Genomic DNA, 144,179 nt, shown 5'->3' with positions numbered 1-144,179 from the left:
GATGAAAAGACAGGAGGCGGAGGAGCTGGAGGTGGCAGAGTTGAAGATGATAAGATTTTCACTGGGAGTAACGAAGAAGGACAGGATTAGGAACGAGTACATTAGAGGGACAGCTCAGGTTGGACGGTTTGGAGACAAAGCAAGAGAGACAAGGTTGAGATGGTTTGGACATGTGTGGAGGAGAGATGCTGGGTATACTGGGAGAAGGATGCTGAATATGGAGCTGCCAGGGGAGAGGAGAAGAGGAAGGCCAAAGAAGAGGTTTGTGGATGTGGTGAGAGAGGAAGATGCAGAGGACAGGAAGAGATGGAAACGGATGATCTGCTGTGGCAACCCCTAACGGGAGCAGCGGAAAGTAGCAGTAATTATACATGTTTTCTGAGTGTAACATTCTGACACTGGCTACTCTCTGGAGGGTGACAAAGGCCTGACAGATAGCACTCAGTGGGTATTAGCAAAGTTCTTATCATTATTGTTCACACAACAATTGGAGCAACGTTTAATCTGTTTTCATGGATAACATACTGAATAAATGTTTGCTGAAATAGAAATCCTGTCAGTGACGCTAACAAGAGGAAGCTGACCAACTCGATATGGCTGCCAGAGAAATTCTAGCTATGATTTTGAAAAGACGAGAGAAACTCATAGTGAGGGCATGCTGGGGAAGTGACACTTAACATTAATCCTCATTATTCACACTGTGCTCCACTGCATGTAATTTGGAATATGAAAGCAAACATTTTATAGTCAACACGTGAGAACAGATGAATCTGACTACATCTCTATTTAGAATAAGGACTGTTGTGGTGTTGTTGAGTTATTGTGCCCATTTAACATGTACCTGGTGGCTTCTTTGCACCGAGTTATGTCTTTGGAATTGTTATCAAGCGGAGTATTGATCAAAACAGAATGAGTTATCACAATGACTTTCATGAACAATGGTCCATCTGCAATGCATGAACACAGGATACTGTTCATCTGCAACCCACTGTTCAATAGACATTTATAGTAATGTAGTGACTTGCGTGGTTGTACAATGAGTCTGAAATGTGCATCTCACCTTTTCTAAATGGACCTCATGTAGGATTTTCTTGGAATACATATCAGAAAAATGAGCCTCTGTCTACAACCAATGCAACCTTGCTTGCCATTTGCATGTTTTATGACTTCCCCTAAATGAATTCAGCAATTGATCCGTTCCACAGGGGTTTACATTCTGGACCGATGGAGCGCACACAGACCGATGGAGTGGATGGTGCACGTGTCACTGTCTGATGATGAGCTAGGAGATAACATACAGTCAGTAGGACATGCTGGCTTTACTTGAAATTGAGGGCATTTTAAGAGACACTCTTTTGTAATAGAAATGTGTAACTACTACTTTGTTTTTTTTGTTGTTTTTTTTTTGTATTTTTGTTGGGTTTTTATTCTGTCATTGTTTTTCATTCTAAATCTTAAATGGACACGATAATAAAGTGTTTTAGAAAAGACTCCAAATAAGGTTTGTCATATTTCATCATCATAGATATATTCAGCTTGGTGTAACTTTTGCCTCTGAAATACTTTTTTTCTGGGGGGGCCTAAATAAAATTGGTCAGAAAAGAATCTTGGGGAAATGTGAGAACAACTGAAAATTCTCAGCCATAATTTTTATGTAAAGGTTTTTGTGCACATCTTATGGATAGCGCATGGATATGTTACCAAAATTAAAACAAATATTCGGTGATATTCAGACATTTTAAAAGATAAAGGCACAGCAGTGGTCATTTCAGGGGCAGGCTAAAATGCTGACATCTTAACTCATTCCTACAGGAAAGGGCAACAGTGGGATAGTACAACCTTATGTATTCCCCAGGGTCATCTGAAGCCTGCAAACCTATAGGGAGACATGGCTTTATGTTGCTCTGTGATGCAGTGTATTTAGAGTGTAGTGAGTCACTGAGATATATAGTGGAAAGTAGGTCCAGCCAGCCAATCTTGGTCTCCAATTACATTTTGTTTCCTTGGGCACCAGAAAACAAACTACAAATACTCTCCGTATCCAGTTACAGTGCTGCCATAACAGCACCTAAACCTGAACAGCATAGCAGTACTGCACTGTGCATAGTTCTAATAGCTACAGTATCAATGACACGGAATTACTAACAGTTATATTGCTAGGACTATTCTATCAAAGACTACTAGTATTAGCAACATGTTTTCATACTATTATGTTTCCAAAGAACTGCCAAATTTAAAAAAAACAGCAGCCCTGGTGAACAGCAGTAATCTTTAAATATTGTGAGTCATTATAGTACGTTCAATTTAACATATCATATAATGGGGTATTTAAGAAAAAAAGAACAAACGAATGGACCGTGTGTAGATTGTATCAGCAGCAGTTTCTTTTGAGAACGTTTATGCTGCCAAAGAAAGCCTACAGGCAAATCTCTAGTAATGAACTTCTGAAGACCTAATGTCCAGAACACCATTACCTGTTTAACACACAACTTCATGTATATATGTTGAAACCAAAGGTTCAATTAAAGACATGGCAGAGATCTTATGGACTTCTTAAACAGGATGAGAATAAGGACTATTCAACAAAGTCAAAAACATAAGTCGTCAAATAATGCTGTGCCCTCTTGATTAGGTGGTCAGACATATTAAATCCGGATGTCAGGCCTCCTGATCTCACTCTGTCATCTTAGGGCCCAGACACGCCAAACCGACTAGCGGCGACGACGGCCGACTGCTGTGGGGCCTCACATCGCCTGCTGTCTGGGCCAAAACGTAGCACTTGAACACACCATGAAGACTACAGCCGACAGCCAACTAGCATGTACGTTCTGCACTGATTTGCTAAGCCGAACAGCCAATCAGAGTGATCTCTCTCACCCACAGGCTCCACCGATTCGGCCAAAAAGCTGCCGACGGGGGTCTCTCAAAAACTAGGGTCACGGACGCTCCCCGATGGCCCAACATTGGCCGACTGTCGAGCTGGTGTGCCGGGGCCCTTGGGGACATGCGGTAAATCTTTGCTGTTTGAATGTCCAGTAGATGCCGTTTTCCTTTAATTGACAAATTCAAGTCAACAGCCACTTTACAAATTAAAGAATACACATATTTACAAATTGCTTTTCTATTATCAAAACTATTTGGCATATCAGATGTGCTTTGTTGAGCCAGTGTTGAGTGAACATTAATACAGCCAACAGAAAAAAGTGAGGCAGATGTTTCCCCAAAATCAGACACTGTTAATGACTGACAGATACAGGCTGAGCTCTCACTTTTGAAAGGGCAAGCTAACTTTTCCCAAGAGAAGGCTGACCTTTGTATAACATGTCATGTAAAAGTGATTAATCATTGTAAATATTTAGATATCTCAAATTCACATTTGAATCATAAAATGGGCTGCATCTATTTAGTGTTTTTCTTTCTTTTCTTTCTTTTTTTGTGGCTCTTTTCCCCCCTTTTTCTCCCCAGTTGTATCCATCCAATTACCCCACTCTACCGAGCCGTCACAGTCTCTGCTCCACCCCCTCTGCTGATCCAGGGAGGGCTGCAGACTACCTGCCATATGTCTCCGATACATGTGGAGTCACGAGCCACTTCTTTTCACCTGACAGTGAGGAGTTTCACCAGGGGGACATAGCGTGCGGGAAGATCACGCTATTCTCCCCAGTTCCCCCTCCCCCCTGAATATGCGCCCTGACCGACCAAAGGAGGCGCTAGTGCAGTGACCAAGATACATACCCACATCCGGCTTCCCACCCACAAGCACAGCCAATTGTGTCTGTAGGGACGCCCAACCAAGCTGGACGTAACACGGGGATTTGATCCGGCGATGCCCGTGTCGGTAGGCAATGGAATATACCGCCACACTACCCGGACGCCCCCATTTAGTGCTTTTCTAGTCTACCAACCACTCAAAAGTACTTTACAGTGGATGCCTCACATTCATCCATCCACACACATTCACACACTGACGGCGGAGGCTCCCAAGCAAGACGCCAACCTGCTCATCAGGAGCAGTTAGGGGTTCAATGTCTTGCTCAAGGACACTTCAACATGCTCTCTGGAGGAGCGGGGGAATTGAACCAGGAAACTTCCGATTACCGGACGATCCACTCTACCTCCCGAGCCATGCGGGCCAAATATTTTTTCCAATCTGTGTGGTCAGAAATAGGACCAGCCAAAATTACACTTTGAATATGGCGATTATAACTCATCGTTGAGTTATAGTAAACAATATTTTGAAGAGACTGGAGATGTTAAAAAAGTTTTCTGAAAATACCTACAGTTGTACATATGCACTACAGTACACGCACCCGAGCTCCATTCCAGCCAGCACACTAGCATGACAAACCACGCATGCTTTTCTTTAAGTGGAAGGATCGTTTCTAGTTCTCTGCTGTCATTTTCTGTTGATTAGCACCACGAGGAAGGCACAGAGAAAGAAGAGAAGCCAGAGATATTGACCTCTGGCCAAAACCCTGAAAACCAACCACCAGCATAGTCTACCCCCCCCCCCCCCCTCTCTCTCTCGAAAACAATGGTTGTCATCGGCAGTGACCTGGCTCCCCTGCTCTCTGCATTCACTGTGAATACAGATGAGCATGGCAGTTTTATAATGAATGTGTCAACGTGGGTTTCTGCAGCCGAGGGGCTATTCTTCTGCTTCAACCTCTGCCTGTGTGCCTGCAGTCACACTACTCGCTGCTAAATAGGAGGGCCTTACAGCGTGGTTAATGGAGCACTGTACTCCACTGCTCTCTGGATTTATGGAACTAGATTAAAACATAGAAGACTCCAGTCTACATTGGTACTCTTGTCATGTTTCACTGAAGGACATGTTCTCTGTCTCCAACTCTTTGTCCCTGCAGTCCAAATGCTGGATCGCTGGAAAGGAATTTACAATGCCATTAATGAAGCGCTGTATTTTATTTTATAGTAATGCCGAGGGGGAAGGGGGGAATGATTTTTTTTTTATCCTGGGATGCAAGTGAGGAACTTATTGTCTCACCCTGAAAACCATGCTCATTAAAGCATTACTGCCACTTCAGAGCTTGAAACTAACGTTTTCCACTACCGCAACCCAATAGTCGCAATCTGGTACCTTGCACTCTCATCGAGTGTTATGTCAACACACATTTGAGGTCCCGTACCCCCTTTCCACCGACATGGGGCCCGTGCCGGTGCTCAGCTGGGGAACCGGCAAACGTCAGGCGTTAAAACAAGACAAATTTCTGAGTCTGAAAGATGTCATCCAACCAAAGCCCACTGCCATGTATTGTTTACCATGCTCTGTGGCGCTTGTGTCCTCAGCCAGCTTTCATAAATTTAGATTTCACATCATGCGAAGACTTCGCATGATGTGCACGAAGCAGGCTACATGGAGACTCACAGAACGTAGCTACTAGTTGGATAACACTACCCTGCTCACATATAATCGGTCCGTGTGAAATATCCCATTGAATGGCGGAACACAACTGGTTAAAACGCACCAAAATAATAATAATTACGTCAAGTAGTCACTGCTGCTTTATTAAAACCCAATTAAAAATTATCACTTTAAAACCCACATATGCCAGAATTCTGGCATGGTACCAGAAAACTTTAAGCCATGAAATCGTTTTAGGAACTGACTGGCATTTCCCCCGGTGTGAGAAGCGAACAATTATGTAACCGGATGATGCCGTTAACCAGACGTTCTGCACGCTACGAAAAGTTAATGCGAGTAAAAGAACTGGACTGCATTTACAGAGCACTTTTCTAGTCTACCGACCACTCAAAGCACTTTACTGTGTACGCCTCACATTCACCCACATTCACACACCCATCCCAGAGGCTGCCATGCACGGCACCAACCTGCTCATCAGGAGCCGTTAGAGGTTCAGTGTCTTGCTCAAGGGCACTGACACGATTTCTGGAGGAGCAGGGGATCAAACCAGCGACCTTCCGATTAATAGACAACCCACTATACCTCCTGAGCCATGCCGCCCCTAAAAGAATCCATTAACAAATTAGTGCATGTCATTTTTCTAAAATTTGATTTTGATATACTTTATTAATCCCCGTTGGCGACAGGGGCAAGTCCACCAATACTGGGATGGCATCCAGCGCTTTTTACCTGTGCCCCCATCCATAGGGTTAGTGGTTGTGTCAGGAAGGGCACCCAATGTAAAATTTTGCCAAATCATTATGCGGATTGAGAAGACCATACTGGATCGGTAGAGGCTCACTACCAGATCGGTCGAGTCCCGGGTTAACAACGACTGCCATTGGTGCTGTGCCCTCACAGGGTACTGACGGAAACTAAAATCCGCTGTGGCGACCCCTGAGAAACAGGGAACAAGCTGAAAGAAGATACTTTATTGATCCCCGTGGGGAAATTCTGCTCTGCATTTAACCCATTCTAGCTGTGTAGCTAGGAGCAGTGGGCAGCCGCCATTGTGCACCCGGGGACCAACTCCCGTTCATCTTGCCATGCCTCGGTCAGGGGCACAGGCAGGAGTATTAACCCTAACATGCATGTCTTTCTGATGGTGGGGGAAACCGGAGCACCCGGAGAAAACCCACCGCAGACACCCGTCCAATTACCCCACTCTTCCGAGCCGTCCCGGTCCCTGCTCCACCCCCTCTGCCGATCCGGGGAGGGCTGCAGACTACCACATGCCTCCTGCCATACATGTGGAGTCACCAGCTGCTTCTTTTCACCTGACAGTGAGGAGTTTCGCCAGGGGGACGTAGCGTGTGGGAGGATCACGCTACCCCCCCCAAACAGGCGCCCCGATTGACCAGGACACATACCCACATCTGGCTTCCCACCCGCAGACACAACCAATTGTGTCTGTAGGGATGCCCGACCAAGCCGGAGGTAACACGGGGATTCGAACCGGCAATCCCCGTGTTAGTAGGCAACGGAATAGACCGCTACGCCACCCGGACGCCCAATTTTGGATATTTTGACACAAGGTGGTATGAGTTACTCACTCAGTGTATGAACATAAGCCTGGTCAGTGAATGTTGGGAGATCTGGCTGCTTGTCACAGCGAGTCAGCAGCTTATCAGAGAAAATGAACAGCAGTGAATGGGGTCAACTAAAAAAAAACATTTCAAGCAATAACACCCTGAAAAAGCTTTATCCATCCACACAGCATACAATATCTTTCATGTATTACCAGTGCTCTCTCCTTTCAAGTGAACACTATACCTTGGAACTCTTTTTGTTGGAACTAGTGTGCAGCATACATTTGTGTTCATCAATAAACAAAGTTCCAGGATCTAGTGTTGGTCTGTGAGCCACAAGAGCCTGGTAATACGTCAGAGACACTCTATTCTGATGTGGATAGTTAAGATATTTTTTGCATGTTGCATTCTTGCTTCTTTTTGTTAGCTGACCCTGTTTGCTACTGTTCATTTTCTCTGATAAGCTGCCAACTCACTGCAACGAGCGACCAGACCAGATCTCCAAACACGAGATTTGCTGACCAGGCTTGTGTCAAAAAACCCCCAACTATCCTTTTAAAAAGGGTGCCAGCTAAAACAAAGTCGATCAGGGAGGCAGGCAACACTTGTAGCCCTTCGCAGCACTGGGGTACCATATTTTAAGAATGGGATGATTGACTATTTTGTTACATATCACATCGTTGGTATCGTTTCCTCTAGATATACAAAGGCTTTTAGTTCTTCATCACCTGTATTGACACTGATCATTCAGATTTATTCTTTATGGAGCATTGAAAAAAGAATCAGAATAACAAATTGATTATTTATCCAAAGGATTGGCCAGTAGAAGTAGATACTCATTTACAAAATTGTACCATATTGTGGTTATAAGTACACCAACTGCCCCATTTATTGGCATATGACCAATGTTAAAGGTAGAACGAGTAGGATTTTTCGGTTGCGATTTAAGATCACAACATTTAAAATTGGCCCTTCCTCCCCAGCTCAACACCAGAAGCATACGCCCCTGACCGCAGTTGCCAGAACACATCCAGGTATACAGGCCAACTCCGCGTCACTCTCCGTCCCCATCCTCTCCATCAGCGCTCGCCAGCAGATGAAAGCCAACCCCAGATTCACTTTAGTTTTGCAACGAGCTTTGTCCATTTGGCGCTTCACCTCACTATATTTGCATCTTTTCGCCGCTGTGTCTGCCATTGTCATGGCTTCCTCTTGGAAGTGTGCTTACGATCTCAATCTGTCACCTGGTTGCTACGTTTTAACAGAGTCCTGCTGCCCAAAGGTTAACGGCCAGCAACGTCCCGTACACTGCAAAATAAGAAACTCCAGGCAGAGGACAGACAGGGTCTCTGCAGATACAGACACCACCACATGTCTAGTGGCTCATAAGTGATGATTGGGAGGGATTATTTACATTGATTTTTAGGAAAATCCTACTTGTTTTTTTTTATCATAGCATTACTGTGTGCTAATTAGCCATAACCACTTCACAACCTATATGCAATTACATATCATGTAGCTGTTATAGCACAATCACATTTTGTATTTTGATGTAATATTACCACATATTGGACTAGAACCATATTTCCGAATAGTCACACAAAGTCAATCAGACATATGGTCCTATTCTAATATTCGGTAATCAACTGCTTGCTTGGTGTTAGCCTATGCTACTGGTCTGACCAAAGCCACTTGACAAAGACCTGACAGCCTGCCTTGACACACTTCTTCTAATCTAATCTCAAATCCTCCTCCACTGTATTCACTCAGCTAGTTAAGCCTCTTGCTAATGAGAATGTGTCCCATTGTATGGAATTACACCGAACACTACTCACAGCCCAAATCACATCACATCACATCTAAAGAACCGAGTTTACAAGGGAATTAGGAATCAGGGAGGGAAAATGGTTGCTTTACAATACTTTTAAACGCAGAACATATTTGGTATGAAAGGAGGTAGGGATGCATGACATTGGATTTTTGCCGATATCCGATATACTGATATTTTCCAACTCATTTTGGATGACCACCGATGCCGATACCGATATATGGACATATTTTGTTTCCCACCTAATTGCGGAGAACATCAGGTCTCTCCTGTCGTGGACTGAGCTGAAGCTGCTACAGTGACCACAGAAGCGCCCGTGCTGCTGAGCTCTATGGCTGGCCTATTTTTATTTTCTCGACCTATGGCTACATGGGTAGAGAACTACACACAACTGTGTAAAAATGAATACAATTGTTTAAAAACGACAAAACAATACCTCGTGCCAGAGGCAATGTGAAGCAGCAATGCAATTTTGCGGGGTTCTGCACATTAAAATAAATCAATCAAATCAATGTGTATCCATGATTCTGCGGTTAAAACGATCTAGTTAATTAACGCAGTACCAGTTAAAGCATTTTCCACTTAACTTACCCATTTTCCAGAGTAGCCTACTTGAAATCTCCTCAGAAAACAACGGCTGGCACGCAAACACACAAATGCAGTTGGCGTAGCAGGTAGAAAAACCTTCTCCACGCCGCCATAGGCGCTGATCCTGTGCTCGAGCACTGACCGAAAAGGTTGAGCACCCACAAGGAAGGTTGATCAAAATATAAATTGATAAATAAATAAATAAACGAGACTGTGCTGGTGTGGTGTCGCCTGTTGTCATTCGCAGCTGAGCAGGGTCACATTTCGATGCGGTTTGTGTCTACATCCGACAGACAGCAGCCCAGTAAGCGTACATCAGGATAATCACCAAAGCAGGTGCCATAAAAGTGATTTTGTGACAATCAACCCCTTGGTGGTATTCACTCAACTTGGGGACCCATGGGCAAAAACATCAAACCGGTGGGCCCTGCCTATGTGACGCACCGCATCGATTCCTGGTCAGCGGTTCGTGTCGCATTTGCTTATTAAAGCGTCGTCTTATCCGCCTGTCATGTCAGGATTTCGGGCCAATGCCAACACTTCATTTTAAAGCCTTTATCGGCCGATACCGATTACGTATCGATATCATCGTGCATCCCTAAAAGGAAGATCCTGCAATCACACAGAATACTGGCAATATGAACAGTGGTACGTCATGCCAATAAGGCCATTTGAATATTATTCATACACGGCAACATTTCACAGCAACACCAACTTTTCACTTGCGCCACAGCACTAAACCATTCCATGGCAGGGTGGACCTAAAGCTCAGGATGGACTGAGTGGACCTAGACGTGTACTGCCTGTCACCTTACACATACTCTTCCATCGAGTAGACAACAAGGAATGACATGTGAAACTGGGTTTTATGTGGATACTGACCGAGGGAGCACAAGTCCTACAAATGCAAGTGACATGACGTTTTTTTACACGAGTTTCCTACGTATGTAACACTAAGCCTGTAACCCACAAATGGCTGCCATACCAAATAACACACAAATATTAAACTCTACCAGACACCTATGATGAGGAATTGACAACTGCTGTTGTGAGACGTAATAATTCCAGAGAGGAAGAAGAGGCTGTATTCACAGAACAGGCCCGTAAGTGCTCTTACATGGGCAGTTTGTGTGCACTGGCCGGTAAAAGGACCCAGAAAAAGCAGGGAGTATATGAGCAACCCTGCACAGCAGCTCCGGTGCTCCAGCTCGTGGAAGGCTTGTCGGGGCAAACACGTTTCATTGTTGTTCGTTTCTGGCATGTGGACAAAACAGAAAAACGTCAAGCAGCGCAACGTTTTTGCAAGAATTTGCATTAATCACTCGCATTTTTACCCACGATGCATCGATTACTTATCGAGGACGCGGATGCTATTTGCTTTAAAATGGGGGGGGGGGAAAGTGGCATAAAATCTAACGTGACACGGCAGCACAATTCCCATGGTCGGTGCTGCAGCAAGCCCGTCGGTGCCTTCCGGTTGTGGCTCCTGGAGGAAGAAGCTGTAATGGGGCAAGCGCGCACAGCTCTGCGTCCGCCGCGGCACTTGCTCCACCTACAGCCCCGCTCGCTGTGGGCGCTCAGGGGGATTAGCTGAACGCACAGAGCTGGCGGCCCCTCGGTCAGCTGACGTGCCGTCCGGGCCACATTACGCCGTCCTGTCCGCGGGGACTCCAACACCCGAACACGGCCAACAAACGCAGCTGTTGACGCCGCAGTTTCGGGAAGGGACACTAAACCCCACCGCGTCACTCGACGACCACAGGTCAGCCGTCCAGCGCAGCAGCTTCGCGGGGGGGATGTGGACGGGATTCTGCATCACGCACGCTGGCTGGACTAACGTCAGCTTCCACCCACCCCCCTCCTGGGGTCTCGCTAGCCTGCCTCCGAGCTTTGCAAAACCGGCCAGGAATTATAGGCAGACCACCGACACGCAGCAGCGGTGACCAGCGAGAGAATCAAGGGGCACAAATCAGTGGTCTAAGCAGCGATAACAATTACACCAACGCCACACATATATACACATATATACATATATTCTTCCTATATAAATGAGCGAGAGAGAGAGAGAGAGAGAGAGAGAGAGAGAGAGAAAGAGAGAGAGTACATTCCAGCATGGCAGGGCAACTTCGCCTCGCAGGGAACGAGGCCGACCGCCGGCCGCCGCCAGCCGCGCAAGATCGCCCCGTACTCCGCACGGAGGCTAACCGACGAAGAGCAGCGGCGGGCGGCCGGCCGGCCGGCCAGCTCCCACCCTTCCTTACCGTCAGGTCGGGACTGTCGCTGTCACGGTGGCTGACGGCTCGTACGACACCGGACCTCCACGGCCAGCGACCTATGTCGCCGATCTGGGGCGGCTCGTCCCCGCTGACACAGAGAAAGCGCTTCCCGACCAGCTCCGGGCGAGCCTCGACTGCCATGGCCCCTGGCTGGTCCACCAAAAAAACACAAAAAACCAAAAAACCTCGGTAAACTTCGACAACGACGCCGTTAGAGCGGCCAGCTACTACATGAAACCAGCTCTGCGAGGACCCTCGGACGGGAAGAGGACCGGAGGACGACGATCTGCCGCGCTGGCCGCAAACACCCGGGGGTTAACACGCAGCAGTCCGCCCGCCGCCGCTGCCGCTGCCGCCGCCGCCGCCGTGTATAGTGCGCCTTTCTTCGCTCCGTGGAAAACATGAGACGCTGGCCCGCATCACCGCCCTCGTCCACACGAGTGTTCCTCCGCGGGATTTCGAGGTATGCGCGAACCGCTGCAGACTAGTGGATACATCCGCCGCACACAATCTGGCTCGAGCGCTGTTTTCGCCGTTATCGAGCGTTCCGACGGCGTCGCGCCGTAGTGGCCCCGTGACGTCCGCCATCACGAGCACAAAATCATAAAATCATGAAATCATAAAAGATACAAATGTGTCAACATTTAGTGGCCGATTAGGCTGCCATTACTTTGCACTGCTGGAGTCAAATAGTGCTGCTCTCCACAGAACACAATGTATGTGGTAGGTATGCGTGTAAGAGGCTATGTATAATAAACCAACATATAACACAGTATGCTTGCATCGTAGAGCAATAACTAATAATCCTTTGTTTCTGCAAACTGCTAAGAATTACTGGCCAGCAGATCGCTGTAATTCATTGTTTATTACACAGAAAATACATTGGACGTGCTATTTTGCGGTGCAGCATCATTATTTCACATTTGCCACGCGTGTTGGAGCCTCTTTTGTTATCAATACATACTGCCTCATAGCTCAGAATCAGGCGGTGCATTCCATAAATGCGTTTCATCAGGGAATGGAGCAACTTCCTGTCTGCCTGGCATTTCCCTGCTGTTGCTTGGCGGTGGGAGCAATCAGCAGGAGAAAAGAGAACGAGGGAGAAAGAGTTAAAGTGGGCGAGTGAAAAACAGAGGGAGGAGACAATGAGGTATAAAGCTAGTAGAGGGAGGCAGGAAGTGGGAGAGGGAGAGAGAGTCAGTGAAGGAGAGAATGAGGTGAAGGAACTGAGAGCGCGCAACAAAGGGAGGGCTCTGTGTGTGTGTGTGTGTGTGTGTGTGTGTGTGTGTGTGTGTGTGTGTGTGTGTGTGTGTGTGTGTGTGTGTGTGTGCGCGTGTGTGCGTGTGTGTGTGTGCGTTTGTTGGTGTTTATGAGGCAGGTAGGAGACAACCCAGAGCGACCTTCAGGTCAGGGAAACGAGAGAGAGAGAGACTTTGACTTTTAAAAACAACTTTTATTTACATCACATTATAAAAATTCTCCATTCCCATCATGTCAACATAAACTGGTAAGCTAAAAAAAAAGCAATCTCAGGCATCATTACTGTGGCTCCATCAAATTACAAAAGCTCCCCTCTCACATGCACTTAAATACACACACACACACACACACACACACACACACACACACACACACACACACACACACATATGACCACTATAAATTTAAAAATTAAGAACAAGTGACCCATCTTCCCTTAGTGAACATAAAACCAGTCTTAACCCCCACAGAGCCCTGAAAGAGTCCAGATTACTGGTCAGGTTGTAGAAAGCATGCTCTATCCTCAGACGACCTGCCACCAATCCCTTCATATTCGGCACCACATCAGACCAGCCCTGACCTAGCATCTGATTCTTCCTGGTCTTCAGAAGCCGCCTTTTTCTTGCCGCGTATTTAGGCCCAACACAAACATGGGGACAGAGAAATCCTCACCCAAAGCTTCCACCCATTCCTGCAATACTCTAAATAAGCCCACTAATCCAGGACAAGCGACCACTAAGTGCTCTAATGTTTCTCTTCGTGTACAGAAAGGACAGCCCTCCCCAGTGCTTGGATCCAGGTGAGCTCTGTGTCTGTTCGTAGCTATTGCTCCATGTATAATCCTCCACTGGAGGTCAGCCATCCGTTTCTCAACAGGAGGCTTATACAGGACCCTCCACCTGCCCTTAGGGGTACAGTCTGAAGCAAAAACCTCAGTCCACCTCGACTCCCTGACTTCAGCCAGAGAGCGAAGGTTGAGTACCTTCACAAAGCTGTAATAAAGCTGCTTCTTCCCACAAGAGCTGAAACTACCCAGCACTGGTGTACTCAGGGAAAGAAGCAGTCCGATCCCCCCTTGCCACACCTCAACTGCAGGACTGATCAGGGAGGGAAAAAAGTACTCATTGTCATCATCCCATTGGTCAGCTAGAGCACGATTTTCAGCAAACGCTCTCAAATAGCCGAGACAGGGACTCCCAGACTTCCTCCACAACCCTCCTCAGCACTCTGGAGGACCTGATGTTGATGATGCCACTAAGTGCTTCCATGGGTGTTTTTGTAAGTTGGCCCAGTTTAGTAATGCCAGCCTTAGTAATGCCAAACGTAAACCTCACTGTAGCAGAAGAAAAGGTGGTATTCGCAAGGAAGTAATTGTAAAACAGCAGCTCCTCAAAAATCCACATTCCTGGTCTAGGGTCAGGAGTTCGTGTGACCTTCAGCATCTGCCAGGCTTCAACCACCGAGTTGTAAAAAGGTGTGAGTCCAGTTAGGTCAGCTTCAGATGATCTCAGCAAAAAAAAAAAGTAGTTTATCCACCCCAAGCCAGCCAGTTTTCCTAAGAAGCAGCTGAGCAGGGGCCAACCAGCTGTGACCGCAGCTGTATAGCAGCCTCTGTGCTGTCTGTAGTCTGAAGGCCGCAGTTCTGGATCAAATGTCTACAAGTCCTTGTCCTCCCTCTGCCACAGGGTGATACAGGGCTGATGCTCTCAGCCAGTGCTGACCAGACCAGAAAAAATTCACCAGAAGCTTTTGTATCAAGGCCTGGTGGTGGCACTAAAACCATGAGTCTGTGCCACAGAGATGATGCGACCAGGTTATTAACTATCAGAGCTCTTCCCCTGTAGGACTGCTGAGGTAGCAACCATTTCCATATAGACAACTTGGCTCCCACCTTCTCAAGCACTCCCTCCCAGTTCTGCCTCTGAAAATCCTCACTTCCTAAATATACTTCTAGGACCTGAATACCTCTTTCTCCCCAATAAAGGCTCCCAGGAAGACTAGCTGTGGTCCCCAAGCCCCACTGACCCACCAAACAAGCCTCACTTTTTTCTCAGTTAACTTTGGCTGAAGAAGCCTTTTCATATAGGACCAGGCTTTCTTTCAATTCCCGGACATCTCCCTCTCCCTGGACCAACACATTAACATCATCAGCGTATGATGATAGAACAACAGAAAGGTGTTGATCTAGCTCTGGCAGAGAGAGATCCCTCAGCCCACTCCTCAACCTACATAGGAGAGACTCAATGGCAATGCTGTAAAGCTGGCTTGAGGTGGGGCAGCCCTGCCTAATCCCTCTCCTAACTGGCACAGGAGAGCTTAACCCTCCCCCCACCTTCACTACACAACAAGCACCACTATACAACAGCTTTATCCGGGACAGGAACCCCTCCCCAACACCAAAGGCCTGCAAGGTAGAGCAAAGAAAATCATGATCTACATGGTCAAAAGCCTTCTCTTGGTCAATAGATAAGATACCAAAATTTATATTACATAATTTTACACATATCAAACACATATCTCATTAGAAATAAATTATCTAGCATATATCTATCTGGAACACAATAAGATTGATCTGCACCAATCAACAGTTCAATAAACAATTTCAGTCTGTTTGATAAAACTTTGGAGAGAATTTTATAGCCTGTATACAAAACAGCTACTGGTCTCCAGTTTTTTAAAAGGACTTAATCTCCCTTCTTAGGCAGCAGAGAGAGAACTGCACGCCTACAGGAAACTGGAAATGTCCCTTTTTTAAAACACTCCTTAAAAATGTCCAGAAGATCCTGTCCCAAAACACTCCAGAAGTGTTTAAAAAAGTCGGATGGTAAGCCGTCTAGTCCTGGAGCCTTGCCCGACGCCATCTGAGATACCGCAGCAGTCAGTTCATCCAAAGTTGTGTCCAAGCTCAATGTATCCTGTTCTTCTGGACTCAGCTTAGGAAGGCCCTTTAGAAGCTCTGCAGCAGAGTCAACATCACAGCCATCTGCCCTGAACAAGTCTGTGTAGAAGTCCACTGCACACTTCCTCATCTCAGCAGAATCCGTGGTCACCTTTCCATCAGGGAGACGAAGACACACCATTTATATTTTTTGAACCACTGACTTCTCTACATTAAAGAGGAAAGGAGTTGGTGCATCCATGTCCTGGAGTCTGGTGAAGCGTGCTCGGACTAAGGCCCCGTTAGCTCTCTCTCGCTGGGAGGAGTTCAGCTGCTGTCTTTTACAGTGTAAGAGATCATTATTCTGCTGATCAAGCTATGAGATGGAAACACCTTCCAGGTCTCTTATCTCTTCTTCTAACTCCAGTACAGCACTCATAATGTTAGCTGTGGAATTATATGTGTATTGCTGGCAAAAAAACCCTCTAATCTGGGCCTTTCCTACTTCCCATACTGAGTAAGAGAAATACAATTGTCTTTCTTAGTTCTCCAATAATCCCAAAACAATTTAAAATTTTCACAAAAATTATGATCACGTAATAATTTAATATTAAAATGCCAAAAATATTTTTTTTTTTGGAGGGGGGGGGTTCCAGTGGGAGATAAGATCAGCTCCATTAAAACTATATGATGGTCTGTAAAAGCAGCAGGGTGGATCTGACAATTAACAGCTCGAGCAGTAAAAGAACTAGATATGTAAAACCTGTCTAATCCAGCTGCACTAACTCTGCCATCTGACATTTTGACCCACAAACAGTGTACTGTTTGACTGAAGGGTGTTTCATCCTCCCCACATCAATCAAATCAGATTTCTTCAAGACATGGGACAAAACAGAGGATGACTGAAGGTGTGGCCCCTCTCCAGTCCTATCTAAGGTAAAGTCAGTGCAACAATTCCAATCTCCACCCAATACAATGCACCCTCCTAGATTAATGCCTCTTAATTTTTCCTTCAACATCTTAAAGAGCCCTTCACGCTCAGAGCCTTTGGTGCATAAACATTAATCAAATTAAACTTAAACTCCCCTATTTCAGCTGACCCTGCCCTTCACAATCTCTGTGCTGGATAACATGTTCGCATTTAAGGCAGAAGAAAATAAAATGGTGACTCCTGCACTAGAATTTGTCCCGTGGCTGAGGACATGCTGCCCTGCCCACCATAAGTCCCAGTCTATTCCATCTGTGCCAACACTGTGTGCTTCTTGTAGAAAAACTACATCCAGTCCTTTCTGCTTGATTACTTCTGTTATTAAAGCTCTTTTCTGTGCATCTCTACCCCCATTCATATGTAATGAAGCCACCCTTAAACCCTGCATAGGAGAAGAGAGCCAGGCCAGCGAGAAGCCAGACGGCAAAAGACAGCAGAGATGAAACATCCAGTGTTGTATGATCATGGTATGTTTAACTAGAGAGTTTCATTTTCTTCAGCATTTTTGCCATCGATGCTTTCAAATCTCTCCTTAGACCAGTAACATGTTTCTTGAGACGGTAACGTTTCTTGCTATCCAGTGAATCCAACCCAACATCCTGCCGCAGTGCCATATGTCTCATCTAGAAGACTGTTAATCTCCTCCGATGTATACACGTTTACACTCTGAGAATTACTGTCCGCTACAGAAACGTGATCAGATTCAGCTTCACGCTCCATACCAGTCACATTGTCACGCCAACGAGCAGCCTTCATCACCTGCTCCTCTGCTCCGCTGTCCATTTCAACCTGCAGCTTCTCTGCCCCCTGTACTGAAACCTGCTCTGACCTCCCCATGTGGTCTTCCCTCTGCACTGCCCTGACCACAGGGTCAGCCTCCACCCAGGGCCGTCTTAACAGCATTCTAGGCCCCCGGGCAAAGCAGTGCACTAGGGCCCCTACCGACACAACCACTCACAGGAATCAAAATATATATGGTCAATAAAATTAAACATATATTTATTGGTACTTCCAACATGAAATACTTGAAATTTTTTTAATGTTTAAACATTAAAAAAAATGCTGTGCCTTGAAAAACAACATATAAATGATATTCAACCGGTAAACCATACAGATGGAGATGGCGCAGCATGAAATTACTATGAATTATTTATTATTAATCAAGTGTTCAACACAAACATTTGTGAAATTTCTTTGGAGAGAATTGCTTTATAATGGGCTTGAAGTCAGGGGTCTTCAGGATGTCATTTTCCATACACATGAGTGAAAGCCAGTTCAAACGCTGCTGCCCCATTGTGCTGTGAAGTTTCAGTCTCGAAAATGAACGTTCCCCTGCACAGGTGGTCACCATCGTGCACATGAATACTCTGAGTGCAATTTCAACATTGGGAAACAGATTTCAAGTTGCCCGAAATTATTTTTCTGTACATTGCAGGGAGAGTCTCACAATTTTCATCAAGAACCATGTAGTGCTTGAGATGCTCACATCCATTTAAAAGGTCACCATAATCAAAGTCTTTGTGATACACATTGGCCATATGTTCACACTTATTGTTTAGCTCATCAGAACCAATTGTTTTCAATTCACTGAAGAAGGAAAACAGATTTCCAAACAACGAATAAGCTTCTGCACGTTTTGTCAGTTCAGAGATTAGAGTCCAGAACAGGAAGGAATGTCTCCTCCTTGACCTTTTCACTTTTACTGAGAAGTAGCTCTTCTTCTGATCCATCATATCTAGTAAGACGCATACTTCACTTTCGCTCCCGTTTTTCCGCATCTCTATAATCTGAATCTGGACACCTACTCCTGGCTTTCAATTTGTATTCACTAAATTTGTCTCTAATTTCCTGAAGATAGGTTTTCAGAGACTCAACAAGATTCATGGCAACAAGTATGTTCACATCCTCTGGCTGCAGGAGCTTACTTGTTTTGTTTTCTCTTTCAAGAATGCCATTCCAAAGAATTGTGAGAAAGATCATTTCCAGGTTCTCCATTTCCTGCCTACTAGGTACAGCCAACTATTGCTCATGCTTTATCAAAGACTTTTCTTCAATTTCAGCACCACTACACAAGCTGTTCAGAAAAGACACACAGTGGAACTGGGGCCCAGAGCAAGACAAAGCACTACAGACCATCAAAGAAAGCCTGACCAGCAACACGGTAATGTCATATTTTGACCCTAGCAAAGACACAGAACTTGTCGTGGATGCTCGCCCTGTTGGCCTGGGTGCCATTCTCTACCAAAAGGAAGAAGGGGAGAGACGCACCATAGCCTACGCCAGCCGTGCCCCCAGTGATGTGGAAAGATGCTACTCGCAAACATAGAGAGAAGCCCTGGCCATTGTTTGGAGTTGTGAACACGTCCACCTGTACCTGTACGGCAACCCTTTCGCCCTTGTCACAGACCACAAGGCACCCAGGGTATCTAGAACAACCCCCGATCAAAACCACCCGCCAGGATCGAAAGATGGGGGCTGAGACTACAGCCCTACAACTTCAGGGTAGAATACAGAAAAGGAGCGGAGAACCCTGCGGGCTACATATTGCGTCACCCTGTTCCAGTGCAGACAAGCGGAAACACAAGAGCAGAGAATGTGGCGGAGGAGTATGTGAACTTCGTGGCACAACACACCACGCCCAAAGCAATGACTCTCACTGAGATAAAAGACGAAACAATTAAAGACCCAGTCCTGCAGAAAGTCAGTACTCTCATCAGAGACAATACATGGGACAAAGTTGCAAGTGACACACAGCACGCTGAAACACTCAAGAAGTACAAACAAATCAAATCAGTAGTGAGCTCACTGTGTCACACACCGATGACATCATCCTGCGAGGCACAAAGATTGCCATCCCTGCATCTCTTAAACACAGAGTGCTACAGCTAGCCCATGAAGGACACCAGGGCATTGTAAAGACAAAGACACTCCTCAGAACAAAGGTATGGTTTCCTAACATTGACCTGAAAGCAGAACTCATGGTTAAGACTGTCTAGCATGCCAGGCCAAAATACCCATAGCACAGTCGGAACCTTTGACGATGTCCAAGCTAGCAGTAGCCCCCTGGCATAATGTCAGTGCAGATTTCTATGGCCCACTCCCTACCGGAGAATACCTGTTAGCTATCATAGATGAATACACACGCTACCCAGTAGTTGAAATAGTGAGATCCACTTCAGCCAACACAGCCATCCCAGCCATAGATAAAGAGTTCTCCATGTTTGGAATTCTGAGAAACCTAAAAACAGACAATGGCCCTCCTTTCAACAGTGAACAGTTCTCCAAGTTTGCTGGCCATCTAGGTTTCCACCACCAGACAATAACGCCCCTCTGGCCTCAAGGAAATGCAACAGAAGAATGCTTCATGTGCACGCTTAGAGAAGCCATCCACTTGGCAGAAACTCAGAGCATCCCATGGAAACAAGAGACTCAACACATTTCTCCATGAGTACCGCTCCTCACCACACAGCACCACTGAAGCTTCACCTGCACAACTGATGTTCCAATGCAAAATCCATACCACGATCCCGATGATCACCACGGCCATTGAAAGTGACATTGACTACAAAATCAGAGAAGGAGACATTGACTGCTAAAGCAAAGATGAAGTCTGACTCAGATGCACGCTGTCATGCCAAGTCAAGCGCACTCACCCCTGGTGATACTGTGCTTCACCAACAACCCAAGCACAACAAGCTCACCCCTCCATACAACAGTGAGCCTTACACAGTGTCAAAGGTCAAAGGCTCGATGGTCACAGCAACCAAAGATGGACATTCCATAACCAGAAACCCTTCTTTCTTTAGAAAGATCAGTGCTGAGATACAGGACACTCAAACAGATCCTGACGAGGATGACGGTGACACTGTTACTGTTGCAGCACCGAGGTATCCTTTCAGAAGCACCCATCATACCTCAATGACTGTGATTAAGATGGTTACCTGTAGGCCATCAATGTGGCCAGATGAAAGAGTTTAACAACATAGATGAAAACTGTTATGTGTTTCAGACCGTTTACATTCAGTGCATTAATGGATTCATCTGAAGGACTCTAAATGCTGTTCTGTCTGTAAAACCATTTACACTGGCTACACTAGGAATGTATTTTAATGACTGTGAATGAATGTTATACCCTCGATACTGATTGTACTGAGCACACAAATGAGTTTATTTGAACTTGAACTAAGACAATGTAGCATTTGAATTTTAAATTGTATGTTGAGTTGTGATTGAGAAGTAATATTGCTATTGCAGATAGTAAGTGAATCAGTTATGCCTAAGACCTTATAACCTGTTTGTGAAGACAATGGTGTTAATCATTTAAAAAAAGGGAGTGATGTAATGTTTATGGATATGTACAACATTAGCGTTATTAATGTTTACGACAGTGATGTATTGCCGTCATATGCAGTCACACATTACGTGAGGCAGAACCCGTGAAATCAGTTAGTCAGACAGTAGTTCACAGTACGGCTGTATGCACTGAACCTGAGCTTCTCCAGCAAAGTTCTGCGTTTGCTGGTTTAATAAGTTGTCTGCCTAATTGTATTGCACACGAGAACGTCACAGGTATGTGTCCTGGTCGCTGCACTAGCGCCCCCTCTGGTCAGTCGGGGTGCCTGTTCGGGAAGGGAGGGGAACGCGCTACGTCCCCCTGGTGAAAGTCCTCACTGTCAGGTGAAAAGAAGCGGCTGGTGACTCCACATGTATGGGAGGAGGCATGTGGTAGTCTGCAGCCCTCCCCGGATTGGAAGAGTGGGGTCAAGCAGCGACCGGGATGGCTCGGAAGAGTGGGGTAATTGGGGAGAAAAAAGGGGAACCCCCCCCCCCAAAAAGAAAGGGTGTTGGAGAAAAATAAATCCAAGGAGAGTGGTAACAAAAGCAAACCAGAAAAACAAGAGGAATGAGGAGGAGACGGGACAGGTAAGAGCAGAGGAGAACAGCGATGACAGAGAGAGCTAGCACGTAGCAGAGGAAGACTGGGTGTCGGAGGAGGAGATGGATTGAGTTAAAAGCCAAAAACATTTTTCGAGCGTCAGTGGCGCTACAGATCTTAGTAAGTGAACCATCACAAAGTTATCAAAAAGTTCTGCCCAGGCTCCGTGACAAACACTCGGGCCTTAGACAGCAGTTGTTGGAGATTCAAATAAAACTGGAGGACAGCGAGACAGCAAGAATTAATTTTTAAAGGGCCTTTAAAAGGATCTCTTGGGAATGTATCAGACAGCATCCAAGGTGCAGGCTGTGCAAAGACGCCCCTGAGACAGCCCAGCACTTATATTTGGGGTAAGATGCAGGCTGGGACAGCATACACAGAGGCATAATCAAGTGGCTGGGATAGTGTACAGGAACGTCTGGGCCCAATGCAGACTGGAGGTCCTCAAGTCCAGATTGGAGACATCGCTAAAGGTGGTTGAGAACAGCAGAGCTAAAGCCCTGTGAGACTTCAAATTCCAGATGGACAAGCAGGTGCTGGGCAAGCAACCAGACATGGGTTGACAAGCAGCAGAGGAGAGCAGTCGGGGTAGATGTGGCGATTCCGGCTGACGTCAACATCAGAAAGAAGGAGCATGAAAAGACTGAGAAGTACCAAGTGCTCAAGGACGAGCCGGAATGGATGGAAGGTGAAGTCTAAAGTGGTCCCTGTGGTAATAGGAGCACTAGGGGCTGTGACTCCGAAATTGGCAGAGTGGTTCCAAAAGGTTCCTGGAGCAACCTCTGAGGTCTCGCTCCAGAAGGGTGCAGGCCTAGGAACAGCTGCACAGCACCGCAGCTCTCTGGCAGAGGCCTTCAGCTTGAGGAGTGCACACACCACCACCACCACCACCCCATGGGGGTATATAAATGAGAGCGAAAGAGAGAGGAGAAAGTATATTGTACTCTTAATCAAGACAAATACATCATATAGTATAACATCAATCAACCAGCCACATCAGTTTCATCAGTTAGGATACGCTTGCTGTTCAATTGGTGGCCCTAAGATTGTGTCTCAAGGAGTCTGTGTGACCAGAGTGTTTCCTCTGGGGACCTCCCTCAGTAACACTGCACACTGCAGCAACCGCCCCCATGAATTACAAGTAGCTATGGACGTCAGCCTTACGCACACACACACACACACACACACACACACACACACACACACACACACACACACACACACAAGAAAGCATTAAATGCACTCATTTCATCACTACCACATACAAAAATATACGCATACAAGTACATGCATGTAGACCACAAACACACGCATCAAAGACTTGTGAACATACAAAAACAAGTGTGTGTACACGCATCATAGACAAATGCATGCAATATAAGGGCTGACATAAACCTAACACATGCAAACACACAAAAATTCCAATTAACAATAGAATGTGTTCAAATACAATGGGAGGAGCATTCTATCATCTTAACTTTAAAATCACACATGCTTCGTCTGAGGTGAGAGAATAGTCTCTTGTCTTTTGGATTTTTCCCCCCACCTTTTTCTCCCCAACTGTATCCGGCCAATTACCCCACTCTTCCGAGCCGTCCCGGTCTCTGCTCCACCCCCTCTGCTGATCCGGGGAGGGCTGCAGACTACCACATGCCTCCTCCCATACATGTGGAGTCACCAGCCGCTTCTTTTCACCTGACAGTGAGGAGTTTCACCAGGGGGACGTAGCGCATGGGAGGATCACGCTATCCCCCCCAGTTACCCCTTCCCCCTGAACAGGCCAGAGGAGGCGCTAGTGCAGTGACCAGGACACATACCCACATCCGACTTCCCACCCGCAGACACGGCCAATTGTGTCTGTAGGGACGCCCGGAGGTAACACCGGGATTCAAACCAGCGATCCCCGTGTTGGTAGGCAACAGAATAGATTGCTACGCTACCCGGACGCCCGAAAGAACAGTTTCTGGCATCAAGCATCAGGCTTTAAAGAAACACTTAAGGTTAATACAAACAACAAAAAGTCAATTTTCCACAGTCACAATAGTTATAGGGTGGCACGGTGGCGCAGTGGTTGGCGCGGTCGCCTCACAGCAAGAAGGTCGTGGGTTCGAGCCTCGGCGTAGTCCAACATTGGTGGGTCGTCCCAGGTTGTCCTCTGTGTGGAGTTTGCATGTTCTCCCCGTGTCTGCATGGGTTTCCTCCCACAGTCCAAAGACATGTAGGTCAGGTCAATCGGCCGTACTAAATTGTCCCTGTGTGTGTGATGGCCTGGCGGCCTGTCCAGGGTGTCTCCCAATGACTGCTGGGATAGGCTGCAGCGACCCTGAGAGCAGGATAAGCGGTGCAGATAATGGATGGATGGACAGTAGTTATAGTCTAATGGAGATGCTAATAACTCTTTTAAAAGTAAATTTTTTTGTCCAAATTTTGAGCTCAAAACCCTATGTAGCACACAAAATTTAACAAGTTTTATCAAATGAGGTAATATGTCAGGAGTTTTTATTTTTTGCCTTATCTTTACCTTGCCTTACATGACTGAAAATCAACTCATGCTGCTGAACCAAAACTATTTCTAGAACCAGGCTGTGCACAGATGCCTGTCCCTGTGATATTTAGGGTTTAATCTATTTGTATATTGTGGTGTGTAGCGGACTCTATGGAAATAATTCACCATAATCGGTTCTTTGGAAAAGTGTTTCTGTCACGCCCCGTCTGGATAGTTAAGTTATCTTTTGTTTCTCCCAGTGTTCTTTGTCTTGTACTTCCTGTTTCATTTTGATACTCACCTCTTGTCTCGTTTCAGTTCCTTTACTTCCTGCCCTCATGTCCCCCTCCTGTGTGATTACCTGCCCTGCCCCAATGTGTTGCACCTGTGTCTCATTGTCTCCCCCCCTCCAGAGTATATCGTCTTAGTGTTCTCTTCCTTCTGTGCCAGGTCATCTTGTTCCTTGTGACAGCGTTCCAGCATTTTTTCCTTGTGTGAGTTTATTGAGCCCTGTAGTTTCCTGACCTGTTTTTGCCTTTTTCGACCTCGCCTTTCGCCTGCCGATTTGGACACTGTTGCCTTGTTTTCTGATCACCTGTGTACTGACCTCATTTTTATTAAAAGGACTGATTTTTGTGTACTGAGACTGCGTCTGCGTTTTGAGTCCAAGCCTGTGGTTCAGTACTGACAGTAGAAACTGGCCATAACATGGACTCAGCAGACTCAGATACAGTACGCTCTGTGCTCCAGGCACAGGTTCACAAGATCCAGGGTCAAGATGAACAGATCAGTCTTCTTCGCCATGAAGTGAAGGAGCTGACAGACCATCAGGAGTCCCTCTTGGCAGCTTTCGGAACCCCGCTCAACCATCTCTTTGACCAAATGCGGAAGATGCAGAACCCGCCGGGCTCTGGCGAATCGACACCAGTGGCACCTCCTCGCCTCTCCACCTTTCCAGTCCAGAGCGTTTCTCCGGAGACACAGGTGACTGCAGAGCTTTTCTAACCCAGTGTGATTTGCATTTTGAGCTTCAGGCTGCTGCCTTCCCCTCTGACCGCTCAAAGATTGTATATATTATTTCTCACCTGACTGGGAGAGCGGAGGCCTGGGCGATGGTAGAGTGGAGTCGGAAATCACCTGTCTGCAATTCACTGTCACTGTTCTCCAAGACCTTCACCCAGATCTTCCACCAGACAGCCCCTGGACGGGAGGCAGCCTGAGCCCTGGTGAGACTGTGACAGGGTAAGAAGAGGGTCTCTGATTACGCCATAGAGTTCCGCACTCTAACAGCAGAGAGTGATTGGAGCCAGACAGCCTTGTTTGATGCTTTTCTTGATGGACTTTCTGACACTCTCAAAGACCAATTAGCCCCCCTGGACCTACCTGCAGAGCTGGATTCCCTTATAGCCCTGGCTATTAAGATTGACAAGCGTCTGTATGAGAGAGAGAGAGGCAGAACCAGACCCTGCAGTTCCCCGCTGCTCCAGCGGAGGCAACAGGTCAGCAGCTCTTCTTTTTCTTCCTGGTGACGCACTCCTCCTGTGGACTCTATCACAGCACCTCCCCCAGACACGGAGGGGCCTATGCAGCTTGTAGAACCCACCTGACCCCAGAGGAATGCCAGCGACGAGTTTCAGAGGGTCGCTGCATCTACTGTGGCCAACTGGGCCGCTTCATCGCCTTCTGCCCGTTAAAAGACCGGGCTCGCCAGTGAAGGTGAGGGCACTGGTGAGCCGTACTTTGACTGTTTCTTATCCCTCTCGTTTGCAACCTCTAGTGTCTCTCATCTCCCCTGCGTTTTCTCTTAAGCATCCAGTTGATTCCGGCTCAGATGCTAACTTAATGGACTTTGATCTAGCCAGGGAGCTGGGCCTCAAAACCTTCTGCCTCAACCAGCCCCTGGATGCCAGTGCCCTGGACGGCAGATTATTATGTAAGGTCACCCATCGCACTCAGTCACTGCATCTGTCTTTTCCCGACTCTCACACCGAAAGAATCAGCTTTCATGTCTTTCGAGCTCCTCAGCACCCACTTATCCTGGGATACCCCTGACTCATACTCCACAGCTCCCATATAGACTGGAAAACAGGGCAGGTAATTTCATGGGGAAAGACTTGTGCAAAGAACTGTTTCCCACCCTCTCAACCTTTCCTGTCAGAGCTTCAACCTCCTAACACCCCCCAGAACTCCCCCAGCCTGGATCCCGAGTTTCCCGACCTTTCCCAGGTTCCTGTCTGCTACCATGACTTTAGGGAGGTTTTTAGCAAGGCCCGTGCAATATCCTTGCCTCCGCACCGGGCCTATGACTGCGCCATTGACCTGCTCCCCGGAACTTCACCACCCAAGGGTCGCCTATATTCCCTGTCAGCTCCTGAAACCCAGGCCATGAGAAAGTACGTTGAGGAATCCCTGGCTGCAGGGATTATTCGGCCTTCCTCCTCTCCCACTGGCGCTGGGTTCTTCTTTGTTGACAAGAAGGATAAAACCCTGCGGCCTTGCATCGACTACAGAGGACTCAACGAGATCACTGTTCACAACAGGTACCCCCTCCCTTTAATTTCCACTGCTTTTGAACTACTAAATGGTGCTAAGGTTTTCACTAAACTGGACTTAAGGAATGCTTATCACCTAGTTAGAATAAGGGAGGGGGATGAATGGAAGACAGCATTTAACACTCCCAGTGGTCATTACGAGTACCTGGTCCGTTTGGACTTACCAATGCCCCAGCTGTCTTTCAGGCCCTGGTGAACGACGTCCTGCGGGATATGCTCAAAGAGTTTGTTTTTGTTTACCTGGACGACATCATAATCTTCTCCCCTGATGAGCAAACTCATATTCAGCACGTCTGGCAGGTCCCCCAGCACCTCCTCCACCACCAACTCTTTGTCAAAGCTGAGAAGTGTGAGTTTCGCGTGCCCTCCGTGTCCTTCCTGTGGTTCATCGTGTCGGAGGGGGAGGTCAAGATGGACCCAGAAAAGGTTAGCGCTGTTGTGGATTGGCCCACTCCCACTAGCCGTAAGGAGGCTCAACGATTCCTGGGGTTTGCTAACTTTTACAGAAAGTTCATCAGAAATTTTAGTTCTGTTGCTGCCCCCCTTCATACACTGACCTCTTCTAAGCTTAGCTTCCAGTGGAACCCCCGGGCTGAGCTCGCTTTCCAGAGACTGAAGACCAGCTTCACCTCAGCTCCTGTCCTCATGTTGTCTGACCCCAACCTGCAGTTTGTGGTGGAGGTGGATGCCTCCGATGTGGGGGTGGGAGCTGTTCTCTCTCAGAGGTCGGCTAAGGACAATAAGCTACACCCCCGTGCCTTTCTTTCCCACAAGCCTCTGAGAGAAACTATGATGTTGGCAACTGTGAGCTGCTTGCCATGAAGGTGGCATTGGAGGAGTGGAGGCACTTGTTGGAGGGGGCCGAACAGCCTTTTCTCGTCTGGACGGATCATAAAAACCTTAAGTACTTGAGGACGGCCAAGAGGCTCAACTCTCGACAGGCAAGGTGGGCTCTCTTTTTCAACCGGTTCCATTTCACCCTGTCTTATTGCCCTGGCTCCAAGAACTTAAAGCCTGATGCTCTCTCCCGTTTGTTTCCCTCCAAGAACTCTTGTAAAGATCCTACTCCCATTCTTCCTCCCTCGTGTGTTGTGGGTTCTGTCGCTTGGGACATTGAGAGAAGGGTCAACGAGGCCAATGTGAGCTGTCAACCTCCGGCCGGCTGCCCACTGAACTGGCTGTTTGTGCCTCCTGTCTTGCGTTCACAGGTCATCCACTGGGCCCCTTCTTCCCGGGTATCCTGTCACCCTGGAGTACGCAGGACCTTGTTCGTCATACGACAGCGGTTCTGGTGGCCGGTCATGGAGAAAGAGGTGACAGAGTACGTCGCAGCCTGTCCGGTATATGCTCGCAGTAAGGTCTCCCAATGCCCAGCTTCTGGTCAGCTTCGCCCACTCCCTGTGCCACATTGACCCTGGTCAGACATCTCCATGGACTTTGTGACTGGTCTCCCCCCTTCCAAAGGTAACAGCACCATCCTCACGGTGGTGTATAGATTTTCAAAGATGGTTCATTTTGTTCCCTTGCCCAAGTTGCTCTCGGCCAAGGAGACAGCCGAGGTGATGCTGCATCATGTTTTTCGCCTCCATGGCTTCCCCAGGGATATTGTGTCTGACCGGGGCCCACAGTTTGTGGCACAGTTCTGGAGGGTTTTCTGTTCACTCCTGGGAGCATCCGTCAGTCTCTCATCTGGCCACCAACAGTCAGGAGCTGGAGCTGAACCAGGAGCTGGAGACCAGCCTGCATTGCCTCGCCTCCCAGAGCCCCAACACATGGAGCAGTCAGCTCACCTGGGTTGAGTATGCACACAACTCTCTCCCATGTTCCTCATCTGGTCTCTCCCCCTTTCAGTGTGTCTATGGATATCAACCTCTTCTCTTCCCTGCCCTGGAGAGGGAGGTCAGTGTGCCCTCTGTGCTGGCTCTGGTGCGCTGCTGTCGCCATACCTGGGCCCAGGCCCAATGCACCCTGCTCCGCAATTCCGAGCGTTACAAGAAGGCGGCTGACCGACGGCGGATCCCTGCCCCCACTTAGAGGAGCGGTCAGAGGGTATGGCTATCCACTAAAGACCTGCCTTTCAGAGTGGAGGACCGGAAACTTGCTCCCAGGTTTGTGGGGCCATTCCCTATTTCCAAGGTCATTAACCCAGTTGCTGTCAAGCTCAAACTCCCCAGAGCCATGAGAGTCCATCCATTCTTCCACGTGAGTCAGATCAAACTGGCCATAGAAAGCCCTCTGGTCCCTGCCTCCAGGTCCCCTCCTCCCCCCCGGTTTGTCGATGGTGGCCCTGGCGTCGGGGCCAGGGCTCTCAATACCTGGTTGACTGGGAGGGATATGGCCCGGAGGAACGTTCCTGGGTCTCGGCCCACGAACATCCTGGACCCCTCCCTCATCCAAGACTTCCATCGGGCCCACCCTGGTGACCCTGGGCCATCTGGAGCTGGTCGTAGGCCGCTCTTTGGGCCAGCCTCAAGAATAGCAGCTGGGTTGACAGGCTCCTGTGGTTCATGCTGGGCATCAGGACGGCCCCTAAGGAGGACCTCTAGTCCTCGTCCGCTGAACTGGTTTACGGACAGCCGCTGTGGGTCCCAGGGAATTTCGTCCCCAACACCATGGCTCCCTGGTCTGCAGCCCATCAACGGACCATGCTGCTGGATAACGCCCGAGCTTTTGCACCAGTCCCCACTTCGCAACATGGCCTCCCAACAAAGAGCTGTGTTTTCTAAGTCTCTCTTTTTTCAATAAGTTCCCCACCTTGAACAGTCCATGATAGAATTCAGGTGGTTCCTTAATCTTAGGCTGCTTTAAGTCCATCAAAAACAAAGATCTATCCAGGCCCAGTCCACACATAGCTGACTCAAAATTGTGAAAGCCAGCAACCTCTACACTAAATCAGTAGGACCACACAGAATCCTTTGTAGGAACTGGAAACACAAGGTAGCCCCACTGCTGCTCAGGTGGATCAGGCCCTTCAACCCTCGGCAGATACGGCATACTCTGAGGCACCCAGTGCAGTTTGTCCCGTAAGAAGTTAACGAGAAGAGCAAGAGTCTTGAACAGCAGGTCTGGTGAGGGGTGGGGGGTCAACAACTGACAAGGGATGCCATAAAATTGATACATATTAGCGATCAGGACTCTACCTCTCTAGGACATCTTGGTTAAAATCCACTTCTACTTTGCTTAACGATCTTTGACCTTTTCAAGAACATGTTCACAGTTTTTAAGAACAGATTAATCACCTAAAAGTACTCCTAAATATTTCAACCCCCTGCCTTCCAAATCAACCCCCCAGGCAAACTGAGCTTTTTCTCCAGTACACCCCCAACACTGATAGCTTTGCTTTTGATCCAGTTAACTTTGGCTTAAGATATTGAGCCAAACTGGATGAAATCCCTCACCAACATGTCAATATCCTGCTGACTGTTCACCAGAATGACCAAATCATCTGCATATGCTGACAGTTTTAAGGTGCACTACAACCTGGGATAGTTATATCCTGAAGGTCAGATCTGAGTTTGTGCAACAAAGGCTCAAATGATAGGGAATACAACATGCCAGAGAGGGCACAGCCTTTTCTAATTCCCCTTTGGATTTGAAAAGGAGCGCTCAAACCACCATTAATTTTCAGCACACTCTGAATGTCACAATAAAGAACCTTAATTTTGTTAATAAAACCAGGACCAAAACCAAAGGTACTCAATGTGAGCCATAAATATTAATGCTCAACACGATCAAAAGCTTTTTCCTGATCAATTGATATGATGCCGGCATTGAGGCCAAACAGTTTACAGATCTCTAAAAAGTCTCAAATCAGAATGATTTTTACCTGAAATCAACCTGCCAGGTACATAGTAAGTCTGGTCACAATTAATCACTTTACTCAGCCTGGTTGATTACAAATTTGAGAGGAGCGTATTGATGCGGTGACACAGGCCTCCAATTTTTAATGGGCTGTAGATCACCTTTCTTGGGCAGTAAGGTGAGAATCGCCGTCCTGCAGCTTAATGGCACATGCCCTCTGGCAAGACTGTCATTTAGCACTGCCACCAGACCCCCCCCCCACCACCACTGACCAGAAAGCCTTGTAAAAGTCAACAGGTAGACCATCAGTTCCAGGAGTTTTCCCACTCTGTATACTCTGCAGAGCAGTATAAAGTTCATCAGAGGAGAGAGCTGCTTTCAACTCTACATTGCTCCACTGATCCACCTGAGGGAGATCAGTATCGAAACTCTGAGACACGGCCTGCTCCTCTCTATGCTCACATCTAAACAGGTTACTGTAAAAACTGACAGCACACTTACAAATTGCGGTATGGTCATTCAGCACCTGCCCAGTGTCAGATTTTAAGCTGTGAATGAACCTCTTCTGTCCATTCTTATGCACCAGGCCAAAGAAAAAGTGTGATGGGACATCCATCTGGATTACCTTTTAAAAGCGGGACCTGACCAAAGCCCCCTGACCTGAAACACCCAGCAGGTTATTTAAACAAGACTTTTTCGCTGCGAGTGCCTCAGTATGGTGTTGGTCTCCTGTGGCCTCAGCTAAGTCCTGGAGTTCACCTACTCCAGAGCATTCATTTAAGGTTTGTATGACATTCCAAGTGTACTGTTGACAAAGTTGTCTTATGTGGACTTTTCCAATATCCCACCACTGTTGTACAGACACAAAAATCAGATTTTATACTTTGGTGGTTTTCCAAAGTCAGACAAAAGCTTCCTTGAAATTGTTATCCTCTAGTAAAGCGTTAAAATGCCAATAAGCACTACTGAGTGTTACACACTTTATAAAGACAGAAACCATTACAAGTGAGCGATCGAAAAAACTGAAAGGGCTGATAACACAACTTTTGAATACATTAAACTGATGTTTAAAACAATGAAAACGATCAAGCCTGGGGACTTCCGGTGGAGAGAGCACTCTAGTAGACACGTTTGCCGCGCTCTCCCACGACTTTACAATCCATAACTTTTTTATAATCGGAACCTCAGTTTAATTATTATTATTATTATTATCATTATTATTATTGTAAACTACTAATAAGACACGTTAGCCCCTAGCTAACGGGTCTGACCCTTTAGCCGAGCGGTTAGTGATGTCGCCCTGTGGTGCAGTACACCTCGTATCGAATCCCGCACCGGGCAAGAAAATAACCGGTTACACTGGTGGCAGCGGTGGGATCCGGAAGTGTGCAGATCCTCAGAAGTCTCTTCGGAGCGCGGGAAAAACAAGCGCGAGGACGCGCTTCCAGGGAGGGTGACGACTGTAAACTACTAATAAGACACGTTAGCCCCTAGCTAACGGAGCTGACCCTTTAGCCGAGCGGGTAGTGGTGTCGCCTTGTGGCGCAGTACACCTCGTATCAAATCCCGCACCGGGCAAGAAAATAACCGCTACACTATTATTATTATTAAGGGCAGACACCGTCTATAAACTGCACTATGGGATCCAAAACAAACAAACTAAAAAAGACGTCAAAAAAGACGAACATTCCACCGACGCTAAAGGGATTATTAGCATGCAGGCCCTCGCTAACTTGCTGGAAGAGCATTATCTACCGAATGTATTTTCTCCAGGAAACCCATCCTAGGCTTTCTGAAATGTCACGCCTTAAGAGATCCTGGATGAGTCATATATTTCCCTCCGAGTATTCTGAAAGGGCGAGAGGGGCAGCCATTGCATTGGGGAAAAACGTAGCATTCAAAGTCCACTGAAGAGCCCACTGGTCGATCTGTAGCTGGATCAGGCAAGCTTTATTACACCTGTAGTTTTAGCATGCGTCTATGCCCCTGTCTGTGATGATGACAGATTTATTAACCGCCCCCCCTCCCCCTCTCCCTGATATAGATAGTCACTACCTGATCTTAGGTGGCGATTTTAATCTCCTCGTAGACCCTGACCTTGATAGGTCTTCCTCTAGACCGTCCACTTTGTCTAAAGCTGCCGCAGTACTGAACTCACTTAAGGACCAGCTTGGTTTGAGCGACCCTTGGAGGTCCACCCATTCATCTGAAAATGCGAACACGTTTTTCTCCCATTCTTACTTTTTCGTCCATTTTTTTCTTCATTGTTTTTTTTTCTTCATGTTTTCCCACCATTCTTACTCGAGTATTGATTTCTTTCTCGTTGACAACAGAATCTTACATTGGATTAATAGCAGTGTGTATCACAGCATTGTAATCTCAGACCATGCCCCCACATCAGCGGACATACGTTTCCCCAATTTTACAACTCTTCACCCAGACAATGGAGGCTCTCCCCACAATTGTTAACCACTATGAAATCTAAATAATATCTTTTTAGACGAAATGTCTTACTTTTTTCAGACGAACGACATGCTAAATATTGCAAGAGGTATCTTGTAGAAAGCGTGCAAGGCCTACCTGCGGGGGCAAGCCATCTCCTTTGCTTCTCGGTTGAAATAGCAGAAACTGCCAGATTGACGGAGATATCGGATCAACTCCAGAGGGTCGATGTGCAATATGCCTCCACTCCCACCGCAACGCTTTACAGCCAACGACTTAAGCTTCAAGCTGAGTTCAATCTCTTGTCAACCACCAAGATTGAAAGATAATTATTACAATCAAGGCAACACTACTTTGAAATGGGAGAAAAAGCAGGTAAACTTCTCGCTCACCAGGCTAGGACAGCAGCTCTCTCAAGACTGATCCTCAGGATAAAAGCCCTGTTATGTCTGCACACTGGGCCATCAGTGCTGCATTTGGGTTAGCACTGTTCTATTGTGCTGCAATCGTTATGTGATGCCTTTATGGTTGTTCTTGAATTCATTGGTTGAGTCTGCTGTATGGGGATTTGAAATGGAAAGTAAACGAGCTTTGCGTTGATGCTGATACTGTGTCATGGTGTGATCCTTCAAACATAATATTGGCAATGAAGATGGCTGATATTTCTCTTCCACCACCTGCCCCCTTTCCGGCATTGCCTGGCGAGCCTCCAATACCCTGGACTCGCTGGTTACAGTCCTTCGAAACTTACCTCATAGCCTCGGGGCTGAGCGAAGTGAGCGCGGCTCGGAAGACGCCTCTGTCACAGCACTGCTTGGGAGCTGAGGGTCAGCGTGTGCTAGGGACCATCACTGACTATGACACAGCTGTGGGGCTTCTGAACACCCATTTCGCTGCTCCACAAACTGCCCTCCTTCGGCGATTTTTATTCCGCCAGCGACACCAACTGCCTAGTGAGTCTGTGCAGCAGTATGTAGCTATTGTGCGAGGGCTGGCTAGCTCGTGCAAGTTTGGCGCGCTTCAGGACGAGATGGTCCGCGACCAGCTGATTGAACACAACAGCAGCGCGAAGGTGCGCGAGACACTTTGAATTGAACCAGATGATCTATCGCTGTCTAGAGCAATTACCATTGCATTGCAAGTGGAGAGTGCAGCTGAGTGTGCAGCTATGCTAACTACATAGCAAGTGGCCACCCCCTGTCAAGTTGCCTCCTCAGATTGCTCTCTTTACTCGAGGCTTCCCCCGGGGACGCTTCCCGGCCAGAGCAAAGCAGACCCGGACTCCTCGGATGTCATGCAACTGCGGCAACGACAGCGTTCCCGCCCCGCCCACAACAGCCCTGCGGTAATTATGGCTCTCGATCTCAAGGGCCCAGTACTGTCCAGCCCGTGGCCAGACATGCCGTAGCTGCGGCAAGCAAAATCATTTTACTAACGTCTGTCGCTCCTCCCGCGCTGGGTCAGAGAGCCACGCCTCCTAGTCTGCACCCACCATTATTCACAATATGACCCCTGGGTCAGTGCCAATTAAAATTATGCACAGTCAACCTCAATTATGTGTGCATTCCTCTGCTGTTGGACAACGGCGCCAGCATGTCTCTTCTGAATGTTGATACTGACAGACAATTTTTCATTTCACTATCGCTGTCCACACCCTCAGCTGCCCTCTGCGGCTATGGTGACTCCAGAATTGATCTGGTCGGCTCTCTCTGAGTGACTGTCAGCCATGGAACCAAGCTTGTGCCCAGTGTTGTCTTTCATGTTGCCTGCCGTGGGACCAACCTGATGGGCCTGCACCTGTTCTCTGCTCTGGGGTTCTCCCTCTTGGACACGGGGGGTCAGTAATCCTGACTGTCGCCACATCATGGCAGCAAAAATGGCCATCACTGTTTGAGGGTTTGGGCTGCCTCTCTGCCTTCTCCCATCAACCTCTCCTTGATCCTTCTGTGAAACCCGTCATCCAGCCACTACGCTGCATCCCGCTGGCTCTCCATGATGGGGTCTTGGCCGAGCTGCAACAACTGCTGGAAGCTGGCATCATTGAGCCAGTGGACGTTTCACCCTGGATCTCAAACCTTGTGGTGGCTAAGAAGAAGCCGGGGGCCCTGCATGTCTGTGTCGATCTACGTGCAGTGAATAAAGAGGTGATCCCTGATAAGTATCCACTACCCACCTCAGAAGAGCTCACAGCTCAGTTCTATGGCTCTACGGTGTTCTCCAAGCTCGATCTCAGACACGGATACTTACAGGTGCCTCTCCACTCCGGCAGCAGAAACCTCACAGCCTTCGTGACACATGCAGGAGTGTTTCGCTACACCCGGATACCATTTAGCCTCAGCTCTGCCCCTAGCTGCTTCCAGAAAGTCATGGTCTCTGTGCTGGCTGGCATACCAGGTGTGGCCATATAGCTGGACGATATAGTCATACATGGGACCACCACTGAAATCCATGACAAGCGACTCAACAGGGTCTTCGCAGCCCTAGCCAAGCACAAGCTAACTCTCGATGCTGAAAAATGTGTCCTCTCTGTGCCAGCCATTGAATTGCGGGGTTCCGGCTGTCACCAAGTGGCATAACCCCACTCCAGTCCAATGTGGATGCCATTCAGGCCATCCCCGAGCCCGTCTCAGCCGCCCAGGTTGCCTCCTTCCTGGGTATGACAGGATACTACCTGAAGTTCCTCCCTCAGTACTCTGCCACCACAGCCCCCCAGCCCCCCATTGCACAGTGGTCCCAGGTGCTCTGCGTGCGCGTGTATTGACAATGGCACATGAGGGCCACCTGGGCATTGTGAAGCTAAAACAGCGCTGCCGAGACGTGGTGTGGTAGCCAGGGATAGACAGAGACATTGAGGCCCTGATCAAGGACTGCTGTGCCTGCCTTGTGAGTGGCAAGACTGGCCACCAGGCTCCCCCACCCATGCAACCTCTTGCCTGGCCCTCTCAGCCCTGGGAACACCTGCAGCTGGACATCTGCGGAGAGATCCATGGTGTTCCCCACCACCATCGCTTCTTGGGGGTTGCCTACGACCTACACTCAAAATGGCCTAAGCTCACCACTACTTGCTCTGTGACCTCTCAGGTCAACTTCCTTGACTCACTCTTTCTTCTCTTGCTGGGGCCTCCCAAAGACCATCACCACTGACAACGGTCCTCAACTGATCTCTGCAGAGTTCACTGCTTACCTTGAAAGCAAGGGTATCCGTCACGTATGCACTGCGTACTATCACCCCCAGGCCAATGGCGGCGTTGAACGCGTTCACCAGTCACTGAAAAACAGCCTCAGAGCACATCTGGCTCAAGGGTGCTCCTTCACGCATGCCATCTGTCACACTGTTGTTGCACTACAGGGCCACACAGCACTTGACCACTGGCATCTCTCCAGCCTCTCTCATGCTGGGCCGGAAGCTAAACATGTCACTCGTCAGGCTCCGCCCCTCTACACCCCAGGCATCTCCCTCTAGGGTCAGAGCCTCAGTCACCCGTCAGCAGGGGCGGATGAAGCAATGATTTGACCTGTCAAAATGAGCCAGGGTGCCAGACATCAATGCCTCAGACTAGATCAGGGTCTGCAAGCCCCACCGGGACAATAAAATGGCCTCATACTGGTCCACTCCTGTCCAAGTCACCCGTCAGCTGGGCTCAGCCACCTATCTCCTCAACGACGGCACTTGCTGGTACTCCAGCCACCTCCGGAAGGTGCCAGCTCCACCTCACACAGCTGGTGACACACCCCAAACCATTCCCTCAGCATGGCAGGATGCCCCGGGGCCTCAGACAGCCCCTACACAGGCCCCAGACATTCCTGGGCCTCAGCTGCCCCTGCCTTCTGCCTCCTCACCTCGGCCTCCCTCAGCCTCAGCCTCATGCCCCCCCCCGCAACCTGTTCGCACACGTTCACGCCCTGGCCACCCAGAGGACTTTGTGTCAACTTTTCATGTTTGAAACCCTGCCGGGGGGGGGGGGATTATGTCTGCATACTAGGTCATCAGTGTTGCATTTGGGTTAACACTGTTTTATTGTGCTGCAGTCGGTATGTGGTGCCTTTATGATTGTTCTTGAATTGAGTCTGCTGTAAGGAGTTTTTGAAATGGAGAGTAAAACGAACGTTGCATTGACGCTGATACTGAGTCATGGTGTGATCCTTCAAACATAATAAGCCTCACTGGGGATTGTTGGCTCCGACCCAAAAACAGTGAATAACATTTTTCAAAAATTTTTTTACTCTGACATTTATTCCTCTGAATACTCACCTGAAGTCTGGAATAGCCGCAACTCTGGAGCTGATCATGTTTCCCAGAATCAGTGTCAATTTCACCAATGAGCTGGGAGCTCAGATTTCAGCCGATGAAGTAAGGGAGGCAGTCAGACTGTTGCAAAATGGTAAATCCCCGGGCCCAAATGGGTACATAGTAGAGTTTTATAAAGCATCTTCAAATTTAATCTCTCCGCTTTTAGCTGATGTTTACAATGGATCCTCCACAAATGGCCAACTACCTTCGAGTTTATCTAAAGCCACATCAGTCTCTTACTAAAAAGAGATAAAGACCTACTTGAATGTAAGTTGCAGGCCCATATCTCTCTTAAATGTAGACCATAAGATTCTAGCAAAGGTTTTAGCCTCACGTTTATATCAGGCCGTACCAAATTTGATTTCAACAGACCAAACTGGTTTTATGATCGAAAGGAGCTCCTCTTATAACACCATAAGTCTGCTCAATATAATCGGCTCCCCCAACCCTGACACTCCTGAGGTGGTAATATCTTTAGATGCTGAAAAAGTGTTCGACAGGGTTGAGTGGAGATACCTTTATTATGTCTTAGAAAGGTTCGGTTTTAGCTCCGACGTTATTACGTGGATTAGACTACTTTATGCAGCTCCCGTTGCTTGTGTTCTCACCATTGGTGTGAGACTCCCCCCTGTAATGATCTGTGCCCTCTGGCTATGTTAACTTATAACATTAATAAAGCAAGGACGACTTCTCTCGTGCTGGGTGTTTATTCACCGACCGGATTCCGACTGACGTTGTTACGTACATCACGTGACTTTGTTGTGGCGCTACGGAAAGCCGTAAGGGACATTAGCAAATCAAATATTACTAGCAAATATTACACCCCCCTTTGCTCTCCACGGCGGCACTAGATAGGGGTGCCCTCTCTCTCCACTCTTATTCGCTATTGCCATCGAATCCCTCGCCATTTGGCTTCGAGAGGAGTGGATGTTTCAGGGCATCACTGGTATCACTTACAAACTGTCCTTATACGCAGATGATCTGCTTACATATGACTCCAACCCACTTTGATTCCTCCGGTTGTCAAAGACGTGCGGAGGGATTGGACATGTTTCACTTTATCATTCGTGCAGCCTAACCCCGAAGTCCTGAAACTGCTCGCCAGCTTCCCGAAGTGCTGCAGCTCCCGTTCCAACGCCTCATTGGAAATGAACGAGGGAACACCGGAAACGGGTGGAAGGCAGGCCGAGTGGGAAAACCTGCAGATAGACGCCATTCAGAAAGACGCCGCTCGGCCTCAGCTCAGCCACAAAACGCTCCTCTTTCAGTAAAACAACCACACCTTTGTTCATCCTGGAGGCATTGGACAGGTTGGCGTGTTCCACACGGTCTCCCACCGCCAGGAGAACTGCCTGTATCGGAACAGATGAGTCGGGCTGAAGCCGCACCCCATGTCATGCAGAAAGAGAAAGCGTCCCCGAGGACGCCATCTTAGTCACACCGAAAAAAAAACACCCTACGACAAACAAAACACACAGACTACAGTAAAGGTAGCTCACGACAAAAAAAAAGACAAACCAAACATTCAGCCATCAGCCCTAAAGACAAAAATAACCTACACTAAATTTGATAAATACATCAAACTTACTAGCAGCAGTTCACTCTCACCAAACACATCCAGCCACACATCGACTCCCAGAGCAGGCAGCAGAGTCCATGGTGATGCAACAACGACTTAGAAAATTAGGATGACTGTCAAAAACAAAAAGATATATGCAAGATGCAAAAGGGTCACATCAAGTCAAGTCAAGTCAATTTTATTTGTATAGCCCAATATCACAAATTACAATTTTGCCTCAAGGGGCTTTGCAGCAACACAACTTCCTGTTCTTAGCACCTACTTCGAATGTTATCTGTTAATTAAATGGCCATTATCAGTTGTCATCAGACCATAGATATGAGATAGTATGGGCCTACTCTACCTCCTCATTGGCTCACAGTGGAGGAACAAACCCTCAAAAAGAGCCTTAGCTTTTGAGATACCCCTACCCGGAGTACAGCAAATGCTGACCTTGTTTTTTCATAACTTTAAGGTGTCCCCTTCATGAAATGGATGGTCAGCAGTGTTACTTTTACTAGAAAAAAAATCATGAAATTGATCCATGAAGTGATTCACCACATAGGGAAAAAAGTGCAAAAAAACGCCTACCCTAAAAGAGGGAGTTCCAAGTTAATCCTTTGTCATTTTCTACCTGATGATTGTTTTTACATAGAACTTGCTCAAAAGGTTTACATGTAGTGTCTCTACATCCCAGAGTAACCAGGATGCCAAAATTAAGTTCTATTTTGTATCAGGAGCCTTTTATACAAGGCCTTATTAGAGGCAGAAATAGCAAAAAGTATATTTTTCTGATGATCATTCACTTGTAATCCTGGTCCTACTCTTCTATCAGGGATAGAACAAAACTTAACCTTGTTTTTCGTATGCTTAACATGTACCTTTCATGAAATCAGTGGTCAGAAGTTTTCTCCATGATTTTTTACACATCTTTCTCATCCCGTTCCTTCCTCGTTGCTCCATGCTCATGATGAGTTTCAGGAAGTTGTGAATTCATATCACACACTTGCTTCATTGCATCCACATACTCTGCAGTCTTGTGCCTAGTCATGACCCATCTTGTGAGAGCGCCTTTTTTTAGTGCGTATCCAACTACTCCACCTTGGCTCTTTGCTTCACGATTCACACTTTGCTCCAGTGCCTGGTCTGTGGAGACACAGTTGAAGTTTTTCCCTTCTGATTGACGGACAACAAACCCCCCTTCTCTCAGGAAAGCATATGCCTCTGGTCTCTCTTTTTCAAGGGCTCTCATTTCTGCCACATACAAGGGAAGGTACTTTGAGTAGTTTAACCGTCCGACAGCTCTGAACCATGGTAAAGCATCACACACGCAGCTCAGATGCATTTCAAAATCAGCACTATGCTCTGCACGGAGAATTTTCAATAGAAGGTCTGCTCCTTCCAGGAATCTGAGCCAGTATGCAAATGTTGCAGATTGTTTTCTTCCTGTGTCAGTAAACTCTTCAATGACAGACTAGATGTCATCGATATGTTTCATCTCTAAATCCTCCACCAGATGTTTTGCTGATGCATTGTTCTTTGCATTAAAGGCATGGTGAACTCCTGTTTTTTTAGCCATGATGCAATCGCCTTCCAGAAGAGGCGAAACAATGCCTCAAGGGTGAGTTTGATACTCCGAACTCCACGTGACAAGTGTTTTCCCTGGATCAGTTGTCGGGCAGTTCCTTCGGCGTACACGTCTGACTCAGTCAGCACAGAAAGGAGTCCACCATCTCCATACATTTTCCCAATACTGGCAATGTATGCCATTGTGATGTGCATGCCACCAAGTCTCATGGTATCTGTAGGCCACCACCAAACTCCTCTCTCTTGGCCTCAGTCCCTCCCTCTGTAACTGGACCCTGGACTTCCTGGCCAACAGACCTCAGTCTGTTAGGTTAGGTGACCACACCTCCTCCACCCTGACCCTCAGCACAGGTGCCCCTCAAGGCTGTGTTCTGAACCCCTCCTTTTCTCCCTCTTTACCCATGACTGCCTGCCAACTCACCCTTCAAATGTAATTGTTATGTTTGCAGATAACATCACAGTCATTGGCTGTATCACCAACAATGACGAGATGGCCTACAGGGACGAGATTCAGCACCTCACATCATGGTGCACTACCAACAATCTTGTTCTCAATGTGCAGAAGACGAAGGAGCTGATTGTGGACTTCAGGAGGTCTAGAAGCTGCAGCCACTCCCCCATAAACATCAATGGGGTGGAAGTGGAGCGTGTCTCCAACTTAAATTCCTTGGAGTCCACATCAGCGAGGAACGTTCCTGGACATCAAACACCCGGGCCCTTGTGAGAAAGGCCCAACAACGCCTGCATTTCCTGAGCAGTCTGAGGAGCACCCGTTTATCCCCCAAACTTCTCACCAACTTCTACCACTGCACCATAGAGAGCATCCTGACCATCTGCATCTCAGTGTGGTACGGCAACTGCACCTCAGTAGACCAGAAAGCTCTGCATCAAGGCGGCCCAGCATATCACCGGTACCCAGCTCCCAGCCATAAAAGACATTTATCACAAACGCTGCCTTTGAAGGGGCCTCAGCATCAGCAGAGATCTTACCCACCCCAGGCATGGACTGTTCTCCCCCCTGCGCTCCGGGAGGTGCTACAGGAGCCTCAGAGCCCACTCTACCAGGCTCAAAAACAGCTTCTTTCCCCAAGCTGTTAGCAACCTGAACCTGGCTACCCACTGAATGTCTGTGGATATTTTTGTACTCGTGCTCTTTTTTAACTCATTTTTAGCTTTTGGTCTTCATGTGTGTATATCTTATACTGTGTTTGCTGTGTTTGTCTGTGTCTGTCTTGCACTGTTTGGTGAAACCGCAGCTCTTGTTTCATTTTTAACATGTGCCTGCACATTGTTTTTAATGACAGTAAATTGAATTGAATTGAACTGAAATGTTGGGTCCAGATGAACTGACTCAACTTTCTCTGGTTTTCCTACCTGGATTATTGAGCATGCATAAAGACGATACCTCTACCCCATTTCTCTTCCCATCCATCATTATCATCGGCGGTCACTCGGGGTCGAGTATGACTGTCCTCCTTCTTGGTCCTTTTGGGTCTTCAGGTGGGTGAAGAGGCCGATCCTGGAGCTGCATATTTTGGTGCAGTGTGGGCAGGGGTGGGTGGTGGTAATCGTGGGATTGGTTTGGGCCTTTTTGGTGGAAACTCCCTCCTTTCTGAGTCTGCGCTTGTCTTCAGCAGCACGTCGGAGATCATTATTATAAAGTGCAGCTCCTTCCCGGACAAGTTTTCTCCAGGTCGCCCTGTTGGTTGCTGCGTCCTGCCAGGTCTTGGGGTCTATGTGGCATTTTTTTGATGTTCGCTTGGATGTTATCCTTATACCTTTTCTTTGGACCACCTTGGGCACGTTGTCCTGTGAGAAGCTGAGAGAATAGGACTTGTTTTGGAAGACGAGAGTCAGGCATACGGATGACATGGCCAGTCCATCTGCGCTGGTGTTGGGCGGTGGTGGCAGTGATAGCGGAAATGTTAGCCTTCTCCAGGACGCTGGTGTTGGTGTGTCTATCTTCCCAGATGTTAAACGGTCTGATTCCCTTTCGGGAGGATGCCTGTGCATGGAATATTTTAATGCGGGGAGGCTGGTGCACATGCAGCCTTCACACAGTCCTTGGCATAGAAAGGCCGGGATCCAGTTGCATGAAGACCAAGACAACTGGGTGCCCTTCTTTGCTGCAGCCTTCTTCCGCCTTTGCGGCCATTGTGGTGCTTCTCACTGCCACCATCTTCTGCCCGCTCCGCCGTTGAGGAGTTAGTTGCTATTAGCCCACAGCTGGGGCAGTGGTTGAGAGACGCTAGGGTGTGTCCACACACCGGTGGGCCTGCGCGCCTTCTCTCTGGGGCCCACTGCTGCTCTGAGATCCCCTACAGTTTGGCCTGGGGCCGCAAAGGACCCAGTTACCGTGTGTGGCCACGAGGAGGCACTGCAGGAGTCTTGGCGACGGAGCAGCTATGTACCGGCAGGAGGAGACTTACGCACCCGGCTCCTCTTTTCACCCCTACAAGAGGGCTAGCCGGCGGCAGTAGCTGAAAGCAGAAAGTAGCAAGCAGAAGCAGCATGCACTAACTACAAACACTACTACCCCAGTCCTACTGCACTGACGCGTCACACATGCCCTGTGTGCTGTGCACACACACACACACAGCAAGCTCTCTGCCTTTACCAGTTATAGTGCCAACATTCAGAGTTCGGACTCTCACCTCCACGCTCCTACCCTTCCTCCTCTCCCGTTTCCTCTGGACATGCCTTCCCCTTCTCCTTCGCCCAACAGTAGCATAGTTTCCATTGGCACTCTGCTCGCCAACAGTACTGGTTGCGGTCGTTGGTAACCCAGGCCTTGACCGACCCGGTATGGAAATCTGATTTATGATCCACATATTTGATTTGGCAAAGGTTTTACCCCGGATGCCCTTCCTGACGCAACCCTCTCCATTTATCTGGGCTTGGTACTGGCAGTAAGAATGCGCTGGCTTGTGCATCCCCATTGGCTGGGTTAGACAATGAGATTTATAACATTACATTAATATATAGTTTCAGTAATTATTGGTATTGTGGCGAGCTGGCATGGAAGAACGGAGAGATGAATTTCTCTAATTCGCAACTCTCGGGTCCCATACACCTCACGGCCCTGAGAGAGCTGTTTAATCTTAACTCTTTGTCAGAACCGAACGGAATTGACGTGGAAGGAAAGGTAAAAGACAAAGAGTTCAGTTCCTGGCAGGTTCTGCATACATTACACCACACGATCCCAAGAGTGCGGCTTTATTTTATTTCTCCCCATGATTGCTGAAGTATGGCTTCCCCCAACAACGTCATCACTTAACACAGTAATCCAAAACGGATTTATACCAAGTCCAGTTGCACTTGATTCAATTCCTCGGGATAACCATGGCCTGGATGAATGAGAACATTCACAGACACTTAACACAGGAGTCTCAGTCACGGTCCTACAGTCAGTTAGTCAGTAATAGTTCTCTACCCAGTCCGAGTGAAACCTGTAATATTCTCTAGAATATAATAGCCCGTTTGGCTATAAGGTAGATGTGATACAAGCACTCCTATTGGCTGTTAAGTTGGCTGCAAGCTGATTGATCCATCTGACGCATGAGGACGCAGGGGAACCACATAATCGTTAGTCTATATATATATATTATGAAGGATTTATGACTGGGTTGGAAGACCAAATAAACAAAAATTCCATCCCAAACTTTGAGGGTCAAGATGGCCTGGAATCGATATTTTGAGCGTGCATGTGGAAACTGTTGTCAGAGAAGTTTGCAAGCCTACTTTACACACGTGTACAAGTCTATTTGTACAATGTACAGGCTCCGTGGTCCCTGCAGCTCTATATCTGTATTTGATCGGACATGTTATTCAAGTCAAGTCAAGTCAAGTTTATTTATATAGCACATTTAAAACAACCACGGTTGAACCAAAGTGCTGCACAAGCTTAAAATACAAATGAGTGACACATGTGAATGTAAACTACTAATAATACACGTTAGCCCCTAGCTAACAGGTCTGACCCTTTAGTCGAGCGGTTAGTGATGTCGCCTTGCGGTGCAGTACACCTTGTATCGAATCCCGCACCGGGCAAGAAAATAATTAGTTACATGAATATAAAAATAAATGTAAAAAACACATAATAAAACAAAGAAATTAAAATGTAAACAATAAAACACAAGAGTAAAAGTATATTTCCACAATAAAATCACGGTGTGGAGCTCAACTTGAAATGAATGCCAGCGAGAAGAGGCAGGTCTTTAACCAGGATGTAAAAGTCTCTGGGCTGGGGTCTGAGCAGGTCTGATGGATGCTGGTCAGTTGCCCCAGAGACCAGGGGTAGCAGCCACTGCGGAGGCCCTGTCGCCCCTGTTCTGGATCTGGGAGCATGTGGGAGCGTCTGGTTTGTCCGCCTGCGTGCTCTGACTGGTGTATGATGACGCATCAGCTCAGACAAATGAGGTGGTGCCAGCCCATTTAAAAACAAGTAATGAAATCTTAAACTGGATCCAGAAACAAGACAGGAAGCCAATGAAGGGAGGCGTTATGTGATCACGTCGTCCGTGGACAACGAAAGCATTACGTAATAACATACCACCGTATAAAGGAAGACGCAGCCCTCTACACAACAAATAAGATGTGCGTCACATAGCGCCTACTCGTTTATGACGACCAAGCGCCTACTTTTAAATGTTTTCAAAAACGCGTCATCCCGTGGCGCTTCCGCAACACCGACAGCGCTGGAATACGCTATTAAACGCCTTCACCGTTTAAGGCGCTGATTGGTTCTCTGTCCCTGGGAAACGACAACAAACAAATCGGAGCCGAGGCGGTGAGCATGAGGTTCCGGCGCTTCCCATGAACCGGTGAAGGTCACGTGGTGAAAACACATTAGCCAATGACATTTCGTCTTTGGCGTAAACAAACCGGAGTGGGCCAATAAGATGTTTCGGGAGGTGTTTGGTGACGTCACCAGTCGTTAGAACACCTTTTCCGCACGCCAGGAATTGACGAGAGCCGAGAGCGGGAGGTTGTGCCCTGGACGCTGACGCCGGAGGTGGACTGGGGAAAAGATCGGTACTAAAGCGAACCCGCGTAGATAGCTTGCTGGCTAAGAGCTAAAGGTCGGGCGGTAAGAACAGATCATCTTTCGGGAGCGTTCGCTCGCTGGCTGGGGTGGAGCGGCGGCAGCTCGCTGGTCGTGGGGACGGCGGAGGAAGTTTTGCTTTTGAAGTTTCTTTCTCGTGGCCGCCTGAAGCGCGTCTCTGCCCGCCTGGGCCGCCTCCTCTAACCGCTCCCGCCCGGAAGCAAGTCATGGTGTCCTGGATTATCTCAAGAACGGTCGTGTAAGTCAAGAGGGAAAGTCTAAGAACCAAAGTCACAAAGTGGGGTGGGGGTGGGGGGGGTTTGTTGTTGTTGTTGTTTTGTATCTTTTGAACTGACGGGGGAGCAGCACAAGACTGGTGAACCCGCCCCGGGTACCGCAGGTTGCTAGCTGCCATGCTAGGCTAACTGACCAGCTCTCGGTTTGGACATCAGCAACGTCTCTTAACCACCCACCTATGTGTGTGCAACGGCCGTCCGTGGAGAGGACTAGAGTAAGGCAGCTGATCAGATATATAGAGAGTCCTTAACTTATTGTTTCAGGTTTAGCTGATAGTTTTTTGCTAGTTAGAGAGCTAACATTTTTGACTCAGAGGCGCTCGTTATGGTTATTGATAAACAGCTGTGATGGGGAGAAGCTGGAATGTGCTGACGGCATAAGAAGTTGTAAAGAGAGCGTCGTTCCAGGCTGCCTCCTCCTGTCCAACTGCTTGCCAGAGACAAGTTCATTGGGAAGGAGGGGGGTCAAAAGTAATTAGTCTTGCTTTGCTGTGGCAACAAGCAGTCTTACCCCCCCCCCGGCTGTCTTCTCTTACTTTTTGTGTCCAGTTCCGCGCTTCTCTTTATATCTTGATGCGTGCTCAGTAATGCAGGCAAGAAAAGGAGCTTCTCTTTATTTCTCTCTCGGCTCCTGGCCAGGTAGTTACAGTGGGTTGGAATGTAGTGGACAGGACAGGTGGGAGGGGAAGAAGAGAAGGATAGCCTTTATTCTGCCCCTTATTCAACAGTGACACAGCGCTCACTGCTGTTTTATCGCCTTTTGGCATCCCACGTGGATAATTTAATGGCTATAGAGCTTGCCTGCATCCCTGCACATCATTTGAATATCAAAATTACTGATGGTTTACTTTAATTACGAGTGAGTATGGGAGAGTTTGTGGCTTTCAATCCCCATGCTTTCTCCAAAGTTGAATAGTTGTCTGGTGTTTGTGTAAAACCCACTCCACCATGTTGCCGTTGGTTACAAGAAACGACAGACCCTGTTTGGGAGAGTCGTTTCAGGTTAAAATCTTTTTTGCTAAAAATCGCCAGAGGTTTTTGCCTGTACCCACAGGGAAGTTCAAACACAGCGAAGGAATCTATATCGCTACGGTCACATGATTTTAGAATGCTTTTATAGCTGACACAGGGATTGAACATATAATTTGTAATGAAGTCTATAATTTGGACATTCCTCTTTGTGCAGCAGATCTGAAGGATGAAGCTATACAAAATTTGATGACTGGATATGTTGCGCTAGGGGTAAAACGTATGAAACAAACCATCTGGGTTTATTTCTCATGTTGTCAAACTAAAGTTGTTGAATGTGAAGCAAATATAACAAGTTCAGTTGTTTTCAGAATTAAGTCATTGTCTCCCCAGTTTGAAGGCATAAATCGTAAGGAAGCTGAGAAATGGAGTAAAATGTGGAGCCTGCTCTGGTTTCATGCTAGCAGTTTATCTGCTGATATGTAAATATGTTCGGGCTAAAATCTGGGTTCTGTTTTGGCAGCTACCTTTAGGCGCAGTATGGAAAATAGGGGAAAAAAATTATGTGGAGGTGTTACTGAGGCCACTGTCTCACATAATTGTCAAATTTCTTTTAACTAAATTCAATGAGTTTAAACCACTTGTGATATACATTGTAATGTTATTTCATATAGTATGAGGAAGTCGAGACTGGCAGAGACGTATGTAGGAGTGGTGCTGGATATGTATGAGGGCAGTGTGACAGTGGTGAGGTGTGTGGTTGGAATGACAGATGGGTTCAAGGTGGAGGTGGGATTACATCAAGGATCGGCTCTGAGCCCTTTCTTGTTTGCAATGGTGATGGACAGGTTGACGGACAAGATCAGGCAGGAGTCTCCATGGACTAACATGTTTGCAGATGACATTGTGATATGTAGTGAGTGTAGGGTGCAGGCGGAGGAGAGCCTGGAGAGGTGGAGGTATGCACTGGAGAGAAGAGGAATGAAAGTCAGTAGGAGCAAGACGGAATACCTATGCGTGAATGAGAGAGGGGACAGTGGAATGGTGAGGATGCAAGGAGTGGAGGTGATGAAGGCATTTGAGTTTAAATACTTGGGGCCAACTGTCCAAAGTAACGGGGAGTGCAGAAGAGAGGTGAAGAAGAGAGTGCAGGCAGGGTGGAGTGGGTGGAGAAGAGTGTCAGGAGTGATTTGCGACAGAAGGGTACCAGCAAGAGTTAAAGGGAAGGTTTACAAGATGGTTGTGAGACAAGCTATGTTATATGGTTTGGAGACAGCGGCACTGATGAAAAGACAGGAGGTGGAGCTGGAGGTGGCAGAGATGAAGATAATAAGATTTTCATTGGGAGTGACGAAGGAGGACAGGATTAGGAACGAGTATATTAGAGGGACCGCTCAGGTTGGACGGTTTGGAGACAAAGCAAGAGAGACAAGATTGAGGATGGATGTGGTGACGGAGGACATGCAGGTGGCTGGTGTGACAGAGGAAGATGCAGAAGACAGGAAGCGATAGAAACGGATGATCTGCTGTGGCGCCCCCTAACGGGAGCAGCTGAAAGCAGTAGTAGTAGATTGTAATGTTATTTCAGTTGGTCTGGTTTGTTTTCACACTAAAAATTAAGCAAAACAGATCTTGTGAAAAAAAGTCTTGTGCTTGCTGATAATATTTTCTGTTTATTGCTCAGAAATTCATATGAAAAAAAATCATGTCAATATTACAACCGAAAATCATGGTTCTCGTTTGCAGTAATGGTGGCTAACATCCTTTGATATAGACTGCTTATTGAAGGACCCTTTATGAAGATAAATGTGAGACCATCTTTACATGGTACAAACAGTTCAAACAAGGGTGCTGCGTGATGCCAGTATGATAGCAGAAAGCTTGAAATACAGCAACAGTATAATGCATTATGAGGAAGACCTGGCACTCCTCTAGCCTGACAGCTTCTGGTAATGTTTACTCCATGTAGGCCTATGTCAGGATCCATCCATCCATCCATTATCTGAACCGCTTATCTTGCTCTCAGGGTAGTGGGGATGCTGGAGCCTATTCGGAATAATTTGAAGATGTTAATGAGTAAAGGTGAATCGAAAGTATATATATATATATATATATATATGTCAGAGTGAGATTTTCACACACGCTTTAGGAAAGTTGACATATCATAGAGATAATGCAACATAGGAAGAGCATAACTTTGGAATTTTTGCCAAATAAATGAAGCTTGTCTGTTTTTCTATGAGTAGTTTAAATGACATAGTCCTGGATATGGATGAGCAGATTGTCTAATTGCTTAAAATCAGCTAATGGAAATGTAATTGTAAGAGAATCGTTATCAGGAAAAAATGGTGAGACATCCTTTTTTTGGGGGGGGGGGGTTTCTCCCCCTTTTTCTCTCTAATTGTACTTGGCCAGTTACCCCACTCTTCCGAGCCGTCCCGGTCGCTGCTCCACCCCCTCTGCTGATCCGGGGAGGGCTGCAGACTACCACATGCCTCCTCTGATACATGTGGAGTCACCAGCCTCTTCTTTTCACCTGACAGTGAGGAGTTTCACCAGGGGGACGTAGCGTGTGGGAGGATCACGCTATTCCCTCCAGTTCCCCCTTCCCACCGTACAGGTGCCCCGACCGACCGGCAGAGGTGCTAGTGCAGTGACCAGGACACATACCCACATCCGGCTTCCCACCCCCAGACATGGCCAAATGTGTCTGTAGGGACACCCGACAAAGCCAGAGTAACACGGGGATTCGAACCAGCGATCCCCGTGTTGGCAGGCAATGGAATAGACCACTACGCTATCCGGACGCCCCCAAGATATCCATTTTTGCTTGTCTCAGTAACTATGTCAACTTGTGGAAATTGGTATTCAGCCTTTTGAATTTGTATAGAACATGCCTCGGCTTTTTGCACCAGTATGCTTGAAAAACGGTTGTTGTAAGACCAGGAAGTGAATCAGAGCAGGGTTTTTGTATAGCTATGGATATAGTTCACAGAAAGTTGATCGGTTCGTTTATGCCCAGACAAACCGATTCAACTGTCTGTGATTTCCTGAGCTGGATTATTGAGTGTGCATAAAGACATGTGGACATAGTTGTTTTAAGGAACGTCTGTATCGATTCCGTTGGACGTAGAAGGTTTGAACTTCTTGTTAGAGATTGCATGAGATGCAGATGGAGCGTTGTGTTGTGGTTGTGTATTGGCATGTTGCCAAACAAGAAGGTGGAATTCAGTCTGTCCACTGCATAACTAGAAGGCATAAATTGACAGTATGTTAATCAAATTTAGGGATTTGTCTGCATTAAAACATAATCACAGTTAAAGTAGCTGGCTGGAAGGGCGTTAGTCGCTGGCTGTCGCAGCAGCAGGTGCAGCACTGGCGTTACTCAACTCAGCCCCAAGCACATGATCGTGACTTGAGGACAGTGTGTTGTGTACAGTTGTAGAGCAGCCAGTTATGGTTGGGGTCAATCTTCTCATCAAAAGATTGGTGCAACCAAGTAATCTACTGGCCTCACCTCACCTCACCTCACCTCACCTATCCCCTAACCTCTCGAGAGGTTGTTGGGGCACCGCTGTAAGCTGGCAAAGTCGAGCCCTGTCCACTCTCTGGTGTTACATAGCCATCGCTACATATGTATAGCTATGTAACATCTACTGGCCACCAACTCAAAACATATTTGTCACTCTACGTAGTGTAGCAGTCTATTCCATTGCCTACCAACACGGGGATCACTGGTTCGAATCTCCGTGTTACCTCCTCGGCACCATTGGCATGTGGTCGTAAAAATCAAGGGTACTAATATTATCATCCAAAAAGAGAAAGCTGCTGTGTTGTCAGAATGGTAACCACTGGGTTTTAAATTTGCCAGTAGATTCAGGGTTAGGCAGTAATTCACCATTATTGTTTAATGTCTTTCAATAGTATTGTATAGCGATGAAATTTGGATATTGTCATATTGTGTTACGTAATTGTGTTGTCTAAATGAATCATAATTTGAATCTTTAACCTAACATTGCTCACAACATGAGGTCTGAAGTACTTCAGCTTGTATTATTGGAAAACTAGTTTTGGTTTGATATTATCCTTCATGAGTCCTACTGGTGGGGTGGGGGATTGGGTAATTATTAATTGGTAATTATGATCGCAGATTTACCCTTTCCAAGCTATGGACTTTAAAAAAAATTCCCAGAAGAGACTACATTTTCTACTAATTTGTAGAGAACTTGTTCTAAAACAACCGTAAGTTTATATCTATTCAGTGTAGTTTCTGAATGACATCCCTGTGATGGCCTGGCGGCCTGTCCAGGCTGTCTCCCCGCCTGCTGCCCAATGACTGCTGGGATAGGCTCCAGCATCCCCCCGTGACCCTGAGAGCAGGATCAGTGGTTTGGATAATGGATGGATGGATTTCCAAACAGTTCGATGCGAGGAACCTCAGACTGATTCTCACATATGGTGTTTTTGCATGTGTAAGCAAATATCATTGTTTATTTTTATATCCTGCAAAATGCTCCGTGATTATATTTTCCATGTTACCCAGCACGAGTCGGACATGTGTTGTTGTTTCACGGGGCCATGAATATCTCAACTTTTACGGGTTCATGATAGTCAGCCAGCACACAGGATTATGTATACAGGATTACATTAAAAAAGGAATGAAAATTAATTTAAAAAAGAAGAAAGGCTTTCCATGGGACAGCAGCCTTACATTTGTTTAGTTTTCTCATTGGAGCTAATGTGAAGAAAGTGTGAAATTGTAAATCACTGAGTATGGAAGCTTTCACAGGCTGTTCTTGCATGGGGATTGTGACTCACATGGTTTCCCCCAAATATGTTAAACCCTTACACATATTCTGTTCTCACATTTTAGGTTCTGTCTAGTCTTTTAACCTGAAGTGTACTTTTTTTTTTTTAAAGATTTTTACCCCTTTTTCTCCCCAATTGTACTTGGCCAATTACCTCACTCTTCTGAGCCGTCCCGGTCTCTGCTCCACCCCCTCTGCCGATCCGGGGAGGGCTGCAGACTACCACATGCCTCCTCTGATACATGTGGAGTCACCAGCTGCTTCCTTTCACCTGACAGTGAGGAGTTTCACCAGGGGGATGTAGTGCGTGGGAGGATCAGTAGCGACCAGGACACATACCCACATCTGGCTTCCCACCCACAGACACAGCCAATTGTGTCTGTAGGGACGCCCGGCCAAGCTGGAGGTAACACTGGGATTTGAACCGGCGATCCCCGTGTTGGTAGGCAACAGAATAGACCGCTATGCTACCTGGACATCCCTAAAGTGAATAGGTTTTAGATTAGAAACTTGATTCCATGCATTTAAGGAAGTTAAGTGTGAATGAAATCTGACTTTCAGAAAGTGTCCTCATGTTTGGCCTACACAAGTTTCATTGTGGAAACAGGACTAGGTGAAAACCTAGCATAAGGCTGGACCGTGTATAGTCACTGTTTGAAACTGTGGCCAATTTGTTACAGGGATAGTCAGTTGTAGTGTCTATAATGTGAATTCCTGGATATTTAATGTTCGTCTGCAGTTTTCTGTAGTGGTCCCAGTAATATTTGTTGTTAAAGTGTACTGAAGTAGCATATCACATGACATGGTTAGACTACATTCGAGTCAAAAAAGGGTTATAAATGCAGTTGCAAGCTCAATACTTTCCAGTCATATCTTGGGATGCTTGATTTGAAAGAGAACTTAATTTAACAGTGTTCTGTCCCTCATGCCTCTCAGCACATGGAGAGCTGTTTTCTCTCCTACTTTGCTCTATGCTGGACTGTTACAGTGCATAACCAGATGTGGAAAGAAAGAGCAGCAAAATATTAAATTCTTAGTGTTTCAGTAGTCTCTATGAGCAGCAATATATTCCGTTCGTTAGCATTGGATAAATGTGTGATGAGCTGTAACCGCTGTGCCAATTCGTGTTGAACAACGGCCAATAGGGAAACTCCCCCTTCCATATTTACCAGTAATGTCGTTTATCATTTCAGTCAGTCAGTCACTCTCAACATGGCCACTCACTCAGTCACTGTAAACATGGTCACTCAGTCAGTCAGTCAGTCAGTCAGTCACTCAGTCACTGTAAACATGGTCACTCAGTCAGTCAGTCAGTCACTCACTCACTCACTCAGTCACTCTAAACATCACTCAGTCAGTCAGTCGCTCTGAACATGGTCACTCAGTCAGTCAGTCAGTCACTCACTCTAAACATGGTGACTCAGTCACTCTAAACATGGTCACTCAGTCAGTCAGTCACTCTAAACATGGACATTCAGTCAGTCAGTCACTTTGAACATGGTCACTTAGTCAGTCAGCCAGTCAGTCACTCTAAACATGGTGACTCAGTCAGTCAGTCGGTCAGTCAGGCAGTCACCCATTCACTCACTCAGTCGCTCTGAACATGGTCACTCAGTCAGTCAGTCGCTCTGAACATGGTCACTCAGTCAGTCAGCCAGTCAGTCACTCTAAACATGGTGACTCAGTCAGTCAGTCAGTCAGTCAGTCAGTCAGTCACTCATTCACTCACTCAGTCACTCTAAACATGGTCATTCAGTCAGTCAGTCAGCCAGTCAGTCACTCTAAACATGGTGACTCAGTCAGTCAGTCACTCATTCACTCACTGTCACTCTAAACATGGTCACTCAGTCAGTCAGTCAGTCGCTCTGAACATGGTGACTCAGTCAGTCAGTCAGTCAGTCACTCACTCACTCACTCACTCACTCAGTCACTCTAAACATCACTCAGTCAGTCAGTCGCTCTGAACATGGTCACTCAGTCAGTCAGTCAGTCACTCACTCTAAACATGGTGACTCAGTCACTCTAAACATGGTCACTCAGTCAGTCAGTCACTCTAAACATGGACATTCAGTCAGTCAGTCACTCATTCACTCACTCAGTCTCTCTAAACATGGTCATTCAGTCAGTCAGTCACTCTAAACATGGACATTCAGTCAGTCAGTCACTCATTCACTCACTCAGTCTCTCTAAACATGGACATTCAGTCAGTCAGTCACTCATTCACTCACTCAGTCTCTCTAAACATGGTCATTCAGTCAGTCAGTCAGCCAGTCAGTCACTCTAAACATGGTGACTCAGTCAGTCACTCACTCATTCACTCACTGTCACTCTAAACATGGTCACTCAGTCAGTCAGTCAGTCGCTCTCAACATGGTGACTCAGTCAGTCAGTCAGTCAGTCAGTCAGTCAGTCAGTCAGTCAGTCAGTCACTCACTCACTCACTCACTCACTCAGTCACTCTAAACATCACTCAGTCAGTCAGTCGCTCTGAACATGGTCATTCAGTCAGTCAGTCACTTTGAACATGGTCACTCAGTCAGTCAGCCAGTCAGTCACTCTAAACATGGTGACTCAGTCAGTCAGTCGGTCAGTCAGTCAGTCACTCATTCACTCACTCAGTCACTCTGAACATGGTCACTCAGTCAGTCAGTCGCTCTGAACATGGTCACTCAGTCAGTCAGCCAGTCAGTCACTCTAAACATGGTGACTCAGTCAGTCAGTCAGTCAGTCAGTCAGTCACTCATTCACTCACTCAGTCACTCTAAACATGGTCATTCAGTCAGTCAGTCAGCCAGTCAGTCACTCTAAACATGGTGACTCAGTCAGTCACTCACTCATTCACTCACTGTCACTCTAAACATGGTCACTCAGTCAGTCAGTCAGTCGCTCTGAACATGGTCACTCAGTCAGTCAGCCAGTCAGTCAGCCACTCTAAACATGGTCAGTCAGTCAGTCAGTCAGTCACTCATTCACTCACTCAGTCACTCTAAACATGGTCACTCAGTCAGTCAGTCAGCCAGTCAGTCACTCTAAACATGGTCACTCAGTCAGTCAGTCAGCCAGTCAGCCACTCTAAACATGGTCAGTCAGTCAGTCAGTCAGTCACTCATTCATTCACTCGCTCAGTCACTGTAAACATGGTCACTCAGTCAGTCAGTCAGCCAGTCAGTCACTCTAAACATGGTGACTCAGTCAGTCAGTCAGCCAGTCAGTCACTCTAAACATGGTCACTCAGTCAGTCAGTCGCTCTGAACATGGTGACTCAGTCAGTCAGTCAGTCAGTCAGTCAGTCAGTCACTCTAAACATGGTCACTCAGTCAGTCAGTCACTCTTAACATGGTCACTCAGTCAGTCAGTCGCTCTGAACATGGTCACTCAGTCAGTCAGTCAGTCAGTCAGTCAGTCAGTCAGTCAGTCACTCTAAACATGGTCAGTCAGTCAGTCAGTCTAAACATGGTCACTCAGTGACATTTGCATTTGTAGGGCTGGCCTGCTTTTCTGGTCCACTCAAGAAGTCATGCAGTCAAGTCGATCATGCAGATAGAACCAGATGGTAAATATCTAGATTTAGGAAAGCTTTCTCTTACCCTCTGCAGTTTTCTGTAGTGGTCCCAGTAATATTTGTTGTTAAAGTGTACTGAAGTAGCATATCACATGACATGGTTAAACTACATTCGAGTCAAAAAAAGGGTTATAAATGCAGTTGCAAGCTCAATACTTTCCAGTCATATCTTGGGATGCTTGATTTGAAAGAGAACTTAATTTAACAGTGTGCTGTCCCTCATGCCTCTCAGCACATGGAGAGCTGTTTTCTCTCCTACTTTGCTCTATGCTGGACTGTTACAGTGCATAACCAGATGTGGAAAGAAAGAACAGCAAAATATTAAATTCTTAGTGTTTCAGTAGTCTCTATGAGCAGCAATATATTCCGTTCGTTAGCATTGGATAAATGTGTGATGAGCTGTAACCGCTGTGCCAATTCGTGTTTAACAACGGCCAATAGGGAAACTCCCCCTTCCATATTTACCAGTAATGTCGTTTATCATTTCAGTCAGTCAGTCACTCTCAACATGGCCACTCACTCAGTCACTGTAAACATGGTCACTCAGTCAGTCAGTCAGTCAATCACTCTCAACATGGTCACTCACTCAGTCACTGTAAACATGGTCACTCAGTCAGTCAGTCAGTCAGTCAGTCAGTCAGTCACTGTAAACATGGTCACTCAGTCAGTCAGTCACTCACTCACTCACTCACTCAGTCACTCTAAACATCACTCAGTCAGTCAGTCGCTCTGAACATGGTCACTCAGTCAGTCAGTCAGTCACTCACTCTAAACATGGTGACTCAGTCACTCTAAACATGGTCACTCAGTCAGTCAGTCACTCTAAACATGGACATTCAGTCAGTCAGTCACTTTGAACATGGTCACTTAGTCAGTCAGCCAGTCAGTCACTCTAAACATGGTGACTCAGTCACTCAGTCGGTCAGTCAGGCAGTCACCCATTCACTCACTCAGTCGCTCTGAACATGGTCACTCAGTCAGTCAGTCGCTCTGAACATGGTCACTCAGTCAGTCAGCCAGTCAGTCACTCTAAACATGGTGACTCAGTCAGTCAGTCAGTCAGTCAGTCAGTCAGTCAGTCAGTCAGTCAGTCAGTCACTCATTCACTCACTCAGTCACTCTAAACATGGTCATTCAGTCAGTCAGTCAGCCAGTCAGTCACTCTAAACATGGTGACTCAGTCAGTCACTCATTCATTCACTGTCACTCTAAACATGGTCACTCAGTCAGTCAGTCAGTCGCTCTGAACATGGTGACTCAGTCAGTCAGTCAGTCAGTCACTCACTCACTCACTCACTCACTCACTCACTCACTCACTCTAAACATCACTCAGTCAGTCAGTCGCTCTGAACATGGTCACTCAGTCAGTCAGTCAGTCACTCACTCTAAACATGGTGACTCAGTCACTCTAAACATGGTCACTCAGTCAGTCAGTCACTCTAAACATGGACATTCAGTCAGTCAGTCACTCATTCACTCACTCAGTCTCTCTAAACATGGTCATTCAGTCAGTCAGTCACTCTAAACATGGACATTCAGTCAGTCAGTCACTCATTCACTCACTCAGTCTCTCTAAACATGGACATTCAGTCAGTCAGTCACTCATTCACTCACTCAGTCTCTCTAAACATGGTCATTCAGTCAGTCAGTCAGCCAGTCAGTCACTCTTAACATGGTGACTCAGTCAGTCACTCACTCATTCACTCACTGTCACTCTAAACATGGTCACTCAGTCAGTCAGTCAGTCGCTCTGAACATGGTGACTCAGTCAGTCAGTCAGTCAGTCAGTCAGTCAGTCAGTCAGTCAGTCAGTCACTCACTCACTCACTCACTCACTCACTCACTCACTCACTCACTCACTCACTCTAAACATCACTCAGTCAGTCAGTCGCTCTGAACATGGTCACTCAGTCAGTCAGTCAGTCACTCACTCTAAACATGGTGACTCAGTCACTCTAAACATGGTCACTCAGTCAGTCAGTCACTCTAAACATGGTCATTCAGTCAGTCAGTCACTTTGAACATGGTGACTCAGTCAGTCAGTCGGTCAGTCACTCATTCACTCACTCAGTCACTCTGAACATGGTCACTCAGTCAGTCAGTCGCTCTGAACATGGTCACTCAGTCAGTCAGCCAGTCAGTCACTCATTCACTCACTCAGTCACTCTGAACATGGTCACTCAGTCAGTCAGTCGCTCTGAACATGGTCACTCAGTCAGTCAGCCAGTCAGTCACTCTAAACATGGTGACTCAGTCAGTCAGTCAGTCAGTCAGTCAGTCAGTCAGTCACTCATTCACTCACTCAGTCACTCTAAACATGGTCATTCAGTCAGTCAGTCAGCCAGTCAGTCACTCTAAACATGGTGACTCAGTCAGTCACTTACTCATTCACTCACTGTCACTCTAAACATGGTCACTCAGTCAGTCAGTCAGTCGCTCTGAATATGGTCACTCAGTCAGTCAGCCAGTCAGTCAGCCACTCTAAACATGGTCAGTCAGTCAGTCAGTCAGTCAGTCAGTCACTCATTCACTCACTCAGTCACTCTAAACATGGTCACTCAGTCAGTCAGTCAGCCAGTCAGTCACTCTAAACATGGTCACTCAGTCAGTCAGTCAGCCAGTCAGCCACTCTAAACATGGTCAGTCAGTCAGTCAGTCAGTCACTCATTCACTCGCTCAGTCACTCTAAACATGGTCACTCAGTCAGTCAGTCAGCCAGTCAGTCACTCTAAACATGGTGACTCAGTCAGTCAGTCAGCCAGTCAGTCACTCTAAACATGGTCACTCAGTCAGTCAGTCGCTCTGAACATGGTCACTCAGTCAGTCAGTCAGTCAGTCAGTCAGTCAGTCAGTCAGTCAGTCAGTCACTCTAAACATGGTCACTCAGTCAGTCAGTCACTCTAAACATGGTCACTCAGTCAGTCAGTCGCTCTGAACATGGTCACTCAGTCAGTCAGTCAGTCAGTCAGTCAGTCAGTCAGTCAGTCAGTCAGTCAGTCAGTCAGTCAGTCAGTCAGTCTAAACATGGTCACTCAGTGACATTTGCATTTGTAGGGCTCGCCTGCTTTTCTGGTCCACTCAAAAAGTCATGCAGTCAAGTCGATCATGCAGATAGAACCAGATGGTAAATATCTAGATTTAGGAAAGCTTTCTCTTACCCTCTGCATTACTCTTTCTTGCTTTTGCAATTTCTCATTTTCTATTTCTCTATCCCCCCCCCCTTTCTTTTTCTTTCTCCTCCTCCTTCCCCACCCAACATCTGGCTTTCTGCCTGTCTCCCTGTAGAGAGAAGAGGAATGAGGGGGAAAAAAGGGAAATGGAGAAAGAAGGGGTGTCAGGAAAAGGAGAGGGGCCTCCACTTTTCAGAAAATTGTTTCAAGAACTATGAGTACAGGTCCAACTTTCTCGCTGTGTGTGTGTGTGTGCGCATGTTTGCATTTGCACATGCATGAATCGTTTATGTCGAAATTCGCCAGCAGTGTGAGTCACAGTCAAGGTTGAATGGCAAACTGTTCCCAGACCTACTGGATCAATCCCAGTTACACTTGGACAAGTACAGAGAGGTCAGGATGACATACAGAATCCACACATTAAAACAGTGTTTTCAAATCTTGTCTTCGAGTGTGACAAACCACGCCTGTTCACTCGAAGCAAAGTACGAACAAGCCTGTCCGTACTTTTCCCCTCTCTGTCATAGAGTTCAGATCAAACCATGTTCAGAGAATTGAATAATTTTTCAGTAACACAGCCACAACCCTCTAAGTTTATTCTTTTTTTAGTTTTCAGGTATTGTGCTTATGTCTGGATGTTTAATTTTAGTTACCGTGTGTAAAGTTAGGTTTGAGTAACAAAGGCCGGTTTCAGGACACATATTTTTTTCTGTTTAGCATTCCATTTTTTGGGCGATGAGCGGCTCCAAAGGATTGCATTAGAGATTGTTTGTTCCATGCTGTTTGAGGTTCTTGATCACATATCTGTGCAGGAGAAACACTGAAACATAGGGTCACAGGGGCACAAACTAACTATGCCCCTAAATCACTTCCTGTGGTTGATTAGTTTCTCTACAAGTCACTTTTGTCGGTAACCAGCCATCTGCAGATGTAGTATTATTTTCCAAACAAGGGACTTTTTTAATTTACTGGTCCTGTGGCCAAGGGGGAAAGGTTGGCTTCCTGTCCTGCTTACTACATGCTAAAGGAACAGGGAAGGGGAGACGCTTAGAAGAACAAAGTTTGTTTACAGGGCATCTAGGTGGTGTAGCAGTCTATTCTGTTGCCTACCAACATGAGGCTCGCTGGATTGAATCCCCGTGTTACCTCTGGCTTGGTCGGGCATCCCTACTGACATAACTGGCCGCGTCTGTAGGGATGCCCGGTGGGAAGCCGGATGTGGGTGTGTGTCCTGGTTGATGCACTAGCGCCCCCTCTGGTCGGTCGGGGCTCTTGTTCGGGGGGGAGGGGGAACTGGGGGGAATAGCGTGATCCTCTTGTGCACTACGTCCCCCTGGTGAAACTCCTCACTGTCAGGTGAAAAGAAGCGGCTGGTGACTCCACATGTATCGGAGGAGGCGTGTGGTAGTCCGCAGCCCTCCCTGGATTGGCAGAGGGGGTGGAGCAGAGACCAGGACGGCTCGGAAGAGTGGGGTAATTGGCCAAGTACAAAAGGGCCCCCCCCCCAAAAAAGGAGTCTTTTTACAAAGGTTGATGTTTTAATAGCCTAATGCAATTTTGGGTTTTCTTGTGTAGTAGATTTTCTGGGTGTGTTGAAAGATTTTTCAGAATATAATCTTTAGTTTATTTTTGCTAAAAGCAGTAATCCAGTTAGTATCACTTGATGCACACATCTACTGTCTTATCAGCATTCTTCTGTTGTCATCCTAATATGTACCATGTTAAGTTGTGTGTAATGACTGGAGTCACAGCAGTTCTACTTCAACTGTTCACTGCATTGCACAATAAAATGTGTGATAGAAAGATAAGAAAAGTAAAAGGAGCTCTCTAAATTATTGTAGTTCATTCCTCTGTGAATGTCTTACCTGACATGATGTGAGACGGTCTGTAGGGTAAACCCTACCTCTCTGTCCATTTAAACACAAACACCCAAGGTGCCCAGCATTACCATTTCCCTGTAGTCTGGTTCATGTTTACCTCGGCGGCGTCAGAGTAGCAACAAAATACACAGTCAGAGAAATGCTGTGAGTCATACTTTGCAGCAACAAGTTCCCAACAGTTGTAGTTTATTTGCATGTCTAATCAACAACAATAGCTTTACTGACTGGTCTCATTAGTCTCCATGATTCTTCAGTTAGCAGTAGCATGAGGTTAGCTTCTGTCGTGATCAGGTGGGTAAAGATGACTTCACGTTATCATTAGCGACACAATAATAATAATAAATACTTTTACATTTCATTACATTACAGTCATTTTGCCGACGCTTTTATCCAAAGCGACTTACAATAAGTGCATTTAATGTAGGAAATCAGGAGAACTACTAGTCATCAGAGATCATAAGTGCATCTAAACAAGCATCTAAGAGCAAAACCCCTGCTAGAGTAAGAGATTTTTTTGTTTTTTAAATGAGTGAATACAATAAGTGCTAAGAACAAGGAACAGGGTAGTAGTTCTTGAAGAGGTGAGTTTTCAACCTCCGCCGAAAGATGGGCAGCGACTCCGCTGTCCTGACATCAGTGGGGAGTTCAGTCCACCACTGTGGGGCCAGGACAGAACCGAGCCGGGACCGGGTCGATCAGCAGCAGGGGCCTCTGAGCGACGGGGCAACCAGGCTTCCCGAGGCCGCAGAGCGAAGTGGTCGGGCGGGGGTGCAGGGCTTGACCATGGCCTGGAGATAGGATGGAGCTGTTCATTTCACTGCCCTGTAGGCTAGCACCAGAGTCTTAAACTGGATGCGAGCAGCTACTGGGAGCCAGTGTAGGGACAGGAGAAGGGGAGTTGTGTGGGAGAACTTAGGGCGGTTGAACACCAGACGAGCTGCAGCTTTCTGAACAAGCTCCAGAGCTCTGATGGCTGACGCCGGGGCGCCAGCAAGGAGGGAGTTGCCGTAGTTCAGCCGGGAGATGACCAGAGCCTGGATGAGCACCTGTACCATCTCGTCGGTGAGGAATGGGCATACCCTGCTGATGTTATAGAGGAGAAATCTGCAGGAGCGAGCAACTGATGCAACGTTTGCAGCACGACAGTTGGTTGTCCAGGATCACACCCAGATTCCTTGCAGTCCGAGTTGGCGTCACCACGGTGTTGTCAATGGTGATGGCCAGGTCAACCTTTCCCCGGGAGGAACATCAGCTCTGTCTTGTCCAGATTGAGCTTCAGGTGGTGTGTCGCCATCCACTCCGAGATGTCAGTCAAGCAAGCAGCAATGCGTGTCTCTACTTGTGTGTCAGAGGGAGGAAAGGACAAGATCAGCTGGGTGTCATCGGCATAACAATAGTAAGAGAAGTCATGCGAGCGAATAACAGAACCCAGGGATGTCGTGTACAGGGAGAAAAGGAGAGGACCCAGAACCGAACCCTGTGTTACTTGTCCCATTATATGAGTTTATCAGAGAGCAAACCATTTTCCACAGCTGCATGTTTCTTTCTCAAGAGCTTATTGGATAAACGGTGTTGAAGGTTAGCTACTTTTTGGCAGTGGCGATGAACTGGACACATCATGTAGGGCTGTAACCATTATTACATCATCGCCTGACCGCAATCATTTTGCATAATGGTTAGAATCAGTTCCGTTCATGTATATAAAAACAGCAGGATGAAACTAACAGAAATGTCATATTTCCACGTCGTTTTGCACCATTCGTTGTTTGACTGGCGCTCTTTTAATGACATCATCTTGTTGTGCCCCCCCCCCAGCACAGGAGTGGTGAATTAGTGTAAAAAAAAAAAGACAAATCGTTAATCGCGATTATTTGTATGACAATTAATTGTCAACTAGATTGTCACGGTGGTGACATACACATATAGGCGTCCCCCTGCCTTATGTAGGCCCTTGTTTAAAAAAGGACTGTGGGTTAAAAACAGTGTGTCTGAACTCCACAGTATTATGTCAAGTGGTTGTAAATGTTGTGATTTTGTTCTTAACTAAATTTCTAACCTGGTTGTTGTTACAGTGATGTTGTGCTGACGACAAAGTTCTTTCTCTTTGTGGTTTTACCACTGCCTTTGCTTTTTCTTTTGAAGGTTTTGTCAAATTTTCAAAATGTTTTACAGTGTGTGGTATTTATTGTTTCTTCTCTTTATTTAAATCTGGGGGGGGGGGGCAGCCACTTGCTGGTGCTTGAACTGTGGTATGTGGCTGGACTAACTCAAACCAAATTAGGAGCAATTGAGACACAAATAGCTGTTGTTATCACAACAGCAACAAATCTCCTTTTTATTAGTGTGAATAATACCTTCTGGCCTCACACGCGGGCTTTCAAATCCCAGCCTTGGAAAGGAGAGGCTTGCCTGCTCGCTTTGTGCTGCGTTGCTCTGCTGCAGACCTCCACTATTGTCAGGGAGGGGAGGAGAGGTAGTGGACGAGGGAGTTGGAGAGGGAGGGAGAGAGAGAGAGAGACGAGCTCAGAAAGTGAGCAGGGAGCCAAAGCCATAAAGACGTGGGACACGGAGCGAGTAAGCTCCAGCGGTGCTGCTGTTTCCATAGCAACAGCAGGAAAATAAACCGCCACAGTTGCTGGGGCCTCTCCCGCTACGAGCCGAGGTGGCTTTCTCGATGAAGACCATGAAATACAAGAACTGTGTGTATGTTGGCCGCGTGTGTGTGTTTCGGGGAAGGAGGGTTGATTAGTATGCATGCATGCGTGCAGGCAGGGATGACAGAAATGGGAACAGAGAAATAAACAAAGAGCGTAGAAACAAACATAACATCAGCGATGGAGCCAGAAGCGGAGATGTCAGTGAATGTGAAGAGACAGTCCTTTCACAAAGACTCTTGGCCTGTCTGAAGTGAAATGTAAGAAGGTCTGAGTGACTGAGTGTTCCCATTTTACATCTTGGGACAGAGCAGATTAGTTATCATTAAAAACATTGGACTATTCGGTTTATTCTAATCATATTATGTTTCCATACCATTTTTTTTTAAAAAATAAAGATAAATGTGATATTTCTTTTTTAAGGTTCTTTTCCTCACATTTGTTAATATCATCTAGCCTATATGGTATTTCTGACCAGATTGTATTGTTTCGTGTGAAGTCTGTATTAGGGCTGAAAAAATATTGTGGGGGAAAAAATCAAGATTGCCATGTCAGAATCCGAATCATGTTTATTGGCCATGTAGGTTTGCACCTACATGGAATTTAATTCCGGTTTCGTGGCTCTCTCAGTGTACTTAACATAGAATAACAACACTACAACACAACAATCTTCAGCTATATACATAAGGTTGGACTTATACAGATGAAATAAGAGGTGATAAAGTGCATTGGTGCAGAGAATATATAATGTTAAAGAATATGAATATGAATAAAAATGCAGTTACTAAATATCGCCAGATATATGCAGCTTTTAACTTTCAATGCTCCATTTGCAAAACACCAGGCATTACCACTCGTAGTTGTCAATTTCCAAAGAGAAGATAAGGCTCCTTGGGCAAGAACAACTGCCAAGAATCCGCATTCCATTTTGCACCAAGCTTCCGACTGGGAGATGCAAGTGGACCTGAAGAAGAGACTTGTCTTTCTGGAAGAGGTGGCAGCAACCTCACTCTGACCAGACATGGTTCTTCTATCCAGGCGCACAAGAACTATCTTAGTAGCTAAACTGACAGTGCCCTGGGAGGACAGATTTGCAATCTCTCACCAACAGAAGAAAGCCAAGTACCAAGATTTAATTGATGAAGCTCTCATCAAGGGATGGTACGCAACCTTATTTCCCATCAAAGTCAGCAGCCGTGGTTTCCCAGTAACATCAGTGCGCTACTTCCTACAGAAGATGGGTTTGGAACCCAAACAACTGAGGCAAGCCATTGTGGAGATAGCCATGGCAGCTGAGATCAGCTCAAGATGGTTGTGGTAGATGAGAGCCTGCAATTGGAAACCTTCTGCAGGTGAAGGCTAATTTGGTCTTTGCTGCCCCACTCAGGCGAGGTGTACAGGCTAAGGGGCGAAATGCCTGTGACCCTGAGATACCTGCTGAAGATGCAGAAGGGTTCACCGCAATGTGAATGCTCTGATCACCCTGCCACCAAGAAATGCCATCAAGAGGAGTAACTTTGAATATCTTAAGTAGCTCCTGCAGTTTCTGCTTGTAGCAAAGCATCTCTGATGTTTATTTCACTTATAATGTTGAAGAATAAATGCAGTTACTAAGTATCGCCAGATATATGCAACTTTTAAAGCTCCATTTGTAAAGAATGTGTCACTCTATCAATGATTAGGGTGATTTTTAGAACTGTCTTTATTGGCCAAGTATGCTTGCACATCCAAGGAATTCGATTCTGGTTTAGTGGCTCTCATTGTACTTACACAAAATAACAACACAGTAATCTCCAAGAATATACATATACAACGAATGATTAGATACAAGTGAAACTGTTTCTGTGAACTGCAAACAGGATACAGTTTGTGCAAAGAAATGAAGAGTGCAAGGAATGCTGAGATAAATGTTTAACTAGATAAATAGTTAACGGTTCTTAATTGTGACCGTGAGGGGGAAGAAACTGTTCCTGTGTCTTGTGGTTGTGGTGTACAGTATTGTGTAGCGTCCACCAGAGGGGAGAAGTTGGAAGAGGTTGTGTCCAGGGTGTGAGGGGTCTGCAGTCACTTTTCCCTGACTGTGTCTTGACTCTGGAGGTGTACGGGTCCTGGATGGTGTGCAGGTCGGCACTGATAATCTTCTCTTTCTGCTTTTGTTAGAGGGCAAAATAAGGCAGTTGTCCAAGAAGTCATTAGATCAGATTATATATGATATTATTTGTGGGATGATGCTGGAATATTTTTCTTCAAGAGTAGTCATAAAAAAGCAGACCTTGCTAAATATCGCTTTCTATCAGGCAATAGGAGTTTTAGCTCGACACATCTGTTAGGTCCAGTTTACCTCACATTGCATCCTTTGCAATGTGGCTATTGCATATGTGCATATTGCAGTGTCACTTCTGAAATGATATATTGTTCAGCCCTAGTTCGTATACATAGTATACTTATCTGATTGTTTTACTATTGAGAAAAGTTAAGGGAAAAAAAACAGCAGTTTTTCATCTTTATCTCCATGCTGGTCCTCAGTAGTCCTCACTACAGTATGGCAGCATTTCAGTCCAGTCACTGTGTCAGTGCTGTGGTAAGGTTGAACGTTTACCTGTCTATGATGTCATCGCCAGGCATTTCGGCATTTCACATAAATGAAAAATGCATGCCCTTTTCTCCTCCTCAATTCTCAATCATTCCTAGAGGAGCAGGGAACAGCGCACAACGTCAACAGGGAAGAGTTGCTAACAGTACGCTTGCCTTCAGGCTCCTTCATTTAGATTTTGGTAATTTTGAAAAGCAAAATAGATAAAGCAGAAATACTGGGCTGTAACGGTAGTGGACATGATGGATGAGGACGTATTTCATGATATTTTGATATACTGAGCCAGAGTACACTGAAGAGTTAAATGACATGGAGCAACAGCATGAGTGGATGTCGTCGACGATGGATTTTCCTGCCTAGTAAGCTCAGTAAGCTGCTACAGCGGTGGCATTGAGTGACTGGTGATGTACCTGTGAAAACTGGGCGCCATCATTGCCACGATTTTCGAGGGCAATTTCTTTTGGATAAAGAAGCAAATTTGGGTGACGTGCATAGGCTGAAGTCCATGAATACTGGGTTGGCATCCAGCAGCTTACCTGTGCCCCTGTCCAAAGGGTTAGTGGTTGTGTCAGGAAGGGCTTCCGACGTAAAATTTTGCTAAATCGATATGTGGATTGACAAGACCATACTGGATTGGTCAAGGCGCCATGCCGGATCGGTCAAGGCCCGGGTTAACAACGGCCGCCATTGATGCTGCACCCTCAAATGGTAAAGATGGAAACTGTTAAATCTGCTTGGTGACCCCTGAGCAATGGAATAAGCTGAAAAAAGAAGAAGAAAGAAGCAAATGTATGTGGAACACACATGACAGTTTTGGTTCACATTTGGATAGTGTAGTTTTAGAGACTTTGTTTCCCAAGATTTCCAAAGAGAGTTGGAAATGGCAACCTAAGCCAGCAGGTCTGAGAGGACGGATGACAGTAGACTAGATGCAACATTAACATTAGCTAAGAATATGTGATAACATTCTTGGACATCCAGCTGGCTCAAGAGATTGTACTGTTTAACCACCCAGCTGTAAACCATTTCATTACAGTTTTGAAGGCCGTATCATTAACATCAGCTAGTAGTTTGTTACCTAACCTTACAAACAACAAATCTTTGTATTTTTGTCTTATCTACTTAAAATTGTGCACTCTGGTAAATGTCAGTGACAAGGGCGTCTGGGTAGTGTAGTGATCTATTCCGTTGCCTACCAACACGGGGATTGACGGATCGAATCCCCGTGTTACCTCCGGCTTGGTCGGGCATCCCCGTGGTCGGTCAGGGTGCCTGTTTGGGGGGGAGGGGGAACTGGGGGGAATAACGTGATCCTCCCATGCGCTATGTCCCCCTGGTGAAACTCCTCACTGTCAGGTGAAAAGAAGCAGTTGGTGACCCCACATGTATCAGAGGAGGCATGTGATAAGTCTGCAGCCCTCCCGGATCGGCAGGTGGAGCAGAGACCAGGACGGCTCGGAAGAGTGGGGTAATTGGCCGGATGCAATTGGGGAGAAAAAGGGGGAAAATTTTAAAAAAAACCCAACCCAAAAACAGTCACTGATAAAACGTGATTAGTTTGTAGTGTAACATAGCAGGGTGGTGCCTTCACTCAGAAGAGGTTGGATGTCAGATCTCAGTTGGATCCGGGTATTGTAGGAAAGAAGGGGTTGGATGTCACATCTCAGTTGGATCTGGGTATTGTAGGAAAGAAGGGGTTGGATGTCAGATCTCAGTTGGATCTGGGTATTGTAGGAAAGAAGGGGTTGGGTGTCAGATCTCAGTTGGATCCGGGTATTGTAGGAAAGAAGGGGTTGGGTGTCAGATCTCAGTTGGATCTGGGTATTGTAAGAAAGAAGGGGTTGGGTGTCAGATTTCAGTTGGATCTGGGTATTGTAAGAAAGAAGGGGTTGGGTGTCAGATCTCAGTTGGATCCGGGTATTGTAGGAAAGAAGGGGTTGAGTGTCAGATTTCAGTTGGATCCGGTTACTGTAGGAAAGAAGGGGTTGGATGTCAAATCTCAGTTGGATGCGGGTATTGTAGTAAAGAAGGGGTTGGGTGTCAGATCTCAGTTGGATCCGGGTATTGTAAGAAAGAAGGGGTTGGATGTCAGATCTCAGTTGGATCCGGGTATTGTAGGAAAGAGAGGGTTGGATGTCAGATCTCAGTTGGATCCGGGTATTGTAGGAAAGAAGGGGTTGGATGTCAGATCTCAGTTTGATCTGGGTATTGTAGGAAAGAAGGGGTTGGGTGTCAGATCTCAGTTGGATCCGGGTATTGTAGGAAAGAAGGGGTTGGATGTCAGATCTCAGTTGGATCTGGGTATTGTAGGAAAGAAGGGGTTGGGTGTCAGATCTCAGTTGGATCTGGGTATTGTAGGAAAGAAGGGGTTGGATGTCAGCTCTCAGTTGGATCCGGTTACTGTAGGAAAGAAGGGGTTGGATGTCAGATCTCAGTTGGATGCGGGTATTGTAGTAAAGAAGGGGTTGGGTGTCAGATCTCAGTTGAATCCGGGTATTGTAAGAAAGAAGGGGTTGGATGTCAGATCTCAGTTGGATCCGGGTATTGTAGGAAAGAAGGGGTTGGATGTCAGATCTCAGTTGGATCCGGGTATTGTAGGAAAGAAGGGGTTGGATGTCAGATCTCAGTTGGATCTGGGTATTGTAGGAAAGAAGGGGTTGGGTGTCAGATCTCAGTTGGATCTGGGTATTGTAGGAAAGAAGGGGTTGGATGTCAGATCTCAGTTGGATCCGGTTACTGTAGGAAAGAAGGGGTTGGATGTCAGATCTCAGTTGGATGCGGGTATTGTAGTAAAGAAGGGGTTGGGTGTCAGATCTCAGTTGGATCTGGGTATTGTAGGAAAGAAGGGGTTGGATGTCAGATCTCAGTTGGATCTGGGTATTGTAGGAAAGAAGGGGTTGGATGTCAGATCTCAGTTGGATCTGGGTATTGTAGGAAAGAAGGGGTTGGATGTCAGATCTCAGTTGGATCTGGGTATTGTAGGAAAGAAGGGGTTGGATGTCAGATCTCAGTTGTATCCGGGTATTGTAGGAAAGAAGGGGTTGGGTGTCAGGTCTCAGTTGGATCCGGGTATTGTAGGAAAGAAGGGGTTGGGTGTCAGATCTCAGTTGGATCCGGGTATTGTAAGAAAGAAGGGGTTGGATGTCAGATCTCAGTTGGATCTGGGTATTGTAGGAAAGAAGGGGTTGGGTGTCAGATCTCAGTTGGATCTGGGTATTGTAGGAAAGAAGGGGTTGGATGTCAGATCTCAGTTGGATCCGGTTACTGTAGGAAAGAAGGGGTTGGATGTCAGATCTCAGTTGGATGCGGGTATTGTAGTAAAGAAGGGGTTGGGTGTCAGATCTCAGTTGAATCCGGGTATTGTAAGAAAGAAGGGGTTGGATGTCAGATCTCAGTTGGATCCGGGTATTGTAGGAAAGAAGGGGTTGGATGTCAGATCTCAGTTGGATCCGGGTATTGTAGGAAAGAAGGGGTTGGATGTCAGATCTCAGTTGGATCCGGTTACTGTAGTAAAGAAGGGGTTGGGTGTCAGATCTCAGTTGAATCCGGGTATTGTAAGAAAGAAGGGGTTGGATGTCAGATCTCAGTTGGATCCGGGTATTGTAGGAAAGAAGGGGTTGGATGTCAGATCTCAGCTGGATCCGGGTATTGTAGGAAAGAAGGGGTTGGATGTCAGATCTCAGTTGGATCTGGGTATTGTAGGAAAGAAGGGGTTGGGTGTCAGATCTCAGTTGGATCTGGGTATTGTAGGAAAGAAGGGGTTGGATGTCAGATCTCAGTTGGGTCTGGGTAATGTAGGAAAGAAGGGGTTGGATGTCAGATCTCAGTTGGATCTGGGTATTGTAGGAAAGAAGGGGTCGGATGTCAGATCTCAGTTGGATCCGGTTACTGTAGGAAAGAAGGGGTTGGATGTCAGATCTCAGTTGTATCCGGGTATTGTAGGAAAGAAGGGGTTGGGTGTCAGATCTCAGTTGGATCCGGGTATTGTAGGAAAGAAGGGGTTGGGTGTCAGATCTCAGTTGGATCTGGGTATTGTAGGAAAGAAGGGGTTGGGTGTCAGATCTCAGTTGGATCCGGGTATTGTAGGAAAGAAGGGGTTGGGTGTCAGATCTCAGTTGGATCCGGGTATTGTAGGAAAGGCTGGATCTGGTCATAACTAGACTGTAATTAGAGGAATGGTACTTTCTCAGCTGATACTGGGTGTTTGATTATTATTTTTTTTGCCTCTGTAAATACAGTTAACGTTTAAGATTAACATTACATCCACGATAATGATGGCGAAATTTCCCACACTAGAATCTTCTCATTGGGCTTCAGCACAGTCCAGCCAGCACAGTCCAGCGCAGTTCAGCACAGTCCAGCAGGGTAATCACGTAGGCCTAGTCTTTACACACTTACACACAAGTCTTTACACCTTTACACACCAGGTGCGTGATGAATAAACGACACCAAAATATGAAATACCTGCCTGCGAATAATTTTGCGTGATGGCCTGGCGGCCTGTCCAGGGTGTCTCCCTGCCTGCCACCGTATGACTGCTGGGATAGGCTCCAGCATCCCTGCGACCCTGAGAGCAGGATCAGCAATTTGGATGATGGGTGGATGGAAAACTATTCATACTGGCAGCAATACGAATTTGTGACAGAAACCCAGCTATCTGGGTTTTGTATTTTTTGTTTCTTTTGTTTGTTTTTTTTCTTGCTGCACTTGCTCTGCTAGATAATATGAGGCCGCAGGCTGACACTCTGGAGGCATCGAGTGGTGTAGCAGGGCAGAGTTCACTGCAGCAGCTCCTCCTTTTTGTCAAACAGCCAGCGTGTTGGAAAGGAGGAAGCAGGTATTGTGTTCATGTTAAAGTATGGGTGTGGTCTAGAGAGCCTCGGGCTCACGGGTTTGTCATATTTATTAGAATTACATAAACAGATGTTTTTTCTTTGGAGCATTGTACTGCGTATGTAGTTTGGACCACTTCTGGCTAATTTGTAACACTTAAAAGGATGTTTCTGAATTTTTGAAGTCCGTTCCTATTTGCTACTTCCCACTAATGCTGTTGATTTGTGAGCGTTCATGTTTATCCTGTTCTACTGGACTTGCTGCTCTTGCTTGGCAGCTAAATTGCAATTCAAGTTCACAGTTCACCCAAAGCCAGCACAGTGTTACCATATTGTTAACATATTGTGGCAAGTTCAAGTGGTTAAATCTTTGGTTGTGACTAGTTTTTGTGCGAAGTCCCTCAGTGTAGGCTGGACCTGTGTTCTTCGCTGTGCGTGATGGAGTGATACTTGCCAGTGGTCCACACAAGCCACAGCTGTGTCTTCTCTGCTTCTCTGAAACTAATTTATATCAAAGGGGGGTGTCCGGGTAACATGGCAGTGTATTCCGTTGCCTACCAACACAGGGATCGCCGGTTCGAATCCGTCCTTCCTCCAGGTTGGTCGGGCATCCCTACAGACACAATTGGCCATGTCTGCGGGTGGGAAGCCAGATGTGGGTATGTGTCCTGGTCGCTGCGCTAGCGCCTCCTCTGGTTGGTCGGGGTGACTGTTCGAGTGGGAAGGGGAACTGGGGAGAATAGCGTGATCCTCCCATGTGCTACGTCCCCCTGGTGAAACTCCTCACTGTCAGGTGAAAAGAAGCAGTTGGCGACTCTACGTGTATGGGAGGAGGCATGTGGTAGTCTGCGGGCCTACCCGGATCAGCAGAGGGGGTGGAGCAGCAACCGGGACGGCTCAGAAGACTGGGGTAATTGGCCAAGTACAATTGGGGAGAAAAAAGGGGGGGGAATCCCCCTCCCCCCAAAAAAATAAAAAAATAAATAAAAAAAAGATCAATGGAAATGATCTGACCATGACAGATTTCTATGTGAACATCCTAGAAACTTGGGCACACACCATTTTTGATTTCTGTACTCTGGCTTTCTCAAACATTATGTTGATTTAGTACTGCTGATTTCATGTTTACATTTACTGCAACAATGCCTACTAGCAAATAGCAGCAAGTATCGCTTCGCCACACGCAGGCCAACTGCATACAGACCACCAGTGAATACTGACAAGTGTTGTTCTGCAAGCACGGTGAAGAATACAGCTGCACAAAACACTCCGATTTGCCCTGATGGACCACTGCAGCATGATGCTGGCTTTGGCTGACATGGAGTACTGTGTTTGAAATGCATGAGTTATGATCTGATCGTCTCTGTTGACTTGCGTTGCGGTGTGTTGTGTCAAGCTTATCATCACTGCTTGTGTAAGGCTTAACGGGAACACCACCTTACATGAGCAGAACCCCGGCTCGCAGTCTGCAGTCGTCTACAGCCGTGGCTTCCAACAAGGATTCGTGTAAATGAATTCATAAGGTAGTTAAGTAGATACACTCTTGTTTTTGAGATGACTACATCACCAGGACATGTTATTTTCTCTGCCATCAATGACAGTATAACCAGTTCTACATGGCCACAAGTGTAGCCCGTCCGATAGAATGGTCAAGGGCGGGAGTTGAATTTTGGGTTTGCGTTCAGATTTCATAATCACATTTTCATTACTTGCATAAAAACACCTTGGTGGAAACTGTCAGTGATTATGAGGTGGTGGTTGTTGTTATGATGTGGCTTTTGTATAATTATCTTGCCTAATCAAACTTGGAGCTTGGAAATAAAGTTATATGTCAGTATTTAAAGGATTACAAAATGTGATTGATTTTATTGAAACTAAACAACATTGATTATTACTGTAATGAATTACTCAAGTGGCATGTGAAGGGGACAGATTTAAGCCCATGTCTTGTCCTGATTGTGCTGAGAGGGCAGGTCGGATCCTCGACCTCATTACAACACAGAGTTAGATGTATCATGATTTATTGGACGTCCTCAACAACATCTCACAATGTTGTGTAGGCATTGTGTCTGTAACGCCTGAGGAGGGAACTGTGTGGTTCTCATTATCTGCCAAGTAGAGCTGGGAAATATATTGATATGAGATCAATATCCACATATGAGATGAGCTATTGGGAATTTGGTTATCGCAGTATCGTGATATAACTTAACTGTTGTCACTCCCCTGGTCTTAGATCCCTGACACACCAGGCCGACGGCCAGTGTCAGGCCATCGGTGAGCGTCTGTGACTCTTGTGGTGTGTCCTGTGTCGACTTGTGGTGTGTACTGCACTGTTGGCACTAGTCGGGCCCCTGTTGGCAGTTTTTCGGCCGATTCAACATTTGGCAGAGCCTGTCGGTGAGAGAGATCAGTCTGATTGGCTGTTCAGCTTGGCGAATTAGTACAGAACATACATGCTAGTTGGCTGTCAGCTGTAGTCTTTGCGGTGTGTTCAGGTGCTACTTTTTGGCCCAGACGGCAGGCGACGTGAGGCAACGCAACAGTTGGCCTTTGTCACCACTAGTCGGTTTGGTGTGTCTGGGCCCTAAAAGGTTGCATTACAGTGAAGTGATGCATTTCCTGAACCAATTAAACTGTTTTTGCTGAGTGAAATGAACAACGGTTGTCTCTACCTGCGTGGTTATCATGCACATTACTAATGATTAGTTTTCAAAATTTACTCTTGTGTAAATGGCTGATAAAAGCACCAATAGTCATCCCGAAAATATTGCCACAACATTGATATCGAGGTACTTGGTAAAACATTTTTTATGTTATTTGATTTTGTCAACATTGCCCTACGGTCAGTTGATAGTTGCGTCATATGTACTTCCAATTAATTGCATGTGCAATTGATTGAAAGTATGTAGCATAATAAACAAGCAGATAGAAGAAAAAAATTAGTCTCAACTGTCATTGGCCAAATATCTGATTTGTCACTGTCCTAACGCGATAACCTTTGGTGATGCCATGGGTGTGCAGGGTGGCTCAGTAGTGTTAACGTTTCTGAGTTAATCATGCTAATGGCTGTTAGAAGCCAAATGCTATTTTTAGAAGTCAAATACTCTCTAGGAGCTCCTCAAGACTGTACCGTCACATCAAAAGGAGCCAGTTGAGGTGGTTCGGGCATCTGATCAGGATGCCTCCTGGGCGCCTTCCTTTGGAGGTTTACTGGGCACGGCCAACTGGGCAGAGACTCCGGGGTAGACCCAGAACTTGCTGGAGGTACTACATGTCCAATCTGGCCTGGGAACATCTTGGGATCCCCCCAGGAGGAGCTGGAGGGCATTTCTAGGGAGAGGGGCGTCTGGAGTGCCCTACTTAGCTTGCTGCCACCATGACCCGACCCCGGAGAAGCAGCTGAAGATGAATGAAATGCTCTCTAGCAGTACTGTAGCAAAGTGACTTGATGACTTAATTGTACAAAGTTTCTTAGTATCTAAACTTCCACAACTTGAGGTGCAATCAACTTTACCAAAACAAAAGGAACTCTGTTGTTGGCTTGTTAAATAAGTGAGGTGATTATTAACACATAACATATTAACACACGGATTGTATGCGTTTGTGATCTTTTGAGGATTTTGGTCTGAATGAAGGTTGGCACACACTTGTGTCTGCATGTTTATTTGTGATGCTCTAACCACAGTCTGTATGTTGTAGATGTGCAGAAAATGGGTTAACCATCTATACTAGGGCTGTGTATCGGTGAAAATCTGGTGATACGGTACGTATCACAACACAGAGGTTATGATTCAATATATCGTAATATATTGCGATACTGTAAGAAAGGTGATATATTGTGATGTCATAAGCCTGTATTCTTTGTGCTTATACTGCTTCCTGTCTCAGTTTACGTTGTGTTGGAGTGGAAGAGTCAAATGGTTGAAGATAGATTACAACACTGTTGTCTAGCGGTCGTTGGGTTACTTACACACAACACAAAATGTTTGGCACGAACCTTTACATGTAAACAATTAAAAATCGATATAGTGGTTTTGAGAATCAATACGGCATCACAAAAGATAATGTCGCGATACTCGAGTGTATCGATAATTTCTTACACCCCTAATCTATACACCAGAGTTTAATCTATACCAGTTTCCACAGGTTGACAGTTTGTTGGGATGGTTTGGAAGTGGGGGGGGGGGTCACTTGTCCTCCACAAACCAAATACATATCACATATAACAATGACTAGTAATAAATAACAGGTTCTTCAATTAAAAATAACATACATTTTATTTATAGAGCACTTTTCAAGGTGCACAAAGACGCGTTACATGAGTTAAAATAAGCATAAAAGCAACACACCAAAAATATATAACACACTTAAAACACATGCAGTGCTTTGCAGAAGTATTCAACCCCCTTGACAGTCATCACTAATTTCTGGATTATAAAAGATACTCACACATCTGTTCCTGAACAGTATTATTTTTGTGAACCCATAAGCTCTAACAGCATGTTCCCAAAGCCAAAATAAGTTGTTTCGCTGACTTTTTATTAATAAATTAAAAACTAAACCATAGTGCTTGCATAAGTATTCAACCCCTTGTGCTCTGAAAGCTCCAAGTTTACACAAATGACAAATTATTCCTAAAACAAACTCAGGTTAACATGATTGGACATAATTAGTGTGCAGCTGTAAGATATTAAAGTAATGCTCTGGTTTGTGGGTATAAAGGCCTCCTGTGTAAAGTTCATTAGCTGGGTGTGAACTCCATCAGAAAGTGAAGACAAGGCAGCATAATACTGAAGTAACAGACAACGAGATTAAAATGCAGAAGGCGGGAAAGGGATACAAAACAATTTCCAAGTGTTTGGATGACCCACGGAACACTGTTGGATCCATTGTCAGAAAGAGGAAGCTGCATCACACCACCCAGACGCTTTGTAGGACAGGCCGTCCCTCACAGCTAAGTGTCCAAGCAAGATGTGGGCTGGTGAGGAAAGCCGCACATGATACTGCAGTAACTGTGAAGGAGCTCCAGAGGTCAGTGGCTGAAACTGAAGAAAAAGTGCATGAGTCAACCATATCATGGGCTCTCCATAAATCTGGCCTGTATGGGAGGGTGGCAAGAAAGAAGCCATTGCTCAAAACTATGCATATAAAAGCACGCTTGGAGTTTGCTACCAAGCATGAGAGAGATCCAGTTAGGATGTGGGTAAAGGTTTTGTGGTCAGATGAGATGAAAGTTGAGCTTTTTGGCCAAAACTCAAAGCATTATGTGTGGCACAAACCTAACACTGCTCATGCCTTAAAAAACACCCTCCTTACAGTGAAGCATGGCAGCAGCAGCATAATGCTATGGGGTTGCTTTTCATCTGCAGATACTGGGAACGTTGTTCAAATTGAGGGAAGAATGGGTGGAGCTAAATACAGGGAAATATTGGAAGAAAACCTGTTGCAGTCTGCCATAAAACTGAAGCTTGGGAGAAGGTTCACCTTCCAGCAGGACAATGATCCTAAGCACAAGGCTAAAGCAACAATGGCATGGCTCAGCAACAAAAAGGTGAACGTTTTGGCATGGCCAAGTCAAAGTCCGGACCTCAACCCCATTGAAAATCTGTGGCACAGATTGAAAATCGCAGTCCAGAGGCACCATCCCACCAACCTGCAAGACCTGTACAAGTTCTGCCAAGAGGAATGGGCAAAAATTACTCCAGAAGAATGTGCAACGCTTGTACATACTTACCCCCAAGAGAATCATGGCTGTTACTGCAGCAAAATGGTACTCTACAAAGTATTGATGTGTGGGGGTTGAATGCTTATGCAAATACTATATTTTGGGGGTTTTTTTTATTTACAAAATGTCAGCGAAACATAACTTATGTTGGCTTTGGGAACATGCTGTTAGAGCTTATGGGTTCACAAAAATAATATCGTTCAGGAACAGATGTGTGAGTAAAAGCAATACTGAAAAGGTGAGTTTGGTTAATGATTGAACGTGGACAGAACAGTGCAGTGTCTGATGTGTTTGGGGAGGCAGTTCCAGGCAGCTAAGGAGAAGGCTCTGTCGCCCTGGGTTTGATGCTTGGTCCTGTCCTGACATCGGAGGAGCGAGGTCTGCAGGAAGGAGTATGGTAGCGGAGCAGGGAAGTGGTGTAGGGAGGGGATATGGTTATGAAGGACTTTGTGAGTGAGGAGACGGACTTTTGACTCCATTTTGGGGCAGGGAGCCAGTGGATATTCTGGAGGACCGGGGTGATGTCGGGGGAGTGGGTGAGCAGGCGAGCAGCAGAGTTGTGGATGTACTGGAGTTTGTTTACGACTTTGGATGATGTGCCATGGAGAATGCTGTTGCAGTAGTCAATCCTGGATGTAATGAAGGCATGGATAGAAGTTTTGCAAAAAATAAGTCTGAAGAAGAGCTTAAACGCTCTAAACACCACTTGATGATATACCATTAAATGTTCATAGGAGCATTAACTAGTGTGTAGACTCTATTTTTCCGTTTTTCACGGATCACAGTTTCGGCAGCAGAGAAGGAGCGTGATGGCCTGGCAAAATGTGTTTTTTTTAAGTGGAAAATGCAGTTCTGGTGATTTGGTTGATGTGATGTTCAAAGGAGAGGTTACTGTTGAAAATGATTCTGAGGTTGCAAATTCTTACACAAGATGCCCTTTGTACACACCACCCGTTGCTACTGCCAATTGGATGATTTGGTGAGGTCCTCAGATCATTGTGATAATTTATATAAACTCAAACCAATGTATCATTTGTATTAAATAATTAACCATTCAGATGTTACCCCTCTTTCAGGCATGAGCTTCTGCAGTGATATTATCAGCCACATCCTTGCATGCTGTTGTCAGCCTGACCAATGGCTAAAATGTGGCCTAGAATCAAGTATAGACTAATTCTTCTCACCTACCTAATGTTTTAGCTCTGTAGTCTGCACCAACGACTATACCCCTTCCCGCTCACTTCTCGACGATCCTGCCGCATATTAAATTCTAACCTCTCGTGTTGTGTTTCAACTGGCTATACATCAAAGGGCAAAAGAAAAACACACCCAAAAAGCTATTCCAGCGTATGATCTGAATTTTGTCTCTTAAAAACCCATCGAAACCTGATACGTTCCAGAATCTAGAGAAAGTGCTTGCCAGGTCCCGCTTGTGTGCTGGAGCTGTCGAGTGGCGGTCTGTCTTCCTGAGTTGAAAAGCCACCTATGTTTTGTGCAGAACACATACCATGTAGCTTAGGAGGAGGGGCTGTGCTGTAGAAATGGGTAGCTCTCTCAGCCAGAGGGCACAGGGCCAGAAGGGTGGAGGGTTAAAAGAAGCAAGCAAGGTAGAGATGTGAGTTTGAGGGAAGCGTATAGATGAAGAAATGGGTAGAGGGAGGAGAGAGCAAGAAGGTCTGAAGGAACAAGGAGTGGGAAATTGGAAGTGGTAGGAAAACGAACTGAAGTGAAACAGAGAGGTACTGTCTTGGTATGCAGAAGTATGTGTCTCTCTGTGCTGTGTCCGAGAGAGAATTTATGGAGCTCAGCTGAGACTGAGCTAAAACAGAGCGCCCTTGTTAAGTTTCACTGTGCCTGTGTGTTATTCACACAGCAGGCAGGCGGGGTAGAGAGAAAGCTTGAAGGACTATCAGTAGACGGTATACAGTGACCACTTAACCACAACCACAGGTATCTACAGTACTGTATGGTAATTTACTGGACGTCGGTGCAGCAGTGTAGTTTTCCATATATCCACATTAGGCCATTATTGGTCCATCTGCTAAATGTGCCAAATCATGCCTTCCATTGCCTTTTATAAAATGATGCTGACCCACCAGCTCTCATCACTGCAACTGATCTTTACCCGAGTCTGTGAAATACTATTTTTCCATCTAGTTCCACCCCGCAATATAGTTCTTGAACGGTGTCAAAAAAAGGTGTGTGTGTGTGTGTGTGTGGGGGGGGGGGGGGCGCACAGCTACTAGTATATGATTTTTAAGGAACAAATTTAGAGCCGATTCACCGGACCTGACATGTCTTTGGACTGTGGGAGGAAACCGGAGAACCCGGAGGAAACCCACGCAGTTAACAAAGCTAAATAACAGTAAACACAACTACAGCAGATTCAACTAAGCTACAGCAGAGTAAAAAAAAACTACAACAGAGTAAACACAACTACAACAGTTTCAACTAAACTACAACAGAGTAAACACAACTACAACAGTTTCAACTAAACTACAACAGAGTAAAAAAAACTACAACAGAGTAAACACAACTACAGCAGATTCAACTAAACTACAGCAGAGTAAAAAAAAACTACAACAGAATAAACACAACTACAACAGTTTCAACTAAACTACAACAGAGTAAACACAACTACAACAGTTTCAACTAAACTACAACAGAGTAAAAAAAACTACAACAGAGTAAAAAAAACTAGAACAGAGTAAACACAACAGATGTGATGTTTGCTTTGAGAATGTTGATGGAGAAGTATAGAGAAGGCCAGAAGGAGGTACATTGTGTCTTTGTAGATTTAGAGAAAGCTTATGACAGGGTACTGAGAGAGGAGGTGTGGTATTGTATGAGGAAGTCAGGAGTTGCAGAGAAGTATGTAGGAGTGGTGCAGGATATGTATGAGGGCAGTGTGACAATGGTGAGGTGTGTGGTTGGAATGACAGATGAGTTCAAGGTGGAGGTGGGATTACATCAAGGATCGGCTCTGAGCCCTTTCTTGTTTGCCATGGTGATGGACAGGTTGACGGACAAGATCAGGCAGGAGTCTCCATGGACGATGATGTTCGCGGATGGCATTGTGATCTGTGGTGAGAGTAGGGAGCAGGTGGAGGAGAGCCTGGAGAGAATACAGCATGTGTGAATAGAATACAGCATGTGTGAGTAGAATACAGCATGTGTGAATAGAATACAGCCTGTGTGAATAGAATACAGCGTGTGTGAATAGAATACAGCGTGTGTGAATAGAATACAGCGTGTGTGAGTAGAATACAGCATGTGTGAATAGAATACAGCATGTGTGTGTAGAATACAGCGTGTGTGAATAGAATACAGCGTGTGTGAATAGAATACAGCGTGTGTGAATAGAATACAGCGTGTGTGAATAGAATACAGCATGTGTGAATAGAATACAGCGTGTGTGAATAGAATACAGCGTGTGTGAATAGAATACAGCATGTGTGAATAGAATACAGCATGTGTGTGTAGAATACAGCGTGTGTGAATAGAATACAGCGTGTGTGAATAGAATACAGCGTGTGTGAATAGAATACAGCGTGTGTGAATAGAATACAGCGTGTGTGAGTAGAATACAGCATGTGTGAGTAGAATACAGCATGTGTGAATAGAATACAGCGTGTGTGAATAGAATACAGCGTGTGTGAATAGAATACAGCGTGTGTGAGTAGAATACAGCATGTGTGAATAGAATACAGCATGTGTGAGTAGAATAGCTGTAGTTCTGGTACAGAGCAGAACATTGGGTAGACACCAAGCAGGACGTATTGGGTGCTAAAACTTAACACACAACACTAATAAGTAGAATACAGCATGTGTGAATAGAATACAGCATGTGTGTGTAGAATACAGCATGTGTGTGTAGAATACAGCATGTGTGTGTAGAATACAGCATGTGTGTGTAGAATACAGCATGTGTGAGTAGAATACAGCATGTGTGAGTAGAATACAGCATGTGTGTGTAGAATACAGCATGTGTGAGTAGAATACAGCATGTGTGTGTAGAATACAGCATGTGTGAGTAGAATACAGTGTGTGTGAGTAGAATACAGTGTGTGTGAGTAGAATAGCTGTAGTTCTGGTACAGAGCAGAACATTGGGTAGACACCAAGCAGGACGTATTGGGTGCTAAAACTTAACACACAACACTAATAAATAGAATACAGCATGTGTGAGTAGAATACAGCATGTGTGTGTAGAATACAGCATGTGTGAGTAGAATACAGCATGTGTGTGTAGAATACAGTGTGTGAGTGTAGAATACAGTGTGTGAGTGTAGAATACAGCGTGTGAGTGTAGAATACAGCGTGTGAGTGTAGAATACAGCATGTGTGAGTAGAATACAGCATGTGTGAGTAGAATACAGCATGTGTGTGTAGAATACAGCATGTGTGAGTAGAATACAGCATGTGTGAGTAGAATACAGCATGTGTGTGTAGAATACAGCATGTGTGAGTAGAATACAGTGTGTGTGAGTAGAATACAGTGTGTGTGAGTAGAATAGCTGTAGTTCTGGTACAGAGCAGAACATTGGGTAGACACCAAGCAGGACGTATTGGGTGCTAAAACTTAACACACAACACTAATAAATAGAATACAGCATGTGTGAGTAGAATACAGCATGTGTGAGTAGAATACAGCATGTGTGTGTAGAATACAGCATGTGTGAGTAGAATACAGCATGTGTGTGTAGAATACAGTGTGTGAGTGTAGAATACAGCATGTGTGAGTAGAATACAGCATGTGTGAGTAGAATACAGCATGTGTGAGTAGAATACAGCATGTGTGAGTAGAATACAGTATGTGTGAGTAGAATACAGCATGTGTGAGTAGAATACAGCATGTGTGTGTAGAATACAGTATGTGTGAGTAGAATACAGCATGTGTGAGTAGAATACAGCATGTGTGAGTAGAATACAGCATGTGTGAGTAGAATACAGCATGTGTGAGTAGAATACAGCATGTGTGTGTAGAATACAGCATGTGTGAGTAGAATACAGCATGTGTGTGTAGAATACAGCATGTGTGAGTAGAATACAGCATGTGTGAGTAGAATACAGTATGTGTGTGTAGAATACAGCATGTGTGAGTAGAATACAGCATGTGTGAGTAGAATACAGCATGTGTGTGTAGAATACAGCATGTGTGAGTAGAATACAGCATGTGTGTGTAGAATACAGCATGTGTGTGTAGAATACAGCATGTGTGAGTAGAATACAGCATGTGTGTGTAGAATACAGCATGTGTGAGTAGAATAGCTGTAGTTCTGGTACAGAGCAGAACATTGGGTAGACACCAAGCAGGACGTATTGGGTGCTAAAACTTAACACACAACACTAATAAATAGAATACAGCCTGTGTGAATAGAAAACAGCATGTGTGAGTAGAATACAGCATGTGTGTGTAGAATACAGTGTGTGAGTGTAGAATACAGCATGTGTGAGTAGAATACAGCATGTGTGAGTAAAATACAGCATGTGTGAGTAGAATACAGCATGTGTGAGTAGAATTCAGTATGTGTGAGTAGAATACAGTGTGTGTGAGTAGAATACAGCATGTGTGAGTAGAATACAGTGTGTGTGAGTAGAATACAGTGTGTGTGAGTAGAATACAGCATGTGTGAGTAGAATACAGCATGTGTGAGTAGAATTCAGTATGTGTGAGTAGAATAGCTGTAGTTCTGGTACAGAGCAGAACATTGGGTAGACACCAAGCAGGACGTATTGGGTGCTAAAGCTTAACACACAACACTAATAAATAGAATACAGCATGTGTGAGTAGAATACAGCATGTGTGAGTAGAATACAGCATGTGTGAGTAGAATACAGCATGTGTGAGTAGAATACAGCATGTGTGAGTAGAATACAGCATGTGTGAGTAGAATACAGCATGTGTGAGTAGACTAGCTGTAGTTCTGGTACAGAGCAGAACATTGGGTAGACACCAAGCAGGACGTATTGGGTGCTAAAGCTTAACACACAACACTAATAACTTGGTGGTAATTGATGGATACTGACTCTAAACGAAGAATACAACATGCTACAGAGTATGCAGCAAGTGTAGACAGGACGGAAATCAGTATCGGAGCCAAAACCTAAATACACTCTGGCCTCCATTACTGCAGCCTGTTGTCGAGGAAGCACCGAGTCATCATATTCTGGTCAAGTGGTTTCCAAAATGCCTTGATCGGAGGGAAGATAAAGAACCCAAATGGTTCTGGTAAAACTGCGGGTGGGGTTTTGACCGGAAGTAAATATTTTCTTTGTAAACCTTGGCTATCAGAACCAGAATCAGAATTAACTTTTTCGGCCGAATGTGCCCATGCATACGAGGACTTTGGCTGCGGTTTACAGCAGCTTCTTGTACTTGCATATGCCACTCACAAAACACATAAGAACTCAAGAAATAAGTTGAATACTAAACAGAATACTGCACAACAAGTATGTCACGACTATACAGAGTTTTGTTATGGCTGAATGATTAATAACTTACTATGCTTATATATGATATTGTATTGCAAATGTATTATATACTAATTTATCTTTTTTTCTTTTACTTATTATGCTTATATATTAGATTACATAGTTGTATACTAACTATATATACTATATATTTATCATTTTTATTTATTATATAATTCTATACTATATTATATACTTATGTTATAATTAGAGCAATAACAATGATAATTTGTAACCAGTATACAGCAGCTGTATGTGTGTTATTGCACGTATGGTTTAAGAAGAGGTGTTGCACATCGGAGATGTGTAGGTGGGACATCTTGACCAGGAGGGGGCTGTGTGTCATATTTACATAATAAGTGTACATTATTGCACCACGCTGTTAAGTGTTCATGAGAGAGGTGGCCTGTGGGGAAAAACTGTTCCTGTGTCTGGTTGGTTTTGGTGCAAATCGCTCTGTAGCACTTGCCAGAGGGTAGGAGTTCAAACAGGGTGGGGGGTGGGGGGTCTGAGCTGATTCTGCATGGCTGTTTTGAGGATCTAGAGGTGTACAGGTCCTGCGGGGTGGGCAGGGGAACGCCAGTGATTGCTGTCCTTACTGTTTGCTACAGTCTGTTCCTCTACTGTTTTGTTGCTGCTCTGAACCAGACCTTGATGGATGTGTGCAGGACAGATTCAGCGACTGCGGTGTAGAGCTGGCTCAGCAGCTCCTGTGGCAGGCCAACTTTCCTCAATGGCTGCAGAAAGAACATCCTCTGCTGGGCCTTTTTGAGGATGGAGATGATGTTGGTCTCCCACTTCGTGTCTTTGGAAATGTTAGTCCCCAGAAACTTGAAGGTCTTCACGGTCGATAGAGGACTGCTGGATATCGTGATGGGGAGCAGTGCTGAGGGGTGTGGCCTAAAGTTCACTGTCATCTCCACAGTCTTGAGCATGTTCAGCTACGAGTTGTCTTGACTGCACCAGAGCATCAGCCGCTCAATCTCCCCCCAATATGCAGACTTGTTTTGAACACACAGAATGGAGTTTATTTGCCCATCAGACAGACCTGGAGGGGTACACTCACTTCATCTGTAGTGTCATACATTAACTACTGCACGCACAATGTCACTGTTTGCAAAAGGATCCAAGTGTACCCAAACAAGAAACCATGGATGAACAGCGAAGTCAAACGGCTGCTCGGGGCAAGAGACATGGCTTTTAAATCAGGAGACACTTCACAGCCTACTGCATCGCCAGAGCAAACCTTAAGAGAGGTATCAGATCTGCAAAACACAACTACAAACAGTAACTCCAACCCACGGAGAATGTGGCAAGGCATCCAGGCCGTCACAGAGGACAAAAGGGTAAATAACACACAGCATACACCAGCCAACTACACTGTCAACCCACCAGCGGAACTCAACGACTTCTTTGCTCGGTAGGACAAAGACAATAACCAACCTCCAGTCGGTTTCAAGCTGTTGAGGGCCCCACATACCCTTGGTCTACACACTCCAAAGGTGTGGCAGACCCTCCGCAGCATCAACACACAGAAAGCAGTGGGGCCTGATGGTGTACAAGGGCGTGTACTCCAGCCCTGCGCTGACCAGCTAGCAGAAGTATTCACACACATTTTCAAACTCTCTCTATCCTTGTGCACAGTCCCCGCATGCCTCAAATCCAGCGCCATCGTGCCTGTCCCCAAAAAACCTGTGGTAACCTGTCCCAATGACCATCAGCCAGTGGCTCTCACCCCTGTCATTTCAAGATGCTTTGAAGGTCTGGTACTCGCCCACATGACACTGTCCCAGCTGATGTAGACCAACACCAGTTTGCCTACTGGGCAAACAGATCGATGTAGGACATCATCTGTGTGGCTTTAAATACAGCCCCCTCGCCTGGAAAGACCCAACACCTATGTCAGGATGCTCTTTGTTGATTACATCTCAGTGTCTAACTGCTAGCCCCTGCCGACTGGTGTTCCGATAACACCGAGGACGGTCTGGCGGCGGCCTCCCCTGGCATTGACTGTGGTGTTGATGTCGTCGTGAGGAGTGCGGGGAGGTGTCTTGAGGGTGTCTGGCTGGGAGAGCTGGCGCTGGATTAGCTGGGAGAGCTTGGTCTGCTTCGTCTAGTGGGTCCCAGGACCACGGCCCCTGCCTGGAGCTGCGCCCGAGGAGGAAACGCCGAGGGCGGTCTGACAGGACACGGAAGCGGGGCAGGCTAAGCTAACTGCTAGCCCATGCAGACCGGCGGTTCCAACACTCATCCTGGCTGGTGTTTGTTCCCTTGGACAGTGATTTTTTGTTTAGTTTGGATATGTGTGTTAGTTTGGGTATGTGTGCTAGTTTGGATATGTGCGCTAGTTTGGGTATGTGTGTTCCTGTAGTTTTTGGATGTGTTTGTGTCTCTGTGGGCTGGGGGAAACGGCATTTCGTTTCATTTCATGTACGCAAGCACGTGAAATGAAACGACAAAGTGCTCCTGATTCCTGATCAAATATGTTGTTGTCTTCTGTCCTCTTTATCCCTCTAGGCTGGTGTTTGGGACGCTGTACCCTGCATACTACTCTTACAAAGCTGTCAAGACCAAAAATGTCAAGGAGTATGTGAGTACACGAGTGCACTGACTACACCACAGAGCTTCCTACTGACTTCTGTGTGCGTGTCTGAGAGTGCACATCTGTTTGCTGGCCGTTATGTGTGTGTGTCCACTGCATTTTACCAGTACTTAGATGTTTGCTCTTGTGTCTGTCTTTTAGGGCTGCCGATGATCTGAAATCAAATTTGAACCTAGACCTATTAGAATTATCAAAATTCTAACAGATGTGTAACTTCGTCTTTATTTTGGTAATAGGTAAATTCAGTATCGGCCAGGTGCAGCACCGTGCTCTGACACTAGTGGCCTTGTCACATCATGGCACCATCAGCGCATGTATGAGTCCCCCCCCCCCCTTTTTTTTTCCTCCCCAATTGTATCCGTCCAATTACCCCACTCTTCGGAGCCGTCCCGGTCTCTGCTCCACCCCCTCTGCTGATCCGGGGAGGGCTGCAGACTACCACATGCCTCCTCCCATACATGTGGAGTCACCAGCCGCTTCTTTTCACCTGACAGTGAGGAGTTTTGCCAGGGGGACGTAGCGCGTGGGAGGATCATGCTATTCCCCCCCAGTTCCCCCTCCCCCCTGAACAGGCGCCCCGACCAACCAGAGGAGGAGCTGAGTGGCGACCAGGACACATACCCACATCCGGCTTCCCACCCACAGACACGGCCAATTGTGTCTGTACGGATGCCGGACCAAGCCGGAGGTAACATGGGGATTCGAACCAGCGATCCCCGTGTTGGTAGGCAACGGAATAGACCACCACACCAGCCGGACACCCACATGTATGATTGTAATTATAGACAAACCAAAATGCTTGCTTAATGTCCCCTCTGCAAACATTTATTATCAGTTCATAAACCAACAGAAGATGTGGAAGCCATGTGATGCTGCTTTTGTAAAGGATAAAAAAGTTTGATTAAAAACTAAGAATAGACCCACAAGGCTGTAGTGTACCAACCTGGTGGGCTGGAGGTGTCCCACCATGAAGAGAATTCACCAGCAACAAATCAACCACCACTTCTTTGAAGTAGATATCAGTTGTGTTTTTAAGAAAAACACAAGTTGTTTCAGGAGAAACAGAAGGAGCGGAGTTGGAAGGCAAAGCTCTCAGTTTACCAGTCAGTCTTCGTTCCAACCCTCACCTATGCTCATGAGCTTTGGGGAGTGACCCGAAGGGTGAGGTGGCGGATACAAGTGGCTGAAATGAGTTTCCTCCGTAGGGTGTCTGGGCTCTGCCTTAGAGATAGGGTGAGGAGCTCGGACATCCGGAGGGAGCTCGGAGTAGAGCCGCTGCTCCTTCATGTCGAAAGGAGCCAGTTGAGGTGGTTCGGGCGTCTGATCAGGATGCCTCCTGGGGTCTTCCTTTGGAGGTTTTCTGGGCACATCCAACCGGGAGGAGACCCCGGGGTAGACCCACAACTCGCTGGAAGGACTACGTGTCCAATCTGGCCTGGGACCGCCTTGGGATCCCCCAGGAGGAGCTGGAGGACGTTGCTGGGGAGAGGGAGGTCTGGAGTGCCCTACTTAGCTTGCTGCCACCCCGACCTGACCCCGGAGAAGTGGCTGAAGATGGATGAATAACTTGCTGCATACTCTACATGATACTTGGAATGATTTAAATTAATAATGATCAAGCAACGGTGATGCAGTTTCCTGTTCAAATCATGATTTAGGATTCAAGGACTTTTTTTTTCAAACTATGAAGCGTATTCAAATCTGAGGATTCGATCTGACAACCTGCTGTGTATTCGTGTGTGTATGTGTGCGTGAGTCTTGGTTGTTGCGGTTCAGTGTTCAGGCTGTGCCACGCCCAGCCACTCATCGTACAAGCTCAGGCATGTGACACGGGGTGGTGCCCGCTCTGTTCTGTTCTTTTTCGGTCTTTCCCTTTCTCGCACCCTGTCTGGATGATGGGCTGACGCCCCTCTGCTGTGTCAGCACAGATGTCTGTCTGCCCTTATTTAACACCAGTACCCACAATGCTTTGTCAATCAAACGATCATTAAAAGGTTGAAATTTCAATTTGGCAACAGTGCCAAAATATTGACTCTGGAGTCACATGGATTTATGGAAATGCAGCACAAAAACAGAACTTAAAACTTACGACAACGACCAAAGTATCTACACACACACTACACCCCGTGCTGCACACATCTACATTGTACACATACACTCACATGTATAGCCATGGTCCTGACCTTCTTCTTTTTTTTAAAAATTATTTTTTTCCACCTTTTTCTCCCTAATTGTATCCGTTCCACTCTTCCGAGCCGTCCCGGTCTCTGCTCCACCCCCTCTGCTGATCCGGGGAGGGCTGCAGACTACCGCATGCCTCCTCCCATACATGTGGAGTCACCAGCCACTTCTTTTCACCTGACAGTGAGGAGTTTCACCAGGGGGACGTAGCACTTGGGAGGATCACACTATTCCCCCCAGTTCCCCCTCCCCCCTAACAGGCGCCCTGACGACCAGAGGAGGCGCTAGTGCAGCGACCAGGACACATACCCACCTCCGGCCTCCCACCCGCAGACACGGCCAATGGGGTGTCTGTAGGGACGCCCGACCAAGCCGGAGGTAACATGGGGATTTGAACCGGCGATCCCTGTGTTGGTAGGCAACGGAACAGACCGCTACGCCGCCCGGACGGCCCTGTGTTACATGGGTTCTAAGAGAAATGTGGAAGAGTCTGAAGCTTTCATCAGCTGTGTTTCAAGAAGTGTGTTTTAAGCAAATGGGCAGTGTCACTGTGCTAAGTAATGGTGTTACCGAAATTCAAGAGAAACAAAAGCAAACCAGTGACAAACAGAGGTCGTCCTGGTACCTCTGCCGCCTCCACGATGCCCATGTGTGTAGATCCATAATGCCCATGTGTGTAGATCCACAATGCCCATGTGTGTAGATCCATAATGCCCATGTGTGTAGATCCACAATGCCCATGTGTGTAGATCCACAATGCCCATGTGTGTAGATCCACAATGCCCATGTGTGTAGATCCACAATGCCCATGTGTGTAGATCCACAATGCCCATGTGTGTAGATCCACAATGCCCATGTGTGTAGATCCATAATGCCCATGTGTGTAGATCCACAATGCCCATGTGTGTAGATCCATAATGCCCATGTGTGTAGATCCACAATGCCCATGTGTGTAGATCCATAATGCCCATGTGTGTAGATCCATAATGCCCATGTGTGTAGATCCATAATGCCCATGTGTGTAGATCCATAATGCCCATGTGTGTAGATCCACAATGCCCATGTGTGTAGATCCATAATGCCCATGTGTGTAGATCCATAATGCCCATGTGTGTAGATCCATAATGCCCATGTGTGTAGATCCACAATGCCCATGTGTGTAGATCCATAATGCCCATGTGTGTAGATCCATAATGCCCATGTGTGTAGATCCATAATGCCCATGTGTGTAGATCCATAATGCCCATGTGTGTAGATCCACAATGCCCATGTGTGTAGATCCACAATGCCCATGTGTGTAGATCCATAATGCCCATGTGTGTAGATCCATAATGCCCATGTGTGTAGATCCATAATGCCCATGTGTGTAGATCCATAATGCCCATGTGTGTAGATCCATAATGCCCATGTGTGTAGATCCACAATGCCCATGTGTGTAGATCCATAATGCCCATGTGTGTAGATCCACAATGCCCATGTGTGTAGATCCATAATGCCCATGTGTGTAGATCCATAATGCCCATGTGTGTAGATCCATAATGCCCATGTGTGTAGATCCACAATGCCCATGTGTGTAGATCCATAATGCCCATGTGTGTAGATCCATAATGCCCATGTGTGTAGATCCATAATGCCCATGTGTGTAGATCCATAATGCCCATGTGTGTAGATCCATAATGCCCATGTGTGTAGATCCATAATGCCCATGTGTGTAGATCCATAATGCCCATGTGTGTAGATCCATAATGCCCATGTGTGTAGATCCATAATGCACATGTGTGTAGATCCACAATGCCCATGTGTGTAGATCCATAATGCACATGTGTGTAGATCCACAATGCCCATGTGTGTAGATCCATAATGCCCATGTGTGTAGATCCACAATGCCCATGTGTGTAGATCGTATTGACTCCTGCATCTGATGGCTTTGGTATATCTGATCAGGTGTATGTGTATCATATATTTTGTGTCGATGATTTGTGTAACTGATTTAAGCATGAACAAAGGACCAGCCCCAGAACCACTGAGTTGTCATTACTTATGAGTGTGTGTTCAGGTTAGTGTTTTCTAGGTGCCTTGTGTAAAACCGGAGTGAGGAGGTGCATTCCTCTATTGAGGGAGGGCAGGTCCAGACTGCTGTGTCTGTTTTGTAGCAGTCAGAAAAATACAGACTAGTGATTAAGACAGCCCCTCCTCCACTTGTTCTCCTTACCTTCCCCATTCTGTACTCACTTCATCCTTTTTCTCTTTCCCATACCTCCACCATACCTACCTCCACCGTACCTCCTCCATACCTCCACCATACCTCTCCCATACCTCCACCATACCTCTCCCATACCTTCACCATACCTCTACCATACCTTCATCGTACCACCTCAATATCTCCACCGTACCTCCTCTATACCTCCACCATACCTCGCCCATACCTCTCCCATGCATCCACCTCCATCATATCTCCTCCATACCTCCCCCGTACCTCCCCCATACCTCCTCCATACCGCCACCGTACCTCCTCCATACCTCCACCGTACCTCCACCATACCGCCACCGTACCTCCCCCATACCTCCACCATACCTCCTCCATACCGCCACCGTACCTCCCCCATACCTCCACCATACCTCCACCATACCTCCTCCATACCGCCACCGTACCTCCCCCATACCTCCACCATACCTCCACCATACCTCTCCCATACCTCTCCCATACCTCCTCCATACCTCTACCATACCTCTACCATACCTCCTCCATACCTCCCCCATACCTCCTCCATACCTCCTCCATACCGCCACCGTACCTCCCCCATACCTCCACCATACCTCCACCATACCTCCTCCATACCGCCACCGTACCTCTCCCATACCTCCTCCATACCTCTACCATACCTTCACCATACCTCTCCCATACCTCCATCGTACCACCTCCATATCTCCACCGTACCTCCTCTATACCTCCACCATACCTCTCCCATACCTCCCCCATACCTCTCCCATACCTCCATCATATCTCCTCCATACCTCTACCGTACCTCCACCGTACCTCCCCCATACCTCCACCATACCTTCCCCATACCTCCACCATACCTCCCCCATACCTCCACCGTACCTCCTCCATACCTCCACCGTACCTCCACCATACCTCCTCCATACCTCCACCATACCTCCACCATAATTCTGCCATACCTCCATCATACCCCCCCATACCTCCACTGCTGCTCAAACCACAAATGAAGACACTAGAGTGAAATCAGTTTACTTTTTACCCCAGGGCTACTCTGTTTAACTCCCTCAATCTGTTTCATACCAATTTACCTTCTGTGTAGAATCCTTTGTGCCCAAGCTTCAGGTTCTTGGCTGGGCCCCTGGGCCCCCTTCAGTTTTTTGTTTCTTGTTTTTTTGTATTACGTACCACTCCCAGTGCATTTATTCAGGCTATTATCATCATTCGGTGATTATTATATAATAGTTTATATTACAATATACGAAAGGTTATAAATAGATTATAAGATAGTGATTATCCTAGTGTAAATTGACTTTACAACTGCAATGATTTGCCAGTGTTACTGATTTTTGTCTTGCAAACTGTCTTGTTTTAATTATACCGCAAGGAAACCGTTATAGCAGCACGGTGGCCCAGTGGTTAGCACGGTCGCCTCACAGCAAGAAGGTCCTGGGTTCGAGCCCCGGGGACCCGGGAGGGTCGTCCTCTGTGTGGAGTTTGCATGTTCTCCCCGTGTCTGCGTGGGTTTTCTCCAAGTGCTCCGGTTTCCTCCCACAGTCCAAAGACATGTAGGTCAGGTGAATCGGCCGTACTAAATTGCCCCTAGGTGTGTGTGTGTGTGTGTGTGTGGGCCCTGTGATGGCCTGGTGGCCTGTCCAGGGTGTCTCCCCGCCTGCTGCCCAATGACTGCTGGGATAGGCTCCAGCATCCCCGCGACCCTGAGAGCAGGATAAGCGGTTTGGGTAATGGATGGATGGATGGATGGATGGAAACCATCATTACTGCCTATAACCCCAATTTCTGCTGTTACTCAATGTTGAAAATGATGGATATGCACCGATCAGCCAAAACATTAAAACCACCTGCCTAATATTGTGTAGTTCCCCTCTTGCCGCCAAAACAGCTCTGACCTGTCGAGGCATGGAGTCCACAAGATGCTGAAGGTGTCCTCTGGTATCTGGCACCAAGACATTTGCAGCAGATCCTTTAAGTCCTGTAAGTTGTGAGGTGGGACTTCCATGGATCGGACTTGTTTTTCCAGCACATCCCTCAGATGTTTGATCAGGTTGAGATCTGGGGAATTTGGAGGCCAAGGCAACACCTTGAACTCTTTGTCGTGTTCCTCAAACCATTCCTGAACTATGTGTGCAGCATGGCAGGGAGTGTTATCCTGCTGCAAGATGCCATTGTCATCAGGGACTACCGTTGCCATGAAGGGGTGAACCTGGTCTGCAACAGTGTTTAGGTAGGTGGTACATGTCAAAGTAACATCCCCATGAATGCCAGGACCCAGAGTTTCCCAGCAAAACATTGCCTGGGTTATCACACTGCCTCCACCAGCTTGCCTTCTTCCCATAGTGCATCCTGGTGCCATCTCTTCCCCAGGTAGACGGCACACATGCACCCAGCTGTCCACCATTTAAAAGAAAACGTGATTTATTCGACTAGGCCACCTTCTTCCATTGCTCCATGGTCACTTTTGGCGGTGGACAGGGGTCATCATGGGCACTCTGACCGGTCTGCAGCTACACAGCCCGATACACAGCAAGCTGTGATACACTGTGTGTTCTGGCACCTGTCTATCATAGCCAGCATGAACTTTTTCAGCAATTTGAGCTACAGTAGCTCTTCTGTGGGATTGGACCAGATGGGCTAGCCTTCACCCCCCACGCACATAGCCTTGGGTGACCATGACCCTGTCGCCAGTTCACCAGTTGTCTTTCCTTGGACCACTTTTGGTAGGTACTGACCACTGCATACCGAGAACACCCCACAAGCCCTGCTGTTCTGGAGGTGCTCTTACCCACTCGTCTAGGCGTCACAATTTGGCCCTTGTCAAAGCCGCTCAGATCCTTACACTTGCCCATGTTTCCTGCTTGCAACACATCAACTTCAAGAACTGACTGTTCACCTGCTGCCTGATACATCCCAGCCTTTGACAGGTGCCATTGTATCGAGATAATCAACGTCATTCCCTTCACTTGTCGTTGGTTTTAATGTTTTGGCTGATCAGTGTATGTAAAGTGTACTTAAACCCGGGACCAGGTTGTTGGAGCTGCAAACATTGCCTACATGCCTTTTACACAGTGAAGCCCTTCAATACTGGATTTAATTTCAATACTGGATTTAATTTCAACACTGGCTAAAATAACCTGACAATTTTGCTTTAAATGACAAAAGATGTAAGGCATAAAGGAAAACATACATGTTTGGGGTGGGGGGTAGCTGTGCCATCCTGTTTCAACTGAAATACTCACCTCTGCTGCACTCTGGCCTCATCCTGATTGGTGATGTGGTGCCAGAGATTTTGAGGTTTTGGTGGGCAGAAGCAAAAAAAGAAAAGAAAAAGATAAACTGTGCAAAGTCAGAGGTACAACTCAACTTTACCAATCAGAGACACACCCCCTTCTCCCACCTCACTCTCCCACCTCACTCTCCACACCATAACCTGTAGGGCTGTGTACTGGCGAGAATCTGCTGATATGATACGTACCACGATACAGGGGTTACGATTCAATACATCACGATATATTGTGATACTGTAAGAAAGGTGATATAGTGTGATGTCATAGGCCTGTGTTCTTTGTGCTTATACTACTTCCTGTCTCAGTTTACGTGGTTTGGTTGGAGTGGAAGAGTCAAATGGCTGAAGATAGATTACAACACCGTTATCTAGTGGTTGTGGGGTTACACACAACACATGTTTGTCACCAGTCTTTATATGGACACAATTAAAAATCCATATAGTGGTTCTGAGAATGGATACAGTATCACAAAAGATAATATCACAATACTCCAGTGTATCGATATTTTCTTACACCCCTAATAACCAGGGAGTCTGACACGTATGGACTGGGTGGAGACCAGCTGATTCTGTGTAGTACATTACCCTGAGTAAGTCTGCAGAAGTGAAAGGCTGGATGAAGAAAAAACAAAAACAAAACAATTAACTGCTCAAACCTGAAGTGTGTTATGAAGCTGTCACTGAAATCATCAGGTCTGACTCACTTTTTAGAAATGGACTCCAGTTATTCACAGATGGGGCTGGTAAATTTCACATCACTTCGCAAATGTAAAATGTTTTTTTCCCTTTTTTCTCCCCCCCCCCCCCCAAATATATCCGGCCAATTACCCCACTCCTCCGAGCCGTCCTAGTCTCTGCTCCACCCACTCTGCTGATCCAGGGAGGGCTGCAGACTACCACCTGCCTCCTCCGATATATGTGGAGTCACCAGCCACTTTTCACCTGACAGTGAGGAGTTTCACCAGGGGGACGTAGCGTGTGGGAGGATCTCACTATTGCCCCCAGTTCCCCCTCCCACCCGAACAGGCACCCAAATCGACCAGAGGAGGCGCTAGTGCAGCGACCAGGACACATACCCACATCCCGCCTCTCACTTGCAGACATGGCCAATTGTGTTTGTAGAGACCCCTGACCAAGCTGGAGGCAACACGGGGATTTGAACCAGCGATCCCTATGTTGGTAGACAACTGAATAGACCACCACGCTACCTGGACGCCCACAAAGTGATTTCAGTATAATTTGCTGAGGTTACTTCATAGTAAAGAGATTGAGAGACCAAAATAGGCAGATGAAGGGAGAGTGCTCGAGATCCACACTTGTTATTTATTTGGGTTGACCCCCATTTTTGTGTGACGTTCAGGGTGTGGTCCCCAATTAACTAATTCATCAGTAGCACTACAGGAGGTGGATTTACAGGTTTGAAGTCCACAAATTATAAAAAGAAACTCTGGCTGGGATGGTGTGTGGATAGTGGTATTTTGTGTATGAGATTGCAAGATGGCAGAGATTGAAGAGATTGCAGAAGGGCAGCAGGTGGCCTCTGTTCCTGCCTTCACATATCTGGGAAGCATACTATTGGACACCTGCACAATGGATGATGAGATCCAGCACTGCCTCAAACGAGCCTCAACATCTTTTGGTCGTGTTAAGGAGAGGTTTTCCAGAACAGCAACCTCAGTCTCCACACCAAGGGGCTTGTTTACAGAGCAGTGTGCATCTCCACACTACTGTATGGGTATGAACTATGGACCATCCACAGCCACCATCTGCTCTATGGATGTGAGGCATGGACCACAGCCACCATCTCAGAAGCCTGGAGGCCTTCCATGTGAGATGTCTCCAGATTATCCTTGGACAGAGTAGTGTGCATCTCCAAGCTACTGTATGGATGTGAGGCCTGGACCATCTGCAGCCACCATCTCAGAAGCCTGGAGGCCTTCCATGTGAGATGTCTCCAGATTATCCTTGGACAGAGTAGTGTGCATCTCCACACTACTGTATGGATGTGAGGCCTGGACCATCTGCAGCCACCATCTCAGAAGCCTGGAGGCCTTCCATGTGAGATGTCTCCAGATTATCCTTGGACAGAGTAGTGTGCATCTCCACACTACTGTATGGATGTGAGGCCTGGACCATCCGCAGCCACCATCTCAGAAGCCTGGAGGCCTTCCATGTGAGATGTCTCCAGATTATCCTTGGACAGAGTAGTGTGCATCTCCACGCTACTGTATGGGTATGAACTATGGACCATCCACAGCCACCATCTGCTCTATGGATGTGAGGCATGGACCACAGCCACCATCTTAGAAGCCTGGAGGCCTTCCATGTGAGATGTCTCCAGATTATCCTTGGACAGAGTAGTGTGCATCTCCAAGCTACTGTATGGATGTGAGGCCTGGACCATCTGCAGCCACCATCTCAGAAGCCTGGAGGCCTTCCATGTGAGATGTCTCCAGATTATCCTTGGACAGAGTAGTGTGCATCTCCACACTACTCTATGGATGTGAGGCCTGGACCATCTGCAGCCACCATCTCAGAAGCCTGGAGGCCTTCCATGTGAGATGTCTCCAGATTATCCTTGGACAGAGCAGTGTGCATCTCCACACTACTGTATGGATATGAACCATGGACCATCCACAGCCACCATCTACTCTATGGATGTGAGGCCTGGACCATCCACAGCCACCATCTACTCTATGGATGTGAGGCCTGGACCATCCACTGCCACCATCTACTCTATGGATGTGAGGCCTGGACCATCCACAGCCACCATCTACTCTATGGATGTGAGGCCTGGTCCACAGCCACCATCTCAGAAGCCTGGAGGCCTTCCATGTGAGATGTCTCCAGATTATCCTTGGACAGAGTAGTGTGCATCTCCACACTACTCTATGGATGTGAGGCCTGGACCATCTGCAGCCACCATCTCAGAAGCCTGGAGGCCTTCCATGTGAGATGTCTCCAGATTATCCTTGGACAGAGTAGTGTGCATCTCCACACTCCTCTATGGATGTGAGGCCTGGTCCACAGCCACCATCTCAGAAGCCTGGAGGCCTTCCATGTGAGATGTCTCCAGAGGATCCTTGGCAGTACTTGGGAGGACAGAGTGCCATACTCAGAGGTGTTGGAACAGGCAGGCAGTGTGCGACAGTGTGCTGAGTCACGCAGCAGAACCCGGGCCTAGCCCACACTTCTACAGCGCCATACGACCTCCTGAGGAGGAGGGGGGCAGTATCCCTCTTTTGCCCTTGGCTGCAAAGGTTCGTGTCAGACAAACCTGTCTGCGTTTGCTAACTTGTGCACACTGTGATGTGCACACTCACATGCACACAGACACACAAGTGTGACCAGGTGCACTGTGAGGCAGATTGTCTAAAGAAAATTACATTCCTAACATGTTTATACATTTTGTGATGACATCCCCTTAATCTGTCTGTCTGTCTGTCTCTGTCTCCCAATTCAATATGTGCTGTATTGGCATGACATACGTTTGTGTACATATTGCCAAAACATGTAAAACAACAACAACACAATAAAACAATGATTAAAATAATAACAGCAACAGCAATAATGATTATTATATCAAACAACAACAGTGGCAATAGGTGCCGTCACCCACTGTCTCTCAGGTTGTGGCAGGAAAATATAAATCTTGCTGCAACGCTCGCCGCTGGCCCCCCTCCCAGGACCCCCCGCAGCTTACCTGCCTCGTCCGTGTCCTGGTACTCTGGAATCACATGTTCCAGCTCCTGGACAAAAGCCCGTTGTTGTTTTTCAAATGTTTCACATTTAAGGAGGAAGTGCCCCTCTGTCTCCACCTCATCTGTCATGCACTGACCACATGTTCGATGCTCTTTTGGCAACCACGTCTTTTTATGTCTCCCCTTTTCAATGGCTAGACTGTGGTCAGACAGATCTCTCTCTGTCTGTCTGTCTGTCTGTCTCTGTGTGTGTGTGTGTGTGTGTGTGTGTGTCTGTGTGTGTGTGTGTGTGTCTGTGTGTCTGTGTGTCTGTGTGTGTCGCTGTCTTGACTGTGACCCTCTGTGTGTGTCTGTGTTACGGTGCTGTGCAGGTGCGGTGGATGATGTACTGGATAGTGTATGCTCTGTACACTGTGGTGGAGACCATCACTGACCTCACACTGGCATGGTGAGAGTACACACACGTGTCATCATACATACACACATGTGTCATCATACATACACACCTGTGTCATCATACATGCACACATGGGTCGTCATACATACACACCTGTGTTATCATACATACACACCTGTGTCTCCACACATACACACCTGTGTCATCATACATGCACACATGGGTAATCATACATGCATACATGGGTCATCATACATACACACCTGTGTCATCATATATACACACCTGTGTCATCATACATACACACCTGTGTCATCATACATGCACACATGGGTCGTCATACATACACACCTGTGTCATCATACATGCACACATGGGTCGTCATACATACACACCTGTGTCATCATACATGCACACGTGTCTTCACACATACACACCTGTGTCATCATACATACACACCTGTGTCATCATACATGCATACATGGGTCGTCATCATACATACACACCTGTGTCATCATATATACACACCTGTGTCATCATACATACACACCTGTGTTTTCACACATACACACCTGTGTCATCATACATGCACACATGGGTCGTCATACATACACACCTGTGTCATCATACATGCACACGTGTCTTCACACATACACACCTGTGTCATCATACATACACACCTGTGTCATCATACATGCATACATGGGTCGTCATCATACATACACACCTGTGTCATCATATATACACACCTGTGTCATCATACATACACACCTGTGTTTTCACACATACACACCTGTGTCATCATACATACACACCTGTGTTTTCACACATACACACCTGTGTCATCATATATACACACCTGTGTCATCATACATACACACCTGTGTTTTCACACATACACACCTGTGTTTTCACACATACACACCTGTGTCATCATACATACACACCTGTGTCATCATACATACACACCTGTGTTTTCACACATACACACCTGTGTCATCATACATACACACCTGTGTTTTCACACATACACACCTGTGTCATCATATATACACACCTGTGTCATCATACATACACACCTGTGTTTTCACATACACACCTGTGTCATCATACATACACACCTGTGTTTTCACACATACACACCTGTGTCATCATACATACACACCTGTGTCATCATATATACACACCTGTGTCATCATACATACACACCTGTGTTTTCACACATACACACCTGTGTCATCATATATACACACCTGTGTCATCATACATACACACCTGTGTTTTCACACATACACACCTGTGTCATCATACATACACACCTGTGTCATCATACATACACACCTGTGTCATCATATATACACGTGTCATCATACACACACGTGTCATCATACATACACACGTCATCATACATACACACACGAGTCATCATACATACACACCTGTGTCATCATACATACACGTGTCATCATACATACACACGTCATCATACATACACACACGAGTCATCATACATACACACACGTGTCATCATACACACACGTGTCATCATACATACACACGTCATCATACATACACACACGAGTCATCATACATACACGTGTCATCATACATACACACCTGTGTCATCATACATGCACACACGGGTCGTCATACATACACACCTGTGTTATCATATATACACACGTCATCATACATACACACCTGTGTCATCATACATACACGTGTCATCATACATACACACGTGTCATCATACATACACACTTGTGTGAGGACGTGTACAGTCTATTCAGAACGTTCAGTGTGGAGGTAGCTGGATCACAACCCTCACCACAAGATCACAACCCTCACCACATAGATCACAACCCTCACCACATAGATCACAACCCTCACCACATAGATCACAACCCTCACCACATAGATCACAACCCTCACCACATAGATCACAACCCTCACCTCATAGATCACAACCCTCACCACATAGATCACAACCCTCACCTCATAGATCACAACCCTCACCACAAGATCACAACCCTCACCTCATAGATCACAACCCTCACCACATAGATCACAACCCTCACCACATAGATCACAATCCTCACCTCATAGATCACAACCCTCACCACATAGATCACAACCCTCACCACATAGATCACAACCCTCACCACATAGATCATAACCCTCACCACATAGATCACAACCCTCACTACATAGATCACAACCCTCACTACATAGATCACAACCCTCACTACATAGATCACAACCCTCACTACATAGATCACAACCCTCACTACATAGATCACAACCCTCACCACAACATCACAACCCTCACCACATAGATCACAACCCTCACCACGTGGATCACAACCCTCACCACATAAATCACAACCCTCACCACATAGATCACAACCCTCACCACATAGATCACAACCCTCACCACATAAATCACAACCCTCACCACATAAATCACAACCCTCACCACGTGGATCACAACCCTCACCACATAAATCACAACCCTCACCACATAGATCACAACCCTCATCACATAGATCACAACCCTCATCACATAGATCACAACCCTCACCACAAGATCACAACCCTCACCACAAGATCACAACCCTCACTACATAGATCACAACCCTCACTACATAGATCACAACCCTCACCACATAGATCACAACCCTCACCACATAGATCACAACCCTCACCACATAGATCACAACCCTCACCACATAGATCACAACCCTCACCACATAGATCACAACCCTCAACCCACATAGATCACAACCCTCACCACAAGATCACAACCCTCACCACATAGATCACAACCCTCACCACAAGATCACAACCCTCACCACAAGATCACAACCCTCACTACATACATCACAACCCTCAACCCACATAGATCACAACCCTCACCACATAGATCACAACCCTCAACCCACATAGATCACAACCCTCACTACATAGATCACAACCCTCAACCCACATAGATCACAACCCTCACCACATAGATCACAACCCTCACCACATAGATCACAACCCTCACCACATAGATCACAACCCTCAACCCACATAGATCACAACCCTCACCACATAGATCACAACCCTCAACCCACATAGATCACAACCCTCACCACATAGATCACAACCCTCACCACATAGATCACAACCCTCAACCCACATAGATCACAACCCTCACCACATAGATCACAACCCTCACCACATAGATCACAACCCTCACTACATAGATCACAACCCTCACCACATAGATCACAACCCTCACCACATAGATCACAACTCTCACCACATAGATCACAACCCTCACCACATAGATCACAACCCTCACCACATAGATCACAACCCTCACCACATAGATCACAACCCTCACCACATAGATCACAACCCTCACCACATAGATCACAACCCTCACCACATAGATCACAACCCTCACCACATAGATCACAACCCTCACCTCATAGATCACAACCCTCACCACATAGATCACAACCCTCACCACATAGATCACAACCCTCAACCCACATAGATCACAACCCTCACCACATAGATCACAACCCTCACCACATAGATCACAACCCTCACTACATAGATCACAACCCTCACCACATAGATCACAACCCTCACCACATAGATCACAACTCTCACCACATAGATCACAACCCTCACCACATAGATCACAACCCTCACCACATAGATCACAACCCTCACCACATAGATCACAACCCTCACCACATAGATCACAACCCTCACCACATAGATCACAACCCTCACCTCATAGATCACAACCCTCACCACATAGATCACAACCCTCACCTCATAGATCACAACCCTCACCACAAGATCACAACCCTCACCTCATAGATCACAACCCTCACCACATAGATCACAACCCTCACCACATAGATCACAATCCTCACCTCATAGATCACAACCCTCACCACATAGATCACAACCCTCACCACATAGATCACAACCCTCACCTCATAGATCACAACCCTCACCACATAGATCACAACCCTCACCTCATAGATCACAACCCTCACCACAAGATCACAACCCTCACCTCATAGATCACAACCCTCACCACATAGATCACAATCCTCACCTCATAGATCACAACCCTCACCACATAGATCACAACCCTCACCACATAGATCACAACCCTCACCACATAGATCATAACCCTCACCACATAGATCACAATCCTCACCTCATAGATCACAACCCTCACCACATAGATCACAACCCTCACCACATAGATCACAACCCTCACCACATAGATCATAACCCTCACCACATAGATCACAACCCTCACTACATAGATCACAACCCTCACTACATAGATCACAACCCTCACTACATAGATCACAACCCTCACTACATAGATCACAACCCTCACTACATAGATCACAACCCTCACCACAAGATCACAACCCTCACCACAGAGATCACAACCCTCACCACGTGGATCACAACCCTCACCACATAAATCACAACCCTCACCACATAGATCACAACCCTCACCACATAAATCACAACCCTCACCACATAAATCACAACCCTCACCACGTGGATCACAACCCTCACCACATAAATCACAACCCTCACCACATAGATCACAACCCTCATCACATAGATCACAACCCTCATCACATAGATCACAACCCTCACCACAAGATCACAACCCTCACCACAAGATCACAACCCTCACTACATACATCACAACCCTCACTACATAGATCACAACCCTCACTACATGGATCACAACCCTCACCACATAGATCACAACCCTCACCACATAGATCACAACCCTCACCACATAGATCACAACCCTCAACCCACATAGATCACAACCCTCACTACATAGATCACAACCCTCACCACATAGATCACAACCCTCACCACAAGATCACAACCCTCACCACAAGATCACAACCCTCACTACATACATCACAACCCTCAACCCACATAGATCACAACCCTCACCACATAGATCACAACCCTCAACCCACATAGATCACAACCCTCACTACATAGATCACAACCCTCAACCCACATAGATCATAACCCTCACCACATAGATCACAACCCTCACCACATAGATCACAACCCTCACCACATAGATCACAACCCTCAACCCACATAGATCACAACCCTCACCACATAGATCACAACCCTCAACCCACATAGATCACAACCCTCACTACATAGATCACAACCCTCACTACATAGATCACAACCCTCACCACAAGATCACAACCCTCACCACATAGATCACAACCCTCACTACATACATCACAACCCTCACCACATAGATCACAACCCTCACCACAAGATCACAACCCTCACCACAAGATCACAACCCTCACCACATAGATCACAACCCTCACCACATAGATCACAACCCTCACCACATAGATCACAACCCTCACCACAAGATCACAACCCTCACCACATAGATCACAACCCTCACCACAAGATCACAACCCTCACCACATAGATCACAACCCTCACCACATAGATCACAACCCTCACCACATAGATCACAACCCTCACCACAAGATCACAACCCTCACCACAAGATCACAACCCTCACCACATAGATCACAACCCTCACCACATAGATCACAACCCTCATCACATAGATCACAACCCTCATCACATAGATCACAACCCTCACCACATAGATCACAACCCTCACCACATAGATCACAACCCTCACCACAAGATCACAACCCTCACCACATAGATCACAACCCTCACCACAAGATCACAACCCTCACCACATAGATCACAACCCTCACTACATAGATCACAACCCTCACCACAAGATCACAACCCTCATCACATAGATCACAACCCTCACCACATAGATCACAACCCTCACCACATAGATCACAACCCTCACCACATAGATCACAACCCTCACCACATAGATCACAACCCTCATCACATAGATCACAACCCTCACCACAAGATCAAAACCCTCACCACATAGATCACAACTCTCACCACATAGATCACAACCCTCACCACATAGATCACAACCCTCACCACATAGATCACAACCCTCACCACAAGATCACAACCCTCACTACATAGATCACAACCCTCACCACAAGATCACAACCCTCACCACATAGATCACAACCCTCACCACATAGTCCTCCTCCCTGTAGTTACAGACAATGCTGAGCACAGCTAAAACACTAAGATTATTCTGTCAAACAAACCATGACATTTATTTCTCTCTCTCACACAGACACAGACACACACACACACACACACACCTAGACATACAGAGACATACAGATACACACAGAGCCATAGAGAGACATACAGAGACAGACAGACATAGAGAGACATACAGAGACAGACAGACATAGAGAGACATACAGAGACATAGAGAGACATGGAGAGACATACAGAGACAGACAGAGACATGGAGACAAATACAGAGACAGACAGACATAGAGAGAGACAGAGAGACATATAGAGACATACAGAGACAGAGACATGGAGAGACATACAGAGACAGAGAGACAGACAGAGACATGGAGAGACAGACAGACAGACAGACATGGAGAGAGATACAGAGACATAGAGAGACAGGGAGACAGACAGAAACATAGTGAGACAGAGACATACAGAGACATAGATAGACATACAGAAACAAAGAGAGACAGAGACATACAGAGAGACATAGACATACAGAAACATAGAGAAACAGAGACATACAGAAACATAGAGAAACAGAGACATACAGAGACATACAGAGACAGAGACAGACAGAGACATGGGAGACGGACAGAGACAGAGTTTCATGTTATTATGTTAGTCATGTTGTGGAGTGGGGTCCTGTAAAGAGGATGAGAGCCAGATAAAAATGCAGGAATGATGATGTCACCAGCTAATATGAGCACTGCATAAATATGCTACATTCACCATGACAGGGTACTGTTGTCTGGTCACATTTGAGCTCCTGGTCTGTGTGTGTGTCTGTCATGCAACATGTGTGTGTGTGTTGCATGTCAGACTCCATTTGTGTGCATGGTGATTCTCATCATGTGTCCCTCTGATTGTTTTTCCAGGTTTCCTCTTTACTACGAAGTGAAGATAGCCTTTGTCATTTGGCTGCTTTCTCCTTACACCAGAGGAGCTAGTCTCATTTACAGGAAGTGTCTCCACCCACTCCTCTCCGCCAGAGAGCGAGTAAGATTTCCTCCATCTATCCATCCATCCATCCATACTAGTTTCTCTCATTAAAGCTCCCGTGCTGTAGTGTGTGTGTGTCTGGAGGCATTATTGCTGAAATGCTTTTTAGCTGATTAAATTGTCTACTGGAAATGTGCTTCTAAATGTGCAGTCTAACCCCCCCCTCCCTCCCTCCTCCCATCAACACTTCCAGGAGATAGATGACTACATAGTGCAGGCCAAAGAGAGAAGCTACGAGACCATGGTCAACTTCGGCAGGCAAGGTCTGAGTATTGCTGCCACCGCCGCTGTCACTGCGGCTGTCAAGGCAAGTGCTTTTGTGTGTTAGTGTGTTATTTTATGTGTTTTATTTATATATTTCCACTTTGGTGCTCACTGTCCCCTAACTGCCTCTCATTAAACACTCTACATGTGCTGTGCACACGCGTGTGCAACTGACTTTTATGTAGCTTGCATGAAAGTCGGAGTGTACCACTGAATCCCCTTTGCTCCACCCCCCCCCCCAGGGCTTTACCATACTAATGCCCCTTGTCCACTGCATGGTACTGGCTCCACTGGACTCTACTCTGTTCGACTCTACTGGTTTTACTTTTTGGGATTTGGTTGTCCACTGCAGATAGTGTCCCTCACAGCGAAGCCCCTCTGGTCCTTTGTGGGCGTGTTGACCAGTTTTTCCTCCCTTGTCTACCAGCGCCCCCCACCAGTGTTTTATTTTCAAACAGATCAACAAGACCAACTGTAAATGTGTGCTTCACATGAACAATATTACTGTAACTAAGAGATTCACTGACAACACATCATTTTTTTTTTAATGTATTTCTGATTTCCCTTTTTTCTCCCAATTTAGTGGCCAATCGATCCCTATTTTAATTCCAACACCCACCCTCGTACTGCATGCGTTCGCCAACTGCATCTCTCCGGCCGGCAGTCTCGAAGGAGACCGCCTCCCCACTTTCGTGACAAGGCGACTCCAGGCCGAACCACCGTTTTTCCCGACACACATGGAGACGCATTCACGTGACGAACACAAGCACCCCCCCCCTCCCGAAGACAGCATTGCCAATGATTGCTGCTTCATCGAGTCCGGCCATAGTCGGATCTGACGAGACCGGGGCGCGAACCCCAGTCCCCTGTGGGCAACTGCATCGACACAAAGCCGATGCTTAGACCGCTACACCACCGCAGACCCTGACAACACATAATTTTTTACAGATTATCAGCTATAATACAAGTTTCATAAGACTCGCTTTGGCATTTCCTGGTTATAAACAGCCGTTCAATTCCTCCTTGGCCAATCACTGGTCAGATTTTATTTATATTTAAATAAATATAAATACATTTTATTTATATTGTTGTTTGTTTTATTCATTTATTTTTATTTATATCTCAATTAAAATATTTTTATTTATTTTATACGATTTTATTTATATTTGAATAAATATAAATAAATAAACATATTTATATTTATTTACATTTGGATGTTATTTATTTATTTATAGTGGTATTTTCACGTCACCTTTTAGTATCGGCTCGGCTCACTTGGAACCTTGACGGAGGTGGTATCAAAAAAAGTACCTGGTACCAGGTACTATCCCTAACTTCTGCCCAGTGGAAAACCAAAAGAAGTGAGTAGAGTAGAGTAGAGTTGAGCCGGTACCATGCGGTGGAAAAGGGGCATTATTAAGGTGATGCTTGGTCTTATAGCAGTTAACAGATGGATTAGAATCCAGAGTGTAAAATAATGCATGTTATTAAAGCTTAAGCCACTAAGTCAGCCCTCTTATGCTGAGCCACTTAAAATGAGTGCTACAGCAGAGCTGCTCTGTGGGAAGAATGTGAGCCACACCCTGCAGGTCTAAGGTTCATGCAGCTGCAGGCAAAACCAAACGGCTTGAACTAATGTGCCCTCAGACTTGACTAACAGGAACGGGCTCTTCAACCCATGCCCCGACCACCTACTTCGTCATTCAACCAACCGCTGTTTCCACAGTGTTGTTTTAAAGGGATAGTTCGGTTTCCAGGTTTTTTTTACAGCGTGTCAGGTCAGACAGACTTGTGGATATCTTCTTTAAGTTTGTGTGCAGTTTGAAGGTGTGTTGATTGGTGAGTTTAGCCCGGCTCAGCTCAACTGCAGCATGTCTACCCGGATCACTAGCAGCTCACCACAAAACAAGAGAAATACACCGTCTCTGAAGCCGGTCATTAATACTTTTTGGCCTAGCATGACCGATTTGTCTTGAGCAATATTTTTACAATTAGAGGAAAAAAACCTAAAAATGAGATTATAGGTGGGTTTTTTGGGGGGGTCCCCCCCTCCCATTTTCTCCCCAATTTTACCCTGCCATTTACCCCACTTTTCCGAGCCCTCGCTGGTTGTCTCGTCTGCCAATCCGGGGAGGGCTGCAGACTACCACATGTCCTCCTCCGATACATGTGGAGTCACCAGCCGCTTCTTTTCACCTGACAGTGAGGAGTTTCACCAGGGGGACTCTTATTCCAGTGTAATAAGTATATTTATTCAAGTACAAAATCATGCTGTATTTACTTTTTTATCTTATTCATTATTTTAGAGCAGCGACCAGGATGTCTCAGAAGAGTGGGGTAATTGGCCAGGTACAATTGGGGGGAAAAGGGGGGAAAATCCAAAAAAAGAAAGATGTCTGTGAATGTTCTCATTCTCCCAAAAAAAGGAAAAGAAGCTCTCCAGTCAGTGCAGTCGAGGCAGGTCTGGAGCTCCAGATTTGACTCGTTGGTCCATTTTCTTGCAGTTTTAACCACAGGCTTTGCAGATTTTAGTTTCTGCCTGTAGGTTGGTATAAGATGAATCAGACAGTGATCAGAGTGGTCCAGGGCTGCACAGGGGACAGAGCGATAGGCGTCCTTTAATATTGTGTAGCAATGATCCAGTGTTTTTGTCTCTGGTGGGACATTTAACATGCTGTCTGTATTTTGGCAGTTCGTGTCTGAGGTTTGCTCTGTTAAAATCCCCAAGGGTAATAAGTAGGAGGTCTGGATATTTGCTCTACATGTTTGTAATTTGATCAGCAGGTGTTTTAATGCCTCTTTAACACAGGCCTGGGGTGGATGTAGACACCGACCAGAATAAATGATGAAGATTCCTGCGTAGTCCGCACAGGGCTGTGCTGATCAAGACTTTCGTTAAAATGTTCAGTCGGTAAACTCGGTAAAAAAAAAAGTGTGTTCAGTTTGTCCGGTGGACAGTTAGAGGCTTCAAGTTCTTCCTCACTGACTGATCACATACAGCAGGTATGTGATCAGTGAGGGGGTGCTGGAAACTAAACAAATAAAACAAAAACAGAAAAAGTACAAGAGCGCGCAGAACCGAGGCTGCGGTCTTCGGCGCCATCTTGATGTCGTCTTGCACCAGCTGTCATATTGTCAGTCCTTGGCTATATACGTTTATGGCTACTTGTTCTCCATGTGTGCCACTCCATCTCCTATTTTTCAATGGTGTTGCTACCTTAAATAGTGTTGATTAAGTGTATTACCACCTTTCACCACTACATGGTGCATATTTTCTCTGCATGCGAAATTGGATTCCAAGGAAAAATCACATTTGTAATGCCCACTTGAAACGTTATAGTACCTTTTTGTTTTACTTTTTAATTTTCTTTGTGATATAACTGATATAACTGGTTAATGCTTTCTTAAATAAAACATTATTTTAGGATGAAGGTGCTTGTCTTTCAGTGACACCTGTTCAAAGACCATCTTCATCTTAAACAGCCATTAACCCTCTACACCTTGGTCTACTCAGTCAAAGTGCTACAGTACACGTCCGCCTGAGCTCTGATGCTAGCTAACCCTTTCTCCTTCTCTTTCTATATCTCCATCCCTATGACTATCTTTACCGACGCCCTCCTCTCTTTAGGGCTTCTGTGCTTCAGCAGGCTGCCCCGGGAGGTAAAAACAATCCAATAGAAGCATGGATAAAATTTAGACCAGTTATTTCATACCAACACATTCACTCACACGTCCATGAATCCCCACATATGTTGATGACGTTGCTGTCTTCATGCTTATGCTTCTCCTCCAGATCTCCATCTGTAGTGACTAATAACTCAGTACCACGTTTGGGTTTTACCCGTACTGGACATTTCACACAGACTCAACTATTTTGTCATTTACCAAAATGTGTACTTCATGGCGTCCGGGTAGCATAGCGGTCTGTTCCGTTACCTACCAACACGGGGATTGCTGGTTCGAATCCCCGTGTTACCTCTGGCTTTGTCGGGCGTCCCTACAGACACAATTGGCCGTGTCTGCGGGTGGGAAGTCGGATGTGGGTATGTGTCCTGGTCGCTGCACTAGCGCCTCCTCTGGTCAGTCAGGGCGCCTGTTCGGGGGGGAGGGGGAACTGGGGGGAATAGCGTGATCCTCCCACACGCTACGTCCCCCTGGTGAAACTCCTCACTGTCAGGTGAAAAGAAGCAGCTGGCGACTCCACATGTATGGGAGGAGACGTGGTAGTCTGCAGCCCTCCCCGGATCAGCAGAGGGGGTGGAGCAGAGACCGGGACGGCTCGGAAGAGTAGGGTAATTGGCCAAGTACAATTCGGGGGGGGGGGGGTGTTGTACTTCATTGATTTTTAAACGAATGCTTCAGATTTTCCAGCATTGTCCTGGGTGTTGAAGCATATATAGTATTTCTTATTTAGTTGGTTAGAAAATAAACCATTAAATATCGAGTAAATAATGAACCATATCTTTTACCAGCGGAAAAAAGAATAGCTACAATTATGTTCTCTTTTTTTTCCCCTTGTACCTTTGCAGAAACCTGTCAGTTCATACTGAAATGGTTCATACACACTGTTGATGTGTCCTACTCCATTTGTTTGTTGTCTCCTTTAAGTTTCAGTGGCTACGTTTTGTACGATGTATAAGTAGGGAGGTTCAAGTTGCACATGAGGCGTCCAACACTGTTTAGAATACACTGCTTAGTGACTTTAGCTTTGATAAGGCTACCTTCCCCTGAGCCAGATTGTTTCCAGTTGTCCTTAACAAATTGACAAGTATCGCTCTGGTCAACGTTATTGGCACCCCTGATTTATTTATTTATATATTTATTTGTAGAGCATGTACAATATCTTCATGTAAAGAAGCACATGAAATGAAACGACATATTGTTTCCCCCAGGCCACAGCAGTGCAACACAAAGACAAAAACACATATCCAAAAACTACAAGAACACACATACTAACACATATATCTAAACTAACACATTTATCTAGCCTAATACATTTATCTAAACTAACACATTTATCCACGCTAAAAAAAAAAAAATCACTGTTCAAGGGAACAAACGCCAGCCAGGATGACTGTCGGAACCAGCGGTCTGCATGGGCTAGCAGCTAGCTTAATCTGCCCCACTTCCACATCCTGTCAGAGCGCCCTTGGTGTTTCCTGCTCGGGTGCAGCTCCAGGCACGGGCTGTGGTCCTTGGGCCCACCGGATGCAGCAGACCAGGCTCCCCCAGCCGATCCAACGCCAGCTCTCCCAGCCAGACACCCTCGACACACCTCCCCGCATTCCACACTTTAAAATGATAAACATTAAATATTACCTGGACATTATTAAAGGCACCCTTGTCTAATATTTAGTTACACAACCTTTGGCAACAATGACAGCCTTAGCTGAAAGTAGTAGTAGTGTTTTCACAGTTCACACCAACCTTTGAAGACCTCAGGCATCAAATTTCCTCGTTCCACCACATCCCGGGAGGTTCTTGCCAGTTCCATGAGTAGCAAACTTCTTCTTCCTCTTCTTCTTTTTTCTTTCTCCGTTTTTCTCCCCAGTTGTATCCGGCTAATTACCCCACTCTTCCGAGCTTTCCTGGTCTCTGCTCCACCCCCTCTGCTCATCTGGGGAGGGCTGCAGACTACCACATGCCTCCTCTGATACATGTGGAGTCGCCAGCCACTTCTTTTCACCTGACAGTGAGGAGTTTCACCAGGGGGACGTAGCTCGTGTACTCACCATCATGAAGAAGAAGTGGAATAGAAGTGGCCTGTTAAGCATTAAAGCCGTCATTCATCGGTTAATTCAAATCATGTGAGCACTGACAATGTGCCACAGGAGAGTCAAATCTAGTTCTGTTTTACCAACTGGTTTGAATTCCTCAAAAGGGTGCCAATAATGGTGTCATAGCAACGTTTCCTTTTTTATACTTTTTCTCTTGGTTCTTTTAAAGGTGGTCATTATTTTATCCTCTGCGGTTCTGTGTCACACACGAGTGCACATAGACCAAAGCTCTCTCACTACACACCTTTTTCAGGAGATAGTGTATGTGATGCACTTAGGGGGGTGCCAGTAATGCTGACTGTAAAGGTATTTAACCAACTGCGGTGAGAGCAAACGTTAAACAGCAATAATTACCACAAGTGTTACACAGCCAAGCCCTCAGATTTACTTCCGTTGCCACTGATTCTTTCCATTGACTGTGATTCTTGTGATTTATTTTGACCTTCTTTTTTTGTCTGCACAAAATATCCATTTGCACAAACACTCATTCACCTGCATGCTGGTAGACATGTGTCCCATAACATGAGAGATGTGCAGTTAATGTCTGCATATATGTAAAATGTGTTTATCCCGTCTTTTTCTGCACATGTGTATGTTTGCGGGCACACTGGATGTCCTGTCTTTTCCTTCCCCCTACCTCCATTTCTCTGTTTATGTGTCTCTGTGCCAGTGTGCATAGCTGTCTTGTTAACTCTTTGTTTTTTTGTATGTGTGTGTGTGTGTGTGTGTGTGTGTGTGTCTGCAGGGACAGGGTGCCATCACAGAGAAGCTACGCAGTTTCAGTATGCATGACCTGACTCAGATCAGCCAGTATAAGGAGGGACCAGGGAATGAACTCTACACTTACAGCTCCCATGCATCCAACCCTGCCGTCAGGAGATCCCAGAGCGCCGATGTCGCTGATGGAGCAGGTATACACATGCACACATACACACACATGGGAACATTACAGCGCTTACTGCTTACTTAAGGAGATAAAAAAACAAAAGTTTTTTTTTTGTATCTGGCCAGTTCGTCTTCCGAGCCGTCCCGGTCCCCCTGCTGATTCGGGGAGGGCTGCACATGTCTCCTCCCATACATGTGGAGTCACCAGCCACTTCTTAATGCCTGACAGTTAGGAGTTTCACCAGGGGGACGTAGTGTGTGGGAGGATCAGGCTATTCCCACCCAATCCCCCAAATTTCCCTCCCCCCCCTGAAGAGGTGCCCCAACCGACCAGAGGAGGTGCTAGTGCAGCGACCAGGGCACATACCCACACCCGGCTTCCCACCTGCAGACACAGCCAACTGTGTCTGTAGGGACACCCAACCAAGCTGGAGGCAACACAGGGATTCGATCTGGTGATCCCCATGTTGGCATGCAATGCAATAGACCGCTACGCCACCCGGACGCCCAAAAATGTCAGTTTTAATAGACTTTCATTTCAGTCATCAAGGTGATAGAAAATGTTAAAGTGTGTAGTCATGTACTTTTTTTTAATACATATACATATATAGCTGTAGTGTATTTTCAGCTTTTAAATAATAAACTCACACACAACATCAGAGTGATAACATAGGTGATAGTCATGTGACCTCGATATTGCCCGGCATTATAAAAATACATCATGATCAAGGCTGGGTGTTTGTCACGGATTCCATGATTCTCGCCATTTTTTTTGCCATGTCCGCGATTTCCCCAGTTTTTAGTGCTTTCCGTGATTTTTCTACAGTTTTGAATGGTAGCCTAACTGTCAATCTTAACGTAGCCTACAGTGTCATCTGTATAGGCACTAAGCATTTTAACCATCACTTCTGAACCACATATAGCCTAGCATCGTACATTTTGAACTACACTCCGACCCATAGATTGTCCCAATTAGCGGGAGTTTACAGTGTAATGTTACGTTCCCATGGTTACGTTAGAAGTGCGAATGAATGAACAGCTAACGTTAGTCACGGTCCGATCAAAAACGTCAAAATGAGTAAAACTGCAAAGACCTCCACTAAAGCACGATCCCTACAATACCCAGAGAAAACGTTTCATGTCAGTGGTGGTTTGTTATTTTGCTCGGTGTGTGACATCCCGGTGGACTACACTCGAAAAGCAAGTTGCCACAAACATTTGCAGACAAACGTCCATAAAAAGAAAACGGCAGATCGGGCCGTTGAAACCGAGAAGAGCCGAAAACGGCAGAAAACCGTGTCAGAGCTGTTTCAAGCTAAAACACCTGCACAATTGCATAGACAGAGGGAGGTAATTAAACTTAGAGAAGCTTTCACTTCAGCCAACATCCCCTTACACACACTGAACAATGTTGGCCTGAAGTCCTGTCTGGAAAGCCATCTCCGCCGACATCGGAGTAATTCCACGTGCCTGTCAACTCCGACGCACCTACCTGCCTAGCATATTCGTGAAACACGTGAACGAGATCAAAGACAAACTCGCAAAGTTTGTGACGGAATTAGCGTTGTTGCTGACGAGGCAAACAGTGGTCAACTGCCCACTGTTTTTTTCATTCAAGCACTTGTTACTGTTGCTACAGTTGCGCATGTTATTTCAATAATCTACCACTACTGTGCATGAGATCTCTTGGTTAATTGAATACATTCAAGCTATTTAAAACACTCCGTGATTTCTGCCTCTTTCTTTTCAGTTTTCCGTGATTGTCTGCAACTTTGCCGTGATTGCTCCGTGACTTTAGTCAATATTTTCCGGGACAAACACCCAGCCTTACTGATGATAAATGCTCACTAATATCCTCAATATCTTATCGAATAAAGGTCCACAAAAGACACGAAAGCTTTAAAAAAAAATGTAAACGGGTCCCGTCACTAAGTCTTTAATACCAAGCTTGTCTTATCTGCTTCCACTTTTCGGGATATAGAGGTGTCCCCCCTTATCATTGTTTGAGGAAGTGTTTTTCCGCTCCACTCAAAAAGGGCGTTCATGACAGCTGCTCCAATGCATTTGCACAACCGGTCTAAAAATACAGCGGTTCACACAAAATATAGTTCGGCCTTAAACGGCTCAGAGGGTCCCTGATGAATTCATTTTAAAATACAGTCTAGAAAGAATGTGTCACATCAGTCTGTCGGAGCTATCTTTCCTTAGTGCTGAGATCGAGCGGAGGACTCTAGTGGAGGATTCTAATGAAGGACTCTAGTGGAGGACTCTAGTGGAGGATCCTAATGAAGGACTCTAGTGGAGGACTCTAGTGGAGGATTCTAATGAAGGACTCTAGTGGAGGACTCTAGTGGAGGATTCTAGGTTAGTCCTGCTTGGCTGGGTGAACATATGAAATGTGCATTCATGCACACACATACATGCGTGTACAAACACATATTCCTGACTGAGCAGACACATGACCACCGCTACAGAGACAAACAACAGGATCATGTGACTGTGGAATGTGACTTCACTCTGTGAGCAATAACACTCGCTAGGTCTGGAGAGAGGGGAGAGGAGGAGGGGTTGTTGGAGGCAGGAGAAAAGGCAGAGAATGCAGTGGGACGTGGAGAGAGATTGGGAGAAGGGGGGAGAGAGCGAGAGGGAGAGCGCAGGATAGAGGGACGGGGAAAAAGAGGGAGTGTGGTGGCATTAAAATGGTGAGGAGACAGACACTGGGGAAAAAAGGATTTGAGCAAGATCAAAGAAGGTTGGATCAGTTCATCTGGATACAACATTTATAAATGTTGTATCCAGATGAACTGATTCAACCTTCTTTGATTGTTGTCTTGTTTGATACAACATTTCTAAACGTTGTATCCAGATGAACTGATTCAACCTTTGATTGTTGTCTTGTTTGATACAACATTTCTAAACGTTGTATCCAGATGAACTGATTCAACCTTCTTTGGTTGTTGTCTTGTTTGATACAACGTTTAAACGTTTATAAACGTATCCAGATGAAGTGAGTCAACCTTCTTTGATCTTCTTACCTGGATTATTGTGCATGCGTCAAGATATTTGAGCAAGAGAATATCACACGCCAAGTTACCTCAGCTGACCCTGCATACTCACACTTTATTAGCAAACTGTTTTTTTCCCCGTTCGGGCAAAACAATGTGTGTGATGCTACAACTCTATTAACCCTGCCTGTGTGATTGTAGGGCAAATTCTCTCTTTTGCTCAAAAGCCCACCATCTGACTCAGTGGTGTGACATTGACGACAACCTCTGCCTTAGTTTCCTTAAGTCCTCTCCTTTATTTCTCCTTCGTAATTTCTTTTCCTTTCCCCTTCTCTTCTCTAGATGGGTAGAGACGCCTGGATGGCATTTCAATGAAGGCACTGCTGTGCCTGTGTGTGTCTGTGTGTGTGTGTGTGTGTGTGTGGGTGGGGGGGGGACTTCCCTGCAGACGGAGGGGATGAGATGAGGTTGAGTGGGGATGCTGGTGGAATGTCAAACACACACACACACACACACGAACACAGAGCCAGCCAGCCACGGAGAGAGAGGGAGGGGTCGAGATGGAAGGGACTGAGGGATAGACGGAGAGGAAGGGTGAAGGAACAGATGGAGGAAGGGTTGGGGAGAGAAGAATAGACAAAGGAGGAAAGAGTAAAAAAGAAATGTTGGATGCAGAAAGCCAAACAGGCGGCAAAGTGGATTGAAAAGAAGGGGGGGAGGAGAGGAAGGATGGAGAAAGGGAAGATGGAAGACAGTAGCATACGGGGGGACATTAGATATTCAGCAAGAGAGAGAGAGAGAGAGAGAGAGAGAATGGGTGAGGAGATGTTTCCACCTTCCAGCTGGGCTAGCTATCTCCTTCATCTGGTTCCAGGGATTTAAGCTCTCCGTTGCTGCGACGGATTTCCGTCAACGGGATTCCAGGGAGGCCATGTATGAGATCAGTGCAGGGTTTTCCTTATAAGACTTAGTTGCGGCGCCTAAGCATTTTGGCGTGGTGCCGAACCCGAATGAACAGAATAAAACCATGCTGAGAGTTCTCTACAGCTCTGGAGAGAAAGGAAACCTCTTGGCCCTAATTTCAGACAGTTTTTTATTTCCTGAAACATAAGTTTAAAAAAAAGTGGAGGTTGTCTTATATTTCAGGACTAGACAATTAAGTGCTCATTCATCACAACAGGTATTCTTTTTGAATGGAGAGTAGCGGAGTACCTACGGTATTTTACAGTGTTGCATTATGGGTTATCTGTAGCCTTAATGTTGCAAGGGTAGTGAGCGTTTTCAGTCTGTTTATAGTGAGTCTTTCAGATTCAGTCAGCACTGAAGATGTTTCATTGGTCCAATTTGGCCTGCAGGAGTTTCTGAAGGCTGCTGTGACGTGTTGTGCTGCCACAGAGCAAATAAATTCATGATGAGTGAAGACGAGTTCTTGGCGTCTCCCGACTTCTTTACCACAGAAATGAACCAGGGAGAAAAATCTGTCAAACAGCCAAGAATTAAGTCTGTCACAGATGATGAGCTCAAAGAGACAGTCTGAAAAATGCTGTCAGAGAAAATAATAATGCGAGAGGGACAAGAGTGAGAGGCGAGTGGACTCGCTACAGTAACTCAGTCAGCTGACTAGTGGCTTCTGAGAAAGTGAGCTGTCTACAAACGTCCAGCTGAACAGAAACTTTGGTAAGCAGCCAAGCACCGTTACATTGTCATAATGACTATGGGAGGATGAAAGAATTGCAGTTCAAATCCATTCACTGTAAGTCTCATTGTACCAATGTTATTTTGTATGGCGCACAGTGCGATCATTCACATCAGCATTTACTTCATCAGTGAGCATTTGTTTCACTTTTCTTCCTCATGTCTGAGTGCATTGTGAATAACAACCTGTGCTGTGTTTTTGTTTTTTGGAATATTTTATTTTCATTTTCAAATCCATTTTAACAACCACAGAACACAAAACACCAAAAAACAAAAACAAAACAAAAAACCCAATCCCCTACCCTTCCTATGAACAAAAGATGGTGGGGGGGGGGGGTGTCAGCCAGCACATACAGTGCCTTGCAGAAGTATTCAACCCCCTTGACAGTCATCAGTCATTTCTGGATTATAAAAGATACTCACACATCTGTTCCTAAACAATATTATTGTTGCGAACCCATAAGCTCTAACAGCATGTTCCCAGAGCCAAAATAAGTTGTTTCGCTGACTTTTTATCAATAAATTAAAAACTAAATCATAGTGCTTGCATAAATATTCAAGCCCTTGTGTTCTGAAAGCTCCAAGTTTACACAAATGACAAATTATTCCTAAAACAAACTCAGGTTAACACAATTGGACATAATTAGTGTGTGTAAGATGTTAAAGTAACGATCTGGTTTGTGGGTATAAAAGCCCTCTGTGTAAAGTTCATTAGCCGGACGTGAAGTCCATCAGAAAGTGAAGACAAGGCAGCATAATACTGAAGTAAGAGACAAAGAGATTAAAATGCAGAAGGCGAGAAAGGGCCACAAAACAATATCCAAGTGTTTGGATGACCCACGGAACACTGTTGGATCCATTGTCAGAAAGAGGAAGCTGCATCACACCACCCAGACGCTTTGTAGGACAGGCCGTCCCTCACAGCTAAGTGTCCAAGCAAGATGTGGGCTGGTGAGGAAAGCCACACATGATACTGCAGTAACTGTGAAGGAGCTCCAGAGGTCAGTGGCTGAAACTGAAGAAAAAGTGCATGAGTCAACCATCACGGGCTCTCCATAAATCTCGCCTGTATGGGAGGGTGGCAAGAGAGAAGCCATTGCTCAAAACTATGCATATAAAAGCACGCTTGGAGTTTGCTACCAAGCATGAGAGAGATCCAGTTAGGATGTGGGTAAAGGTTTTGTGGTCAGATGAGATGAAAGTTGAGCTTTTTGGCCAAAACTCAAAGCATTATGTGTGGCACAAACCTAACACTGCTCATGCCCTAAAAAACACCCTCCCTACAGTGAAGCATGGCAGCAGCAGCATAATGCTATGGGGTTGCTTTTAATCTGCAGATACTGGGAACCTTGTGCAAATTGAGGGAAGAATGGGTGGAGCTAAATACAGGGAAATATTGGAAGAAAACCTGTTGCAGCTTGCCATAAAACTGAAGCTTGGGAGAGGTTTCACCTTCCAGCAGGACAATGATCCTAAGCACAAGGCTAAAGCAACAATGGCATGGCTCAGCAACAAAAAGGTGAAAGTTTTAGCAAGGCCAAGTCAAAGTCCGGACCTCAACCCCATTGAAAATCTGTGGTACAGACTGAAAATCGCAGTCCAGAGGCATCATCTGACCAACCTGCAAGACCTGTACAAATTCTCCCAAGAAGAATGGGCAAAAATTACTCCAGAAGAATGTGCAACGCTTGTACATACTTACCCCAAGAGAATCATGGCTGTTACTGCAGCAAAATGGTACTCTACAAAGTACTGATGTGTGGGGGTTGAATACTTATGCAAGCACTATATTTTAGTTTTTTATTTAGTTACAAAAAGTCAGTGAAACAACTTATGTTGGCTTTGGGAACATGCTGTTAGAGCTTATGGGTTCACAAAAATAATATTGTTCAGGGACAGGTGTGTAAGTAAGTATCTTTTATATTCCAGAAATGAATGATGACTGTCAAGAGGGTTGAAAATACAGTGAAATCCCATTTGGAAGCCGCTTAAATGGGCTTGTTTGCTGATATTCAGTGTAATCAAAATTCGTCAGTGGAATAATTTAACTGTTTTCCCAGTTCACCTTATATCCTGAAATAACACCATAAGCATTTAATAGAGTCTGTAATTTGGTGAGGGAGTTACCAGGGTTATGTACAAAATTATTATTATTATAATTATTACAAAATTATGTCATCTGCCAGGAGATTAATTTTATGATTTGTTTGCTCTACTTTGAAACCCTTTATATCAGGATCCTGTTGCATTGCTTCGGCTAGGGGCTCAATAGCCAAGACAAAGAGTCCTGGAGACAAAGGGCAACCCTGTCCACTCGATCTACTCAAGGGAAATGCTGTCGAGATCTGTCTGTTAATGGTATTTTGGCTCAGGGTTCATGACAAAGGGTTTTTACCCAATTAATAAACAACTGGTCAAACCCAAACTTGACCAAGACAAGATTTTGTGTGCCTTCTCTCCCAATTCATAATATCGTTTTTTAGTTCCTAAAATTGCCTTTTCAATTCTGTAAGTATATAATGTGTTGTATTTGAGCTTTTGTTTACCAGTGATTGGTATAATTCCTTGGACCCAAACTGCTCCTTTTCCAATTTCAAAATTTCTGCTTCCAGTTCTTTAATTCTGCCATGTATTTCTCTTTAATACCTTCTGTATAGGAGATTAGTTGACCCCTTAAATAAGCCTTTAGCGTGTCCCATGATATAAAATTTTTGGGAGAGGAGGCAAAGTTTGTCTCACAGAATAGCTCTATCTGGTCCCTAATAAACTTGCAGAAATCTGGTTTTTGAAGAAGGGTAGGGTTCAAACACCATCTTTATGAATTAATTGTTTTTTTCTTGCATCAAGATAGACATCGTCAAAGGTGAATGATCCGATAGGGTTCTAGATGAGTATTCAAATTCAAATTTTATATAAATAAGCTGCGTTGATAACAGAAAAAGGTCTGTCCTAGTATGAGAGTTATGGGGGCAGGTATAGAAAGAGTATATAAAACATACCGGTTACACTTTATTTTAGGGGGTCGGAAATTACCTAGTAATTTCCTGGTAATAAGGTGGTAATTATCATGTACTTTCTTAGAAATAAGGTTGAAATGACCTTGTAATTTGGGTTAGGGTTAGCTGTAAAATTACCTGTAAAAACTACCACCTTATTACTAGGAAATTACTAGGTAATTTCCGACCCCCTAAAATAAAGTCTTACCAATATGCTATATGCTATATAAAATGCAACTTGATTGATTGATTGATTGATTGATTGATTGATTGATTGATTGATTGATTGAGTAGTCCCTGGTTTGAGGTTGCATTTGTCTCCACAAATCCATCAAATTAAGATCTTTCATAAAAGCCCAGGTACTTTTGGCCACTTTTGTTTTAGATACTGTCGAGGTTGACTTGTCCAGCGTAGGATCCAGTTAAAAATTAAAGTCACCCCGTACGAGTATATTTTGTCGTCCCCCTGATACTTTGAGATAGATGTCCTGAATAAAGGATTCATCATCATAGTTGGGGACATATAAATTTAAAAGTGTTCAGGTTTTTGAGTAAATCAGACATTTAACTAATACATATCGGCCTGATCAATCAATAATAGTTTCTCCAATCATCACCGGAGTGTTTTCATTTATCAAAATAGCCACTCCCCTGGCTTTGGACTTAAAGGATGATGATAATACATGTCCTACCCATTGTCTCCTCAGTTTCTTATGCTCAAGTGAAAATGTGTCTCCTGTAGTAAAATGTAAAAAAAAAATAAAAAAACCAAAACAAAACACGCAGCCCCTCCCCCACCCCACCCCTGAGTGCCTACTCCTGAACATTCGGCACCATCTACCCTACTAAATTGGGATGTGTACTTTGCGCTTATCAATCATGACATGTTTGTCTGATTCGTAAACATCTTGTCCAGCCCAGGGTTCTGTTTGAAAATATGAATTACCATACAAAATTATCCAATTTTAAGTCAAACAGAAAATTATTACAAATACTGACTATATTGAAACACTGAATATTGAAAGACCCGTTTCAAAAATGGTTACTACAGAAATTAGTCGGTTTAAGCTGAAACCACTCTGTCAAATGTAAATTGAGAGTGCTGTCATGACTTACATTATCCATCCATCCATCCATCTATCCATCCATCCATCGACTATCCAAACCGCTTATCCTGCTCTCAGGGTTGCGGGGATGATGGAGCCTATCCCAGCAGTCATTAGGCGGCAGGTGGGGAGACACCCTGGCCAGGCTGCCAGACCATCACATTATCTAGAACATCTATAATATAACAAGAGGGATGACTGTTTTAAGCATAAAGACATGGCAGCTCATCAGAACTATGGCTGCCTGTCTGGTTTTCATCCACCTGTTTTCGTCTGTTATGTTTCTCCTGGAGAGTCACGCAGGAATGCCGCCGCTTCCTTAGGTGTTCATAAGAATCTTCGGTAACACTTTAGTATGGGGAACATATTCTAAGTAACAAAGACTTAATTTAGAGTAATTTAACACTATTAACACTTGTAGTTTTGTGTTTTGTTATGTAAGAACAGACCATATTCATGAAGTGTTAGTAAGGGAGAATAACTCTTCTTGTGGTACTACCACCTTATAAAGTCCATACTAAGCAAAGCATATTGAGATGGTGCTACTAATAAGCAATAATTCTGAGGTTATAGAGGGAAAACTCATAGTTAATGGCTTACTGGTTGTATAATAAGGCCATGCAGAATAAGGCATTAATGAGTACCTAATAATGACCAATTAAGAGCCAATATGTTGCTAATTTGCATGCTAATACGCACCTAATTAATGGTGACTATGTTCCCCATACTAAAGTGTTACCGAATCTTCTACTTCCATTGGGGAGCGTGATCCTCAGTGTTGCGGGATGGAGTAGGGCAAACAGAATATCCTTAGACTGAAGCTCCCTCTTAACTTGGTCGTACTCCTCCCTGCATTTCATTAAGCTGGCGCTCAGGTTGGGAAAAGAACAGCACAGGCTTATCATTGTACATGGTGGGACTCTTATTCTCTCTGGACCGCCGTGAGGCGATACGTACTATTTTGTCCCGATCTTGATATCTGAGCAGGCGTATCAGGACAGGTCTCGGTCACTGGTCTATAAGTGGATGGAGTGCAGAAGCCTGATGTGCCTGATCCACTATAAGGGGCAAATGCTCTTGTCCCAGGGTGGCTGGGATCCAACTAGCAAAAAGTGTACAGGGTCATTTCCTTCGCAGCCTTCCCGAAGATTAACGACACGTATAGTGTTGCGTTGGCTGTAGTCTCCCAGTTGGTCAGCTTTCTCCATTAAAAGGAAGTTTTCCTTACTCAACTTGATAACATGAGAGTCCAGCTCCACCAACCGGTCCTCCGCCGTGCCAACACGCCCCTCCACGTCAGCTATGCGGGAGCTCAGCTTATCCAGCATAGTTTTCAGTCCAGAGATGGACTGATAAATTTCTGTGGTTTTAAAGTCCTGTTTACTGGAGAGGGCTTGATGACCATTTCTTATCTCTTGAAGAATAAGTGAGTCCCTCCGCTCAAGTATTCCTGCACTGCCATTATGCGAGCTTCTTGGTCGCCAGTCCCGGCAATAGTTTTCTCTGTAGATGTCAGGATTTGCTCACTCGCTGACTTTAGTGGTTTGTTCCTGGGTCTGAAGGGCATACTGCAACTCTGACCAAATTAAACGTGGGTTTGGGTGTTTATAAAGGTTTTAAAATAAATTTGTTTGGAGAGCCCCTGGGCTAGCATCTAGCTCCGCTGCATCAAGCGACACCCCCCACCCCGTCTTATATTTTTATAAATATTGTAATGACAATGGTCCAAAATGATGTGAAAATGCATATTTTCACAATGCAGAATGCCCAAACGCCCCCGTCCCCCCACCCCCCAAGCCACCACAGCACCTAGCCCTCCAGAAGCTGGTGCTGCTAGTCTTGTTTCATTTTTTTTATTTTTCTGTTAAGTGATAAGAGGCTACCTTAAACTAAAAACATTCAGGGGGTAGAGCTTGGCGCTCAACACAGAACTGAGAGGCATTCTTGAGGGGCCCTTCTGATAGTCATTTTAAAATTCACAACTGTAAAATAGCTGATATAGCCTATCCATAGACATAAATTGTCACTTGTTGAGCCAAGAAAGCCTGTGTCTAAGAAAACATGCGGTGAAGCCACTTTGTCAGACAAGCCTGCTCTGAAGAACAAGACAAGAAAACCGGTTTCCAGTGGCGTTCAAATGTTGCAGCACTGAGAACAGCACACGGCTACATGCATCGATTGACGGACGGTTCAGCAACACTGCCGATAGACAGCAGTAGGCCAGGTGCACTGTCTCAGTATCATGTCTTTCTCAAACATGAATAACAGAAACATGAAATATACACAATGGTATACATTACTACAAGGCCTATTCCGATACACAGTAGACAGTCTACAACACCACAGACAGTGAACCAGACAAATGCGGAGATGCGGTAAGCATGGAGTTAACCTACAGATTAATCTAACCTTCTGAGTGATATCTTCATAACCACAATGTAAGCTAATAAAGAATGGATGTTCACTCACTGATTACTGCTCAGCCTGCTGCATTTTAGTGTCGTCCATTTGTGTGTTCCACCATCCTCCATTGAACAGAATAATCCAAACAGGATAACAAACTTTGTACATTCCACAATCCCTTTTTAAAACGTAATCCTCCTCTCCTTCATAGTGGCAAAGCTGCCAACCACTTTGTCTTGTTCAGTGTTGATATCCTGCACAACAAACAGCAGAGTGAGGCTGGATAGTCTGGCCTCATCCACACGTGAATGCAGAGCTATCTAAATAAAACTGAAGGAGTCTCTGTCTATGTCTATATGTATGTATGTATATATGTACATACATATGTATGCGAACCCGGATCTCCTGCACCACGGGTGACAATGTTAACCAGTCGACTAAACGGTCCAACCCATTAGCCAAGGGCTAGCGAGTCTACTTATCCATGATCGTTACACTACCCACCTTCAGGAAGTGCGTCCCCGTGCTTCAGCATACCAGCTCCCTCACGCCTCTAAGCACACGCACTCTCGATGGCCTCACGGTCTCACCATCCCACTTCTGACACCAATGTAGTGAATTCGGGGGGCAACAGGGAACCGCCGCAGCCAGGACACAAACCCAGGTCTCCCGTACCATGGGCGACTACGTTAACCAGTCGACTAAAGGGTCCGGCCCTTTAGTATGTATGCTGAAGCACGGGGATGCACGAGGGGGGGCAGTTTAACAACCATGGATAACTAGACTCGCAAGCCCTTGGCTAACGGGTCAGACCCTTTAGTATATATGCTGAAGCACGGGGATGCACGAGGGGGGGCAGTTTAACAACCATGGATAACTAGACTCGCAAGCCCTTGGCTAACGGGTCAGACCCTTTAGTATGTATGCTGAAGCACGGGGATGCACGAGGGGGGGCAGTTTAACAACCATGGATAACTAGACTCGCAAGCCCTTGGCCAACAGGTCAGACCCTTTAGTTGACTGGTTAACGTAGTCGCCCGTGGTACGGGAGGTCCGGGAACCAAGGAAGTGCAGGGTCGAGTGTGAAGTTGTTTGGATGAGTGGTTGTTGAGAAAGTCGAAGGACAGACATTCATATAGACAGAGACGTTCTTCCCGTGGCGACCTGACGAAGAGCGCCGCTCTGCCATTGCAGCCCACAGTATGGTTGGGGGGGGGGGTCCACCTGAACGGCCACAGCAGTAGTAGCTCTTCGCGGCTTAATCTTTTTCAGCACTGGTGCTGCTGATGGGAATGGTTTTGTAAAAACTAGCAGGGCCCTACTGAGTGTGGCCTCATGGGCGGTCACCCCCTCTGCCCCCGCCATCGCTCCGCTTATGAAAACATTGGGGTTTTTTTTGGTGTTATAATAAGATAAATTAAAAACATATGCACTGAATGTGAAATAACTGGGCGTGAATCCATGCTGATCACGATGACTGATAGAAACCATAATGAGGGACAAATCTGGGATCGTTTTTGGAATTATATTACATTGTTTGACGGTCCTGAAATATAAGTCCTGTCTTTGTTGGTCTGGGTGTATTCCTTTTCTGTGGATTATGACCAGTGCTGTATCCTTTCTTGTACAGGTCTCTTAGTTTTATAGCCATTTTATTTGTATTAGTGACATCACTGGTGAAATATCTCATTGATATGTTAGCTTGTCATGTACCAGCCTTTTCAAAATCAATAAAAAAAAATCACTTCGAACCCAGAACCTTCATGCTGTGAGGCGACTGCGCTAACCACTGCGCCACCCTGCCACTCCCATCTCTAGAAATGGTCTCTAGAAGGTCCTGGGTTCGAAGTCCGGGGTTGTCCAACCTTGAGGGTCATGCCGTGTCATCCTCTGTGTGGAGTTTGCATGTTCTCCCCGTGTCTGCGTGGGTTTCCTCCCACAGTCCAAAGACATGTAGGTCAGGTGAATCGGCCGTACTAAATTGTCCCTAGGTGTGAGTGTGTCAGCCCTGTGATGGCCTGGCAGCCTGTCCAGGGTGTCTCCCCGCCTGCCACCCAGTGACTGCTGGGAATAGGCTCCAGCATCCCCGCGACCCTGGTTAGGATAAGCAGCTCGGATAATGGATGGATGGATGGAATAAGAAAATTTGAATTACAAAAAAAATGACATGGCCTGAAAAAACATTTCAGTCACAAGATTTTTTTTTTTTGTTGCTTTAATCCCTGTGGTTCTCACAGCTATTATCACACCCAAACATCCACAGAGTTATGTTATTTATCACCAGCAGGCTAAAGAACAGATGGAAACTGACTTATGGAGCATCCCAAAGCTTAAAGACGTGTATTTTAGGAACGTGAAGATGTCTAGTTCACTCCACCAATTTCACAGATGTCCCCAAAAATGCTAACATCTGTTTCTAGCATTCTAGCATCCCATGAACTAAAACAATGCAGGTAGCCTTTCTCTCTCTCTCTGGATGAGCTCATGGCATTCACAGGTCATAGTAAGTTAGAGTGGGGTTTGAAATCTCAGACATTCCCTTTAAGTTTCTTTTCAGCAAGTCAGACAGAGCATGTTATTTAATAAAGCCGTCTGCTCCAAACATGACAGGAAATTGGAGAAATGTTACCACAATATTGAATGGTAATGGGTGGAATGACTGGAATTTGTTCTTCACAGGGCTGTCAGGAAAGTCAGTACTGTGGAAAGGAAATTCCACCCTAAAACCAAATTTGAAAATTTCTATTCCACTATGAACAAGGTGAGCATTTTAGGCATTTTCAGCTTTTGGGGTCGGATGTTGGACGGCATTGATTCACTCCAGGACCAACAGAACTATTCTGACTTCCTCTAAATGGTCAAATAGTGTTGGCCTTGTTTCAACTACAGGACCAAACACAACTGGTGTGGTTCTCGCTACAGGACCCGTAAATATGAGTGTTTTTCCCTTTGTCATTTAGCGTTCTAGTTGGTTTACCGGTTAACCAACCCACATTTATAAGTGTTTTTCATGTTGTATTAGAAATGATATTTTGGGTCACTTTACCCCCCCCCCTTGCCCCCTCGAGATATGGAAATTGGCTACCGTCGATTCCAGCTCTGCTCTGAAAACAGGGTGGTTCTCTAATGGACTCCAGATGTGGCAGCAACAACGGCAGGCAGGGCACAGAAATGGGAAGGATAGAACCTGCCTCCTTGTTATCACCCAATCTAAAGGTTTCTTTCTCAGTTCACTCTAGAGGCAAAGGAACTGACAAAGGCAAGGATTCAGGATTTGATCAAATTTGACAAACTACGATTATGGCAGTACTTTGAATATTGGCAAGTTAAGATTAAGCGTGAATAATTGCCTAGAAAATCAAATGTGGGATATAGAATATATTCACATTTCGATCCACAATTGAAAGGAAGGTGAAATCATGTCAACCCCCTAAGTAGTGGTATTTAACTATATAATCATGAGGTCAACTGACATGTCTTTTGTTCGGGTATTGGGTCAGTTGGTTTCTTTTGTTCAGCAATATGAACCACCACTAGCAACCAGTGGGAACCACTTCCCTAAAGATGTTCTGAAAATATCAAGTATCTAAGTGAAATTGACAAGAATAGAAAGGTCATGCCAACGTCAACACAAACCACCACTGTATTTGGTGGAGTGATCTCTGTTCCATTGTAATGAACTGGCCTTCTGAGCCTGTTCTCCAACCATACATGGAGGTCGTGATCATCTCCATGATGAGGTCATCAGAACTCTAAAATACGAATCATGTTCGGTGGTGCCATTCAGGTTTTATTTTTAAGCTGTACCTCCATCAGGAAATGTCGTGTCTATCCATTCTGATTCTATGAACCGGAGAGACAAAAGAAGCAGGAAGAGCAGCTGATTTCTCCTGTTCTCTACTGACACCTGTTGGACGTCGGGGGGAAAAGACGCATCCAAGATTTGCAATACATTGACAAAAAGTGTTTCATGATTTGGAAAATTTCACAGCAGCTGACCAAAGGAAATGAGCATCGTTTAAAGCAATGCCCAGCAAAGCAAAAGTTCACAGAAAGAACACTGAATAAATCAAATCAGACTTTATTCCTGTGGTGCCTTTCATGCAAAATTGCATTACAAGGTGCTTAACAATACAATGAAAATACAATACAGTGAAAATAAACAGTAATATAAGGAAATGGTAATATAGGAAATAATAAACATGTTCGAGCAGCGAGACAGACCAGTGTTACACAGTAGAAGAGGGTAGGTTAGAATAAAATGGATTAAGAGAACGCTAAAACAGTATGTTTTAAGATTTCTTTTAAAGATGTTTACAGATGGTGATGCCCTCAGCTCCTCTGGCACGCTGGTTCAGGGGCAGCTCATCTGGCAGGCTGTTCCAGGGGCAGCTTGTCTGGCAGGCTGTTCCAGAGGCAGCTGGTCTGGCAGGCTGTCCCAGAGGCAGCTGGTCTGGCAAGCTGTTCCAGGGGCAGCTCATCTGGCAGGCTCTTCCAGGGGCAGCTCATCTGGCAGGCTGTTCCAGGGGCAGCTTGTCTGGCAGGCTGTTCCAGAGGCAGCTCATCTGGCAGGCTGTACCAGAGGCAGCTGGTCTGGCAGGCTGTCCCAGAGGCAGCTGGTCTGGCAAGCTGTTCCAGGGGCAGCTCCTCTGGCAGGCTGTCCCAGAGGCAGCTCCTCTGGCAGGCTGTTCCAGGGGCAGCTCATCTGGCAGGCTGTTCCAGAGGCAGCTCCTCTGGCAGGCTGTTCCAGGGGCAGCTCCTCTGGCAGGCTGTTCCAGGGGCAGCTCATCTGGCGGGCTGTTCCAGAGGCAGCTCCTCTGGCGGGCTGTACCAGAGGCAGCTGGTCTGGCAGGCTGTCCCAGAGGCAGCTGGTCTGGCAAGCTGTTTCAGGGGCAGCTCCTCTGGCAGGCTGTTCCAGGGGCAGCTCCTCTGGCAGGCTGTTCCAAGGGCAGGAACAATAGACACTGAATGCTACCTCCCCGTGGTTCTCCGTCCTGACCCAGGGAGCAGCTAAAAGGCCGATGTCAGGACTGGAGGGATCTAGAGGGAGCACATGTTAAAACATGTCTGACAAGTATTCAGGCACGAGTCCACTGAGTGACTTGTACACAAGTAAAAGGATCTCAGAATCTATTGTGAAACTGGTAGCCAACCAATTATGGGCCTGTAGGACAGGTGAGATGTGTGCTCTGAAATATAACCTCACAACACCAAGGCACCAGGTGAAGGATTGTGTTAGTCTTTCCTGCCCTGTGTAGGTCTGTATAGGGAGTGTTTGTATCGAGCGAATATATGTATGTATGTTATATGTGCACATACACTGAAATATACAAGATATGATAAAGGTGACAGCTCTTTCCTTTATCATATCCTTCAGATAGACTGGTGAGGTGAGGTGAGTACACCGTTGATTTTACTTGTACTCTTCACCTGATGAGCATTGTTTATCAGGAAACAAGAACACTTTGTCATTTCACTTCATGCACTGCGTACATGAAAAGAAACGAAATGCCATTTTCCACAGCCCACAGCAGTACAACACAAAGACAACAACACATCCAAAAACTACGAGAACACACATATCCAAACTAACAGATATATCAAAACTAAAAAAAAAAAAAATCACTGTCCAAGAGAACGAACGCCAGCCAGGATGACTGTTGGAACCGCTGGTCTGCATGGGTTAGCAGTTAGCTTAGCCCGCCCCGCGTCCTGTCAGACCGCTCTCAGCATTTCCTCCTCGGGCGCAGCTCCAAGCAGGAGCCGTGGTCCCCAGGCCCACCAGACGAAGCAGACCAAGCCCTCCCAGCCAAACCAGCGCCAGCTCTCCCAACCAGACACCCTCGACACACCTCCCCGCACTCCTCATGACGACATCAAAAACACCACAGTCAATGCCACATGAGGCTCAGACCGCCCTCAATGTTATCGGAACTGCCGGTCTGCATGGGCTAGCAGTTAGCTTAGCCTGCCCCGCTCTCAAATGTGAATTTGCACAGCCATCTTCACACACCGGAAGTGGAACCTCCTTATGGAAGGTGTTTTAAAGCTTGGGACAGTTGAGAGATAGTGTATATGAGGGAGAACCAGCAGGAAAAAGAAGAAAAGTGCATTTAAGTGGGTATGAAAGCAGGTCCTAGGAGTGTTTTCAAGAACTGAAATGCTGCGTTGTTCTTCTACTTGGCCTTGTGTGTTTGAGAACAGTGTAATAGTCCATCACCCAAAGGACATCCAGCCTATGGCAAGCCAGCAGTTAAAAATGTCTCTTTGTCAAAAGCCGTCAAAGGAAACCGACAAGAATTGCACAGAGCAACAGACCATCTCCAGTTAATCAACAGACAGTCCACTACACAGTTGGCAGGTCACTCAGCAAAAGATGGCCAATTCATAACTCCCCTCACAAAAATGCTACAAAAAAAAAATACTGAAAGACTCCTTTGTCAAATGTGTCTTAATACAACAGATATAAGTCGATTACTACGTTTTTAGAATTTAGAGCGCTTTACAGTACATCCCATAATAGTTTCGGGTTTGATCTCTCTCAAGGATTAATGCTACAACTATGAATAGCAATGAAGTAATTCCTGTGTCTCTTTCTACACTGAATGTACAGTTTTAGGCAGAGTGGGCGGCACGGTGGCCCAATTGTCAGCACTGTCACCTCACAGAAGGAAGGTCCTGGGTTCGAACCCCGGGGTTGTCCAACCTTGGGGGTCATCCTCCGTGTGTGGAGTTTACATATTCTCCCCGTGTCTGGAGTTGGTTTTCTCCGGGTGCTCAGTTTCAGCCACCATCAAAGAAGAGCCATACATATCAGGGTTGATATGTAGATGGTGGCACGAACTTAACGTTTGTGGCACCCTCACCCAGTGCCGTCCATGCAGTGTCTTTGTCTGCATCTGGGTTTATGTCTTCGTCTGATGGCAGGGAGAGCTGGCGCTGGATCGGCTGGGGGAACTTGGTCTGCTGCGTCCTGTGGGCCCTGGACCATGGTCCAGTCCGAAGAGGAAACCTTGAGGGCGGTCTGTCAGGATGCGGAAGTGGGGCAGGCTAAGCTAACTGCTAGCCCATGCAGACCGGCAGTTCCGACAGTCATCCTGGCTGGCATTCGTTCTCCTGGACGGTGATTTTTTTTTGTTTTTTTTGGATATGTTGGATATTTGTGTTTTTGCAGTTTTGGAGTTTTTGTAGTTTTTTTGTAGTTAGGATATGTGTCTTCTTGTAGTTTTTGTAGTTTGGATATGTGTGCTCTTGTAGTTTTTGTAGTTTGGATGTGTGTGTTCTTGTAGTTTTTGTAATTTTTTGTAGTCTGGATGTGTGTATTCTTGTAGTTTTTTTAGTTTGGATGTGTGTGTTCTTGTAGTTTTTTGTGGTTTGGATATGTGTGTTCTTGTAGTTCTTGTAGCTTTTTGTAGTTTTATATGTGTTTTCTTGTAGTTTTTGTAGTTTTTGGTAGTTTGGATATTGTGTTCTTGTAGTTCTTGTAGTTTTTTGTAGTTTGGATATGTGTGTTCTTGTAGTTTGGATATGTGTGTTCTTGTAGTTTTTATAGTTTTTTGTAGTTTGGATATGTGTGTTCTTGTAGTTTTTGTAGTTTTTTGTAGTTTGGATATTGTTGCTCTTGTAGGTTTTATAGTTTTTTTTTGTAGTTTGGATGTGTGTGTTCTTGTAGTTTCAGTAGTTTTTTCTAGTTTGGGTGTGTGTTCTTGTAGTTTTTTTTGTAGTTTGGATATGTGTGTTCTTGTAGTTTTTCGTAGTTTGGATGTGTGTTCTTGTAGTTTTTCATAGTTTGGATGTGTGTTCTTGTAGTTTTTGTAGTTTGGATATGTCTTTGTGTTTGTGTTGCACTGCCGGGGGAAACGATATTTCGTTGGCAAATAAATGTTCCTGATTCCTGATGCTCCTGTCTGTGCCCCTGAGCAAGGCAATGGGAAAAGGACTGGCGTTGGTCCCGGGGTGCAGCATGAAGGCGGCGGCCCACTGCCCTGCGCTACACAGATCACAGCGAGGGTGGGGTCATCTGCAGGAGCTGGATTTCCCCAGGGGGACTAATAAAGGAAACTTGATTGTGTAAAAAGTTGGAGAACATCACGTTTTCTCTTTTTTTCACTAAACTGAAGGCTAAATATTCCCCCCCTAACATGTTTTGTAGAATCAGACTCACAAGTTACACCTTGACACAAAAGTGAAGCAGGGTTCCACCACTTCAAGCGTAAAACAACAACCAGGAAACAGAAATGCTGGTGAGATGTCATTGCTGTGTTCCTACTGCATGTCAGCCTTGCAGGTTGCAGGTGGTGGTGGGATGTTAGTGGAGCATGTGCCCCTTGGTAAAAGCAGCACAACGTTTAAACGCAATGCACCATGGGTATCCATCTGGATAACGTCCCATGTCAGAACGCCAACATTGTCCACAAGTGGTCCAGAGTTGTGTATATTCAGTGATTTTTCTGTTGGTGTGTCTGTGTGCCGTTTCCAGAGTATTATGAGCAGGACGACAGGACGGATGAGGAGACGGAGCCGACCTTCTCAGAGGACGAGGCTGTCACTCAGAGGGGACTGAGGAGGTCACAGAGCGCCAAGCTATCCCGGTCCAGAGTCCGCAAAGATGTAAGAGCCCCCACGTCACTTTGTAATTACTGCACATTAGATCTTAAGTCACAGTTCATATCTCCACATTTAATAACTACCACTGGAAAGCCTGGCAGCCTGTCCAGGGTGTCTCCCCGCCTGCCGCCCAGTGACTGCCGGGATAGACTCCAGCCTCTCGGCGACCCTGAGAGCAGGATAAACGGTTCGGATATTGGATGGATGGAAGTCAAGAAATGGAAACTTCATTTCATTTACAGCACCCATTGCTATTAAAAATGGGTTATGAGATATAACAAGACTTATATTTCTTGTTGCAAAATAATTTTTCAGCTCTAAACTGAGACAAGTAATTCACATTATCAGCAAAATGAACAGGATTATCGTGGAAGCCTCATGGTAGCCATCAATTCACTAAAGATATGGAAACTAAGGCGGTGAGTCTACCACTACCCCATAGAACTGTCATAATAAAACCATTCATCAGTCACACTGTAAGACAAGGTGCAGTCTTTTGTTTCCCTACCTCTTAATAGTAAGCCTCACAACTAACTACAACGTGACGCTAGTTGTGTCATCGTCTTCTTTGTTGTCTTCTATTTCTTGCCACTGCTCCCATTAGGAGTTGGCACAGCAGATCATCTGTTTCCATCTCTTCCTGTCTTCTGCATCTTCCTCTGTCACGCCAACCACCCACATGTCCTCCCTCACCACATCCATAAACCTCCTCTTTGGCCTGCCTCTTCCCTGGCAGCTTCATCTTCAGCATCCTTCTCCCAATATACCCAGCATCTCTCCTCCACACGTGTCCAAACCATCTCAATCTTGCCTCTCTTGCTTTGTCTCTAAACCTCTGATATACTCCTTCCTAATCCTGTCCTTTATCATCTTCACCTCTGCCACCTCCAGCTCCACCTCCTGTCTTTTCATCAGTGCCACTGTCTCCAAACCATACAACATAGCTCACAGGTCTCACTGCCATCTTGTAAACCTTCCCTTTAACTCTTGCTGATACCCTTCTGTCACAAATCACTCCTGACACTCTTCTCCACCCACTCCACCCTGCCTGCACTCTCTTCTTCGCCTCTCTTCCGCACTCCCTGTTAGTTTGAACAGTTGACCCCAAGTATTTAAACTCATCCACCTTCATCACCTTTACTCCTTGCATCCTCACCATTCTGCTGTCCTCCCTCTCATTCACGCATAGGTATTCTGGAGCCCGGTCTCACCAGTCTGCGTACAAACAACACATTACACTTTGCGTGCAATGCATACGCCAAAATCCAATCTTGCATGCAGATGACACGCCAATCCTTTCCATGAACCTCTGTGGAGAGCTGATAGGGCCAAATAACACGCATCACCTAGAGCGGTCATGACATCACCAGCGAGGCTCAGTTCACCCAGTTCACCTGATGCACGGACATCCACAAGCAGGTAAGCAGGGGAAACGATCTTCTTTGTAATTAAATCAAGGTATTAATGGTGAGGTTTTAGTTATTTTATTAACCCTGACCCTATACCTAACCCTGACGCTGACCCTGACCCTAACCCTGGTTGTGGATACCCGCACTTCTTGTGAACTGTGCGAACTGAGCCTCGCTGGTGACGTCATGACCGTCCAAGGTGATGCGTGGTATTTGGATGCATCAGCTCTCCACAGAAGTTAATGGAAAGGATTGGCGCATCATCTGCACGCAAGATTGAATTTTGGCGTACGCATTGCACGTAAAGTGTAATGTGTTGTTTGTACACAGACTGGTGAGACTGGGTTGGTATTCCCTCTTGCTCCTACTGACTTTCATTCCTCTTCTCTCCAGTGCATACCTCCACCTCTCCAGGCTCTCCTCAACCTGCTCCCTACTCTCGCTACAGATCACAATGTCATCCACAAACATCATAGTCCATGGAGACTCCTGCCTGATCTTGTCCGTCAACCTGTCCATCACCATTACAAACAAGAAAGGGCTAAGAGCCGATCCTTGATGTAATCCCACCTCCACCTTGAACCCATCTGTCATTCCAACCACACACCTCACCACTGTCACACTTCCCTCATACGTATCCTGCACCACTCCTACATACGTCTCTGCCACTCCCGACTTCCTCATACAATACCACACCTCCTCTCTCGGCACCCTGTCATATGCTTTCTCTAAATCTACAAAGACTCAATGTAACTCTTTCTGGCCTTCTCTATACTTCTCAATCAACATTCTCAAAGCAAACATCACATCTGTGGTGCTCTTTCCTGGCATGAAACCATACTGCTGCTCGCTGATCGTCACCTCTCCTCCTCTTAACCTAGCTTCTATTACTCTTTCCCAAATCTTCATGCTGTGGCTGATCAACTTTACACCTCTGTAGTTGTTACAGTTCTGCACATCGCCCTTGTTCTTGAAAATCGGTACCAGTATGCTTCTTCTCCACTCCTCAGGCATCCTCTCACTTTCCAGGATTGTGTTAAACAATCTAGTTAAAAACTCCACTGCCATCTCTCCTAAACACCTCCATGCCTCCACAGGTATGTCATCAGGACCAACTGCCTTTCCACTCTTCATCCTCTTCATAGCTGCCCTCACTTCCTCCTCACTAATCCACTGCACTTCCTGATTGACTATCCCCACATCATCCAACCTTCTCTCTCTCTCATTTTCTTCATTCATCAGCCCCTCAAAGTACTCCTTCCACCTTTTCAGTTCACTCTCCTCACTTGTCAGCACATTTCCATCTCTGTCCTTCATCATCATCCTAACCTGCTGCACATCCTTCCCATCTTGGTCCCTCTGTCGGTACAAGTCCAATCGGTACAAGTCCTTTAGTCCTTCCTTAGTGTCTAACCTGTCATACAACTCACCATAAGCCTTTTCCTTTGCCTTTGCCACCTCTCTCTTTGCTTTACGCTGCATCTCCTTGTACTCCTGTCTACTTTCTTCATCTCTCTGACTATCTCACTTCTTCTTTGCCAACCTCTTCCTCTGTATACTTTCTTTTTACTTCCTCATTCCACCACCAAGTCTCCTTGTCTTCCTTCCTCTGTCCTGATGACACACCAAGTACCTTCCTAGCTGTCTCCCTCACTATTTCTGCAGTGGTTGTCCAGCCAACCGGCAACTCTTCACTACCACCCAGTAGCTGTCTTACCTCCACCCTGAACTCCACACAACAGTCTTCCTTCTTCAACTTCCACCATCTTTGGCTCTGCCTTCACTCTTTCCCTCTTCTTGGTCTCTAAAGTCATCTTACAGACCACCATCCGATGCTGCCTAGCTACGTTCTCTCTGTCACCACCTTGTAGTCTCCAATCCCTTTCAGATCACACCTCCTGCATAAGATATAGTCTACCTGTGTGCATCTTCCTCCATTCTTGTACGTCACCCTGTGCTCCTCCCTCTTCTTGAGATATGTATTCACCACAGCCACTTCCATCCTTTTCACAAACTCCACCACCATCTGTCCTTCCACATTCCTCTCCTTGACACCATACCTACCCATCACCTCCTCATCACCTCTGTTCCCTTCACCAACACACTCTCTTCACCTCCAGCACACTCTTGACATACTCTTCCTTCAGAATTACCCCTACCCCATTTTCCTCCCATTCGCACCATGGTAGAAGAGTTTGAACCCACCTCCTGCCTTATGCTCATGGCCTTACTCCCCTTCCACCTGGTCTCTTGCACACACAGTATGCCTACCTTTCTTCTTTCCATCATATCAGCCAGCTCTCTCCCTTTACCAGTCATAGTGCCAACATTCAGTATTCCGACTCTCACCTCCACACTCCTACCCTTCCTCCTCTCCTGCTGCCTCTGGACATGCCTTCCCTCCTCCTTCTCCTTCGCCCAACAATAGCATAGTTTCCACCGGCACCCTGCTGGCCAACAGTACCGGTGGCGGTTGTTGGTAACCTGGGCCTCGACCGATCCGGTATGGAAATCTGATTTATGATCCGCGTATTTGATTTGTCAAAGGTTTTACGCCGGATGCCCTTCCTGATGCAACCCTCCCCATTTGTCCGAGTTTGGGCGCAGCATTAAGAATGCACTGGCTTGTGCATCCTCAGTGGCTGGGTTTGAAAATGAAAGATATCCCCTTATTAATTCATCAAAGTCTGTCTGGTTGGGGAAGGTTTAACTGCAGCATTGTGTTGTTGTGTTTTTAGTGTTATGAAAGGTTGCAGTTGTGTAAGGCAGCAAAAAAACATTTTTCATATTTTTTTTTATCTTTCTCCCATGTTTTCAGGCTCGCTATGGGTCCCTGAAGATCAAAGGCAAGAAGAGACCAGCACTGAGTTCTGTTAACTATGCCATGTGAGCAGCCTACTGGAGACCCGCTGCAGTAGACCCACTGCACTGTCACCAAGACACCACCAACAGGCTGACACGTGGAACAGCGGACTGGGGGTCACATCGAAACATAGATACACTGACATGTGCTTTCCTGGACACTGACAGACATGCATGTCAACTGCCCCCCTCTCTCTGTCTCTCTCTCTGTCTCTCTCTCTGTCTCTCTCTCTGTCTCCTTGTCTGTCTGTCTGTCTGTTTCTCTGTCTCTCCTCCCTGTCTGTCTGTCTCTGTGTATTTCTCTGTCTCTCCTCTCTGTCTATTTCTCTGTCTCTCCTCCCTGTCTGTCTGTCTCTGTCTATTTCTCTGTCTGTGTGTCTGTTTCTCTGTCTCTCCTCTCTGTCTGTCTGTCTGTCTGTCTGTCTGTCTGTCTGTCTGTCTGTCTGTTTCTCTCTCTCTCTCTCTCTCTGGGCTCTGTCTTACACCCGGCGCAAAGTGGCGCCAAGTGCAACTGAAGTGTGTTTGCTGGTTTCAGACCAGTGCAGTTGTCAGTTTTCCGTCCAGCACCCACGTTGTTTTAATACCAAATGTACTTGTGCCCATCTGAGCACCCACCCATGTGCGTGTTGGTCTTAAATGGGGTGCGGTCCGGCGCATTGCTGGAGCATTGCTATGTTGAGGCAGCAGAAAGTGATCATGCGATTGACCAACAAAAATTTGGTCTTAAGTCAATCACGCAGTATTTTACTGTTATTTTAACACCAGAACGACCGGGACTTCACTCCTACCTGAAACCACCACGGGCGGTCAAACTGACCACCGGTTTTTAAACTCTATATTCTGTCAAGATAAATACCCAACTAAGATATTAATGCATTGCATATGTTAGTATGTCTGTTATGAAACTAACTGACACATTTTAACAACTTTAATACTATGTTTAAACAATTTAAAATGGCGGCTGTCCAACGCCTGTAAATCCTGCAGTGCCTCGGTGGTAGTTATGGTGCGTCTGTAACCAGACATGTTGGACATAATCACACATCAAGTGTAGACTATTTATCTGCACTGGAGGGCGCTAGTGTGTTTCTAGGACACAGCAACGAACTTCACGAAGGAAATGATGCGACCAACACACGTCATAAATACTGACATGACGCACACCATCACACGCAAATTTGGAGCGGTCATTTTGACTGCCCATGGTCGTTTTAGGAGATCTTATCATAACTTTTTTGTGCAATTGATCTAAAACTCATTTTTAATGCAAATATGTACTATTTTAGGAGCATTCAGGGGGCGGCAGGTCTGTATCTTTTTCTTTTTTTTCCCCAGAGTTATTAAACTGTCAAAATGACGGCCTTGGTCGTTCTAATGCATTATTAAGACAGTAACATGCGTTATTAAGACAGTAATATGCGTTATTACGACTAACATGCGTTATTAAGACAGTAACATGCGTTATTAAGACAGTAACATGCGTTATTAAGACAGTAATATGCGTTATTACGACAGTAACGGGTTCTTAAGACAGTAATATGCGTTATTAAGACAGTAATATGCGTTATTAAGACAGTAACATGCGTTATTAAGACTAACATGCGTTATTATGACAGTAACACGCGTTATTAAGACAGTAACATGCGTTATTAAGACAGTAACATGCGTTATTAAGACTGTAACATGCGTTATTACGACAGTAACATGCGTTATTAAGACAGTAACATGCGTTATTAAGACAGTAACATGCGTTATTAAGACTAACATGCGTTATTATGACAGTAACACGCGTTATTAAGACAGTAACATGCGTTATTAAGACAGTAACATGCGTTATTAAGACTGTAACATGCGTTATTACGACAGTAACATGCGTTATTAAGACAGTAACATGCGTTATTACGACAGTAACATACGTTCTTAAGACAGTAACATGTGTTATTAAGACAGTAACATGCATTATTAAGACAGTAATATGCGTTATTAAGACAGTAACGTGTTATTAAGACAGTAACATGTGCCTACATAGGCGGGCACAAGTTTGCTACTACTTGGCAAATCCACCATTATGATAGCAGTCCACCCAGGTGCTGATGGGAAACGACACTCTGACTGATTTATTTCATGTTATACCCAAATCACACTTCATGATTAATTACCTCATGATTAATTAAGAGACTAAGTACCCCCCCCCCTGTGGACCACACACCTTACTGTGTTCAGATTATCTGCCGCTGTTAAACCAGCAAACATTGATTTTTACACCATGCACTTAGATCATTAAAACATAGCCCCCCCCCCTCTGTCTGTATGTCTGTCTGTCTGTCTGTCTGTCTGTCTGTCTGTCTGTCTGTCTGTCTGTCTGTCTGTCTCTCCAACCAAACGGGAACCAGGACAGCATGTGTAGGAGGCTGGCACTGCCTGTAATGCCACTCCAGTTTTGTTCAGACACTCCAGTGTGGAACGTGTTGCTATAATGAACTATCTTTTGATTGTATAAGTAGCTTTTACCAACATATTTATTATCTTATTCACCACTGGTTGCTCATACAAGTATCATCATTTTAAACCAGCTATACTCTTAAGAATGCGCTGCTTACTGTTGGGTTTTATTATTTCCTTTTCTGTTCTTCTTTTTTCATGTTGTTCTGTTATTTAGCCGTCGTCATTATGTTTGTTGTGGTCATTTTGATATTTTTTGTATCTTACGTGTGCTCCTCTGAGTTCAGTGTTTTCATTTTATTTTTGTTTCTACTGACTTTAAGGTGCAGTAGCTTTATAAGACCATGTGGTGTGCTTTACTTGTCGTGTATCTGACACTAGCCCAGACAGCATCCGCATGTGGGCCACTTCAGGCAGTGATGCGGCGCTGATGGTCTTCTTCTGGCCCTGACAAAACATACGTGAGCCTGAAGTGGCCCACATGTATAACAGCAAATATGGCCCAAATATGCCAAATCACATGTGGGCCTTCTTTGGCAAAGACACGGTGCTCTGGGCAACATGTGGTCTGGATGTGACCCTGAAGTGGCCCGTGTGGTAAATGGTGAATATGGCCCAAATATCACACAACAAATATGGGCCACTTTTGGCAAATATGTGGCACATGCGGCATTGCTGTGGCTTGGTTCTGGCCCAGATCTGGCAAACAGGAGGGGACCGGCCAAGCGGCATCATTCCACACGGTATGTGGGCCGGATGAAAGTGTCGGATGTGGGACGGGTCCGGACCACAGCAATTTTGCTATCTGGGTAGGAATTGGCTCAGTTCACTTCCTGGTCGTGTGAAATGCAAAATGAATCCATAAGTAGTTGAGGGACCAGATTCACATTATTTCCCATGATGCAACATGATACACTTTTATCCTAATAGCAAAACTGCTAGATTTAAGCATTTCTGACTAGTTGCAAATCCCTCATGTCCTGGAGTCCTCCAGGAAAAATGAGCTTTTCAGAGACAGCGGAGATGTCTTGACACTTGATCGATTTTAGACTTTGTGAAGAAGCCGAGCGGGAACACTAGGGGGCAGCAGGCTGTCACGGTGGGGTAGGACACAGACAGAGAAGCTTTCAACCAGAGGATCCTTTCTTCCATCCTGTGGCCATAAGCATTTAACCTGCTCAGGCGTCTTGTTGCAAGACGCTGAAAGTGGGCGGGGTCCAGTTTGTACGAATTTTGCTCGGGACGTCAGGAAAGGTCGGGGACTAGATTAGAATTCAGCTCCTGTTCAGAACCAGGGCCCATTGGATCAGTGGTGGTGACGCCGTCTCGTCGTAACTGCAGGGGATTTTCACAACCTAACATTGCAGCTTAGTCAGTCAGGGCCCAGTATGTCCCCAGACCGCCTTGATCCGCAAAACATGGTCGCTTGTTAGATCCGAGGTCATAGCCGAATATTATAGACAGGTTTTTTAAAATGTATTTTATTTTGGGGGGTTTTCCCCCCTTTTTCTCCCCAATTGTACTTATCCAATTTTACCCCGCTCTTCCGAGCCGTCCCGGTCTTTGCTCCACCCCCTCTGCTGATCCGGGGAGGGCTGCAGACTACCACGTGCCTCCTCCCATACATGTGGAGTCACCAGCCGCTTCTTTTCACCTGGCAGTGAGGAGTTTCACCAGGGGGACGTAGCGCGAGGGAGGATCACACTACCCCCCCCCCTCCAGTAAGGTAACTTAAATAAGGTAATTACTTACTCCAGTAAGGTAATTACTTCCTCCAGTAAGGTAACTTAAGTAAGGTAATTACTTCCTCCAGTAAGGTAACTTAAGTAAGGTAATTACTTACTCCAGTAAGGTAACTTAAGTAAGGTAATTACTTACTCCAGTAAGGTAACTTAAGTAAGGTAATTACTTACTCCAGTAAGGTAACTTAAGTAAGGTAATTACTTACTCCAGTAAGGTAACTTAAGTAAGGTAATTACCTACTCCAGGAAGGTAATTACTCCAGTAAGGGGACTTAAGTAAGGTAATTGCTTCCTCCAGTAAGGCGACTTAAGTAAGGTAATTACGTACTCCAGTAAGGTGACTTAAGTAAGGTGACTACCTACTCCAGTAAGGCGACTTAAGCTAAGTAGGGTAATTCTTCAGCTTGTGCTTGTTGGCCGAAGTGAAAATGTCCACACCAGTGATTGTTAGGTGGTGTCGCTGCAATGCTGAGGTGCCGGAACAAGAACTTTACTGTCGTGTACTTGGAGACGTAACAATAAAGGATCTGGATGCGGATCTCGCTGCTTGGCCTTCCGTTTCCAAACTGCGTTGCATTATGGGACAATAAAGTCCGCCATCAACACACCCAGAAATGGAGCAGATTAAGCTTTGAAGTGTAGGTCATTTTGTCAGCTTTTGTGAGTGTGAACACGCTACATACCCACAACACAGTTGGTGTGTAGTGTGCATGTTGAACACGGAATGGACTCGTACATGCGTACCAATCATCACATGACCCTACAGACCGCGTGAGCATGCGTGATGCGTACCAATCATCACATGACCCTACAGACGGAGTGAGCATGCGTGATGCGTACCAATCATCACGTGACCCTACAGACCGAGTGAGCATGCGTGATGCGTACCAATCATCACGTGACCCTACAGACCGAGTGAGCATGCGTGATGCGTACCAATCATCACGTGACCCTACAGACCGAGTGAGCACGCGTGCTGTGCAGAGTGGAGTGGGCGTGCAGACGTGTGAATGCAGTTGGTTGTGTCTTCTCCCAACGTGTTGGGTGTCATCAGGGCTCAGCACTACATTTCGAACCCTCTTTTAATTCTGCTGTTGTGTTGTTTTCGTTGTCACCCATGGTGTGCTCCTGACCACGCCCCTGTTGTACATATCAGAACGTCTTTTGTATGAATGGACACTTGGCTCATTATGTTGCAACCAAAAAGACCGCGTGCTGTTTTCTTATGTAACCGTTGGTGGAAAGGGTGATTATTGTCTTGTAACCACAACTTTCTGCACATGTTGTCTTGTCTGACGTGTGTCTCTTGATGCTTGATGGTCGTGCTTGTCATCTCATTCTGGAGAGTCTCGGCTGAGACAGGAAACCCAGTCACACAAGCAGAACTTACACACCTGGCACTCATTCGAGACGAGGGATCTGCATACTGGGTTGTACATTTCAGGTTGTTTTAGTGTTTCACCTGGCGTTTCACCTGGCGTTTCACCTGGCAGGTGTCTCAAGGACAGTAGAACTCTGGACGCTGGTACTGCAGACGCGCCGCTGCACGGCCAGAAGGCGACGTCCTCCAGCGCCACTTGTGCCAGCGTAGGGAGTCCTCGTCAGTTTGTGTGGCGTTGTGGAGATCTGGTCGGACTTGTATGTTTCAGGTTCATGAGGGACCTTTTCTTCAGACGCACGGTACCGTTTGTTCCTTAGTAGTGAAACGGGCACGGATAGACAGACTCGCTAGCCCATGGCTAACGGGTCCGAGCCTTTAGTCGACTGGTTAACGTCGCCCGTGGTGCGGGAGACCCGGGTTCGGGATCTAGTGGTTGGGGCATCTGATCAGGAGGCCTCCTGGGCGCCCTCCTTTGGAGGTTTACCGGGCACGTCCAGCTGGGGGGAGACCCCGGGGTAGACCCAGAACTCGCTGGAGGGACTATGTCCAACCTGGCCTGGGACCGCCTTGGGATCCCCCAGGAGGAGCTGGGGGGCGTTGCTGGGGAGAGGGAGGTCTGGAGTGCCCTACTTAGCTTGCTGCCACCGCGACCCGATCCCGGAGAAGCGGCTGATGATGGATGAATCAGCCCTCGGCTAACGGATCGGATCCTTTAGTCGACTGGTTAACGTAGTCGCCCGTGGTGCAGGAGACCTGGGTTCGCGTCCCGACTGCGGCGGTTCCCGGACTGCCCCCCCGAATTCGCCACAGTGTTGGTAAAGACACGTGTAGGATTGAGACCAGGAGAAAGGACTCGTCCTTGTTAAGGAGACTGGCGGCACCAAGTGATGTGCAGTAACAAGCCAATGTCACAATGTCGTGCTTGGAACTAACTAGTGATACCAAATCTACATCTGTCCACCCACAGCTGGCTGGGGGGGTTGACGTGTGTGTGTGTGTGGGGGGTGGTGGTGGTGGGGTGGGGGGGGGGGCGCCATGATATTGCTGTTGGATTTGTTAATGCAAGAAAAAAAGAATCCCTGAATAATGTATGGCTGAGGGCTGAAATCAGCGGTGTGCTTTGATTTTTTTATGTTTTTTTTTAATCAAACTGGTCATGTGCACGTGGGTACTTGCCTAAAAGACATTAAAAAACTTATTGTATGATATTTTTCTCTGACTTACACACTTCACACACAATATTGATTTTTCCCCAGACTGTAGGCACCAATTACAAATATATCACATCAGTTACTTTACTTCTCCTGCCTCTTCAGGCTGCTCCCGTTAGGGGGCGCCACAGCGGATCATCTGTCTCCATTTCTTCCTGTCTTCTGCATCTTCCTCTGTCACACCAGCCACCTGCATGTCTTCCCTCACCACATCCATAAACCTCCTCTTTGGCCTCCCTCTTCTCCTCTTCCCTGGCAGCTCCATATTCAGCATCCTTCTCCCAGTATACCCAGCATCTCTCCTCCACACATGTCCAAACCATCTCCATCTTGTCTCTCTTGCTTTGTCTCCAAACCGTCCAACCTGAGCTGTCCCTCTAATATACTCGTTCCTAATCCTGTCCTCCTTCATCACTCCCAATGAAAATCTTATCATCTTCATCTCTGCCACCTCCAGCTCCACCTCCTGTCTTTTCCTCAGTGCCACTGTCTCCAAACCATATAACATAGCTGGTCTCACAACCATCTTGTAAACCTTCCCTTTAACTCTTGCTGGTACCCTTCTGTCACACATCACTCCTGACGCTCGTCTCCACCCACTCCACCCTGCCTTCACCCTCTTCTTCACCTCTCTACTGCACTCCCCGTTACTTTGGACAGTTGACCCCAAGTATTTAACTCAAATGCCTTTGTCACCTCCACTCCTTGCATCCTCACCATTCCACTGTCCTCTCTCTCATTCACGCATAGGTATTCCGTCTTGCTCCTACTGACTTTCATTCCTCTTCTCTCCAGTGCATACCTCCACCTCTCCAGGCTCTCCTCCACCTGCACCCTACTCTCGCTACAGATCACAATGTCATCCGTAAACATCATCGTCCATGGAGACTCCTGCCTGATCTTGTCCATCAACCTGTCCATCACCATTGCAAACAAGAAAGGGCTCAGAGCCGATCCTTGATGTAATCCCACCTCCACCTTGAACCCATCTGTCATTCTAACCACCCACCTCACCATTGTCACACTTCCCTCATACATATCCTGCACCACTCCTACATACATGTCTTTACTCCTCCTCATACATGTCTTTACTCCTCCTCATACATGTCTTTACTCCTCCTCATACATGTCTTTACTCCTCCTCATACATGCCTTTACTCCTCCTCATACATGTCTTTACTCCTCCTCATACATGTCTTTACTCCTCCTCATACATGTCTTTACTCCTCCTCATACATGTCTTTACTCCTCCTCATACATGTCTTTACTCCCACATACTTCTGTCTTCTCTTTGCAGGGTTTAGGTGCAGTGGCGCAAACTCGGAAACAAGAGCGGCTAAACAAGCCGACATGAGGGGCCTAAGTAAACATATTCTAAGACAAGATTCAGATGACTTTATTGTCCATTAAATTTACATGGAATGGACATTTGTCTTTGGCACGGGTATGCGAGACAGCGCCCCCATACAACAATACACAGCAGTCTGCAGTACTTACATCTTCAGGTCAAATGAAAGTTTAAAGTAATAAAAGTAACGTGAGGATGTTCCTTCACTGGCGTCCAAAGCCGCCATAACCCTCACGAGACACAATACACAGCTGCGCCTAACAAGAAACAGTAAATGACATTAAAACAAACAATAAATGATGTTAAAATAAACAGTAAATTACATTTAAATAAACAGTAAATTACATTAAAATAAACAGTAAATTACATTAAAATAAAGAGTAAATTACATTAAAATAAACAGTAAATTATATTAAAATAACAGTAAATGACATTGAAATAAACAATAAAGTACCTTAAAATAAACAGTAAATTACGTTAAAATAAAAAGTAAATTACATTAAAATAAACAGTAAATTACATTAAAATAACAGAAAATAAACAGTAAATTACGTTAAAATAAACAGTAAATTACATTAAAATAACAGTAAATGATATTAAAATAAACAGTAAATTACGTTAAAATAAACAATAAATGACATTAAAATAAACAGTAAATGACATTAAAATAAACAGTAAATGACATTAAAATAAACAGTAAATTACGTTAAAATAAAAAGTAAATTACATTAAAATAACAGTAAATGACATTAAAATAAACAATAAAGTACCTTAAAATAAACAGTAAATTACGTTAAAATAAAAAGTGAATTACATTAAAACAAACAGTAAATTACATTAAAATAATAGAAAATAAACAGTAAATTACGTTAAAATAAACAGTAAATTACATTAAAATAACAGTAAATGACATTAAAATAACAGTAAATGACATTAAAATAAACAATAAAGTACCTTAAAATAAACAGTAAATTACGTTAAAA

General features: G+C 45.9%; 2 protein-coding genes across 2 annotated transcripts in view; one reads left to right on the top strand and one right to left on the bottom strand.

The window, feature by feature from the left end:
• The window catches only part of jmjd1cb (jumonji domain containing 1Cb), a 336,498-nt gene extending 324,502 nt beyond the window's left edge, over positions 1-11,996 (bottom strand). The window contains exon 1 of the mRNA XM_056296610.1: positions 11,629-11,996. Within this exon, the coding sequence (XP_056152585.1) occupies positions 11,629-11,784 (156 nt within the window). The 5' untranslated portion in view covers positions 11,785-11,996. The remainder of the gene's footprint in view (positions 1-11,628) is intronic.
• Positions 11,997-45,395: 33,399 nt separating this feature from the next.
• On the top strand, positions 45,396-141,611 carry reep3b (receptor accessory protein 3b). Its single transcript, XM_056297047.1, has 8 exons — positions 45,396-45,724; positions 84,945-85,017; positions 96,805-96,881; positions 103,940-104,060; positions 104,257-104,370; positions 110,850-111,015; positions 130,674-130,804; positions 135,029-141,611. Exons 1-8 carry the CDS (start codon positions 45,693-45,695, stop codon positions 135,098-135,100), a joined length of 786 nt encoding a protein of 261 aa, XP_056153022.1. The 5' UTR covers positions 45,396-45,692; the 3' UTR covers positions 135,101-141,611.
• Positions 141,612-144,179: the final 2,568 nt, after the last annotated feature.

Source organism: Lampris incognitus, chromosome 17 (genome assembly GCF_029633865.1).
Source record: "Lampris incognitus isolate fLamInc1 chromosome 17, fLamInc1.hap2, whole genome shotgun sequence".
In the NCBI taxonomy this organism is placed as follows: domain Eukaryota; kingdom Metazoa; phylum Chordata; class Actinopteri; order Lampriformes; family Lampridae; genus Lampris; species Lampris incognitus.
This window is presented reverse-complemented; position numbering and strand designations above follow the sequence as displayed.

What these genes read in the sequence shown, in the direction of transcription:
- reep3b (XM_056297047.1), top strand. Translation starts at nt 45,693, where the DNA reads ATGGTGTCCTGGATTATCTCAAGAACGGTCGT. An exon ending in ATTATCTCAAGAACGGTCGT is followed by an intron (nt 45,725 to 84,944) that starts GTAAGTCAAGAG and finishes TTATCCCTCTAG; the next exon opens with GCTGGTGTTTGGGACGCTGT. An exon ending in ACTGACCTCACACTGGCATG is followed by an intron (nt 96,882 to 103,939) that starts GTGAGAGTACAC and finishes TTGTTTTTCCAG; the next exon opens with GTTTCCTCTTTACTACGAAG.